At 58.1% G+C, this 134,495-nt stretch overlaps 8 protein-coding genes across 23 annotated transcripts in view; 2 read left to right on the top strand and 6 right to left on the bottom strand.

Moving 5' to 3' along the window:
• The window catches only part of OBSL1 (obscurin like cytoskeletal adaptor 1), a 21,094-nt gene extending 17,840 nt beyond the window's left edge, over window positions 1-3,254 (top strand). For both annotated transcript variants that reach the window (XM_066345607.1, XM_066345606.1), the window contains exons 16-21: window positions 387-499; window positions 1,044-1,200; window positions 1,376-1,537; window positions 1,853-1,957; window positions 2,164-2,433; window positions 3,119-3,254. In XM_066345607.1, coding sequence (XP_066201704.1) covers window positions 387-499; window positions 1,044-1,200; window positions 1,376-1,537; window positions 1,853-1,957; window positions 2,164-2,433; window positions 3,119-3,126 — 815 coding nt within the window. In that variant the 3' untranslated portion in view covers window positions 3,127-3,254. The remainder of the gene's footprint in view (window positions 1-386; window positions 500-1,043; window positions 1,201-1,375; window positions 1,538-1,852; window positions 1,958-2,163; window positions 2,434-3,118) is intronic.
• Window positions 3,255-3,385: 131 nt separating this feature from the next.
• Window positions 3,386-10,115, bottom strand: TMEM198 (transmembrane protein 198). Of its 3 annotated transcripts, none has more exons than XM_066345613.1 (5): window positions 9,708-10,115; window positions 9,191-9,360; window positions 6,085-6,660; window positions 4,619-4,821; window positions 3,386-4,240 (listed from the first exon to the last, which is right to left on the bottom strand). In XM_066345613.1, the coding sequence occupies exons 1-5, from the start codon at window positions 10,073-10,075 to the stop codon at window positions 4,103-4,105; spliced, it is 1,455 nt and encodes a 484-aa protein (XP_066201710.1). In that variant the 5' UTR covers window positions 10,076-10,115; the 3' UTR covers window positions 3,386-4,102. The 3 variants fall into 3 exon arrangements, with proteins under 3 accessions (XP_066201710.1, XP_066201711.1, XP_066201712.1); XM_066345614.1 differs by having other exon boundaries at window positions 9,191-9,395; window positions 9,708-9,833; XM_066345615.1 differs by having other exon boundaries at window positions 9,191-9,532; window positions 9,708-9,809.
• A 182-nt stretch (window positions 10,116-10,297) lies between these two features.
• On the top strand, window positions 10,298-15,094 carry CHPF (chondroitin polymerizing factor). The gene is made up of 4 exons (XM_066345609.1): window positions 10,298-10,857; window positions 11,900-12,473; window positions 12,941-13,120; window positions 13,441-15,094. Exons 1-4 carry the CDS (start codon window positions 10,544-10,546, stop codon window positions 14,698-14,700), a joined length of 2,328 nt encoding a protein of 775 aa, XP_066201706.1. The 5' UTR covers window positions 10,298-10,543; the 3' UTR covers window positions 14,701-15,094.
• Window positions 15,095-15,246: 152 nt separating this feature from the next.
• Window positions 15,247-39,684, bottom strand: ASIC4 (acid sensing ion channel subunit family member 4). Of its 3 annotated transcripts, XM_066345611.1 has the most exons (11): window positions 38,779-39,556; window positions 23,324-23,380; window positions 22,625-22,769; window positions 22,400-22,527; window positions 22,050-22,212; window positions 21,495-21,551; window positions 19,396-19,549; window positions 17,149-17,240; window positions 16,995-17,074; window positions 16,566-16,670; window positions 15,247-16,157 (listed from the first exon to the last, which is right to left on the bottom strand). In XM_066345611.1, the coding sequence occupies exons 1-11, from the start codon at window positions 39,358-39,360 to the stop codon at window positions 16,044-16,046; spliced, it is 1,677 nt and encodes a 558-aa protein (XP_066201708.1). In that variant the 5' UTR covers window positions 39,361-39,556; the 3' UTR covers window positions 15,247-16,043. The 3 variants fall into 3 exon arrangements, with proteins under 3 accessions (XP_066201708.1, XP_066201709.1, XP_066201707.1); XM_066345612.1 differs by lacking the exon at window positions 23,324-23,380; XM_066345610.1 differs by lacking the exons at window positions 21,495-21,551; window positions 23,324-23,380 and having other exon boundaries at window positions 38,779-39,684.
• Window positions 39,685-46,950: 7,266 nt separating this feature from the next.
• On the bottom strand, window positions 46,951-54,336 carry GMPPA (GDP-mannose pyrophosphorylase A). 4 transcript variants are annotated; one of them, XM_066345817.1, is made up of 13 exons: window positions 54,258-54,336; window positions 53,372-53,432; window positions 53,178-53,275; window positions 51,705-51,808; window positions 51,294-51,480; window positions 50,874-50,963; window positions 49,650-49,780; window positions 48,501-48,635; window positions 48,295-48,392; window positions 48,082-48,128; window positions 47,798-47,890; window positions 47,527-47,695; window positions 46,951-47,214 (listed from the first exon to the last, which is right to left on the bottom strand). In XM_066345817.1, exons 2-13 carry the CDS (start codon window positions 53,409-53,411, stop codon window positions 47,114-47,116), a joined length of 1,293 nt encoding a protein of 430 aa, XP_066201914.1. In that variant the 5' UTR covers window positions 53,412-53,432; window positions 54,258-54,336; the 3' UTR covers window positions 46,951-47,113. The 4 variants fall into 4 exon arrangements, with proteins under 4 accessions (XP_066201914.1, XP_066201913.1, XP_066201916.1 ...); XM_066345816.1 differs by having other exon boundaries at window positions 54,121-54,317; XM_066345819.1 differs by having other exon boundaries at window positions 50,874-50,933; window positions 54,121-54,317.
• Window positions 54,337-54,910: 574 nt separating this feature from the next.
• On the bottom strand, window positions 54,911-57,121 carry SPEGNB (SPEG neighbor). Its single transcript, XM_066345648.1, has 5 exons — window positions 56,989-57,121; window positions 56,729-56,859; window positions 56,097-56,404; window positions 55,326-55,467; window positions 54,911-55,136 (listed from the first exon to the last, which is right to left on the bottom strand). Exons 2-5 carry the CDS (start codon window positions 56,857-56,859, stop codon window positions 54,998-55,000), a joined length of 720 nt encoding a protein of 239 aa, XP_066201745.1. The 5' UTR covers window positions 56,989-57,121; the 3' UTR covers window positions 54,911-54,997.
• Window positions 57,122-59,277: 2,156 nt separating this feature from the next.
• On the bottom strand, window positions 59,278-118,231 carry SPEG (striated muscle enriched protein kinase). Of its 8 annotated transcripts, XM_066346383.1 has the most exons (43): window positions 110,064-110,096; window positions 108,955-108,997; window positions 108,034-108,063; window positions 107,349-107,438; window positions 106,930-107,266; window positions 102,906-104,215; window positions 100,508-100,651; window positions 100,026-100,208; window positions 90,578-90,753; window positions 90,277-90,365; window positions 89,194-89,369; window positions 85,016-85,276; window positions 83,785-83,943; window positions 83,495-83,684; window positions 83,162-83,385; window positions 80,708-80,827; window positions 80,362-80,466; window positions 79,575-79,781; window positions 79,093-79,216; window positions 78,802-78,977; window positions 76,481-76,593; window positions 75,889-76,057; window positions 75,547-75,643; window positions 75,214-75,414; window positions 74,047-74,104; window positions 73,391-73,468; window positions 73,110-73,288; window positions 72,570-72,596; window positions 71,727-71,879; window positions 71,516-71,558; window positions 70,396-70,464; window positions 68,139-70,125; window positions 67,737-67,868; window positions 64,912-65,028; window positions 64,614-64,781; window positions 64,366-64,488; window positions 64,036-64,203; window positions 63,311-63,905; window positions 62,643-62,882; window positions 62,336-62,559; window positions 61,027-61,102; window positions 60,652-60,801; window positions 59,278-60,314 (listed from the first exon to the last, which is right to left on the bottom strand). In XM_066346383.1, the coding sequence occupies exons 1-43, from the start codon at window positions 110,094-110,096 to the stop codon at window positions 60,122-60,124; spliced, it is 9,537 nt and encodes a 3,178-aa protein (XP_066202480.1). In that variant the 3' UTR covers window positions 59,278-60,121. The 8 variants fall into 8 exon arrangements, with proteins under 8 accessions (XP_066202480.1, XP_066202485.1, XP_066202481.1 ...); XM_066346388.1 differs by lacking the exons at window positions 108,955-108,997; window positions 110,064-110,096 and adding an exon at window positions 117,386-118,227; XM_066346384.1 differs by lacking the exons at window positions 108,955-108,997; window positions 110,064-110,096 and adding an exon at window positions 110,574-110,591 and having other exon boundaries at window positions 108,034-108,068.
• Window positions 118,232-125,586: 7,355 nt separating this feature from the next.
• Window positions 125,587-132,535, bottom strand: DES (desmin). The gene is made up of 9 exons (XM_066345200.1): window positions 131,884-132,535; window positions 130,854-130,914; window positions 130,639-130,734; window positions 130,329-130,490; window positions 130,043-130,168; window positions 129,405-129,625; window positions 128,161-128,204; window positions 126,550-126,632; window positions 125,587-126,343 (listed from the first exon to the last, which is right to left on the bottom strand). Exons 1-9 carry the CDS (start codon window positions 132,456-132,458, stop codon window positions 126,302-126,304), a joined length of 1,410 nt encoding a protein of 469 aa, XP_066201297.1. The 5' UTR covers window positions 132,459-132,535; the 3' UTR covers window positions 125,587-126,301.
• Between the last annotated feature and the right edge of the window lie 1,960 nt (window positions 132,536-134,495).

Genomic DNA, 134,495 nt, shown 5'->3' with positions numbered 1-134,495 from the left:
ATGTGGCCCTCACTGGCCATGCCTGTCTATGGGTGACTCCACTGCATCTCTGCTCTGGCCCCCCACCATGCCCCTCCAGCACTAGCATGTCCCCAAATGACCACCTTAAAGTACGACCGCCAGATGGCCGCTCCTGCCCCATTGACCCTGTAACCCTGCTGTGTTTTCCACTGATCAACACCCCCCCGGATAATTTGTCCCAGCGTATTCCCCTGTGGACCACTCGTCCCAGCACATCCCCACTCATTAGTGACCTCCACTGATCACCTTGCCTAACTGTGTCCACCACTGACTCCGTGTGCCTATGTGTGTTCTCCCTGTGAGCGGGTCCCCATCCTGCCCTCACCCCTGCTCCCTCTGCACTTTCCTCCTCTTCCCATTCCCAGAGGCTCCAGTGACCATTGTGCGGGTGTCACAGGACCTAGAGGTGACTGAGGGTGACACAGCTACATTGGAATGCGAGCTCTCCCAGGCCTTGGCTGATGTTACCTGGGAGAAGGTCAGAGCCCAGCCCCAGCCCAGCTCACCTCAGCATCACAATAGTAATAATGCCCCAAACATACTAATACTGAGCAGATGTGCCTGGCACTGTGATCAGATTTCCTTTACATTTAATCTTTTATTTACAACAGCCCTTCGAAGTAGGTCTTGTTATCTCCATGTTATCTACAAGGAGAATGGGGCTCTGTGAAGTGAAATATTGTCCAGGGGAAGACAAAAGGGGCAAAGCCCATATTAGAATCCAGGTTTGCCTAATTTCAGAATCCACGCTCATGGCCAGTGTGATTGGTACATAGCCCTGGGCTTCCTGAGCCTGTGGAGCAGGCTGAGGCGCCTCCTCAGCCCTAATGTCCCCAAAGAGTGACACCTGCTCCATGAGGCTCACAGGTGTAGGAAGGCCTCACCCAGTCTGGGGGACACAGAGAAGCGTAAACTCGCCTCGAAACCACTTGGCATCAACAGAAGGCGCCGCCGCCTCCAAGGGCTGCGGCTGCCAGTGCCTCGCCGACTTCACCCCGACCATCTGCTGCTCCCACCCCTAGGACGGGCGCCCGCTTGTTCCCAGCCCTCGGCACAGGCTGCAGGCCCTCGGCACTCGGCGTCTTCTCCAGCTGCGGCGCTGCGGCCCTTTGGATGCCGGGACCTACAGCTGCGTGGTGGGGACAGCTCGCTCTGGCCCCGTCCGACTGACCGTGAGCGGTGGGTACGGGTTACTGCTGGGGCCGGGCACTGCGCACTGATGTGGGCTGCAGACCGGCCTTTCCCTGAGACTGAAGCTCTTCCCGGGTGCTGCTCGGGAGAGGGGCGGGGCAGGGACAGGGACGGGTGCCACCCCCTCCGCCCGCCCCGTCTCACGCCCCCGGCTCCGCCCCAGAGCGCGTGGTATCCGTGCTCTCCGAGCTCCGGTCCGTGAGTGCCCGCGAAGGCGACGGCGCTACGTTCGAGTGCACCGTATCGGAGATCGAGACTACCGGATGCTGGAAGCTCGGAGGCCGCCCACTGAGACCTGGAGGCCGAGTCCGCATCCGACAGGAAGGTCTGCACGACCTTCTACCTGCTCTGACCCCTTGCTGCCCCGCCCCCGGTTTCCCCAGACCCCGCCCCACTAGGATAAACCCCACCTCCAGCTCGAGTGGGCCCCGCCCCACAGCCCGAAGAGCTGTTTCCCTGCCTCTCCGCGGACCCCAGCTCGGAGCCTTTGGGTCCGGCCCGCTCCTCTAGCCCCTCGCCATCCCAATTACGCCCACCTCCAAGCGCACATCGCGTCCGAATCGACCCGGGGACCTGCTGCGGCCCCACCTTCATCCCCAGAGGCGGTTCCGGCCTCGCTAGCGCCCCCCCTCATCCTCAGGGAGGAAACATATTCTGATGCTGAGTGAGCTGCGCGCGGAGGACGCCGGTGAGGTCCGCTTCCAGGCGGGACCCGCCCAGTCCGTGGCTGAGCTGAAGGTGGAGGGTAAGCAACTGCGGCGGGGGCGCCCGGAGTGGGCATCACCTTTACTGAGGCTGGCTTTCCTGGGGCCGGTCACAGAGGGCAGCGCGTTTCCTGGGGAGAACAGGACTTCGGGATGAGGGTACAGAGGAGTGGGCTGGTGGCATATATATTTCTCTTCCTGGAGGTCCTGCGTGTCGTTAACTTAAGCCCTCGTCCTCCACCTCCAGCACTGCCTCTCCAGATGTGCCGCCGCCCTCCTCGCGAGAAGACGGTTCTAATGGGTCGCCGGGCAGTGCTGGAGGTGACTGTCTCCCGCTCGGGGGGCCATGTGTGCTGGTTGCGGGATGGGGTCGAGCTGTGCCCGGGAGACAAGTACGACCTGCGCAGCCATGGCCCCACCCACAGCCTGGTCATCCATGACGTACGGCCTGAGGACCAGGGCACCTATTGCTGCCAGGCCGGCCAGGACAGCGCCCACACGCGGCTGCTGGTAGAGGGTGAGTGAAGCCGACTGGGGCAGGCGGGCTGGCCAGGCAGAAGTGGTCACCTAGAGGCTGGTGGGCCGAGACACACCTACTGCAGGTTTTTCAGGACTTAGGACAGCAAGTTGGTTCTGGAATGTGTGGAAGGCAGGAAGTGGGGAGGCCAGAGATCTCACCCAGGCTGAGGAGAGGCGGGAGCTGTGTTCTCAACAGGAACCACTTAGTTCAGAGTAGCCATTCCCACCTGTCAACGCCCCTTCCTATCCAGTATTCTCCCTCCCTTCTGCCCCTTGACCATGTTATTTGTCTCATCTAAACATCCCATTTGTACCCAGTTAATATCCTTCCCAACTATTGGCTCCTGGTTTGTGCCCCCGTTCACCCCCCCCCCACACACTCTCTGTTGGCTTTTTTTTGCCCATCTCAGTGAGTTCAACGTCAGCCTGGGGAAAGGGCTCCTGAGTTGGTCCCATTTCGTTCCTCTTCCACATAGATGTCCCACCCTCTACCCGAATTCCTGCATTCCCTTCAGATGCCCTGCCCCACTTTCCTGCCCCCACAGACAGCCCTGACAGAGGCCCAGAAGGGGTGGGGCCGAGGGTGAGGGCCCTGCTCTTCCTGTGTGGGTGCCCAGGCTCTGTCAGGGAGGAAGGTGGTACCCACTCTCTCCCCAACCCCACGTGGAGTCATTCCTCTGCAGGTAGCTAGAAGGACCGAACCAGGCCAGGCGGGTGCCCTCGGACAGCGTGGAAGGCGCATGCCCTTACCCCAGGCGGGGGTGGGGAAGCAGGGGAACCAGAGGTGTTGGGACACAATAAAAGTGGTGCCGCCCCTTTTCTTGGCTTGCTCTGTGACATAGGAGGGCAGAACTGGCCTGGAGGCCCTGTGTGGTGAGTGACACAGGGGATCAAGAACTACAGTGCTTCTAACTTGGAAGTGCCAGCCACTAAAGACCACCACTCCTGGCAGAAGCCACACAGTTTGGCACATTTATAAAAGATGTAAAACAGGGTGGGGTGGAGGGAGACAGAAGCATGAGGTGTCCAGGGTGGCATGACAGACACCAGACATGCATCGTGCATTTAAAACCCCTCCCCTCAGATCCCCTCCCCAACCGAGCCCAGAGGAGTAAACCCCACCCCCATCGCCTGCCACTGTCCTCAGGATGGTGGCTTTGCAGAGGACAGGACCAGGATGAGGGGTGCTGCAGTGGACAAGGACAAGAAGCCTTGGATGAATCCGGTTGAGAGGCAGAGCAGTGGGGGAAGAAGGCAGACTTCTTCCGCTTAGACATGCAGGAGAGTGGCCCATGGGACCCCAGCAGTGGGAGAGGAGGTGGGACCAACCTTGCAGAAGCCCTACCAATCAGAAATCTAAGGCAAGGGTCCCAGTGTCCCCTCCAAACCCACCCTCCATGCATACACACACACAGGTAACACACTCACAACCCTGAGCACACCCCAAAGGGGCTTACACCCCTTGTCCCTCGGGAGCCCCTTGGGAGCTTGGGAGGAGACTTTCCCTCAGGCCAGGCCTAGCCTGAAACAGGACCTCCCTTCTAGAGGCCAGGCTAGTCCTCTCCAGGGTGGGGAGAGGGACAGCCATAGGCCCCAGAGCCCTGCAGGCCTCCCCAAGGTAACAGCTGGTGACCACAACGTCCAGGTGGGCAGGAGCAGCCATACTGCTATACCCGCACAGGGGGGCCTGCACAGGCTGCCAGTGGTCCCCGGGACCCGTACTCGTAGTCCGTGTCTGTGGGGGAGGCCATGAAGGAGCTCAGTGAGCTCCCAGTCTGCCGGTCCCGGAAGCTCTGGATATAGCTCTGTGGGAGAGTAAACACAGATGTGAGTGCAGCCACAGACCCCTGCCCGAGAGCCACCTCAGGCAGACATCCTCCCTGCACCCCCATGAGCCTGTGATGCGCCCCAGACTTCTGTAGGCCCAGGACCACATCACACTCATAGACCGCGGCTCGGAGACCCTGCCCCATCCCAATACCTCATTAAAATTCTTACTCAGACACCTTTCCCCCTCCCAGAGCCGGGCCCATCAGGCTCCTGGCGCAGGGGTTATGATGGGTGGACAAATGCTAGGCCTTCCAAACTGTGACCAGCCTCTGGGAAAAGCCCAGTCCTTCTTGGACAGAGTTTACAACATTCCCTTGTCCCACATTTGGATTGGAGGGGCTCGGAGTGCTCACCGGGGACAGGACATCTCCATTGAAGCGTTTGATGGGCACCGGCCTGCGCCGATAAGCAGGGTCAGGAGGCCCAGGCCTCGGAGGGGCCCGGGGACCTCTGGGGGGCGCCCGAGGAGGTCTCTTCTTGCGCCGCTTCTCCTTGCGCTCTTCCTGCTGCCTGATCCGCATCAGCTGCACTCGGCGTCGCTGCCGGCTGATGACCACTGTGAAGGGATGGGCAGAGGAGCGCTTTAGAGGCCCCTGTGCATCATCTCCACCCTTCCTCCCTGCGGGCTCTGGGCTCGATTCCCCTTGCGTGTAAGCCCCCCTTTCCTTTCCTGCTCTCCCACTTCTCAGATGGAACTTCCATTGTTCTGTACCTCTGAAAGTCTTTATGGAAGATCCCTAGACTTCTCGGCTGCTATCCCTCTCCCAACCCGGGGCCCTAGGTGTCATCTCCCTCCCAGCTGCTATCCCTCTCCCAACCCTGGGCCGTACATCAGGGGTCAGCAAACTGTGGCTCGCGAGCCACATGTGGCTCTTTGGCCCCTTGAGTGCGGCTCTTCCACAAAATTACCACGTGCAGGTGGTACCTTGATAAGGAATGTACCTACCTATATAGTTTAAGTTTAAAAAATTTGGCCCTCAAAAGAAATTTCAATCGTTGTACTGTTGATATTTGGCACTTTGACTAATGAGTTTGCAGACCACTGCGGCCTAGGTGACTCCCTGAGACCAGCCATCATCATCTCACTACTGGGCTACCACAGCTGCCTCCTCACCAGTTTCCCTTCTACGCTCCCTTCCCCAGTGCTGTCTATACTCAGTAGCCAGAATGAGCTTCCCACATTCTAAATTAGATTACATCCTCCCTGCGTTAAAGCTCCAACAGAATCTTACTGCCCTCCTAATAAAGTCCTGAGTCCTCGTCATGGCCCAGATGGCATCCCTCACCCACACAGTCCAGCCCCGCTTCCTCGGCAAGCCATGCCCATTTCTTCCAAGGTGTCTGGGCACCTTTGCTATTCCCTCTTCTGTAGCTCTTTGCATGGCTGGCCCCTTATCTTTCAGGACTCAACTTAAATGTGACCTTTTCCAGGTGGCCTTCTTTGAGTACCCTGTCTGTAACAGCCTCTGAAGGTCACTTTCATCTACCCTGCATGCCTCTTTCATACCTCTCTGCACAACTGGAATCCTCTTGTTTTCCTGTCTATCATGTCTCCTCCACCCAACTCTAACCCCACAAGGGCAGGGACGTTTTCTGTTTTCTCTGCTGTAGCTGCAGTTCTGGAGTGGGCTTAGCACAGAGCTGCTGCTCCATATATTGTTGTGAGTGAGTGGTAACACAGGTCCTGTCTTCCCAGACCATGGGCGAGTCACCTCTCTAAGCCTGTTGAGGCCTTCCATTACTGGAGTGTATGCGCACGTGCACGCACCCACACCCACACCCACTTCTCTTATGCTCACCCTGGCCCCTGCCCTCTCACCTTCCGTGTGGGAGTTCCCCTCGGCCGTCACCCGCCACTGCACCAGCACGCCCAGCAGGCTGAGCAGGGGCCAGAGCGCCAGCAGGGCCCAGCTTCGCCAGCAGAGCGGAGGCACAGGCGCAGCTCGCAGCCGCTCCACGGCGTAGCGCCCCAGCAGCAGCAGCTCGGCAAAGTAGTCGGCCGCGGTGGCGATGAGCGCGGCACCGGTCACAGCGGTGGCTAGAGTGGTGAGTGGGCGCGGCCAGCGCAGCGTGAGCAGGGCGCAGAGCAGGCCGCCCCCCAGCAGCAGCCCCAGCGGGCCCCACACGGACCCTGGCTGGTAGTAGGGCGCGGAGCCCAGCAGGGCTGCAGCGGCGAGCAGCAAACCGAGCAGCAGCCCCACCAGGAAGAGGCCCACACTGCGCACCAGCATGGCCACTAGCCCGCACAGCAGCCCGATGCCCAGCGCAATGCCCGCACTCGCCCCGGCACTCAGCTGTGTCTCCAGCACCCGCTCTCGGTAGCACAGCAGGAAGATGACCACCGAGCCAAACAGCAACCCAGTGAGGAAGAGCACTGCCTTGAAGCAGCGGTAACCTAGAGGGGAATAGGAGCTAGTGAGGGGCCATGAGGTCACCCGGATGGAGGCAAGGGGTGGAGGGGTCAGGAGCATGGAGTCACAGGAACCAGAGGCCGGACACTAAGATAAAAGAATAAGGGATCATTGGGGTCCTTCAGGCACCAGAGATGGGGGCACTGGGGTGTAAGGAAGTCAGAGGGATAGGTCATTAGGAGTCACTTGGAAAACAGAGACGGTCATTGAGATGAACGTTGGGTCTTTGAGGGTTTGAGGAGTCAGAGATAGGTCATTGGAGTCAAGGAGGAATCAGTGATCCAGCCATTGGGGCCCTTGGAGTCCTAGAAATCTAAGAAATGGTCACTGGGGTCACATGGCATGAGCAGCAGAGTCACGAGAGTCTGTGGAAAAGGACTGTTCAGAGAGATGAGGTCTTTGGAAGTCAGAAATCATTGAAAAGATGAGGGTCACATGGGTTCAGAAAGATGAGGTCTTGGAGGGGTCACTAGGCTTCAGAGACATGACATCATTAAAAAGTTACAAAGAGAACAGGGACTGGTTCCAGGAGTCAGGTCTTTGCAGGTCAGGGGGACTGGCAGATGTGGAATCACTGAGAGTATTAAAGGGTTTCAGAGAGAGGGTATGTTGAGGTCAGAGAAACGGGATTATTGAGATCATGATGGGAGAGGAACAATCAGGCAATGAGATCCTAGGGATCAGAGAGTTAGGAGAAATGGAGTCAGAGGGATAAAAGGTGATGAGATAACTAGGAGGGTCATTAGGACCTACAGAGGGTCCTAGGGGATCAAAGAGGATTATTGGGTGAAATAGTGGTTGTGGAGTTTCAGGAAAATGGAGGTGTTAGGGCCCTTGGGCCCATTAATGGCACCTGGAAGAGTAAGGGACTTATAGATATTGAACAGTTGGGAAGATGGGTTAAGGGGTAAGGGAGAATAAAAGAGAACGGTCAAAGAGGAGATTCAGTTGTAGGAATGAAGGAAAGCATCAGAGTCCAGAAGGTTCTGGAGTCAGAAAGAGGTAAAGGGCATACACAAGGGCTCAGTCCAGGAGCCAGGGAGTAGGGCACCCAAGAGGTAAGGTGGCAGGGAAGCACAGGAGAGGGACTTTCAGGGTATACCGAGCAACTACAGAAGAAGCGGGTATGGATAAGGGAGGGACAGGTGATAAAGGACCCTTGGAGACCCAAAATGTGTCCTGAACCCTTAGAGGGGCCCTTCTTTCTGCCCACTCTGCAGTTGCTCAGCCAAGAGTTTGGGGATGGAAAGAAAAGGAGCATCTGGCTCTCATTCCTGCCTACTACGCAGCCATGCTAGGGGGAGATGTAGAGGCATCAGAGCAAAAGTCTCGCCCACCTCTGCCAAGTCTAAACCCCACACTTTCAAGCGTCCTCTGCACTCCTTCCACTCACTTATCCTGCCCCTCCTGGAGGCTTCCCTCAGGCTCCGAGCCAATAGAGCTTGCTCCCCTCTCTGAAGTTTTGTAACTCTTGCACTGTACAGTCACTGAGCACTTATCCCACTAGTCCATCTGGCACCTTTGTGCAAATTAGAAAGAGACTTGCCTTCCTCTAGGCAAAGAATCCTGCACCAAGGCCTAGAGTTTGGCAAGTGGAACATGGACTGGGTTTCAGGCCCTACTTGCCTATCTAACTGAATCCCTTTGTATAATAGCTATCCCGTACAACTGTTCACAGCAGACCTTATTATTGGAGCCTACCTTGTAGGCGATCTCCGTGTCTGACTACCATCCAGCCCACCCTACGGTTGACCGTTGAACAACACAAGTTTGGACTTCATGGATCCACTTATACACAGATATTTTCAGTGAGCGCACAGTCAACCCTCTAGGCCCCTGGTTTCACGTGCATGGATTCCACTGACTGCAGACTGAAAACAGTATTTTGGGTCCATGGCTGGGAATTTGCAGATGCTTAGTGCCAAATTAAGTTATTCAGCACGTGGATTTTCAACTACGACCCGAACCCTTGTGGTCTTCAAGGGTCAACTATAACATGTATCACAGGTGTGAGAGTTCCAGAAGCCTCTCCCCCATCTATGCTCTGGTAAGGGACCATGTTTAATCACCCTGCTAAATGTTTTCAGTGTTAAATGTTTTCACTGTCTAGCTAGCACAGTAACCCAAACACACCTTCACCACAACAGTTACCTATTGAGTCCCTAGTAATTTTCATAGCAACCCAGTGTGAGGTGAATATCATTGTTCCAACTGTTCAGATGAAAAAACTGAGGCTCAGGCAGGTTGATGTGCCCAAGATATCACAATGAGGAAGGTTTGATACCAGGTTCAAATTGAAGCATGCCTAATTCAAAACCCTGTGTCCTTTAGAATCTAGAGTCTAGATCGTCTAGAAGCATGTGGGATGAAAGAACGTAAGCAAAAAATAGCTAGTAATGCTAGTGGTGATGGTGGAGGAGATGGAGGTGGTGGTGGAGGAAATCTGGGGTGCTTCAGAAAATAACTTAGGAAAACAATGGGGAGCCCAGGTGAAGGATAAATTAAGGGTCTCACCGAAGAAGCAGTAGACGACTCCAAACAGACAGCACATGATGCAGACGAGGGCCGGCAGTGCCTGGTACCTGCGCTCCAGGGGCTGTTCACAAGGTGCACCCCAGAAGGCATCATCTGGCTCAGGGGGCAGTAGCTGGAACCGCAGTGTCGACACAGTGCCTGGCATAGTGCTAGGAACGAAATGGAGTCACCCTCCCAGGTCAGCCTGACAGAGAGGAAGTTGGAGTCAAGGAGGAGTCCTGGGTCTCCACCAGGATGGGGCAAGAACGGGAGCGGGAGAACGAGGCAAGGACACACTAGACAAAGGAGTGGTGCCCACATCAGGCAGCTCTGGAAGCATCCCTAAAGTGGGGGACAAAAGACAAAGGGAACAAAAGTGCCTGACTAGAGGGGGCCAGGATACAAAAGTTAAAAGGGGAACTGGGTCGGGGGCCGATGAGGGCAGTGTGCTCCCGGTGAGAAGGCAGCCAGGAGACTCGTTTGTGGGCGGCTAAATCTGGGATTGTCCAAAATCTACCTGGGCCGGAGGCGACCTGAGCTTTTGAGTGAAAAAGGCTGTGCAGACGCCGGAGGGTCCGGGGTTGCGGGGCGCCAGAGGCCCCAGCTGCCTGGGGTCCGGAAAAAGTCCGTCGTGCGGGGAACGGGGGTGCTGGGCCGAAGAGACCGGTCTCTGAGCGGCGGCGTCGCCGCTCCGCCTCCAACACCGGCTGAAACTCCAGTCCCGTGGCGTCCGGGGACTCGGGCTGGGCCTGGGGAAGGGAAAGGAGCAGGAGCAGGCGCTCGGGCTACCCCAGAGCCGCGGCCCCATGCCCTGAGCCCGCCCGCGGCCTTTGGTGCTGATGGACAGCTCCGGCCTCGGCTCCTGACGTCACTCGGGCGCACCATCCAGGCAGGGCGGGCTGCTTTGACGTCATCTGAGACGCACCAACCACGCCGGAGGAAGGTAAGGGACTCCGCCCCCGGCGTCTGCTTTTCCCTCACTGAGGAGGGGGCACTTCCGGGGGTCCTTCCCCTTTAACCTCCCCCTTCTCCTCCCTCTCCGGTAGCTGGAGCCCCAGACCCCACCCCGGGGGCGGGGTCCTCTCAGTGACACGTCGGACAGCGGCGGCCGCGGCGGAGGCTGCCGCTCCGAAAGCAGGGACCCTGCGCGATACAGCGCGGCGGCCGGAGGAAGATTGGAACGCGGCGCAGGGTATTCGGCTCGGGCCGCGGGCTCTGCTCCGCGGGGCGGGAGCGGGCCCGCCTGTTTGGCCCGGGCCCTCCGGGTCCGCCCCCTCGCTGGTCCCGCCCCCTCGGAGCCTTCTCTGGCTGCTCTGGGGCTGCTCCGGGTCCGGGGCCCGCGGTCCGGGCGCCATGCGGGCATCGCTGCTGCTGTCGGTGCTGCGGCCCGCAGGGCCCGTGGCCGTGGGCATCTCCCTGGGCTTCACTCTGAGCCTGCTGAGCGTCACCTGGGTGGAGGAGCCGTGCGGCCCAGGGCCCCCCCAACCCGGAGATTCTGAGCTGCCGCCGCGAGGCAACACCAACGCGGCGCGCCGGCCCAACTCAGTGCCGCACGGAGCGGAGCGCGAGAGACCCGGGGCCGGCGCAGGCGCCGGGGAGAACTGGGAGCCTCGTGTCTTGCCCTACCACCCTGCACAGCCTGGCCAGGCCGCCAAAAAGGCCGTCAGGTAGGGATCAGCCCCGCCAACCCCATCTCCTGGGCACCGGCCGGGACGGGCGCTCTGGGAAGGCCGCCGGGGGCCGGGTCAGGCTCCGGAAGGAAGGGACTAGTCGGCCAGGAAGTCTTTGGGCTCGGATAACTTCCGATGGCCCTGCTTCCCCCGGAGCTATGAAGCCCATCTGAGGCCTTCTCTGGACTCCATCCGGGCCTGAGCTGAATTTGCCTGCCTCTGTGCTAAACCGACTCGACCCCATAGTTCCCTAAAGATCCTTTTAGCTCCCTGGCTGGGCTGTTGGGTTTAGAGAAATGACTGGTATATATAATGAGTTTACTGTAGAGAGAGAGGGAAAGAAAAAAGAACTAGAATTTACCTATACCTCTTGTTCCTGGGTGGGACACCTCGTGATGAGAGTTGTGAGGGAAGAGTAATGTAACCATCCCACTAATACCGCTGTCCGTGAGTTGGAGTAATTTCTCCCAAGTTCAAATTGCAGTTCTGCAGCTTCCCTTCTGTGTTATGGAAGCTAAGTTACTGGAACTCCTGAGCTCCTGTTTGCCCCTCCCCCAAACACACTCAATACACTCCTGTCATACATTCCATTACATCATTTATGTGATGTATTTGTGGTATAATGGCATCTTTATATAGAAATAAGTACTGTATACATGGTTTATAAGTACCTATGAGCTAAGCATTTGCCTAAATGCTTTAAGTAGATATAATCAACCCCATTTTTTAGATATGACTACTGAGGCTCAGATAGGTTAAATAACTTGTTCAAGGACACAACTAATAAGTAAGGAAACGGAATCAGATCCACAATATACCTCTCATATCTGCAATGGATATTGTCATCTCCCAAAAGCACTATGTAGGTATGACTAATATTTCACTTAAATCAGCATGACCCCTGGGAAAGAGTTGTTATTCTTATCCTTTTCATAGGCAAGGAAACAGGCCCAGATGGGACTGTCCTGCGGGACCCTGTGCATGCTGCCTCCTGCCCACCGCTATGATCTCGATAATCTTGTGCTATCTTCTCCCCTAGGACCCGCTACATCAGCACTGAGCTGGGCATCAGGCAGAGGCTGCTAGTGGCAGTACTGACCTCACAGGCCACGTTGCCCACTCTGGGCGTGGCCGTGAACCGCACTCTGGGGCACCGGCTAGAGCGTGTGGTGTTCCTGACAGGCTCTCGGGGCCGTCGTGCACCACCGGGAATGGCAGTGGTGACTCTGGGTGAAGAGAGGCCCATTGGCCACCTGCACCTGGCACTGCGCCACCTGCTGGAGCAGCACGGCGATGACTTTGATTGGTTCTTCTTAGTGCCTGATACTACCTACACGGAGGCGCACGGACTGGCGCGCCTAGCTGGCCACCTCAGCCTGGCAGCTGCTGCCCACCTCTATCTGGGCCGGCCCCAGGACTTCATCGGTGGAGAGCCCGCCCCAGGACGCTATTGCCACGGCGGCTTTGGGGTACTGTTGTCGCGCACACTGCTGCAGCAGCTGCGCCCCCACCTGGAAGGCTGCCGTAATGACATCGTTAGTGCGCGTCCGGATGAGTGGCTGGGACGCTGTATCCTCGATGCCACGGGAGTGGGCTGCACTGGGGACCATGAGGTGAGAGATAATAAGCCTCCCCACTGGCGCCTCCTGTCTGAGTTTGTGCACTTCCCCTGAGAGGCAGAGGGATGGTTGGAGATGTAGACCTGGGTTTCCATGCCAGTCTGTCCTTTTCTATCCCTGTGACCTTGGGTAAATTATTGCATTTCCTGAGAGTCAGCCTCTTCATCCATACCAACGGAAATAATTATTGCTCGGGGTTGTTAAAGGGAGACTTGCACGTAGTAGGTTTTCAGTATTGGCTATTATGACTTTATTTGAGCCCCTGGACAGCTCTGATGCCTATTTCCTAGGTGAGCTAGCAGAGACTTGCTCAGGCTCACAACTTGTCAAGGCACTTAAACCCACAGAACTCTGACTGCAAGTCCACATAGGTCATAGGATAGGGAGATGAGACATGCTATGAGGTGGAGGAATGTCCCATCATTCTTCCCATTATGGACCCCTTCCCTTCCTTTCCCCAGGCGGTACATTATAGCTACCTGGAGCTGAGCCCTGGGGAAGCCGTGCAGGAGGGGGACCCTCGTTTCCGCAGCTCTCTGACTGCCCACCCTGTGCGTGACCCTGTGCACATGTACCAGCTGCACAAGGCTTTTGCCCGGGCTGAGCTGGAACGCACCTACCAGGAGATCCAGGAGTTGCAGGTATGGTCTGGGCTGGGGATGGGGGTCCGGTCCTGTGGGGTCTGAGAAATCCCAGGGAAATATAATATGAACTCTAGAATCAGAACACACTTGCCTCCTGTTCATTTGTCTCTATCTATTCTGAGAAGCCCCTCCAGAAACACCCTCTCTTCACTGTCAGACTGCTTCCCTCTGGGGAAAGGATAGATAGGGGCCTGGGAGGGCAGAGCTTGGTAGGGGACAGGACCCATCCTGAGTAGCACTGTCGCCTGCCCAGACCCCCGGCTGTGTGCTGGCCCCTGGGATCTGTGCCTTGCTCACGGTCTGTTTCTCCAACGCAGTGGGAGATCCAGAACACCAGCCGTCTGGCAGCTGATGGGGAGCGGGCAGCCGCCTGGCCCGTGGGCATTCCAGCACCCTCCCGCCCTGCCTCCCGCTTTGAGGTGCTACGCTGGGACTATTTCACTGAGCAGCATGCATTCTCCTGTGCCGATGGCTCGCCCCGCTGCCCTCTACGTGGGGCTGACCGGGCCGATGTGGCCGATGTTCTGGGCGCTGCCTTGGAGGAGCTCAACCGCCGCTACCACCCAGCCCTGCGGCTCCAGAAGCAGCAGCTGGTTAATGGCTACCGACGCTTTGATCCTGCTCGGGGTATGGAGTACACGCTGGACTTGCAGCTAGAGGCGCTGACCCCCCAGGGCGGCCGCCGGCCCCTCACTCACCGGGTGCAGCTGCTGCGGCCGCTGAGCCGCGTGGAGATCTTGCCTGTGCCCTATGTCACCGAGGCCTCACGTCTCACTGTGTTATTGCCTCTGGCCGCCGCTGAGCGTGACCTGGCCCCTGGCTTCCTGGAGGCCTTCGCCACCGCAGCTCTGGAGCCTGGCGACGCCGCGGCAGCCTTGACCCTGCTGCTGCTGTATGAGCCGCGACAGGCCCAGCGGGCCGCCCACGCGGACGTCTTTGCACCGGTCAAGGCCCACGTGGCAGAGCTAGAGCAGCGTTTCCCTGGCGCCCGGGTACCCTGGCTCAGCGTGCAGACAGCCGCCCCCTCGCCCCTGCGCCTCATGGATCTGCTCTCCAAGAAGCACCCGCTGGACACGCTGTTCCTGCTGGCCGGGCCGGACACGGTGCTTACGCCCGACTTCCTGAATCGCTGCCGCATGCACGCCATCTCTGGCTGGCAGGCCTTCTTTCCTATGCACTTCCAGGCATTCCACCCAGCCGTGGCCCCGCCGCAGGGCCCGGGACCCCCGGAGCTGGGCCGAGACACGGGCCGCTTTGACCGCCAGGCAGCCAGCGAGGCCTGCTTCTATAACTCCGACTATGTGGCAGCCCGGGGGCGGCTGGCCGCGGCCTCGGAGCAGGAGGAGGAGCTGCTGGAGAGCCTGGATGTGTATGAGCTGTTCCTGCGCTTCTCCAGCCTGCACGTGCTGCGGGCGGTGGAGCCTGCGCTGCTGCAGCGCTACCGGGCCCAGCCGTGCAGCGCGCGGCTCGGCGAGGACCTGTACCACCGCTGTCGCCAGAGCGCGCTGGAGGGCCTGGGCTCCCGCACACAGCTCGCCATGCTGCTCTTCGAGCAGGAGCAGGGCAACAGCACCTGATCCCCACCCTGTACCCCGAAACCCCAACCAGCTGGAGCTGCCTGCCCGCCTCCCTGGACAGGGCTGGCTGTAGCCTCGGACTCCAGGAAAGCCCACCGGCCCCTCTCTAGCTCTGTGGGTCCTCAGGCTCAGGACAAGCCCTGTGGGAGGTGTCCTCGGAGCCGCCCTTCCTGCCCCCATCCCTGCCCTCGACGCTGCTGATTCAAGCTGTGGCCTCAGTATTTATGTAGAGCAGTCTGCCTGACGCCAGGCCTGCCTCCAGGTCCTGGGGGCTGGGCTGTAGACGACTTGGGGGGGGGAGCTGAAAGAGGAATGTGGGGTGTCTCCCTGCTTTTCTCTTCTGGACCCCGATGAAGCTCTCTGCCTTTAATAAACTGGCTGAGTGTGGACTGGTGCTTGTGCGGTTTTGGGATACCAGGTTGATGCTTTATCCACTGAACCACCTGGCCAGGGCCTGATTGTGGGTTTTTAAAAGCAGGCAGAGGGCAGGGGGTGCTGGCAGAGAGGACGGATTCTCCCGGTCCTGGCTGGGCCTTGATTTCCTTTTCCCAGGGGCCAAGTCCTGCATATGCCCAGCCCCACCCAGCTCCCAGCTTGGTCGCACGTACACACAGAGAATTCTTTATGCCTCTTTATTTCTAATTTTGTCAGTGCTTTATAAAACCAGACTGGAGGCAGAGGCCTGAGAAGATTCTCTTCCCCACCCCCAAACTCAGCCAGGGTCTGAAGGGTCAGCCTGTTCTCTGCAGAGGGGGCTCTGAGCGTGGGGACGGGGCAGGGGAGTCGGGAGCTGAGCCAGCCCGGCCGGGCAACCGTTCCCCCTGCCAAGTGAGGAGCTGGGCCTGGAGCGGGGCAGGAAGGAGGAGAAGCCCAGTGGCCCCAACTCCTGGGAGCGCACCCTCTCCCGCTGACACTGGGGTTGGGACCCTGGCTGTCCCTGACTCACCCACCCCCATAGCCCCACCCGCCTTCTGTACCCACACCCCCACCCTGTCCCTAAATATATACAAATGTACAGAGGGTTCCACTCCTGCTGGGGTGGCCACTTCCTCCACTCCCCTTTCTTTTCTCCTCCCTGGGGGCCCATGGCCAGCTCCCCAGCCCTCCCTGGGAACTAGCCTCGGCATATGAGGGGCGGGGGCGTGGACAAGAAGGACCCTTGTGTGAAGCAGCTGGTGCCAGGTTGGTGAGAACAGGAACTGAGTTTCTGTCTTCCCAGTGAGCACTACCCTCCCTCTCGGCCTGGGGCTGCCCCCAGGCCTCTGTCCCAGGAGCAGGAGGGCACTATGTCGGTGATCTAGGGAGGGGTCCCAGACTCCTGGGTCCTTTCAGACAGCACCATCCTAGCAAGCAAAGTCTTCGAAGAGGCTTCCTGGGGGGCCGTGTGGGTGGTGGTGGTTTGGGAGCAGGTTTCCGGCACCCCCGCCGTCAGACTTGCTCCGGCCTGGACAGGGGCTCTGCAAGGGGAAGGAGCGGAGCTCATACCGTGCTCGTACAGCTCGCCTCTCCTGTCCCCAGGGGCCTGGACAGGGGCTCTGCAAGGGGAAGGAGAGGAGCTCACACCGTGCCCCACGCCTCACACAGCCCGCCTCTCCTGTCCCCAGGGGGCCTGGACAGGGACTCTACAAGGGGAAGGACAGGAGCTCACACCACGCCCCACGCCTCACACAGCCCGCCTCTCCTGTCCCCAGGGGCCTGGACAGGGGCTCTGCAAGGGGAAGGACAGGAGCTCACACCAGGCCCCCGCCTCACACAGCCCGCCTCTCCTGTCCCCAGGGGCCGCTGCTGGTGCAGAGGTCATGGGGCGTGGGGGCTCCTCGGACCGGGAGGAGGGCCCCTGCAGACTCGGCGGGGCTCGGCCTCACCTGCTCCCTCAGCTCCTGCAGCCCTAAGGTGGAGATGCCCCCCGTGGAGGTCCGCAGGGGTGTCTGGGGGCGCCGCCAAGCCCGCTTCAGTCGGTCCCAGGACACCTGGGGTTCAAGGTAGGGGGATAGCTGTGGGCTCAGGAAATGTGGCGGCAGAGGACAGACCATCCAGGCCCGTCTTACAGAACTGGCTGTCCAGCAAACCCCTACGAGGGCTCCCTGGTCCTCTTCCCCCATCCCTTTCTCCTGACTTCTCAGTAGCCTCAGGCCTTCCAGGCCGTCAGGGGGCCCTGGCAAAAAACCCCAGAGCTTGACTTCCCAGCCAGACCCCCTCCACCAGGAAGCCCACTCTGCCCCTCTGCTTTTCCCACAGCCCCTGCCCCCATCCTTCTCTCTCTGTGGGTGGCCCCTGACAGGCCCCTTCCTTGCCTCATAGAGGTAGTCCAGGATCTCCAGCAGCGTGAGGATGCTGGCCCCAATGAACAGGCCCATCTGTCCCCCGAGGTCTCCTGAGAAGCATGAGAGCAGGGTCAGGGAGCAGGCCCCGCTGACCCATGACCACGGAATCTGGTCCAGGTCTCACCCAGCAGGGCTGACAAGCCGTAGGCTGCTCGCTGCTCCATGGTCTCAGAGGTCAGGGCTTCAAAAAAGACGTCTAGGACCAGGAAGTTCTCCCTGCGGAGACAGGAAGAAGGGTGTCCATGTGGGACCACATTCCCAAGGAGGTGGCTGACAGGGACATACCAGGTCCAGCAGATGCTAATCTGAGACCCCCTGGGTAGGGAAGCAGATGACCCCTCAGACTACCAAAGGCTGTGAGGGGAGACAATGCCAGTTGCCTGTTAGCCTCACTTTGAGAATTAGCAAAATGTCTGAGAAAGCAAAAAAGTCTGGGCCTGCAGATTTCCGCCTATCTTCTCTAAAGCAGCAAATAGTGTTCATGTTACCTCATCCCTATATCCCTCTAGAACCTTCAGTGGCTCCCTATTACCCAACAGTCCACTCCAAAATTTTTCTTCTAGACTTCCAAGTCTCCCCATGATCTGTTGCACTGGGCCTTTTTAGCTACGCTGCTTTCTTATCTGTTACTCCTCCTCCTCCTCAAGACAATCTTCATATCATCCCATAGGTTCTGTAACTGGGATGCCACCCCTCTCCCCTTCTGTCTCACAGACCCGAAGTCCTCAGAGATCCAGCTCACACCTACCCTGCTTCCCTACCCATGCCCATTCATCTCTCCATGTGTGAGCCCATCACACATGGGCTCATCTACAAATTGTGGCATGGGTTTTGTGTTGTAATCATCACTGTCCCCACGGGACCCAGCCCTGGGCCTGGCACCCAGAGGATGCTCAGCATTTGTAGGCTGGCTGCAGGGTCCCAGCCCCGGTGCTCAGTGTGCCTACCCCTGCAGGCCACCTCACTCTTTCCCAGCCCTTCAGCTTCTCTCCCTCAGCACAGCACTGACTCAGCATGCGTCTAACCCCAGGGTGCCCAGGGAGAAAGACACATAAACAGGGGGCTTAAAACAATGGGTGCCTGCCTGACCAGGCGGTGGCGCAGTGGATAGAGCGTCCGACTGGGATGCGGAGGACCCAGGTTCGAGACCCCAAGGTCGCCAGCTTGAGCGCGGGCTCATCTGGTTTGAGCAAAAAAAAGAAAAAAAAGCTCACCAGCTTGGACCCAAGGTCCCTTGCTTGTGCAAGGGGTTGCTCGGTCTGCTGAAAGCCCACGGTCAGGGCGCATGTGAGAAAGCAATCAATGAACAACTAAGGTTTCACAATGAAAAACTGATGGTTGATGCTTCTCATCTCTCTCCGTTCCTATCTGTCTGTCCCTGTCTATCTCTCTGATTCTCTCTGTGTCTCTCTAAAAAAATAAATAAATAAATAAATAAATAAATAAAAAATAAATATATAAAAAAGATTTCTTTCTAAAAAAAAAAAACAAACAAACAAAAAACAATGGGTGCCTGACCTGTGGTAGCGCAGTGAGTAAAGCATCGACCTGGAAATGCTGAGGTCACTGGTTCGAAACCCTGGGCTTGCCTGGTCAAGGCACATATGGGAGTTGATGCTTCCAGCTCCTCCCCCCCTTCTCTCTCTCTGTCTCTCCTCTCTCTCTCTCTCTCTCTCTCTCTCCTCTCTAAAATGAATAAATAAATAAATAAATAATACAATGGGTACGTGCAATTACAGAGATAGGTACAGGGTGCTGTGGGGGCTCCAATGAAAGGCATTTGGCCTGACCAGGCAGTGGCACAGTGGATAGAGCATTGGACGGGGATGTAGAGGACCCAGGTTCGAAACTCCGAGGTCACCAGCTTGAGCACAGGCTAATTTGGCTTGAGCAGGGGCTCACCAACTTGAGCCCAAAGGTCACTGGCTTGAAGCCCAAGGTCGCTGGCTTGAGCAAAGGACCACTCGCTCTGCTGTAGACTCCCTCCCTCCCGTCAAGGCACATATGAGAAAGCAATCAATGAACAACTAAGGTGCTGCAACGAAGAATTGATGCTTCTCATCTCTCTCCCTGTCTGCCTGTTCCTATCTGTCCCAAAAAAAGGTATTTGGACCAACAACTGGACCAACAAGGGCTTTCCTGAAGGTGGGGACAAAGGATGCGACTGAGAGGATGGGTAGGGGCTAGTTAGAAGAAAAGGACTGTGAAAAGCATTCCTGGCAGAAGACTCGTTATTAACAAAGGTGCAGCCTACTTTCCATCTCCGCCATGCACCTGGCCTCTTGAGGGTGGTCTCCAGCACATGTGCGCACGTGCGCGCGCGCACACACACACACACACACACACACACACACGATACACGCACACATACCGTATGTAGGTCTCATTGCGGTTGTACTTCCTGGCCAGGTACCGGGCCGAGCCCCTGTTGGGGATCCGGACCATGGAGATTTCTTTCCCGTAGCGGGTCAGGTTGCAGGGAGTAGGACAGAAACACGGGCCCTCGGCGCCCCCACCCATGGAGTCTGCAACACAGAGGCACCAACTGCAGTGGGGGGCGGGGCCGGAAGACCCTGAGGCCCACCAGCTGCAGAGGCTGGCCTAAGGCAGCCACTCTGCAGTGAGGGCCTTAACTGGCCGGCCCTCGTATTGCCTAGAGGAGACTGGATTGGGGACAAGGTCCCTTCCTAGGCCAGCTTCAGACTACCCAAAGAAAACAGGTGAAGGCAAAACTCCCTGGCACCCTCCCACAGGCCTGTCCTTCTATCCCCCAGCTCCCTGGAACGGGCAGGTCCTCACAGCCCAGAGGTGGGGCACGGCCCACCCACCAGAGCCAATCAAACACAGGAGGCCTCAGCCACACCGGGGACTTGGAGAGGATGCCAGGATGAATGGGTAGATGGATGAGTGGATGGGTGGATGAACAGAAAGATGGACAGACAGAAGAACAAGTGGGTGATCAGGATTTATATGCTCAGCATGCCTGGTTTTCTCTGTCTACCCCTTCAAATCCACCCTCCACGCTCCCCCACCTTTCTCCGGGCCCAGGAGGCTGAGCTCTACCAAACGCATCACCTAGGCTCCCTGGTCCTCTGGCTTCGGGTTGGGTTTGCTCATTGGAGGCCCCAGCAGGGTCAGAAAGCAATGAGGGGAGACACAGGTGTTTCTCTCCCCGAGTTCCTTACTGCCGGGGCCGTGGTTGGCAGAGGTTTCATTCCTCCTCTTGTGCCCAGAGCTCCGGCTGGGGCACAAGGGGCCCTCTCAGACAGCCACAGCCCGCTCTCTGGGTTCCAGGAGGGCTCCTTCCCTGCACCCATCCAGGCCTGGGGGCGCAAGGCCTCCCCGTTGCTGCTAGTTCTATGGAACCTCACCACCCTGTGGTTCACGTATCCCGCCTCACACATCTGTTCCTTCGCTAGCCACTCTTCAGTCACCCCTCTGAGGGCTGTAGTCGGTGTGCCGGACAGAGGCCTCGATGTGATTCTGCTGCCTCAGCATCTCAGACCCATCGCACTGTCCTTCCCCGGCCCCATCATTCATTACTGCAGCGCTCTTCTGACCGGGCACCTGCTTCTACTCTCATACCCACCTATTCATTCCCCACGTCTCATCAGAGTCACCTTCCTACAATCAGATAGTATTGTTGCTGTGCCTTAAGCCATTGTTGGCTTCCCAGAGCCTCCTCCACCCCTCCCCTCCCCTCCCCCTCCCCCATTCTCTGCCCTCCAGCCACTCTGCTCTCAGTGCCCCAGACACAGGCTCTCTCTGGCCACAGGTCTTCAGCATGTACTATTCTTAGTGTATAGAACATGTCCCCCCTTTCACCTGGGTGACTCTCATGCACCCTTCAAGTCTCAGCTAACCTGTCACTTCTTCTAGGACGCCTCTCTGCCTTCCCAGGTGGGGGCTGCACACCACCCCTCCTGGAGGCCTTGTAGAACCCCCGGGTTTCCCTACCCACGCACTACCACACCGCGTCCCAGGGCCTAGCCACGGCCTTGTCTGGCAAGGAGCTCCCCCGGACCAGACCTCTGCTTTCCGCTCTCACCTCCGGCGCCGGCGCAGGCTGTAAGTGTCCGTGGAATGAATGAAGGAATGAGTGAAGGGCAGATCAGACAGGACCTACGGACAGATGGGGTCTGCCTTACCCACGCTGAGGGCCAGCAATGCAGTTTTCCTCACCCCAAGAAAGAAGTCCTTTCACTTCCCCAGAGAGGCAAGCTCATTTGTTAAACCAAGACAAGAAGCCTGGGTCCTCTGCAACCTCTTACCCTGCTGCCTCCACTTACCCAGATGTCCACACCTGCAAAGGTCCTCAGACCCCTGGAGCTGTGGGATGAGGCTCAACCCCCAGCCAAAACCCCTGGGAGAGACTGGGAGGAGGAGAGCCAAGACAGTTAGGAGGAGGGTGGACAGAGAGGCGCAGAGGAGGAGGGTGGAAAGGCAGAAAAGGGAACAGGCAGCACGGACCCAGTGTGTGGTCGGCACACTCAATGTAGATATTTGGTGGGCAGATGGTCTCGTTGCCTGAAAGGAGAGAAGATTATTCCTGGAGTCTACGGTTCCGTCTCCTCTCCCCCACCACATTCCCCAGTGTGGGCTCACTTGCGCATGCCACACACACATGCTCAAGGTGTGCATGCTGGTACACACACACGCAGGCATGAATGTATACATGCTCATGCATACAAGCATAAAATGTATACATGCCTATGGACATACAAAAATATGCACACACATTTATATGCATGTATTCAAGCAATGCACACAACCCCCACAAGTACAAGGTACAGATGTGCATGATCATGTGTGTGTGTGTGTGTAAACACATTATCATGCATGTGTGCATTCCATGTGCACATGTTAAAACATGCATAAAATCCCAAAGAGGTACACTCACATGGATAGAGACATGCACACATGTTGCACACATGCACCTGCTCAAGCACATGAGCAGTGCTCTGCCCCTGGAGGTTCCAGAGCCCGGCAGGATGGCATAGTGTTGGCGGGGAGGTGGGTGCCCACCTGGCATGTGCACCATCCGGCAGTGGCAGCGCTGAAGCACGGCCTCCTTCTCGCAGCGCAGCCGGCAGGCCGACACGCTGTAGGCCGAGTAGCCCTGAAGCTCAGGCTCCCCGAGCCCGCTCTCTGCCCGGCAGTTGCCCCAGGGCTGGGGCAGGTAGGTCAGCTGCAGAGGTGGGCACGACGGGGTCATGCCCAGGAGTCCTACCCAGCCCGCCCGTGCCCACAGCCCCAGCAAAGCCCATGGGTGGACTGGCGGGCTGGGAGCTTCGGGAGGCAGGTCTGATCAGCACGCCCTCTAAGGCCAGAGGCCCAGCCTCGCACCCAACCCCATGCCAGCTGGAGGTGTTCACCCGCTGTTCCTGGCAGGACACGAAGGTCTGGAAGCCCGGAGACACGCCAAAGCCCAGCTGGTGGATGTAGGGTGGCTCCTCCTGGCTGTGTATCTGCACTCGGATGCCAGCCTCGAAGGATGTCTCGTCTGCACAGCGGAGATGGGGACCTTTGGAGCGCCAGCCCAGGCAGGCAGCCCAGGCCAGAGCCCCCAGGTTGGCCCTGCCCCTTGCCCGCCTGCATACTTGTCTCTCTCCAGATGGGCAGGTACTCCTCCTGCTGGATGTCCAGCATGATCTCCAGGCCACTGCCCATGCCCCCCGCCCGGCTGGGAAGGGAGTTCTGTGGGTCCGCGTTGAAAGTATAACACTTCCCATAGCGAGTATAGACCTGGGGTGGGGGAGGGGGGAGAGAAGAGAGAAGGGAGATAGAAGAAGGGACTAAGACCCTCCTTCAAAAGCTGAGGGCTGGCCCTGGCCGGTTGGCTCAGCAGTAGAGCGTCGGCCTGGCGAGCGGGAGACCCGGGTTCGATTCCCGGCCAGGGCACACAGGAGAAGCGCCCATTTGCTTCTCCACCCCCCCCCCTCCTTCCTCTCTGTCTCTCTCTTCCCCTCCTGCAGCCGAGGCTCCATTGGAGCAAAGATGGCCCGGGCGCTGGGGACGGCTCCTTGGCCTCTGCCCCAGGCGCTAGAGTGGCTCTGGTCGCGGCAGAGCGACGCCCCGGAGGGGCAGAGCATCGCCCCCTGGTGGGCAGAGCATTGCCCCTGGTGGGCGTGCCGGGTGGATCCCGGTCGGGCGCATGCGGGAGTCTGTCTGACTGTCTCTCCCCGTTTCCAGCTTCAGAAAAATACAGAAAAAAAAAATTTTAAACCTGAGGGCTACCAGACCTACCTGGGCAGCCTCATCCCATATTCCAGCAATCAAGCTACAGCCCAGCCTCTCACCTGAGCTCCACCTTTTCTGCTGACATCATCGCTTTGACGATTAAAAGGCATCTCCACCTTAACAAATCAATAGCAGAACTCATATCTTCCCACATCCTGTGCCCCCACCATTTCCTCCTGAGTATAGGGCCCCACTGTCTACCAAACTTCTCAAGTCAGAGTCCCTGAACCCTCCCTCTCCCTGACCAGCAGCTGTCCTAGACAATTCTACTTCCAAAATCCATTCAGAACCCATCCACTTTCCATCCATAGTGTCTCCCCCCTTCCACCCTCATCTCCCACCGGGCCATGGCAGGGGGCTCCTAACTGGCTGCCCCTCATCCATCCTCGCCTCTGCCTCCAGGCCATTTACACAGTAGCCAGGGTGTTCCTTCCCACCCAGTCACCTGCTGGCTGAATGTCCAGCAATGGCTTTCCGCTTCCTGCAGAATAAAGCCAGACTCCTTCCCTTGCCTGAAAGTCTCCACGTGCTGTGACCCTTGCCTACCTCTCCTGGCACTCCAGCCCCAGATCCCTGACAAATTCAAACTCACGGTGCACCTTCCTTCCTCGAACCTTTGTTCGTGCAGGTCCCTGTCCTGGAACGCCTCCCCCTCCCATTTTGGCATGGCTACCTGTTCATTTGTTAAACCTCAGCTCAAGAGTCCCTTCCTCAGAGGCACATTCACAGACCACACACACATTCACAGATTCAGCCTCCACCCACCAATCAACGTGTTTGTAGGTTTGCTCAAAGTACTGTACTTAACAAAACCTGAGACGACCTTGTTTATCTGTTTGTCTCCTCGTTCGGTGTCCATCTCTCCCTCACCAATAGAGTTTATACTGCACAGGAGCAGTGATCTAGTCTGGTGTCCCCAGCACCGGGCCTATTTCACCTGGGAACGCAAAGGACACTAATACGTAGTTACTGCAGCGCTGAACGAAGCCCGTCTTCGAACTCCGCGGAGAGTTCTGCGGCACAGACACCAGATGGCGCCGGCGCCGCGGGGATGGAAGCCGAGGCTTCCGCCTGGGACGCAGCTGTGGTGGGGACTTGCGCAACAGCTGGGGTGGGGAGGAGGTTGAGGGAGAGGCGGATGCAAGTTGCCCCCTGCCAGGCTCACCCTACAGAGACGAGCCCCCGGGTCAAACCCATCACAGGCAGCACCTTCCCTGGGGGCCAGGGGTCGGCACATTCAATCACTCTCTCTTGCTCCCGCGCCCCACTCCTTCGGAACATTTTTACACTGGTAAAATCTGCGAAGAAAGGCCTGAGGCATGTTAGGAAATTGATGTCCTAAATGCCTAGCTTCAGTGGAAGGGTGTAGAAGAGAGGGGCTGGTTGAGGGCGGTGGGAGTGTGGAGTTCTAAGAACTGGGAGGGGCACCCTGTTGTGGGGCGAGGTTAGGTCTCCCGTCCTCACTAGGTTAATCAATCGCCCCGCTGATCCTCCCTCTCACGCAGTTCTTCTATCACCCTAATACCCTGCCTCCGATTCCTGAAATGTAACAGGCACCCTGCTGTTTACAAAACACGGCAACATCTGTGCCCCGTTTCATCCACTCAGCAATCCTGATATCAGGTAGGTTGAATTAGCCAGATTATTACAGACAGGAAACTGCAGCTCAAGTGGTGATATGACTTTCTCAAGGGTCACACAGCTAGTCCCTGCGAGAGCTGTAATTCATCTAGGTGCAAGACACTACCTGTTCCTGGCAGGTGCCCGACCCGCTCTGAGTCTACACTACCCCAAGCCTCAGTCAGCTCGTTTCGGGCTCCATTCTGCTGAAATGGGGCCCAACACCCATCCCCTTTTCTCCTATCCCATCTTCCCTCCCACTCCACTCCTCTCTGCTCCCTCTGCACTTTTTCTTCTCGCTATCTTGCTGCCTCTCATTTCTTCACTTCCTCCCCTGTCCCTCCCCTCCTCCTTCTGCACCCTCACCATCTTCTGGGTTCCAATTCCTGACTCTGTCTGTATCACCCTTGGCCAACTTCCCGCCATGTGTCCATCCACAAGGCAGTAGTGGGCACCACTGACAGTCCATTCTCTCTGGCCCAGGCTAAATGCTTAACATGCTCTTTCCCACTGCATCCTCACAACCACCCCACATCCTACAAATGATGACACTGAGGCTCAGAGAGGTGAGCTGATCCTCCAAAGTCCCCAAGATCAGTGCGTCTCAAACTTCCACATGGCCATGGCGACGTGCACACAGTGCAGCTGGACATCTTGTTAAATGTAGATTCTGGTTGTGTTACATGTATTGGAGGGTGGGGCAGGACTGAGATTCTGAATGTCTAACCATCTACTGGTTGCACTTTGAGTAGAAAGGCCTTAGGTGAAGGGGGAAGAGTCCAACTAGACCTCCACTCTCACCAGAGAGAGGGGAGCTCAGGTGAGAGGCTGGATGCAACATTTCGGGGTCCCCAGTGGTGTGGGAAAGGCAGAGGGAATATATAAGTATTTGCCCCAAATTTCAAAGCACCCCCCCCTTTCCTGTTCCGGGCCAAGATGATGGAGTCAGCTTTTGCTGATGCAGCCAGTTTTGAGCACACGCTCCAGTGGAGAGGCTAAACAAGGCCCGAGCGAGCGGCGCACTCGGGCCCCAGCATGCTGCACCACCTCCGCAGAGCCCTGCCTGCCGGCAACTCACGGGCCTTCCACAGCTCAGCCTGGTCCGGGGGACTCTGGACTGCCTGAGACCAGGAGCCCCCTTTGACCATCTCGGCATCCCCAGAGCTCAGTGCAGTTTGCAGAAGGGGGCATGAGGGGGAGGGAACAAGTGCAAAGTGAACACTAAGCATCCCCACTTTGTACCAGGTCCTGTGCTACGTGCCTTTGATCTGTTTTCTCCTTTGAGCCCCTAAGATAACCATGTAAGGTAAGACTCATTGCCTTCATTTAATGATGAGGAAACAGAGAGGGAAACCGACTTGGTTAAGGACTTACAGCAAGTAAATGAAAGCAGAGATTCAAACAAAACTGAACTTGATGCCAAAACAGAGTGCTTCTAAAACACCTAGTAGTGTTCAGTGAATGAATGATTCAGGCAGGTTCCTGACCCTGGGCGAGTTGCCGGCAGCCTCTTTACCTGCTACCTCCAACATGTATACACAGACACGCTGCACGACAGCAGGGCCAAGCCGATGGGGGGGTGTCTTTGGCTCTAATGGCTTTGGAGCCTCAAGGTTGCTGTGCAGAGTGGGCATGACAAAAGGAGGTAGACGGGAGGACTCTAGGTCTGATGGGTATCCTTTGTGGGAAGTGGACAGGCCAGATTGGCAGGGCCAGGCCACCTGCACACCCGGGTCAGGCCCAACTGCTGGGCGAGCGGAACGTTGCTCTGGAGACAGTCCCTGGGCCAGGCTGGCAATAGCAGGTGGAGCCGCCAGCTCCTAAGTGGCAGAACATTTGTGGCAGCACAGCCCACAGCCTCTTCCATGGAGACGGCACGGCTGCTCGGCCACAGGGGCCCCTGGCTGTCCACTGCTCTCTCCCCATGGACCGGCCGGACCGGAGGACATGTGCACAGGAGTTCAGAGCCCAGGGCTCAGCCGCGGAAAGGGGCAGGTCCCGGGGCTAGGATGCGCCCCGTTGGGTTGAGGGGCTATCACCACCAGCCCTCAACCTCGGGACCCTGCTCACGTCTCCCACCCCACCTCCTCCCGCAGTCTGGCCCTCCCCTCTTCTCTGCCCTTCCCTGCTCTCTGCCTTAGTTCCCAGGTCCACCCTCCTGACTCTAGGCTGAGCACATGGCCTCCTAGTGCCCCCTGGACCTAGGCTGGACAGCTGCTTCATGAGAATCTGTCTGCGCTGTATGCAGACCCTTGCACCCTTCTACCACCTTCCTTCTGGCCAGCCTCTGCCTGTCGCTATCGGGCCACCTCCCCTTTGGTGTCAGCCTGGTCCTGCCCTGGGTGGGTCTGTCTCCCGAGCCTCTGTCCCCTGATCTCATCTGTCTCTCAAGTCCCTCCGCCTGGCCTGTCTTTTCCTCAGCATCCAATCAATTATGCATCTGACCTCTGTTTCTCTGTCCCTTGCCTTCTGTTGCCCTGTCCATCCCCTGCCCTCTGCCTTTCCCTCCCGTTGGCCTCGCTACCCTGCCCCCTTCCTTTGCTGTCCACATCTCCATCTTGTTTGCTTTCCTCCTTTCCTCTCTGTCTGTCCCTTAGTCTGTCTGTCCCATCTCTGTCTCTGTTCTTCCTCTTAGACTTTTCCCTGGGCCTGAGCCTGTCCCCACCCCCCAAGCCAGGGACCTCTCCCCCACGTGCTCCTCCCCGCCTTCACGCTGCCCTTCCTCCAGGTCCACCCTAGATAATGATCAGGAGTGAGGACAAATCTGAGCGGTGGCTTTTCTCAGTCCTTTAGTTCCATCTGTCCACAGCTCCCATTTCCCCTGGCCGGCTGGCCTGCGTTCTCTCTCGGCCTCCCCCACCCCCTCATCCTTTCTGCAGTCCCAGAGCCCATGGGGTTAACAGGCAATTAGCAGGTCCAGGGCTCAAAGCTGCGAGGGAGAGGGCCTGGCCTCCAGGAGATAAGAAGCCGCTTGGAGCAGCGGAGGCTGGGCTAATCCCTCAGCTAATCTGCAGCCTGCGCTTTATCTCCACTGCCTTTTGGGCACCCTACCTCTGCCAAGGCCCTGCCACCACCCCACCCCCCACTTTTCCAAGGCAGCTTGATTTCCCACCCCCAAATTCCATCAGCCCTCCTCTGCTGCAGTCCAGCCCCACACCTGCCTCTCGGGCCCCTGGCTCATTGCCCCTTAGCCCCGCAGTGCCCCGGGGTCCAGTGGAACGGGGTGCATCTTCACACACCCTGGACTGTGACTAGCACCCCGGGGGCAGAGAGCTCCCGGCCCAGTTTTACTTAGGGATGTCACAAGTGTCTAGGTTCGAAGTCTCCTCCTTCTCTGTCCTCACCAGGGGCAGAGGAAGGAAGATGGCACCAACTCAAAAAGCCTGCGGTGTCTGCGCTGGAGGAACTTGGAAGTCAGTCCAAACCCTCACTGCGCAAAGGCCAAGCAAAGCCTGGAGATGGCAGGTGCGTCTCCAAGGGCACGCACAGAAAAGGCGAGTTCAGAATGAGAACCTAGTCCTCCCACCCAGCGGCCCCAGGACTGTCCACCAACCTCAGTCCCCCCCCAGGAGACCCTGGCCCCAGCTCCCGCCCCGCCACGGACAGCCTGGCGAAGCATGGTTAGTAAAGTGATTTATTGACTTCTCTGGACCTCAGTTTCCTCATCTGTCAAGTAAGAATAGAAATTCCTGTTTGATTTATTTCACAGGGTGGTTGTAAGTCTCAGAAGAGATAAAATATATGAAAGCCATTTGCAAAGTGAAATCATATACATAATGCCTCAATATTATGAATAAGAGTGCTATAGCGACCAATAAGAACCAAGCTGGGGCAGAGATCAACCATTGCATGTGGTGCCAGAAATAGATTCACATAAGCTCATAACATGGGGGAAGGAGCACTTATTTTAAAGCCTGACAAAACAGGGTTCAAATCTGGGCTCTGCCACCAACCTTGGATAAATAACCGTGGGTGTGTGATTTAACCTCTCTGAGCCTTGGATTGCTCATCTGCAAAAGGGGAATGGCAATTCCTTCTCCTAAGGTTAGTCATAAGGATTAGAGATCTGTTCAGAATGATGCATAGTAGTTGCTCAAGAAACGGGGAGCCCGTTTGGGGAACGAAGCTTCCTGCCAAGGTGGTGCAGCCATTTTGACCTTGGACTCCCACCGAGCTCATTCTCACAGGGCCTCGTGCACCTTGGGAAAGGCTCTTTCAGCAATTTGGGAAAGACAATGCTTTGTAGAGGACAGAGCTCTCTCTGCCAGCGCGAAACCCCCAGGCTTGGAGATGGGGGCTCTCCCACCAGAAGGGAAGCAGCCCAAGGTTCACAGCTGGGCCCTGCCCTTGTCTGTGGGATTTGGACTCAGTCATTTGACTTCCTGAGTCCTCCATTTCTCATCTGTAAAATGGGAATGATAATAAGCACCCTTCAGGGGTATTATAAAGAGAGACACAATGTTTATAAATAAGAACCACAGCTAATATTTAGTGCTTACTCTATGCCAAGCACAGTCCTAAGAGCTTTATTAACTCCTTAATCCTCACAAAAACCCTGAATGACAGACAAAAAAGGAGGCCCAGAGACAGTAAGGAGCCTGCCAGGGTCATGTAATGTGGCTGAGCGGGGACTAGGCAGTCTGGTGTTGAAGCCTGTGCTCAGAGCCATTGGTAATGAGATACCCCTGGCATTGCACCAACAAACAGTAGACACTCAAGAAATGGTGTGTTGCCTGACCTGTGGTGGCGCAGTGGATAAAGCGTCGACCTGGAAATGCTGAGGTTGCTGGTTCGAAACCCTGGGCTTGCCTGGTCAAGGCACATATGGGAGTTGATGCTTCCAGTTCCTCCCCCCCTTCTCTCTCTCCTCTCTCTCTGTCTCTCCCTCTCCTCTCTAAAAATGAATAAATTTAAAAAAAATTAAAAAAAAAAAAGAAATGGTGTGTTTATTTGTCCAACATGCTATTTCTTTTTTTTTTTCTTTCTTTCTTTTTTTTTTTTTTTTTTGTATTTTTCTGAAGCTAGAAACCGGGAGAGACAGTCAGACAGACTCCCGCATGCGCCCGACCAGGATCCACCCAGCATGCCCACCAGGGGGTGATGCTCTGCCCACCAGGGGGCGATGCTCTGCCCCTCCGGGGCGTCGCTCTGCCTCAACCAGAGCCACTCTAGCGCCTGGGGCAGAGGCCAAGGAGCCATCCCCAGCGCCCGGGCCATCTTTGCTCCAATGGAGCCTCGGCTGCAGGAGGGGAAGAGAGAGACAGAGAGGAAGGAGAGGGGGAGGGGTGGAGAAGCAGATGGGCGCTTCTCCTGTGTGCCCTGGCCAGGAATCGAACCCGGGACTTCTACACGCCAGGCTGATGCTCTACCACTGAGCCAACCGGCCAGGGCCCAATGTGCTATTTCTTGAGCCTGGACAGCGTGTGGGCTCGGACCTTGGTGCTGGGGATGATTCGGAGAACAAAATAGTCTTTGCCCTGAAGGAGTTTCCTGTGACAGTCATTCAGTAAAAACGTGTTTATTGAGCACTTACATTCTGAACCAGGTGCAAAGCAGTGGGCAACAAAATGCACTGGTATATACAGATCATTAGTAAGTGTGTTTGGTACTATGACAGGGGACTGCTGTCAGTCCTCTGACTATGGAAAGGGGTTCAATTGGGTTGGAGCGTAAAGCTCCCCAGAGCAAGCCCAATTACCCACCGGGGAAGACTATGCCACAGTCAGGCAGAGGGAGAATACCCACTCCCCACGCAGGCCTGGCCCCCTCCCTTAGCACATGGCCAGCCCAGTCCTGAACCCTCCTGCCCACGGCACCCAGGGGCTTTTCAGGGCCACTTCCTCCCCGAGGTGGAAGTGCTACAGGTCTAAGGAAATGGGAGCAGGGTTTGTTCAAATGTAAATGTGTGAGGAGTGGCGAAAGGGAACTAGGAGCCCGGTCTCGGCCCTGCGACTCCAGGCTGAGCCGGAGCCGGAGCGGGAGCCGGGGAGAGGTTGGGGCCGCCGTGATGCCCGGCCAGCGCCGCGTTTCCACGGGAGAGGAGAGCGCGGGACCTCAGGTAAACAGCCAAACCCATTCCCAGGCTTAAACCCTAGAAAGTCAATTTTCCAGGCGGGAATATTTTTAATTTGTAACGAAGTCCTTCCCTGACGTTCCCGCCCTTCGATGCAAAGTTATGCGTTAAGAGTTTTGCTTACACAGTGGAACACACACCCACGGCCGTGCAGACTTCAGGAGCCCAGAGAGAAGGTGGCGGTGGCAGCGGTGGTGGGTGGTGGCGGTGGCGGCGGTGGTGGGTGGGTGCCGCTCCGGGCTCCATCGCCCCCACCCCTGCACAGGCACCCTAGCGCCCAGGCCGGGCCCCCCGCACCCAGGCGGCCGCACCCAGCGCCTGGCGCTCCTCTCCACCGCCTCCTCCCTCCCGCAGGGCAGGCATCCATCACGGCGCCGAGCGCCCTCCCTCCCGTCTCCTCCGGGCTCCTTCGCTCTCCTCCCTGGGTTTGCCTCATTTGCATTCCCGCGGCTCCCGGCTCCTCGGCAAAGTGACCTCCGCACACAGCGGCGCCAAAGGCTCCCACCGCCGAGGGAGCCACCGCCGCCCGCCCGGCCCGGGAGGGGCGAGGAGGGGGGCGCGAGCCTGGACGGCGGGGCAGGGGCTCGGGGAGAGGGTGGCAGGGCAGGGTCCGGCGGGCGGGCTTGGGAGTGGCGGGAAAGGCCTGCTGCCGAGGGGCGCAGAGGGACTGGGGTGAGATTTGAACCCTCGACCTCGTGTCTCTGAGAGAGGCGGGAGCGGGACTTGGAGGGTAGCACCTGCCAGCGAAGCTGCACCCCAGAAGCGGAACCCCTGCTTGGAACCTGGGGTTCTCCGACACCCCGTTTCCTTCCTCCGCACCCCTACTGGGGAGGGGCCAGCAGCAGTACGGGGACAGGTGCCCGGGGGTCCCCAGCCGTCCTGGGGGCGGCCCAGCCCCTGTCCCCGCTCCCCTGGGCGCCTAGCCGCCTCCCCTCCCCCCGTTTGGTATTTACACCTTTCACACATTTGTAAGCTATTATCCTGTCCACGCTTAGTCACCGCTGAGCCAAGCGCCACGGATTTAGCTCCTTTAATCTTTCCTCCTAAATCAATCCTCCATTTCCCCTTAATCATCCCGTGGCTCCTCTCTGAACTCTCACTGCTGCTGCAGCCCATGCCTGTCTCTCTGGAACGGCTCCCCCTCCGACCCAAACCGGGTGTCCCAAGGGCACGGGGAACACTTCGGGGTGGGGTGGGGAGGATTTCCAGCGCTGGCAGCCTCTGACCTGGGAGCCAGGGTAAGAAGTGTAGACACCCTTTACCCCTTCTGGGAAACACCCAGCACTCTGAACCCTCCTGTCTCCACCCTCTGGGTCTCTGACCTCCTCCGCCTTCCCACCCCCATTCATCTTGGGATGGTACCAAGACCCTAAACCTACGCCATGATTTGCCAATAATAAAATAAACCAGAAAACCACCGGCTGGCCTCTTGTCCACAGTCCTGGCTGTCCCACCCCAGATGCTTTAAGGAGGTGGCATTGCCGGGAGAGCCTGGTAGGGTAGGGAAACACTGATAACTCACCAGCCTGAGGCTGCCCTCTCCCCACCCCCCAGGGTGGCTGTCCATCTCTCCTTAACCACCCTCAGTCTGCACCCAGCATTCACTCCCTGCACTGGCCCAGGGGTCGCACTCAGTATGAGCACCCCTGAGGTTCTGGTGCTCCCTGTACAGCTCCTACCTCCCGGCCTCCCACTACTGAGCCTTTCTGCCCCCAGCCTGGGCCGAGTAGAGGCAACCCCGCCACCAGCCACAAGAGGGAGCAGATTCCGCCGGGAAGCAGAGGGGCAGGGTTGGGAGTCCGGAAAATAGCACCCGTAGGGGAGGAAGGACGGGAGGGGACGTGGGGGCCATTTCTTCAAATGCTAATCAGCATCTTCCGGCAGTGCCAGGAGAAGCTGAGCTGATAATGAGCCCAGCTCGGGGCTGATTCCTGATTAATGAAGAGGCCACAGGACTGCTGAGTGGGGCCGGGAGGGGCATGTCCCTCGTGGCCCTCCCCACTGCCCTTGCAGACCAGCCCTCTGTAACAGTAACAGCCCCTGACCTTGGCTGCTCTTCCACCACTGAAGTCCCCCTCTGCCAACTACACTGGCCAAGGGAAGCAGCCAGACTGAGAGCGCCCCCTCTAGGAGGGCCCAGGGAGCAGCAGCCAGTGACTAGGCGGAAGATGAGGGCTGGTACACTGGATTTCTGACATCTGAGTTGTAGGTAGGCCTCGGGGGAGGATTATTTTTTAATCAGGAAAAATTTTATTAGAATAATCAAGGCTCAGGGCTTCTCTGGACAAATTGGAAGACCACCCCCGTCTCCACCCCTGCCAACACTGGGTGTCCCTGACCATACATTGGACAACAGTTAGCTGGGGCAGCTCCCTTTAAGGATAAGAGATTTTTCAGTTCTCCTCAGACCCCACCCTTCCCAGGGCAGGACCACCCCTAAACTAGATGTTGAATTAAGTGTTCTCAAGTGTCATGCCTCAGGAGAAAGCAGTACCAAAGGGGACAGAGGGCTGGACAAAGGGTGGGGATCAGAGATAAGCTCAGCTATCTGGTAGTAAGAGCCCCAGACCAACCTCAGTGGATACACCAGCCCTTGCAGAGCCAAAGAGGCAAGGGGCAGTCCTCAGGCCTCGGGGCCAGTGGAAAAGGTATGGAGTTGGGATGTGTGTGAAGTGGCCCCTCCCATGACCAAAGACAGAGGGCAGCGACTGTCAATATTGGCCTGACCACACCAGGGAAAGGAACAGACTGAGGAAGAAGCTTGGAGAGAAGGCAAGGGTCTGCTAAAGGGCCTTGAATTGGGGGTGGGGAGAGCCAGAGAGTGACAGAGCGCTTGCATGTTGCTCCCCTTGCCTCAGAGCTGTCCTGGTGGCAGGTGGGGTGGAGCTGGGAGAGGAGGGAGGAGGACAGGGAGGGGGACTGCCCAGCTGGAAGAGGCCTTGTCTAATTGTGCCTGATTAGTAGAGAGGAAGAGAACAGGGCGAGTGATTAATAGTCGTGGCAGTCACCAGCATGTGCAGAAGGAGGGTTGAAAGGGGGAGGGAATCAAAGCCCAGAGAGAATGGAGACAGTGAAGTGCCCACAGGTCCCTGGCCACCCGCCCCTCCAGGGGCTGCCTGGAACCCGGAGGCCTTCACAAGGAGGGGCAGGGTCCTGTCCGGGTCTCCTCCAGGATTCTCCATCTCCTCTGTGCCTCAATTTTTCAGACAATAGAATGGAAGAGAAAAGACCAAGGTCATGTCCCACACCTGGGGAAAAAGGTGTATTGCTTATGTGGCACTTCCAGACACCTTGATGTCCCCAGACACAGGACCTGTCCTCAGCTCAACCTGGGGCCTCAGCCCAGAGATTAGATGCAGGGCTTCCAATCACAGCCCACAGCTGTCACCTCATAGTCTTTGATACCAGTTGGAGTTCCTCGCCCCGCCCAACCTGACAGTCTGTGAACCTCGTTCCTAGACCAGAGCTACATACACTCCAATACAGCAGCCACTAGCCATTTGAACTGAACGTTCATTTTCTCTGTCACACTAATCGCATTTCAGATGCTCAATGGCCAGGGTGGCTAGTGACTTCCACGTGGGGCAGTGCAGATACAGAACATTTCCGTCATCCCCAAATGTCCTGTGGGTTTTATGATCTCACGTGTGTGCTCACAACTCCTCCGCCTATGCACGTGTGCATGGATGGATTTTTGGAAGGGCTGGATAGCATGGGAATGCTATAATAGGGGAGGGGGAAAGTGTGGCCTGAGGGTCTAGAAAGGGGGATGGTTAGGTGATGGGGAGTATCGAAGATGCCATTGTATGGGTCAGAAAACAGCACATGGTCCGGGAACAGTCAGGTTAAAGAGCCAGGAGTTGGGGTGGCGGCATTTTAACAGCTGACAGACACTTCCGGCGTGCACTGTATGTATGTGCCAGGCAGTGTGCTAAGCCACCTCTTCAACCTCACAATCACCCATGCTTTTTAGGTTCCGATATTCCATTTAGTGACTACAGGAACTGATGCTCATGAAAGCTTTTTAACTCCTCCAAGGGCACAGAGCTTAAAGCGTAGAGCCAAGGTTCGAATCCACATGGTCTGGCTCCGGAGCCCACACACTTGACTGCCGTACCGTACAGTCCCCAGCTGAGAGGGGATGCTGAATTTTAGAGTCATCCTTGCGTTTTACTGCTAAAGAAATGAAGCCTAGGAAGAAAGATTTCTGCCTTCTAGTCAGTGGGCAGGCTGAGAGCAAGGCGCAGTGGGGAGAGTCTAGACGGGGCTTGGAGCATTGGGATGGGGGAACAGGCGGTGGAAGGAATCGGGGAGGAAGGGGCAAATATATAGGTAGTGGCGAAATAAGGAGGAGGAGATGGGAGTGGGTTGGGGGGAGACTGAGTAAGGAGGGGGAAGGGAAACAGGAGGAGAGCTGGGTGGGCTAGGTGGAGGGGGCACGGTTAAAGAGGCAAGAGCCTCTCCCAGAAGCCAACGCCTCTCCCCTCCACTCTCTCCTCTCCACACCTCCCCCAGCCCAGCCTGGTTCATTCCTTAAACCTTCCCCGTTCTCTTCGGCCCAGAGTGGCCTCCCTCTCTGAACTAAGGCTCTTACTCGCCATGTACCTAGTTTGACAATTAATCCTGCCACCTCATGACATTGCTGGGCTTGCATGGCTGGTTAACTCTTGCATGGTTGGTTAAGCTTCTGAATGGCCCTGTCCCCATTCCACCACAAGACTCTAGGCAGCTTGAGGACAGGGACCAGAGACTAGGGCTTCCCTTCTTTGTTCTCCCCTGCAGCACCTGGCAGGGGGCCTGGCACATGGTAGGTGCTCAGAATGCCATGTTGATTGATTGATTAATTGATTGGGGGTCAGTGAAGGAATATCAGAGCGTAGTAGGGGAAGAGCAATTGCAGTGGTAACAGAAGCAAGAGTAGCAGCTTAGGGGACTGGGGGAGGGCCATTACCCGGAGTAGAAATAGGCTGGAAAATGTGACATTTATTAACTCGGATTCCGGAGGAAAGGTCACAGCAGAGTGGGGAGTAGAGAGGAGAAAACAGGAAAAGCAACAGAAAACACACAACAGCCCCTTACCCAAAGCCTGGCTCTGCCACTGACTGTCTCACCACTCACACCCTGGCAGGTTTTCCACCAACTGGTCCCTGTGCCCATCTGCCCACTGTAGATCCCAAACCCTTATCCTGGCTCCATGTTCTCGCCACAGTGATAATGGACCTCATGTCCTCATCAGAGAGCCCCGTCTTCGTCTCGATGCCCCTTCTCCCATCTTGCCGCAACAATGCACACCATCTCCCTGCTGCCGTAGATCACGGGCCCCCGTCCGGCCTAGAACCCCAGACCCTGTGAATTTGCAGCAGTCTCAGCCCTCGAATGCCAGGACCAACAAAGAGTTACACTCGGGGTTGGGGGGTTGAGGTGCAGGCAGAAGGGTACGGGGTCGAGACCGGGTGGGGGAGCAGGATCCAAAGGGGAATTCCTGGCCCTCGACGCTTGCTTTGCCTGCTCCTCTGCCTCTCCCCCTCCTGCCACAGCCTCAGAGCGGAAATCCGCAAACTTGTACTGTCTTCTCTCCAGCCTCACATATGTAAGGGCCTGTGGGAGACCCACCTTTCTCCCGCTGGGGCATCCCCAGGATTCCGAGAGACTCGTCAGCCTTGACCAGGGCCTCTCCCCATATCCTCTGGCCCCTGCTTTCTCCCTGCAGGCCAGGCAGGAAACCCCTGCCTCCCTCACCTTGCTTCCTCTTCTCTCCGTCTCTTCCTCCCCTTTCCACCCACCCAGCCAGGGCCCGGGACACACATTCCCACTCAGGGACACAAAGCCTCTATTGATTTCTGCCCCAACAGCACCTGCTAAGACTGGATTCTGTCCCCCCAACTCAGAGGGTGAGGATGTCACATAGAAGAGCTCTATGAATCCGAAAGTCCACATTCATAGCACAGCCACCTCTTTTGGGGGACTCTCGCGGCCCTGGCTTTGGGAGCAGTGATTTTTTTTCTAAAAGAGGGGGTTTGTAGTTGGATGACAGGTCAGTGCCCCTGACTCCTCCCAGCACAAACCTCTCCCTCTGTCTCTTCCTCCATTTCTACCCAATCCTCCCCACCCACCCAATGGCAGGGGGACTCAGAGGTGGCAGGCAGGGTGGGAGCCAGGCACCCAGAGAGAACACGTTTCCTGGTGATACTAAGGCAATGAGTGAGTAAGAACCTGGATAGGGCCGGCTGGGCATGAGAAGGCAAGGTCCGCCGTCTCTCGGGCTGGCCCAGGAGACTGGGCTGGAGTGGGCACCATGTTGACAACATGTGTGTGCCTATGTGTCTAGGCAGTGGTGACATGCATGAAAACACACATGTACACAATGCTGGGAGTAAACTGGACAGGGACAGGCATCTCCAGCACCAGGAATGACAGATACTCCGTGACTGGGTGAATGGAGCACTGACAGACAGACAGCACACGAGACACCCCCCCCACACACACACATTGTGAGAGATGGTGGCAGGGGTTGAGATAGATGGGGGGGTGTCACAAGAGGGCATGGCCCTGTCCCTGGCAGCTCAGAGCTGGGCTGTGGCACGGAGATGAGTAGCTATCTGGATGTGTGGGTGTGCAGGTGTGCACGTGAGTATAGGGGCAGGGACCCAGAGTATGTGTGACAGGGAGCGTGCAGGAAACTGTCCTGGGGCCATAGAGGTGCGTGTGTGCGTGTGTCCGTGTGTGTGTGTGGTACGTGTGCCGGGCAGCAGTGAGGGTGAGCCGTGTACATAGAATGAATGAGTGATTCTCAGTGTCAGAGCCAAAGCCGGGCAAGGGAGCAGCAGGAATCAGGAAACAGAGGGAGGGACCGGAGAGCGGGAGAAGCCAGAGGGCCGCATGAAAGAGGGATGTGTACGGGAGCCTGTGAAAGGGTGTGTGTGTGAGACGCAGAGACCGCAGAGACACTGGCACTCAGTGTCCGCGAAGACCATCTCTATCCAGCCTGCCGCTCCGGCCAGGCCCCCGGAGGCGGTCTGGGTCCCTCCCGTGCTGGAGCCCCCAAACGCCCTCTCCCCATCACCCCCATTCGATGAAGAGAAGAGCCCAGTAGCCAGGGAGGAAAAGCGGGGTCAGTTGGTCTAGCCTCGGCATGGTGCATGGCCTTGGCTTCCCTGCGAGCTGACCAGCTTTGGGGCCCCTGGCCTGCCCCAGGACCCCGGCCCCAGGCCTGGGCACTCCGGCTGCAGCAGAACAAGAGGAGGAGCAGCGGCGGTGCCAGGGTAAGCCCCTGGGGAGCCCGGGTAAGCCCCTGGGGAGCCAGGGTAAGCCCCTGGGGAGCCAGGGTAAGCCCCTGTGGTGCCAGGGTAAGCCCCTGGGGAGCCAGGGTAAGCCCCTGGGGAGCCCGGGTAAGCCCCTGCGGTGCCAGGGTAAGCCCCTGGGGAGCCAGGGTAAGCCCCTGTGGTGCCAGGGTAAGCCCCTGTGGTGCCAGGGTAAGCCCCTGGGAAGCCCCTGGGGAGCCCGGGTAAGCCCCTGGGGAGCCAGGGTAAGCCCCTGCGGTGCCAGGGTAAGCCCCTGCGGTGCCAGGGTAAGCCCCTGGGGTGCCAGGGTAAGCCCCTGGGGAGCCGGAGGGAAGCCCCTGCGGTGCCAGGGTAAGCCCCTGGGGAGCCAGGGTAAGCCCCTGGGGAGCCGGAGGGAAGCTCCAGGCTGACGGGAGACCCGAGGCCAGCCTCTGGTGGCAGAAGGAAGGGAAACCCTGCCGAGAACGCCCCCACGCACCTCCGCCCCCCTCCGCCGGCCTCCGGCCACCCCGGGCCGGGCGGGCCAGTTGGCAGGACTCACCACGGAGAAGTTGCTGGCGGAGCAGTGATGGCCACTGAAGTTGCAGCTCTTGAGCATGTCGGCCAGCTGGTGGCCAGTGCGGTTGAGGATGTCCACCATGTCGGGCTCCGGGTAGCGCAGGCCGGCCGCACGGTGCCCGTCCCGGTCCTTGGGGGGCAGCCCCGTCAGGTTGGCCAGGTGGAAGATGTCCGCGTCGCTGAGAGCCGAATGCCGGAAGCGGTTGATGTTGCAGAGGGTGACAGCCGGGAAGCCCGCCACCGGGGCTGGGGCGGCAGGGTCCACGGCCACCAGGTGAGGCCAGGTCAGGTAGCCCCGGGCCAGGCCTGCCGCCTGGTACAGGAAGGCGGCCAGTGAGGTGAGTAGAGCCAGTGTCCACAGGGTTCTACGGAGTCCGTGGGGGCCTGGGCCACAGGCCCGGCCCAGCCCGTGCAGCGTGCTCGTGCTGGCAAAGGCGGCCAGGTCCCGGGGCGCTGCCGCCCCCCGCGCGGCCCCCAGGAGGCTCTGCTCATCCCCTGCCTCCTTCTCCTTGGGTTTCGCATCCTCCTCTGCAAATTTGATTTTGCACACAATCTCGATCGGCATCTGTCCCCGGCTGCTGGGACTGGCCAGAGCTCCCTGCCCCTGTCCCTCCCTGGCCAGCAGCCCCCAGTGCCCTCCGGAGTGTCGGTGGTGGCAGCAGCTGCTCTTCTAAACTCGGGGCAAGCTGGAGGAGGACGGGGACAGGGTGGGGGCCCGAGGTGGAGGAGTCACTCCCACTCCCAGCAGCTCCGCAGCCCTGGTGCTGCCTCTGCCGCTGCTGCCTCTGCCGCCGCTTGTCTCTCTCCTCGATCGTCTCCTTGTGGCTTCCCTTATCAGCACCAGCACAGCTGTCAGCCCCTGCGTGTGTCCCTGCGAGCAAGCGAGTGAGCTGCTCCGCCACGCCGCGCAGCCCCAGCCGCTCCGCTCAGCATGTGCTCGGGAGCCCACCCCGTGCTTAATAATTCAGGACATGTCAACAGCGTTTCACCGGCGGCATGGGGCGGCAGGAGCCAGGCCAGAGGAGGGGGCAGCCCCCAGCCCAAGACAGGGGTCCCTGGTCTCTGCCTGAGACCTCATCTAGCTGCCCCCCAAAGTCTTGCTATCCCTTAGCCACTGCTGGGGTCCTCAGATGGCCCCACTCCCAGGCCACCCCGGGGAGAGCGCTATACCCAGAGTCTTCGGCTCAGTCAGCCACTTTTCTGGACCACATCCCAGGAGGGGTCAGCGGACTCCTTCTCCCAGCTCCTGTCCTCCCTGACTCCTGACTCCATCACCCAGCCACCGCCTGACCCCACTCCCCCTCGCAGAACGGCTTCCACAAACTCCATAGGAGAGCCACTTGTTTGAATGGGGGTGGGCAGAGGGTGGCAGGAGAGACAGACAAGGGGACGACAGTGAGGCCACCCAGATCCGTGGCCTCCCAGAGCTTTGCCTCTGACCTCCACACCTATCATCCCTGCCCGCTCTGGGGCACTGGCCGCCCCCACTCCACTTTGCCCCACCCCCCAGGTTCAGTCGCTCCTATGTCTGGGACAGAGGGGCCCCTGGCTGACTTGTATTGTGGCCACTTTGTTTCCCCAGATGTTCCCCAAATATCCAGCCACACCAGGCTGGGGTTGGGGGCATACTGTCAGGTAAACAGGTCAGGGAGCAGAGAGGCGAAATGGGGAGACTGGAGGGAGGAGAAATGTGCAGGGCTTAAATGGCAGGGACTGTAATCCTAAAGAAACAGGTACAGGGGTGTCCCCGGGCAGAGCGGGACAGGGGAGTCCGGGGCGCCTGCTGTCCTGTGGGGGGGAGGCGGCGTGTGGGCTGTTCTCGCAGGCAGGGACAGCAGTGTGGGCAGGCCAGGAGGAGAAGCCTCGGTGCCCCCCGGGGGGGTGGTCACAGCATGCAGCTTGAGATCTGGGGGGCCCTGTGAAAGCGTGAGCCCTCCTGGGGGAGGAGGCACTTGTCCCCTAGAGGAAACGGGGGGCCTGATTAATCGGGGCGCTAATGAGCAGCAGGGAGAGGAAGCTCAGAGGGGCGGGGGAGGCGGCTCCATCGATCCGAGCCGCGGAACCAGCAGCTGAAAAAAAAGTGAGAAGGGAATCGATCTGAGGGAAACTGCAGCTGCTGGGGATTAGAGCCCGAGGTCCACCCACTGCCCGGTGGTCACCCCTCCCCTGTGGGTCGCAGCCCCGCCTGGTCCCGGAGGAGGAGCCCAGGGACGCTCCCCGGGGGGGACGGGGGCAGGGACACTCTGCCTCCCCGTGGCTGCAAGGCCAGGTCAGCCTCTTCCTTCTCCGTCTTCATCTTCGTGGGTCACCCCAGCATGGATCCCCCTACCACGCACACAAATATCCTTGGTTATGTATGGCACCCTGCTGGGATTGTCCCCAACCTCTCATCACAGTAGCTTCCTCAGGGGCCCCAGGGCTGGGCTTCCCACCAGCCAGCTCCCCCACGCTGGGGGAGGCAAGACCCCTGGGCCAGGGGCAGCATCTGGGGCAGGGTCCCAAACAGGAAAGTGGGGTTGGCGCTGGAAGCAGCTGCTGGATTAGCACTCAAGAGTCTCCGAGTGACCACAGACTGTCCGTCTCTCTGGGCCCCCCTGTCCAAGCAGCCCCCTCCCACGCTTTCCCCTCCCGGCTAGACTTTCTGTCTAGACCCTCCCAACACCTCCTCCCCCACCTCCTGGTCCTCCACAGCCTCTCTCTTCCCCTTTCTCCTAGTATTGATTTTTCTTTACTGGATTTTTTTTTAAAGGTGATTTAATTGCTTATTTAAGGTTACTTCAGTCTGGGGCTCAGCCAAGAAAGCGGGGAGCCATCCCCCAAGCTTTCCCCAGCACTCACTGCCGCCCTGGACTCGGTGCGCATCCCTAACTTGCCCGGTCATCCGTTGGGATCACTGGGTCTTAGTCTCCTCAGCACACTGGCCTCCATCGTGAGCCAAAAGCACACCCTCTTTCTTCCTGGGGGGAATGAAGTTGGGTGGCAACCTGGTGTGTGTGTGTGTGTGTGTGTGTGTGTGTGTGTGTGTGTGTGTGTGTGTGTGTGTGTGTAGCGCCAAGCCACTGGGAAGTGGAAGGGCGCGCACCCCCCCACTGCCCCACAGAGTTGTCTCCCATTGCCCCCAAGTCCCCATCATCCAGACTCCCAGGAATCTCAGTGGGAGGCCCACCCCCAACATCCTTTCAGCCCAGCCTCTGGTCTCCGTCCCCCTCGGCGTCTCCTGTTTCCCCCCTGGCTCTCCACACCCTCTTTCCCTCCGGCCCCCGTCCTTCCTCCTCTCCCTCTCCCCGCTTCCCTGCCCGCCTCTCTCTCTGCCCGGCTGCAGTTGGGTGATAATCTCCCTCATTTAGCCTCCTGGCTGCTTCCCCGGCTCATTGCCCAGCTGGTCCCTGGGGCCCGGCCCAGCTTCTTCCCCACCCCCACCCTCAGCCCAGCGCCCAAGCTCTCCCATCCTCTCCCTGCTTCCCCCACCCACTCCCAGGGGACCGGCTGCCCCCTGCACTGAGCATCAGCCCACCCACTCCCAGGGGACCGGCTGCCCCCTGCACTGGGCATCAGGGCCCAGTGTTTGCCGGCCTGGACCCGAGCTGGGTGTCATCAGATGGGAAGGGCTGTCAGGGACTCGAGTTGGAAGTGTCCGTACCCAGTATAGGGGCCACGGGGCGGCAGGGATGGCTGCAGGGTCAGGCCGTGAAGTCCTCTGCCTCCACTTGTCCCCATTCCCCAGATTTGTCCCCAGCCCAGTTCTCTACCTGCCCACCCCCCAGGGGATGAACCGGCTTCCTGACTGAGAAAGAGAATGGTGGATGGACTGGGAGGAGAGAACACAGCGGCATCCGTGCAGCTTGACAAGGCGGCGCCTGGAGCGGGGAGAGAGGGGCGAGGGAGGTGACAGGGAGGACAGGAGGTTTTATTTGGACTAAATGCCCCAAAGGCAAACCAGGAGACCTCCCAAGATGCAGCTTGGGGGCTCCAGGGGTGCTTCCCGGCCCCCCTCCCAGCACAGGGACTGCAGAGCTGAGCTGTGCCTGCCCCTTCCCGCCACATTGGGACCAATGCCTTGCCTGGGCAGCCCCATTTGTAGGTGACATGACCCCCAAACTCCTAGAAAGCATTCTCCTAGAAAGAGTCCCCAGCCTCCCTCTGGTCCCAAAGGACACCCCCTTTCCATCCTTACCCGCCCAGACACCTGTACCAGGCCCGGCTCTGGTGCAGACCAAGGGATGAGCCAGTGTGGGACAGATGTGGGCGAGAAGGGACAAGGATGGGGGGTGGAGGCCGGGACTGGGCCAGGCTGGCTGGTGAGCAAGCAGCAGTGACAAACGGGCTGTGCGGGGGCCAAGGGGCGGGGGGCGGGCGGAGGCTGATTTATCTGGGTTATTTATGCTGCGGACGAGGCAGGAGAAGCGGTTAATGAGAGTCCCAGAGAAGGGGGTGGGGAGGCCCAGACGTGATCTGAGGCGACTTAGGAGGGTTAGTGTCCCACCAGCAGGCCCTGCCCCCCAGCCCCGGTCCCAGGGCCTGCCCGGCCCGGCCCAGCCCCCCCCCCTCTGGCACCCCCGGTTCCCTTTGGGGATGTCCACGCTGAAACAGTGGGTCACCGGGGACGGAAGGAGACTCGGTCCAAACTGGGAGGCAGCTGGAGGAACTGGGGATGGGGACCGGAGAGGGAGGTCAGGGGAAGAAGAGATGAAGCATCTCGGCTGGACAGAAACCGACCAAGTGTGTGGGGCCTGCGAGGGAGGGGTGGAGCACGGCCAGTGTAGCAGGGGGTGGGCAGCTGGCAACCTCGGAGCAGAGGCTGGAGAGAGGGCCCTGGGGGCAGCCCTGGTGTCAGCCGGGAGCCATCGCAGGGCCTGAGAGGCCAGAGGCAGGCTGGGGGGGGGGGGGCAGGGGGTGTGCTGCTGGTCAGAAAGAAGAGCGGGGGGGGGGGGGATCCAGGAGAGGAGGGGGAGAGGGCTCTGCAGCAGCGAAAGCTGCTGGGAATAGATAAGGCAGCACAGCAGCAGCAGGGATTAAAGCTCTGGGGGGCGGGGGCGAGGGCGCAAGGAGGGAGGGTGGCGAGGCAGAGAGGAGAGGGTTGAGGGCAAGGCATCGGGACCCAGGAGCTGAGTGGGAGAAAGTGCCAAACGGGCAGGATTTAGTCAGGAGCCAAGAGGTGATCACAGCCTAGGAGAGAGGGAGCTCATCTCTCCTGCGGAGGGCGGGGGGGGGGGGGGGGGGGTCTCCCTACTCCTGGCAAGCCCCCACACCCTGCACTGTCAAGGGTAGCAGAGCTAAGTGGGGTGGGTGCATTGCTGAGGGTAGGCTGCTGTAGATTGTTGGGTGGCAGAGGCCAGCCCGGGGAGCCGCCGACCTCCTGGCAAGAGAGTGAGGGCACCCAGCGCCTCCTTGAGGCGGTCGATGAAACCCAGGGTCCCAGAGAACAATGATAGGGTACCCAGCCCGCCCGCCCTGGTAACAGAGACCCCATCACGCTCAGTGTTTCAGTGGTGGGGGGGAGTTCTCTGTGTGGAGGATACGGGCACAGAGGGTGGGCAGGTGGTGGCTCCTCTGCCCTCACGCCTCAGATTGGAAGCCTCTTCCTATCCCAGCCCTCCTGTTCTCCAAGCCACCCAGAAAGGTGCGCTTGGGGTGGGTGAGGCCCCTCCTCCTTCCAGATGAGAGCCTAGGGCAGTTCGGAAGTGGCTCTGGTGACAGAGGGGAGCCTGGAGGGAAGGAAGGGGAGGAGTAGCAGGGGGGGGGGAGAGCGAGGGTGGTGGGTGGGGCACAGTAATTGCGTGTTTGTCAGTTCTGTCTCCACACGCCAGGGAGCCTGTGTAGAGGTGGGTGTAGCTTCGCCTCCAGGAGTGCCTGATGGCAGAGGTGTCACTGTGTCTGTCTCAGGGGTCTGGGCTCTCCTTGGCCCCGCTCCCTTTGTGTTTTGGGGATCCTGGCTCTGGGCACACCCAGCTGCGCTTGGTGCTGATGCGGCAGATGTGGCGGGGGCCCCAGCTGTGCCTGCTTCCCGGAGAGGGGGAGGGGGCTGCAATCTGCTCCCCCAATAATGGCTGCTAAGTACTGGGGGGAAGGGATGAAGATGGCGGTGGGGCTGGGGCCCAGGGCCACCCCACCAAAGGAGCAGGAAGGAGATGAGGGCCCTGTCCCCGCCCCACTCTGTCCTGGCCAGCCTCCTGGCAATCTGTGTTCTTGGCTTGGCCTCTCCCCCTCGTTGGCTCCTGAAACCCATCCAAATCTCTCTTCACACTCAGTCCCCGTCCCTAGCTCTCCTCCCCAGTTGCCCCATCCAGCTTGATGCCAGGGACCCGCCCCCCTCCCGGGCCCCCCCGCTTGCTCCCCCTCTCTGATTTTACAGAATCATCTTTTTATGGAAACCAAAAGAAGCACTAATGGCAGGAACGCAACCCTCCCCCGCATCCCTCCACTTCCCACCCCAGTTCCCTCAGTTCTCCCTTCTCAACCCCTCGGGGGGCCAGCACTCTCCTACCCCTATGAGGGACCACAGGGTCCTGGAAGTGACAGGAGGGGGAGGCTTCCTGCTCCCACATCCTGGGCCCTGAGTGGTGTCCCCAGAGACAGCTGGGCACGAAGACCTCTCTCCTGAGTCCCCCCTCTGCCCAAGCACAGACACCCAAGAGTGACTCTGTCAGCCTGGGGGGCCTGTGACATGGACCTCAGCTTCACTAGCCCCCTTCCACTTCAAACACTGACCCTTTCCCCTTCCGGTGCCTTTCCCCACCACATCCCCACCCCCACTGGGCCTAGGAGGGGGTCCCGGGGGGGGGGCAGGGCCTGACACAGACTTATTGGATTTCACGGTGTTTTGCTGAGAAAATAATTAAATTATCATATTTATGATGGAGCTGCCATGGCCTCTGCCAACCACTCGGAACAGAAGGGTCAGGGCTGGGGGGAGGGAAGGGACCCAGCCCCTGGCCCACCCCTCCCAGCCCCTTCCTCGGGGACGTGACCCCAGGCTCAGAGTAGGCATCTGCAGCCTCCTCCCAACCCAGCAGACTTGATGGAAGGTCTAGGCCAGAGGCAGGAATCTGAGGAAACAGGACCTTCCTCAGGTTAGAGGTCAAGACTGCTGAAGCCCTGGGCCACTTCACAGGCCGGAAGGCCTGGGAGGTCACATCCAACCCACTCCTCACGTCACCCTCAGCCTGGCTCCCAAACAAGCTCATCCTCCTAACAGCCTGGCCACGGAGCTATGAAATCCTGGGCTCTGTCCCAGAGCCTGGTGCTGATACCAGGGCCCAGCACCCTGCTGCCTGCCACCCCTGCCTGCTGCCAGGACCCCCTCCTCCCTCCCACCCACGCCCTGCCCCCCCATTCTCCTCGGGTAATTAGATTCCTCTCAATTAGCAGATTACGATCATTACCAGCTCATCTGGCAACTAAGCTCCGCACCCACAGCTGGGGAAAGGGGGGCACCAAGAGGGGCATGTGGGGGTCACGGGCAAGCGCGAGCAAGGCTGGCTCTCTCCGGGGCTTCCGGAATGTGAAGTGGGGACTGGGACCTCCCGAAGGGCAGAGCCAGGGGGTGGGAGGCGGCCAGGCATCCTCCCCTCCCCAAACAGCACTGCCTGTTGTGATTACCGAAGGCCCCCCACAGCCTCCGGGGGAGAAGGTAGACACCACGCCTCCGGTAGGCGAGGGAGACACCCCCACCCCCACCCCCCAAGAGCTGGGCTAGAGCAGATGCACCTGGCAAAGCAGAAAACCGGCCACGGCTCCGGCTCGGCCCCAACTGAGGACGGGGGTGCCTGGTGACCCGACCTCGGGCCTGTGGCTCCCAGTCCCTGCCGCCCGATCCCGCTGCCCGTCTGAAACCCTCTCCCCGTCCCTTCGATAGCCCTCCACTCCGAGGCCTGAGCCAGGCCCGGCGAAGAGGAGCAGGGAGGCGGGCAGGCAGGAAGCAGCAGGGTAGGGGTGGAGGTGGGCCCGGCAGGCAGGCTGGGAGCCTAGAGGGCCTTTCTCCAAAGCGGCGCTGAGGCTGAGGCAGTGGGAGGGGGAGACCAGACCCAGGCTCCAGATTCATTATTCATGAGCCCGCAGCAACGACTCCAATTTAAATGCTAATGTGGGGGGGCCTGACTCAGCTGCCCCCTCCCGCCCCCACCCCAGTCCAGGCACAAGCTGAGTCTGTGCTGGCTCCAAGGTTCATGGGGTTTATTAGGGAGTGCAGAGGGGGGCCGGGAGTCCTCCGCCCACCCACGTTGCCCAGGGTGTGTGCAGATTCTGCCTGGCTTCCCTAGGTCCATTCTGGACAGAGGCTGGCGGGGTAGGAGTTGTGGGTGAGGCTCTGGCAGCCCCCTTCAGAGGATGATCTGGTTGGTAAAGCTTCTGCTCAGCTCCTTGTGTGGCAGAACAATCGAGTTCAGGATGAGCACCTCAGCAGGGATCCGGACCCGGCAGCCTGCAGCATGGACGAGGGCACCAGGAGGAGGCCATGGGGAGGGGAGGCCAGGGACAAGGAGCTGGGACCCCTGCCATCGGAGGGATCCCTCCCTGCCCATCTGTGCCCTGGCCCCATGCCCCCAGTGACTCACACAGTGCCTGGCACACGGCAGGTTCTTGGTAAATGTTTGCTGAAGGAAAACAAACACACACACACACATACACACACACACACACACACACACACACACACACAGGCACAAACCCTCCCCACAGAGCCCACCTCTCACCCGTGGGTGTTTCTCACAGCCCAGCCCCTGGGCAGCCATACCCAGGATGGTGATGGCAGGCAGCAGTTTCCCGTCCTTGAAGAGGCTCTCACTGTCCATGTGGGCCCGGGGGTCGTTGGGGTTGGGGTCATTGGGGGTACCCTCCACACGAGCCCAGCGCCCCACGGTGCTTCCCCAGCCCACAATGCTGTGCAGAACACACGTGTGCTCCTGCCAAACAGGACATTGTGAGCCGAGGGGGCCCGTGAGAGCTACCCCTGCCCCCCAGCCTCTTAGGGCGCCAGGCCCTGCTGCACGGGCTGCGGTACCCACCTGCAGCGTGGCTCCATGGAGGACAATGCTCTCTCGGAGCCGCACACCCTCGCCCACGGTCACCCCCTCTCCAATGGAGACGTTGGGGCCCAGCTGCAGGGAAGAATGTATACCATAAGCCCTGGACGGGCTTGGCGGACCCCAAATCCAGCCTCCTCAGAGGGGAAGGAACCGACTTGAGGTCATATGACAGGCTGTGACAAAGCCAAGACTGTCCTCTGAGCTCAGGGGACATCCGCCCCGCCCCACCCACCTTCCTTTCCCTGGGCGGGGCCGCAGCTTACCACAGCTGACGCAGCCACCTTAGCTGTCGGGTGGATGTAAACGTTTCCTAGAAGCAGAAGAGAGGACCTGGGGACAAATACCCCAAACCATCTCTGGTTCAGGGAGGGAAGGGATTGAGATTTCACCTGTGCATCTGAGGTCAAGAGTTACAGCTCTGGGGGCAGAGGGTTTGGGATGGAGTCAGAGGTTAGGAACTGGGGCAGAGTGGGTACCTCGAATCCATGGCCCCCCTGGACTGTGCCTGGCCAGGCGTTCTGGGTGAGTGAGCTGGTACTGGCCCAGATAGAGGCGGGAGGCATAGAGGGCTGAGCTGGAAGCCACAAAGGAGAACAGGGGCTCAGGGGCCAGCAGGGCTGTGCCCGCCATCCTGAGGTCTCAAGGAGACCCCCACCCACCCCATTAGAGGCCTCTCCCATACCCTGCAGACTTGATCTGGCTCCAGATGCCATCAGTGAGGTGCACGTAGATCTGGCCCTGCCCAGCCAGGGCTGAGAACACATCCTGCTCCAGGCGGATGGTGCCTGCCCCCCGCCACAGGCCTGAAGAATCCTCCCTGGCAGAGGGCATGAGATGCTCGCATCAGTTCCCCAACCGAGCCCAGCTAGATGGCCAGCAGTGTCTCAGGGAGGGGAACCGGAGGGAACCCCACCACCTCGCAAGGTCTGGTCCGACCTGCAAAAAAAGGCTCACGTCCCAGGAAGTTCTCCCACCGTTCATGTACTCTTCCAGGTGGGCGGTTACCTCCGGGGGACCCCAGGCATACACCTGCTGCCCGTCCTGCCCCGTGTCCAGAAGGAGTTCGACCAGACTGACTTCCCCGAATTATCCCGTTCTCCTCCCATCCACACCTCGGAACCCCAGCTCCGGTCCCTCTTTCTCACTGGGATGGAATGAAACACAGACAGACTCACCCCACAGGAAGGCAGCTGGTGAGGGCAGAGACAGTCACAGAAAGAGGGAGAGAGAGATGGTGGAGATGCCAGTTCAGCACAAACAGAGAGACCAGGAGAGATGGAGAGAGAAGCAGAAATATGGGTGGGGTGAGCAGCGGCTGAGTGAAGAGGCGTGAGGGGGGAATGAAGGCAGGGAGCTCTAAAAGGGACCCGTGCCCCAGCTGAGGAGGACCACCCGGAGATCGTGGCTTGTGGGGAGCAGGGCTCCCTTTGGGGTGCTATGTTCCAAAGGGAGCCTCCTCAGCCTGAGAGTGTGTGTGTGCGCGCACCCGCGCGTAAGCTCGCAGATGCGCACATGCGCCTGAACCCGAGCGTGTGTGCGCCCAAGTGTGTGTGTCACCGTCTGTTCTGAAAGACATCTCTGGGACACTCAGGGCTTGAGAGAAATGGACCAGAAGGGGAGTGGGCAGGTGGTGACAGAAGAGGAACTGGAATGAATAAGGAAGAGGGACAGAATGAGGTTAGAAGGGGAGGGAGTGGAGAGCCTCTGCTGGAGATGACGAGTGGAAGGGAAAGGGAGGAGGAAGGTGAGCAGGTTGAGATGAAGCCAGCAAAGCCTGGGGGCGCTGTGACTTGGGGTATCTGCGGTCACAGGGCCATGGGGTCTGCCTCACAGTTGTCCATCCTGCTGATTACGCTGGAAGACGTCCCGAAGGGGCTTTAGGGCTTCCGGGGTAAAGAGGTAGATGCCGCAGTTGATGATGTCACTAACAAACGTGCTGGGCTTCTCCACATAGTGTAGGACCTGGGGACAGAGCAGGCTGGGGTTAACAGAGGAGGGGCCATGGCCACCATCTCCTAAGACCCTCTAAACCTCCAGGTCTTCCCTGTTGCCACGGGCCTTCCTAAAATGCAGCACGCATCTTGTCACTGCCCTTCAACTTCACCTTCAAGATAAGTCCAAACTGCTGCCTTCTCCCTCCGGGTCCTCCCCACCACCCCGCGCTCCCTGAACACAGCCCCTTGAGTTGCATGCCGGGGCTTTTCGAAATGCCCTTAACCAACTCTTCATCCGGAAAACAGGGCTTTCAAAAACGCAGCTGACATCGTCACTCCCTCTCTAAATACACCCGTCTGCCCCAGAGTGAGCTTCTCAGCGCAGAGCACTCCTATCGTCTGGCCACACCTCGCCCATAGTGGCACTTGTGTCATTTGCAATGGTTGGTTTTTGACTGTCTCTTCCACCAGACTGAGAGCTCCTGAGAGGCAGGAATTCTGTCTTTCTGGCTCTGTTTCTCTCACACCTAGCTAGTGCCTAACACAAAACTTTACGTGAATGTTGTGTATACACACGCGCGTGCATCTATGTTCATATGTATTTTTAATACTAAAGCTTGAACAAATATAAGGGGCGTGGGAAAGTGAGCTAGGCTCCTGACAGGGAGTGTCACAGACGGGGACAGAGATCCCCATCCCCCTCCCTAATTCTGGGGTCACTATGCTGTCTCCTGCCTCTGCACCTCTGCACATACCATCGCCTCTACCTGCAATGCCTTGCTGTCTCCGTCATGTTGACAAATTTAACGCAGCTCAGACCTCACCTCCTCCGGGGAACCTTCCCCACCCTCACCCAGGGAGACCAGGGTAGGCTACCTTTCGTATTGCCATAGTACCCTGTGCATATATATGTCTACTGGAGCACCACACCCATGGCATTTCTCTGTTACCCTGTCACCAGTCTTCCCCAAAGGGATAGAAGAGGAACAACCAAGGGTGTGCCCCACATGTTTGACAAGACTGCGGCCTGCCCCATTGCATCCCAGCATTCTCAGGGGGCTGAGGGCTGGGAGAGTGATAACACAGAATCGGCACCCCGCCAGACTCCTCCCTGCTCTTACCTCATGCGTCTGTGGGTTCTCGACGATGCAGCCGTAGCTGAGGGATTGTGTCCTGTTTGCCTGAGACAGACACACGAGGCAGTGACCTGCCTGCACCAGGGCAGCGAGGTCTGTTTTCTCTTTCCTGCTCCCCCTCCCCTGCAGCACCTGGCACGCAACTCCAACTCCGCTACTGACAAGTCTTCAGCTGGGGTGAACACTGTCAGCTGCCCTCCCCCTCCCCTACTTCCGAGCAGCCCAAAAGCTCAGGGGCTCTCTGCACCACCAGCTCCATTACTGCGGGGGTTTCTAGCACCTCTCCCTCCTCATGCCCATTCCCATTCCAACTCCCTGAGCTGGCCCTGCCTGCCCAACACCCTGCACTCCAGGAACCTCCCTGGATCACCCCTTGACACCTTCCAGCCCTCCGGGGCCCCTCACCGTGGTACCCAGCAGCAAGAAAGGGTGAGGCTGGTGTCGGTGGGCAGCCAACATGGTGCTCAAAGGAAAGTCAGAGCAAACGTCAGCGTTGAGCACGAAGAAGGCCTCAGGGCCCCCAGCCAGGATCTGATCCCGGAAATGGTAGAGGCCACCTCCTGTGCCCAGAGGGGCAAATTCCTGCAGGTACCTGTCCCCAGGGACCCCAAAGCCAGCTCAGTGAGATCAGAGGAGACAGATACCCAAGGTCAACCCAGAAACTATATACACCGGGATTGAAGAATGCCCAGATAAGAAAGACCTTAGTGTGTGAGGGTGATGTTACAGCTGCTGGCTCAACCCACTCCTGAGAACTCAGACGCCTCGGGCACTGCTCCCCAACCCCCAGGCAGCACATGTACACAAACATCTGACCTGACCGGAAGATTAAACTCTTGCTGGGCAGTTTCTAGGAACCGGGTAAGTGGCTCATCAGGTTGGTAGAAGCCAATGAGCAGAATCTCCTGCATCCCAGGGACCTGAGGACAAGGGAAGAGGTTGAGAGAAAAATAATATCTGATAGGGTGGACGATGGGAGGGAGAGAAATCCCTGGTGCTGACCCCAAATCCAGAAAGCAGTTTCAGTCTCAGCTGTGGCCCTGAGCAATCATTTTACCATGCTGGCCTGATTCCTCTGGACAATGAAGAAGGTAGAAAGTCTCAGTCACTGATCTTTTAATCTTCTATTATACTATTTATCTCTCCTACTCCCACATCTGAAGTGGGGCTCACCCTAGGAAAGATCTGGCCTACCAAGCTGCATTAAAGGATAATCCATTCATTTCTCCCGTATTTATAATCTATCAATCTGAGCTTGAGATCAGCTTGAGGTAAGGATACCATTTAACAAGTGCCTACATTGTACTAGTTACTTTAAAAACATCACCTCTAAGCTTCGCCACCCCACAAAGCGGGATTGAGAAATGCCCAAATAAGTGACCCCATAGTGACCCCAGAATTAGGGAGGGGGAGCATAGTCAGCAAGGCAGGTGGGGGGGGATGGGGATCTCTGTCCTCGTCTGTGACACTCCCTGTCAGGAGCTCACTTTCCCATGCCCCTTATATTTGTTCAAGCTTTAGTATTAAAAATACATATGAGGCCTGACCTGTGGTGGCACAGTGGATAAAGCGTCGACCTGGAAATGCTGAAGTCACCGGTTCGAAACCCTGGGCTGCCTGGTCAAGGCACATATGGGAGTTGATGCTTCCAGCTCCCCCCCCCCCTTCTCCCTCTCTGTCTCTCCTTTCTCTCTCTCTCTCTCTGTCTCTCCCTCTCCTCTCTAAAAAAAAAAAAAAAAATACATATTAACATAGACGTGTGTGTGTGTGTGTGTATACATACACACAACATTCATGTAAAGTTTTGTTTTAGCACAAAGTGGGTCGACTCACTCCCACTTTACAAATAAAGAAACTAAGGCTGAGAAAGTGTGAGAAATTTGCTCAATTTCTTTTAGCAAGCAGAGACTGGACTCAAATCAAAACCCCGTCAGTGCCAACAACAAAAGCAATAAAGAAATTAGCTCCATAGTGAACGAGGGTAGTATGATTCCGTGTTTTGTGATCACCAAGGTTTCCCATGCTACAGCTTTAAATATAGGAGTGAAATCTGAGCAAGAAGAGGCCAGATGAGAAACTAGATTAGGAGAAGACAGCAGGGCAGCTGCACTGCACACTCTGGGGAGGCAAAGGCGGGGGGGGGGGGAGTATTCACATTGTCATTTGTAAATGGCGGTACCCAGAGTTACGTCTGGTGGGAAGAGGGCATGCTTGGAAAAGGGGGAAATACGGCATAAAGGAGATGCTGGGAAAGTGAGTGAGGTGGGACAGGGAAGACTGGGGGGTTACCTGGGCACAGGCCTCAATGTGGTGCTGGATCATAGGAACCCCTGCCACTGGAAACAGGGGTTTGGGCACCTCAAAAGACAAAGGTCTGAAGCGAGTCCCTGAAAGAGAAGAGAAGCACATTTCAGTTTTCTGCCTCCACCTGCCCTCACCCCACCAATCATCCAGCCCAAGCTCCTCCCCTATCCCCTGCTCACCCTTTTGAGGGCCTCCAATCAGGATCACAGCTTTAAGCATGATGGCTGTTGCTACGTAAACCTCAAATCCCAACAAAGAAGTTAGACTTAGATCTCACACCCCAAACTAGGAATCCCACTCACACCCCAAACAAACCCTAAAGCCAAAATAGCAACACTGGGCCCTCTCTCTCCCAAGATGTAAATCCAAAATTCAATATAGTCCCTCCCTGGGCACAACAACTCACAAATGTCACACATCTCAAATCTGAACCCAATTTCCTTAGGCCTTTAAACCCCAGGGTGATTCCTCCCAAATTCTGAAATTCACACCCTGTAATTTAATCTCTAGCAGACTTCCCTCTGGCCACACCCCAAACCTTAAAAAACCCAAACCCCAAACCACTGATTCCCAAATTGGGTCCATCTTTACTCTATTAAGCCCTGCATCTCAATAATGAACCCTGATATTGAACCTCAAATCCTGAGTGGGCCCCAAATATTTAACTATAGTCTTAACAGTGAACTTCAAGTATTAAACTAACACTGATCGACAAATCGAAACCCTAGCATAAAACCTTTATATGCTGAGTATAAATTAAGCTCTAGGTGAGGAACCCTGAATGAAACAACAGGTTCCCCTGGCATCCCAAACACAGTATACCAATCCCCTGAGTCCCAACACTGACGACAAGTGCTGAGACTTGGGATTCGGAGAACTGATTGCTGACCCTCTGAACCTCAAAACTGACTGTATAATAAACCCTAACCTTGCGTATCCAGGGATCTGGGGACTAGCACAGCACCCAACGTATGCAGAGCCAGCAGGACCTCCGAGCTGCCCTCCGTCTAGGGGCCGTCTCCTGCCCTCTACCCCTTTCTCCACCCCTCCATCAGATCCTTTTACCACGACTAGTCCTCTTTATTTCAGCTCTGCCGCCCGCTATTGCTTGCTCCTTCCGCACACGTGGCTTCTCGCAACTCGCGAGAGCTTCGCAGAGTCTGCCGGGAATTGTAGTTCCTGAATCCTTGCTCCTTTTCTAACTGAGACGAGAGGTGGAACTTGTGGGAGAACATGGGGGCGCGGCCAAAAGGTTGAGGGGGCGGGTCCTAGTGAAATAAAGGGTGGGGCTTAAGAAGCAGAGGCCGGAACCCGGATTAGGACCATGAACTGTCTGGGAACGGTCCTTGGGGTAGCAGCTAAAGTAGAGAACTAGGTCACAGGGAGAAGCGAGGCTGGAGACGAGAGAGGGTATGGCCTCCGCGCAAACCCCCCACGGGAGGGTGAGGCTTGATGTATATACAAAGGGAGAGAAGACGAAGTCATTGACGCCTCTAACCCTCCCGCTGGGAGTGAAGGAGCTTCCTACCAGGATAGAAACCGTCTCAGATTTACTGTCAGTAAAATAAGGCACTGGACTCGGCATTCTCCAGTCTTCCCGCTAACCTCAACATTCTATTACTTAGGTGTGCGGGCCCGGAATAAATGTGCGTGCGGGTGCCGGGGAGCGGAAATGGCGACTCAAAAGAAGAGAATAGGCGCGGAGAGGTCAAGAGAAAGCAGTTTTATTAAGCAAGATGGAGGGGGCTAGTTGGTGCCACCTAACCCCGGGCTTGTGAACAGAGCGAAAGGTTCGGGGGTCCCTTTCAGGCCACGTCCACGCGAGCGAAGCTCTGGTCCATGCCCAGGCTGTTCTCCACATACACCTCGTATTTGCCACTGTCCCCGGGCGCAGCCCTGCGGATGGTCAGCGTTGTGGTGGTGCTGCCTATCTCGAAGTACACCCTGCAGGGGAAGGGGGAGAGGGCGGGGCCGCAGGTCATTTTATGCGCTCCCGGGGCCGGGCTACACGGCCAGCTCAGTTCCACACCTCCTAGTTCCCCGCCCTTGTCCCACTCCCGCGGGCTTTCTGGGCCCCATCCGGCCCAGGCTTCAGCGCCAGGCCCTGCCCTTGCAGCAGGTCCCCGCCCTCGCCTGTCATCCTCCTCGATGTCCTTCCCGTCCTTGGTCCAGCCCACATCGGGAGCAGGCTCGCCCATGATCTCCGCAGTCAGCGTCACCGTGGCGCCTTTGCGAGCTTTAGTGTTATCCGGTCCCTTTTGAATTTTCGCAGGGACTAGAGGGAGGAAGGGAACGCGACACAGTGAGAGGCCTAAAGGTGAAGGGGAACATCACCTTCCCAGCTAATACCCGGCCGTAATTACGAGATAGACTCAAACTCTCCATGTGACCTTGGGCAAGTCTTGAGCCTCTCTGGGGCTTCAGCAACTCAGCTGTTAAACAAGACTAATCCCTGCCGTTCCTATTTTTAGGGTTGAATGAAGAAGTAGAAAAGATAGTATGGGTGAACGCCCAGGAATGTTCACTCATCTCGGGGTACCTTGGAGACAGCTCTGGGTAACGGAAATTGCCCCGGGTTGGGAGCCAGAAGTCCAGGGCTCTCTCTCTTAACCCCGACTCTGCCTCTGGATCGCTGTGACCTTGGGGCCCTGAAGTCGAGTGACTGAAACCCCTAGTGGGCTTCTTAGTGTGGAAGGGACGGGATCCCGGGGTAGGCAAGGAGTCGTCAGTCCGCCCGGCGCCCTGCTCTGTGCCTCAGGCTGTGATGGGGGGCTAGGCTGGTCACATCCCCGTCCGGACTCAGCTAGGCCCAGCGATAAAACGCGCTGCTGAGCCCGGCTGCGGACGCCCGCGGGGTGGCGCTGCTCTGTCTGAGCAGTGGCATTGCACCCGGGGCGCTGGTACCTTCCACGAAGATGCGCGCCGAGTCGGAGCACTGGCCGAAGGGGTTGGTCACGTTGATGCTGTACTGTCCCAAGTCCGCCAGTTCGCCGTCGCGCACCACTAACGCGACCACGTCGGGGTCCTCGAAGATGTAGCGGTACTTGGGCCCGTCGCGCAGCTCCTTGCCGTCCTTGCTCCAGCGGATGAACGGGTCCGGGAAAGCCGAGATGCGGCAGGTCAGCTTGGCCGCGCTGCCCTCGATCAGCACCACGTCCTTCAGCGGCTCCAGCACCCGCGGCGGCCCGTTCTCCCGCAGCTCCTTCCGGGACCTACCCGCGGGCAAGGGCAGGGTCCAGAGCTCCAGGACACTGTTCCCACCGCCCGCAGTCCTGTCCGCCAGCAAACCGTGCGGCCCCACTAAACCCTTAAACACAGGGGCTTGGGGTGGGATGGGGCGCTCCTGAATCGTTACCCTAATAAAGTGATCTACTCTGGTTGGCCCCTCTTCCACATCTCAGGAACTGCTCTCCCCTGAGTCCGGTAACCCTAGCGGTCCCGAGCACTGTGCTCGAGTCCCGCCCTTCCCCCTAGGCGGGGGGATTTCTGCAGCTCCGGTTCCCTTCCATGAGGAGGGCTCCAGGGCTCGCCCTCACCTGTGACCCCGGTAAGAGGCCTGGATGCGAATGGCCGCTTTCTGGACCTGGGGGTCATTGATATCCAGGGTACATCCCGGAGGAGGAGGGGCCGCAGCCGCCGGTTTTTTGGCGGGAGCTGCCTTGGACATCTGGGGAGTGGAAAACAGACAGAGGGGTCGAAGCTGACACAGAGACTGCGACCTTCCATCCCTGCCCTTCGGATTCAGAGTATCCCCGGGACAGGAGTGTGTCCGACTGGGCTGAGGGTCGGAACTCACCGTGTGGGTGGGGGGCGTCAACTTGGGACTCGAGCCGATTAGCGGGGCAGCAGGCGGACAGAACCCCTCCGGATGGTACCGCAGGAGCACGGGCAGGTGCTCAGCCCTGGGCCCCGGTTTTATACATCGTTCCCCTCCTTGCCTTGTTTGGCGTGGTTGCCCCAAGCCCCCCGGGACCCCAGCCCCCGCCCCCTGACCCAAGAAGGCTCCTTATTTAGCCCGAGGATGCCTGGGATGCTGGCTCAGCCGCTGCGACAGGCCCAGGGTGGGGCTGGGGGGGAAACTCGAGCGGCTCTGGGGTGCACCGCGCGTCAGCGCCTGGACAGCTGGGCCGCTGGACGTGGCCCGGTCTCCTCCCCAAGGCAGGGGCTGTCGATCCCACACCCGCGAGGACCAGACGAGGCCCCAAGTGGACCGGAGAGTCAGCTCTCTGCCGGGACAACTTGACACTCAGGTCAGTCTCTGCACAATGGGACCTTCCTGGGACACCATAAGTTAAGGGGTGCGAGTGTTTGGGGCTGGGGGTGTCCCTGAATGAAGACCGAGTAGCGGCGGACTCTCAACTATCCATCCAGCCAATTATAAGAGGGCCACGTGGCTGTCAGGACCAATCCGGAAGCGCCTTACAGCCCCGCCCAGAGTCTACGGCTGTCGTTTCCACACTGTGCCCCCTGGCGGTAAACCTAGAGAGGACCATCAAGATTTTTGAGAACAGCATCCCTTTGGGGATAGCACCCCTATCTCCCCTATGTCTCTCCTGCGTGTGACATAGTTGGGTCCCGATGGGCTGCATTGTCCCTAGAGATAGGCATTAATACTGACTCAGCAACTTTAGGTTGGTCCAAGTCCGTTGGGGGCAAAGCTGATGTATAGGGGCATCAGCCATCGGGGATAAAGGGGTTAGGTTAGCTACTCTATGGCAGGCCTGGAGTCGTCTGTCCAGGCCAGGTAGACCATTGCTTCCATTCACTGTAACTGCCCACACAGGTATGGAGATCTATCCCCTTTTGATGAGAGTAATTTTGACACAGCTCTGCTGTCATAAATTACCTTTGCTCCTCTGGGTTTGGAATAAGTAGTTCACATGCCATTTCCAATGGAGATGGTAAGAAAGCTCAAGATCAGAATGGGAACAGGAGAGGAATTTTACCATTTATCAAGATATGAGTTCAGGCACCTCAGTTTTATATGAAAACACTTGTGAGCAGGGGATTACAGATTCTCACAGGCAAACTGTATATCTTCATCACTAAAATGACAGGTGAGCAAGGCATCCCTCTGGTCCCTTCCAGCTGCTCTAACACCCTATTATTTTATGATGGTAGGTAGTGCCTCTTCCCTAAGGTCCTGAGAAACCGGAGAAGCTGGGTAGGCTGGCCTGAGCAGAGCACTGTTTGGGCTCCAGTCAAGAGGCCCTCGACCTCGATCAGCAACGCAGCAGCACCAGCTCTCTGCTCATGGTGGAGGCTTTATTCTTGTCACTTTGTCAAGAACAGAGTTTTCAGGGGGTAAGGGAGAAAGGACAACAGTCCCTTTGTAGCTGAGGAGAACCAGCTCCCCCCTTTCCCCACCTCAGGGCAAGGCAGTTCAATTCTAGAACCCAGTGGCCACTCTGGCACTGCAGCTAGTCAAGGTGCCTTCACATGCACCACACCCCCTAGCTTGCCATGGGGATCAGAAGGTCCAGGCTGGGTGTCCCTGGGGCCTAGGAAAAGGCTCCTCTGTGGCATCATCACAGCAGACACCCTAACCGGAGAACTTGCAGCTGCTTTGTGCAGCTGGTGCCCTGACTGTGCTCTAAACACTGAGAGCATGGGGCCTGGGCCCGTCTGGGTCCTCTCTGCAGCTCTTCATACCACCTGCTCTCACGGAGTCGTCATGAGATAACCAACAGCGTCATTGGTAATGACCAGAGCTGGGAAGGATTAGGGAAAGGAGGTTGAGCCAGGACTGAGGTGTGGGCTGGCCCATTTCAGAACCTAGCACCCTCCAAGGCATGATGCTGGAACACGTGAGGAAAGGTGGGGCCATGAGAGTCTGGTTAGGGGGAAGGGTTCAGTGGTCCTGCCAGGATTCCAGAAACTTCAGAGGAAGAAACAGACTGAAGTCTCTCCTCCAGGAGTAAGGGAGAGGTAAAGGGCCTGGGGGGTCAGGGAGGGAGGAGGAAGGTCCGAAGGGCTTAGCTGGTGTATCTGGGCTCTCACTGGCCCAGAGAAGGCTGGAATACTCCCATCCCAACATCATGCATGCCCAGCCATCTCTCCCCATAGATCGCACGTAGGTCCTGCTGCTTGCTGTTTTTATTTCCCTTGTGACAGACAGACAGCTGCACAGACAGCTAGATGGCTGGGGGTGGGGAGATGGTCAGGACAACATGAGCAATAAGGATTGGATGGAAAGGAAACTGCACAAAAGTCAATAAATAAATAAATATGAATGGGAGGAAGGGTGAAGGCCATGGAGGGACAGTGGGGACATCCTTGGGTCAGCAGAGCCCAGAGCTGCATCCACTGGGGCAACAGGAGAGCACCGGCTTGAGTGACCACTGCCTACTGCCTTCTGCCTCTAGCCGTCCACACTCCCTCCAGGATGCCGGCAGCTGGCCCCCCCCACCCCTACCTGAGTCCTGTCTCCTCCCCAGCCTCGCTGCCCTCTCGCACGCTGCCTCTGGCACCCTGACACCGTCTCCACGTCCTGTCCCTACTTTGCTGACGTTCACTCTCAGCCCACAGCCTTGACACTCTGGGCTCCTCCCTTTCCCACCTCTCTAGCCTCTCACACCCCTTGGTTGGTTCTCCCTCAGATGCACTGTCCCCCACTTCCAGAACCTTCTTAGAGTCTCCCATCCCTTTCTCTCACTTCCCTATTCTATTCTTGCCTCTCTTCCTGCTCCCAACTCCACCCAGCCCGGCCAATAAGTCTCCAGCTCTGGCTCTGGCCCGGTGGCATTGGCCAAAGCCCAGGGCCTCTGTCCCCGCAGGTCCATGAGGTAATAGCCCGGCTGGATGTTGCTGCTGGTGGTGGTGGTGTCCGAAGCCCTGAGCTCACCCGGCTCAGCGTGGGCCCTGGAATGTCCCGCGGCATCAGTGGGAGCCCCGAGTGGAAGCCCGGAGCCAGGCTGTGGTCCGAGCCGCTAGAGGCTGCCGGGATAGGAGCGGAGCAGCACCTTGTGACGGGTGGCAGCTTCGGCCCTGCGACGCCGCTGCTCACTGAGGAACTCCTTGAGCCGGTTGGTGGTGAAGGTGAGCGTCTGGCGCCGCAGCTTCATCAGATAGGCGTCCTGCAGCCACGGGTGGGCCAGGCAGTCCTGCAGGGAGGGCCGGCTCCTGCCGGGCCCGGCCGGGGACAGTGAGCCTGGAGGGAGGCTCAGTCCTCCCCTAGGATCTGAGTCCCAACCCAGGATGCACTCCTAGTGAGTGCTCTGGGCGACTCTGGGGCTCAGTTTCCCAATCTCTGGAACAGGGACAGTGATTCTGCTTATGTCACAGGGCGGTTATAGATTTAAAATGGTGAGTAGTACAACCATGTAGTAGAAGTAGTAACAACAATGTATTGTGGGGGGCAGGGGAGGAGTTGGGAAATCGTAGGCATGGGCGGGGCCAGGGCAGCCCAAGGCCAGGGACAGGTCATGCTGGGTGGCTGGCAGGTGTGGGGTCTACTTACCAGGGATGTACTGAGAGGACCTTTCTCAAGAAGAGGGTGGCGCTTTGGGAGGTGTTGGGGTACAACTGGAAGGCATCAAAGCGGCCCCCCACAATACGAGCCTCGGTTTCCTGGGGGTCTGGCTCATAAAATGGGGAACGTCCACTGAGCCTGTGGTAGAGACAGTTCAGTTGTCACGTGAACAGAGGGTTAACTCACAGGTCCTGGCAGACATTGGAGTGGGGGTTCTAAAAGGCACAGCACTCAGGGACAGGGCTACCGGCACCTGGGCTGACACGCGTGGGTGTGTGCATGCATGTGTGCACATTCATGTGCGCTGGGGAGGTGGAGAAGGGGGAGAGGGTGTAAGCAGAGGGTGGGTCTTGGGGCACTCACATGATGTAAGTGAGCACACCCATTCCCCAGATGTCAGTGGCAGCGCCGATGGGGTCTCCCTTCACCATCTCAGGAGCTGACAGGAGACAGAGGTCAAGTTGGACCAGTTTCCTGGCAGCAAGGAATCAGGAAAAGGCTGGGGAGGCTCCTGGGAGCTTCAGAGCAGGACAACGTCCAGGTCACCAGACCATGGGTCTGACCAGAGCAGCGGGCCCTGATGACAGGAGGCAGGATGGGAGTGGGGGTGGATGGGCTCTGGGGGCCTTGTGGGACACCTGAGGAATCCACCCAGGCACTGAATGGTGGGGATCACCTGAACTGCGAGCTGAGGGTCGCCAGCTCCCTCAGATCAGCTGCGAGGCAGGGTGCCCGTTCACAGCGAATGTGGCCAGCACAAGGATTATGAACCTCTGAAATCGGCCTGGCTGACTCCAAGCCCAGGCCTGCCCCTTCTAGCTATAGGATCCTGAGCAATGTGCTAAGCCTGTCTGGCTCTCCATTTCCTCATCTGTAAAGAGTGGCTTTCAGGGCCCTGGCCGGTTGGCTCAGTGGTGGAGCATCGGCCTGGTGTGCAGAAGTCCCGGGTTCGATTCCTGGCCGGGGCACACAGGAGAAGCACCCATCTGCTTCTCCACCCCTCCCCTTCTCCTTCCTCTCTGTCTCTCTCTTCCCCTCCCGCAGCCAAGGCTCCATTGGAGCAAAGATGGCCTGGGCGCTGAGGATGGCTCTGTGGCCTGTGCCTCAGGTGCTAGAATGGCTCTGGATGCAGCGGAGCAACACCCCAGATGGGCAGAGCATCGCTCCCTGGTGGGCATGCCGGGTGGATCCCGGTCGGGTGCATGCGGGAGTCTGTCTGACTGCCTCCCCGTTTCCAGCTTTGAAAAAATGCAAAAAAAAAAAAAAAAAAGAGTGGCTTTCAGAACAACTCTAAGGAACAGAGATAATGAACATAAAGTCTTTAGCAGATAGCTAAATAGCTGATTTTCCTTATTTACATAAGTAAATAATTGATTCTCCAATCTTTCCAGCTTTATCAAACCCTGGCTTGACCATTTAAAACTTCCTTATATGGGACAAATAACCTCACTATGCCTGTTTCCTATCCGAAAAACGGGGGCAATGTTATGCCCATCTCTAAGGCTATTGTGAAGATAAACTGGAAAAAGAAAACATGGAAAGGTCTCTGTTTATTGCTTGCATAGAGTAAGCACTGATAAACGGCCTGTATATGGGTGACGTGGGGGGAGCGCTGGCTGCTGCCCCTTGGGCAGTACCCCAACCCCCAACCTTGGTTGCCATGGCGACTCACCCATGAACTCCAGTGTGCCTGTGCGGTGGCCAAGGGGCCGCAGGGCCTGGGGGTTGTAGGGCTGGGCACTGCCGAAGTCCACGATCTTGAGGGCGTTGTCGGGGGCCAGCAGCAGGTTGTCCGGCTTGATGTCCAGGTGCAGCACGTGGCAGCCGTGGAGGTAGTCCAGGCCTTGGAGCAGCTGTACCACATAGGTGGCCACATCATCCTCTGAATATCGGAACCTAGAGGGCCCGAGGGAGGCAGGTGAGGTCCCAGCCCTACCCTCTCCACGGCTGGTTCCTGCCCCCTCGGAACGCCCACCCACCTGTCGCTGAGCCCACAGAGGAGCTCCCGGTTGCCGCAGCTCTCGGCGATGAGCACGAGGTAACGTGGGGTGATGTAGGCTTCGTGCAGGGACATGAGCCGCTCGTGGTGCAGCGTCCGCAGCACTTCGTACTCCTGCAGGACTCGCTGCTTGCCCTCGGCTGCGTAGGGCACGATCTTGGCCACAAACGTTCGCCCGGTGGCATTCTCCCGGCAGGCACGCACTACACCAAAGCGGCCCCTGTTGTGTTGAGGGGACACCACAGGCTCAGAGGCGAGAGGAAGACATCACCACTGTGAAGGCCAAGGGGCTGAGGTGGGGGGAACAGAGACCCAAGTGTGGGCTCTGGAGTTTAATCCTAGAAATCTGGGTTCGAGTCCCAGCTCTGCGCCTGAGTGGCTCTGTACTTCAGTTTTCCCATCTGTGCAATGGGTTTTGATAATACTGTACCGGCTCCCTCTCCAAGTTATGAAGGTTAAATGAGATCCTACGGACACAGAGCTTAGCCCAGAGAAGATGTGGACTCAGTAGTGCTGAGGACCCGGCTCTCAGCACCCTCCCCACTCGGGATGGGCAGTTTGGTCTTTTCTCTGAACCCCGTAGCCCTACACCCCACCCCACCCCCACGCCCGCGCTCTGTCTTCCGCCCCTTCCCCGGCCCCGCTTGCCTGGCCTTCTCCTCCAGGAAGGTGTAGGGTTTCTGAGGGGGGCCCTGTCGAAGAGCCGTGTCCTCCAGCCCCGGAGAGCTGGAGCGACCACCCACAGGGGAGCTGACCGTCTCCTTGGCTGGACTGAGGGTCCGAACAGGTACCTTAGTGGACTGAGGAGGGGGCTCAGGGGCTGGGGGCTCAGGGGCTGGTGGTGCAGACACAAAGGAGGTCACCATATACAAGGGAGTAGAGGAAGACGCTGGTTTAACCTCTTGTGGAGTGGAGGTGGGGGTTGAGGTCCCAGTGTCAGGGACGGAAGACTTGGGCTCACTTGAGGTGACCTGGACACTGGACGGGGCGGGCACTGCTTGCCGGGCAACCTGCAGGCCTCTGTGCTTTCGCGGGGGGGTTTGGGGAGGTGGACCCACAGCCTTGAGTGAGGACAAGGCCTGGCTGGGGAGTGTCGGGGGAGACGAGGGGCTGGGGGGCCCAGGAGCTGCCAGGGGCGGCGGGGATGGGGCGAGTGAGGTAGGAGAGTCCGGAGGCGGGGCCCTGGCTGGCCCTGAGGTAACAGGGGCATCTTGGTGAGCAGCAGGTAGCACAGCTGAGGGCTCTTAAGAGGAAACAAGGAAAATCATCACTGTCGGGCCCCTGGCAGCAAAACCACGGCGCTCTAAGAAGGGGGTGGGTCCCGGGCTTAGGGTCCTCGTCCTTCTCTGCCTCCCCCACCCCGTCGCACTGACCTTGCACGCCCCTGACGAAGACTCTCTCAGAAGGGCTACTGAAAGGCCCCTGTCCAGCACGGTTGGCACAGGCCACACGGAACCTCACGCTCACGCCAGTCGGTAGGTGGGTCACATTGTAGTAACAGTCGGGGATGCCTGAGCTCACCGGGTGCCAGGAAGACTCCCCTGCGGGCACCACGGGGGCGGGGCTGAGGCCACAGAAGTGGTGGCCCAAACTCCCAGTGCTAGGGAGGGGAACTGTGCCTGGGAGGCATCTGTCTCCCCGGCTTCTCCGCCTTCCACCTGCCACCCCTTCCCGCCGTGAGACGAGCCCGTGCGGTCCCTCACCATCCACTCGCCGCTCCAGCGTGTACGTGCAGGGTGCCCGGCTGTCTCCTGGCTTCCACAGAACCAGCGCCGTGTCCCGGTATGTCTGCGGTACCTCGGGAGGAGCTAGCTTCCCTGGGACGCCTGGCAAGAGGAGAGGAGCCCAGTGAGCCTCTCGGTTCCAGCTTAGAGCCCATCTAGCCCTGCCACAACATCTCCCCATCAACATCTCCCCATCAACGGCCTCCCTGGTCCCGCCCCAGGCTCACGGGCCACAGCCACGGTACAGGAACTGGTGACGCTGCCGAGGACATTAGAAGCTGAGCACTCGTAGAGCCCAGCGTGCCGCTTGCCCACACGAGGGATGCTCAGCAGCTGCCGCCCATCTTTGCAGGACACGATGGTCACTGAGGACTCGGAGCGCAGGGACTGCTTGTCTGGGGACAGAGAGGAGCAGGAGGGGCCGCTGAGTGGGGCGGCACATGTGATCCTCCAGGACTCCTTGGTTGCCACCACCCCCCCAAACACCGCCAAACCTTGGGGCCACTTGCAGAGGAGTGGCCTTACCTTTTACCCAGGAGATGCGGGGTGCAGGGCAGGCTGCCGGCAGGCAGAGCAGAGTGGCGGCCTCTCCCTCCAGCAGCACCTGGTCCTTGAGTTTGATATGGAAGACTGGGGGGAAGTCTGGAGCGAGAGCAGACAGCAGAGAGCCATGGCTTACTTACTGCTAAGGGAGGGCAGGACGCGTGTGACAGGTGCGGAGCGGAGTGGAAGCCCTGCGCCACACCGGAGTGGAAGCTGGCCTCCTCCCAGTCAGATGGGAAGAGTAGAGCCCTGCGCCACACCTCTGAGAATTTCCTTTGCAGCGAGCTTCCCTCTCCCCAGGCCCTCGCTGTGTGTAGAATCATCTTTTCCTTTCACTGACTACTGAAGATGCATGGCAGGGACCTCATATGTTTGCAAATCGCACAGAGTGGGTCTGGCACTAGGTTTGAGTGCTCTATAGGCATTTGTTAAATAAAATAACATCAAGTAAATATTGAAACACTGTACTGGTTAAGAACTGGTAATACTCACTCCCACTGGGGCACCACAGGGCAAGTGAGAGAAGCTGACCTGAGCTGAGAATCCTGGGGTTGAATGCAATGTGCAATCAAAATATGCAGTCTCAAAAGGATCTGCAGGCAGTGCAAACTGTGCGCAGAGCCGGAGACCGTGCCAGCTTCCTCCCTAGGGGCCGGGGCTACAGTCCTAGACCTTCTAATACTCCTTCAGGCCAGCCGAGCGCTGAGAGCTTCTGAAGGGGCAACACACAGTACCTGCATGACCTCGGACCACGTCCTGTCTAAACTGAGGAAAAGAAATAACACTGAGATCACCAGCTTGTTGCGAGAATTACAAGGAGCATATAAAGTACTTAGCATGTGTCTCAGCTAAAATAAAGTGCTCATAAATGTTGGCTCTTACTATTAGCTCATGAATAGCCCAGTAGAGAGCCAGGCACAGACCTCCAGCAAAAAAGGCTGTTTAGGGAAAGTTGGCTTCCTAGGTGACCGGTGAATGGGCCACGGCCAGGATGCAGATGGGCCAAGGGTTCCACTCCAGTGCGCTGGCCTGTGGCTCCTCAGGGCCATGAGGACTTGCATTCCTGCTCCTTGGCATGTGTCTTTAGAAATATCCCAATCTGGTCCTGGCCACCGGGGGTGGTGGGGTGGTGGTGGTAGTGGTGGATTTTTTTCACGTGGGCAGAGAAAGCCGAGGGATAGATGCCCCTGGGAGCCCCAGCTGCTGCTTGTCTAAAGGACCAGGAGGGCATGGGGGTGGGGTGGTGAGCTGGGCAGGAGAGGAACGCTCAGCAGGAGTGGAGGGTCAGGATGGTGGTGTGCCCGTGCCCGCCCTTCCCACTGTGCCCATGTTCCCCAAGGAGGGGGTCCCACGCTGAAGCCCCAATAGCATAAAGTGAACATAGTTGAATCAGTGGCTGCCTCCAGACCAAGTGGGGGTGCTGGGTAGGGGGCAGGGAGAGGAAGGCCAGGAGGAGAGGTGAAAGGTGACCCTGGCCTAGCTCTGCCAGTTCTACCTCCATCCCCCCAGGGCCTAGCCCTGATTGGTCAGTGGACGTGGGGCAGCCTTCTCCTGCAGGGCGGGGGGAGAGGATGAGGTAAGGGGACACTGCCTCAGCAGGAAACCAGCTGCACAAGCAAAACGGACCTGGGAGGGAGGCCCCGGTGGGAGGGGATCAGCTGTCCCCAGGCCTCCCTGCTGCTGTGTGTGTGTGTGTGTGTGTGTGTGTGTGTGTGAGAGAGAGAGAGAGAGAGAGAGAGAGAGAGAGAGAGAGAGAGATTCCCTCTCCTCCACCCCTGGCCCCACCAGCTGGCCTCCCTCCCCTCTCTTCCCTCACTACAGCCCCCACCGCCCACTGCCGTTGAGACCGGTGCCCCAGCTCCCCTGGCCAAGACCAGACTCATCACCTCAAGCCCAGCTGAGGCACAGCTGGAGCAGTTCTGAGATGTCTCATCAGGAAACCGGGCGAACAGAACAGGTGAGGGCTAAAGGCCCGGCACACAGCCTGGCTCCGTGGGCCTGCCCCTTCCTGCATGCTGTCCTGGGGAACGGCCTCCCGAGCCTGAGCCTTCGTGTATAGTCCTTGAGTAATGCCCGCTTCTCAGGTGAGGGACGGGGTGACCCCAGGTGGGCATGACCTGCCTCCCTGCTGCCCAGGACATGTGGGCAGAGAAACTGGCCAGGGCCTAGCCTATCCGATGTTCCCCTCCCCCCTGCAGTCGGGTATTCCAGACTGTGCAGAAATGGGGGCAAGGCCAGACTGCGAGCCTCTAGGCTGGGAGAGGAAAGAGGGTCTTGGCGTGCATTCAGACATACACACATTGCACCGGGGCCTTGGGGGCAAAGGGGCCCTACCCTGGCCTCCTTCAGAACTAGGTGTAGTGCAGTTACAGGGCCCTTTCCAGGCTCTCCCACGAGGTACAACGCTAGCCAGAGAACTGCACTAATCGTGTCCTGAAGCCGCTTCCGGGGCCTGGCTGCACAGGGTCACGCAGTCCAGTTCTCTAGCTGCTGCACTTACTACCAGCTCTGTGCCTTCCACAAGCTACTTAGCTTGGCGGAGCCTACTTCCTCGCCTGTAAATCAGGGGCACGATACAAATACTAGTTCCTCCACAGTGGGGGAGGGTTGAGTGGGGCAGCCCTTGCAAAATGCTTAACAGGACACGCGGCATTGCTAATGAATGGCAGCTGCGGCTGGTATTGTTGTTTTCTCTATTCCAGGTCCCCTCCATCGCTGCCCGGGCTCCTCATAGTGGTCCATGTCCCACCCAACCAGGACCATCCCCCGCAGCGGGACAGCCTCCTCACCCAGCAGGCCTCTCTCACCTGATTCGCTGCGCACGTACTGGTGGCCCAGATCCTCCTGGACGCTGGCCGAGAGGTCTGGCTGTGATGACCCCTTGTCCTTCCGCAGCCTGGAGAAGCCCCAGCGCAGCCGGCTCCGGCTCTCTCCAGAAGCTGTAAAGCACCCAGGGGCCACCTGAGCACCTGCCCAGCCACATCCAGGGCGTTCCCATCTCCCCGCCGCCTTCCGCCTTCCGCCCAGAGAAATCAAGAACACCCAGCCCCACCAATCCCATCCTCAGGGCCTCCTGCGCCTCCTCAGCCTCTCTCTGGAAGGTGTCCCCGCCCTCCCTTCCTCCCAGAGCCTCTCTGGGGCGAACGCCACCCTGGCCCGCACTCGTTCGTTCGCACACGCACCCTCCACTGTGCCCCGACCCTCCACACCTGAACCACCCGAGGTGGCGCTGGCCTCCGAGCCCAGGGACTCCGCGGAAGGCGTGGTGGCGCCAGCCTGCGCGGCCAGCTGGTTGTGCGGGAGGCCGAGGCGCCGCAGGCTCTCGCCCTCCGACGTGGCCCTGCGCAGCCGTCCGAACAGCGGCGTGCTCCTGCCCGACGTGCCCCCCGAGTCCTCGCTGCTGCCGCTGCGCTGCAGCCGACTGGACAGGCGCTCCAGCGTGGAGCTCAGCCGCCTGCGCACCGCGACCACCGGGGAGCCCCGCGCCGAGCTGCCGCCCTCCGAGCTCTCGCCGTCCCCGCCGCGCGCCTCCCCGGCCGCGTGGCGCTGCGCGGGCGGGGTGCGCCTCAGCCGCTGGGACAGCGACAGCGAGAGGCGGCGGACGAGGCCCGGCTCCCCGACCGTCCTGAGGTCCTGCACCGAGCGGGAGCGCTCGGGCCGCCGCACCATCTCCAGGGGCGTGCCCGCGGGGCTGGGCCGGTACATGCCGTCCTCCTCCGCCCCGCGGAACGGGCCGCGCTCCTCCGACCGCGAGCGACTCAGCATCCGCAGCCCCCGCGACAGGGGCGACTCACGGCTGCGCTTGAACTTGGCTTCGAACACGGCCTCAGACTCCAGGTTCTCAATGCTGCTGCTGAGACTGCTGCCCGGCCTGCGGGGCACCGTGGGGACCCGGGGCTTCTCGGCTGGCGCTGGGGGAGCCGCGGCGGAAGGCACGCGCTTGTTGGAGGTTACTAGAGGCGGGGAAGCCACTCTGGCGAACACAGCAGGGTGGGACTTGGGCTCCGTGGGAGGCGTGGCAGCGCCCTGCGGAGGGCCTTGCTTCTGACCTGCCAGCTGCAGGGACTGCATGATCTGAGCATAGGGTGTGAGCGGGGGCGCCGGGGTTTGCAGAGCCGCGGGGGGCTGTGTAGGCTTGGGAGCCGGGCCTGGCTCTGCCTTGAACTCTGGGGCCTTCTCTCCCGCAGGCTGCGGCGCTAAGGGCTGGGAAGCATCGCTGGGCGTGGCGGCAGGAGGTTCGGGAGACTTGGGGGCACTGGGCTTAGGGGCACTGGGTTTGGGGGCACTGGGACGCGCGGGGCTGGGCTGCTGGGTCTCGCTGAGAGCAGACAAGGAGGGAGACTCCTGTAGTCTGCGGGCCCCGAGCCGGGCCACAGGGATCTCAAGGGGCGCCCCAGCACGGCGGTGGCGGCCGCGGGGCTCTGCCTCACCCTGCGAGAAGCTACTGCTCTTCTGCAGTCCCCGAGTCTCTGGTGGGGGTTGGTGGTGGGGTGCTGCCTCGCTGGAGGCAGCCCGTGCCATTCGGGGGTCCCGGGCACGGCCTCCTAGACTCTCTAGCAGGGGACCCCTGAGGCCGCTGACCTTGCCATCCTCAGGGCCTCCCCGCAGCAGCCTCTGGCGCAGAGCCTGCAGCCTCTGGGCATACTCGCCCTCGCCCAGGCCTCCCCGGGTCAGGCGGGTGGCGCCCGGGCTGGGGCTTCGGCGCTGGGGCAGCTCCACAGACGCTGCCTTCTGCAGGCCCCGGCCCGGCTCCCTCGGCCCGGCCCGGGGCAGGGCGCTCTCTGCCGAGCTGCCCCTGCGGAGCTCTCCCCGCCGGGGGCTGGGCCCAGCCGGGGACTCCTGGCCTGGAGAGGGGAGGGCCTGAGGGCGGGGGGCCTCCTGGTCCTGAGAGGTGGCCCTTCCCTGCTCCTGCCACTCCATGGGGGTAGCAGCCCCAGCCTCTGGGGTCCCTAGAGCCTCATCCTCGGTAGGAATGTCGGTGAGGGACACCCGGGAGCCTGAGAACTCGGGCTGCAGCGGCCGGGGCACTGAGGGCAGCTCCTCCAGCTCCTCCTCTTCGGAGTCAGAGGAGGACGAGAGTCCCCCACTGGGGGGTGGTCTTCTGGGCACGGCCACCCACACCCGCTCCGGGGGTGCCCGCAGCAGCTCTGGGATGGGGCGCAGCACGAGGTGGCACTTGTAGCTGATCTGGGAGCGCTAGAGACAGAATGCTAGGGTCAGACCTGAGGGACCCCTGGGGCTGGATTGACCCACTCAGGCCCGTCTCTGCCCTGGGGAAAAGCTCTCCGGCAGATAGAGGGTCAGGAGGCAGAAGGGAAGCTGGGCGTTGAGGGAATAAAAGCAGGTGAAGATAGATTAGCAGAAGGCGTGGGCTCATGATAGGAGAGAAAAAAAGCAGGGTGAGCAAGAGGAGGCTGCAGAATGAGAAGAAGGTGGAGGCACCGAAGCAGGGCCCGCTCAACTCACCTGCCACCTGCGCCGGGACAGGAACAGCTTCAGGTGGTCCGTGCTCAGCTCGGCGCCCTTCGCCTGCATCTGCAAACCCGGGAAGAGGGACTTAGGGAAGTCCTCTGTCCACCTCGACCCTCGAGGTTTGGCACGGAGAGACAAAGTCTACAAGAGGGGACAGGGAACTAAGCAGCATTGAGTTCAGCCTCCTGCAGGCCCCTTTCCCCTTGGACCTGTCACCACACCTCCAAAGCCAAGGTGCCCACGTGTAGACAAATTCCCTGAACCTAAGTGGGGAGGACAAAAGTCAGCGGCTGCGGGGGGTGTGCTTCAGAACTTACACCAGGGCTTAAGGCCCTGTCCTGGCGCACTGGCTGCCCTGGGAGACCTGTGCTTCGGCCCCTGGCCTTGGCCCTGCTGCCCAGCTCGCCACCCGTTTCCATGTGGGGCTGGCACCCCCGATATCTGGAGCCTTGGGGAGCTGGACCGAGACAGATGCCTCCCTTGGCCACCCACGCAGGCTTTCCTCTTTGGAGCTTGTTTCTGATCTGGGAGGCAAGGCTCCTTCTCCAAGGACAGACCCCGGAAGCACCTCAGCCTTCAGCTGACCCAGTACGATGCTCAGTGGATGGCTTACTCAGTTGCTCCTTCTAGGTCATTTGCTGAACCTTGCCACCCCCCACCCCACCCTGCCGACTTGGAGCTGTGCCCTGTGGTGCTGGGGCTTGAAGATGAATGAAAACTCTGCCCACACAGAGTTCAAAACCCAAGAGACCAGGCCCGCACACCAAGCACAGTGTGTGGGACCAGTGCAGGACAGAGGTGGGCACACAGGACTGAGGAGGGCCGGGGTTGGTGTCAAGAACTAGGAAGAACCCTGATGAGGACACCCGGGATGGGGAAGTCCAGACCTGTGCCTTAGAATCCATGATACCCCAACTTGAGCCTGTTTCCTTACCAGCAAAATGGGAGTTATACATTCCTTTGCAGAGCTACTATATTTGAGGCTGATAGGTCGTAAGTATATAAAACACCTATCATGGCAACTGCGCATAGTAGGTACTCTATAATAAATAGAGCTGTTAACATTGCCTCTCCCTCCACCTTTTCTACCGTGACTTTGCAGAACTAGACTCACCTTGAACCAAGGATGCTCTCGGGTCTCCTCTGCAGTAGGCCTCCTGGAAAGGAAGGAGGATTAAGAGGGGATTCATCATTCATTAACTCAGTCAGTTCATAAATGTTTGGGGAAATGGGACCTCTAAGGACCGGAGGGACCGGATGTCGAAGGGCATGGCGCGAGGGGACTGGCTCTGCAGGCGGAGCACCCCTCGGGGCCTGGTACTCACAGCCGGTCCTGCACCAGCACTCTGATGAGGAAGCCCCGGGCCTCCCTGCTCAGGCTCAGGAACGTGTTCTCCTCAAAGGCCACGTTGTAGTTCCGGATGTTCATCAACGTCGTCCGATCGTTCTCCCCCACAAATGGGGAGATTCCTGTCAGGCTGCAGGGTGGAGAGGGCTGGGTGAGCAGTGGGCAGGGCCCTGGGGCCCAGGAAGGGGTGGCGTGAGGCCAGCGAGGACACACGGCTGGGAACAGGTGGCGGCCCCCAGGCTGTGGGTCAGACAGAGGCAGGGGGAACCCGGACAGAGTCTTTTGGACTCTTGTCGGCGCTGCTCCCACCCCACCCCCGACGGGTGGGGAGGCAGTGCTGCTTTGAGACCTAGGCCCATGCGTTAGAGGACCTATCCTATCCCTCCTCCAGCTGTGACCTGTCCTTGAGGTGAGAAGTCTGGGCTCAGAGGCTTTGCCTCCCTGAGCCTGAGCCTACATCTTCCAGTCCCTGCTGGACAGTCAGGACCTTGTAGTCCCTGCCCGAATGGCACTGAGCCTGCACTGGCCGCTCTTCATCCAGCCCGTGTGCCCGCCCCTCATGGAGGGGCGCGACGGTAGAAGGCTTAGACACACAGGCTGGGGCGTCCCATTCATGCATATGGGGGCCCTTGCTATGCAGAAAGGAGCAGAGGGAGAGAGGAGAGAGGGAGGGAAGAGGAGAGAGGGAGTGGAAGAGGAGAGAGGGAGGGAAGAGGAGGGGTGGGCTGCATGTCCCCAACCGCTCTCCAGCCCCAGGCCCTGCCAGAGAGGGAGGGGAGGCCTGCTGAGAGACCACTGGAGAGGGCAGCGAGGTCCTTACCAGAGGAAGGCAACGACGCCCACGGGCCTGTGAGGGGAAGAAGGGGGTCAGTGAGAGGACGGCCCGCTTCCCACCGGAAGTGAGCCGTTCTAGGCAGAGAACTCCATGAGAAGCATCCTCCCTATGAACCCTGTGGTGGACAAATGGCCACAGGGACGTCTCCTTCAGAGAAGACTCTGAACCCAGAGGTCCAGACATCTCTGGAGGAGTCAAGGGTCGCGGTAGGGCCAGCGCAGGAAGCCACGAGGAATCTGAACCAAGGGACGATGCCTGTCCCACTGCGGGGAGGCAAGGTGGCTGCAGAGGGGGCGGCTGACCACCCAGGGGAGAGGGGGAAGCAGGGGCTGATAGGCCTGAGGCCATGCGTGCCTGGGTCATGCCTGACTGACCAGGGGAAGAGCAAGGGGCCTGTGAGCAATGCCCCCAGTCGATGGTCAGAGAAGGAACCCGGGCTTGGTAAAGCTCCTTCCTGCGTGAGCGGCTCCCTGGCCCTGAGGGCAGCTGCCCTGGCCCACCGGCTGCACAGTATGCCAGCATTACCAGATGTCAGTGACTCCGGACACAGGGCTCTGGTTGACGATCTCAGGCGCCACGAACTCCGGCGTGCCATACTGGCAGTACTGGGGCTCTCCCGGAGTCAGCTCCTGGGCGTTCCCAAAGTCGCAGATCCTCACCTGCTCTTCCCCCTCGGCGCCGTCCCATACCAGCAGGTTCTCAGGCTGCAGGGCACAAGGCGGGGCGTGGGAGCAGAGGGAAGGGGGGACACCCCGCCGCAGGGCTTCCACAGGAGCTGCCTGTCCCCGCCCCCACGGGCACCTCACCTTGATATCCAGGTGCAGCACACGGTTCTGGTGCAGGTAGCAGATTCCCTCCAGCACCTGCAGCATGCAGGCCCGGATCTGCGGAAACAGGTGGCCCAGAGTCCATGTGAGGAGGGCAGGGATTACGTTGGATCACCACCGGCGCTGTGGCAAGAGGGCTGGCCATGCCTGTTAAATGGCCTTCGACGGCTGGTAGAAGGGTTTGGGTTGCTGAGACCCAGGGCCTCATGGACAGCTACACGGGTGGGCTCCCCACAGTTCTAGAAGGGAGTCAGTTACATGATAATAAACAGAACTGCGCGGTGCACAACTGGCACAGCCCTCCGTGGCAGGACAGCAGGGAGACTGGAGAGGCCAGGTGGAGCTCCTCCTGGGAGCAATGTCTGAGGGATGCTGACGTGAGGAAGACCGGGAAAGAACAGAGTTAGGGACAGGTGGGTCTGCTGAGATTTATGGAGGACAGTGCAAGTCCCGGGCCGGGAGGGCCTGGTCTGATGGAGGAGGGGGCTCTGCTGCCTGCTCTCAGTGTTCTCCACCACTACCCTGGGCTTATTTGTGGGCACAGATGGCATGCCCAGGACCCACTCCTCAGTTCTCAGAGTTCAGGTGGGTGAACGCTAGGACCCAGCCTGACCCCTGCCACCCACTGCCCTCACCTCAGACTCACACACGGTGGGTTTCCTTGCCAGTCGCTCCAGAAGCTCCTCTGTGCAGCTGTGTCCCAGGTCAAGGAGAACAGTGACCAGTGCCAACTGCCCAGTCCTCCCTGGGCTGTGCCACCCCCCCCCCAGACCTCAGGTCAGATCCCAGCTCAGCACATGGCCCTCCTTTTCCTTAAAGCACATTTGATACCAGTTATCAGCTGTGTCTTCACTCTACTCTTCCGCCTGTCACCTGAGTTCACAGATGGGACAACCCTGCTTCTAAGCTCATCAGCTGTGGGATCTCGGGCAAGTCACCTAACCTCTCAGAGCTGAGATTCCCTCAGGAGTAAAATGGGGATAACATCTTCTCTTGCCCGCCCTGTGAAGTATTTATAGGGATCAAGTTAGAGCAGAATTTTGTTGACTGTAGATGGAACTTCTTGACTCTATTCGAGTACAATCTAGAAGGCCCATGACACATAATAATTGGTCGTTTTGCTGAGGTTTGGGCTCTAACAGTGCAGGCTGGGAGGCTGGTGTGAAGAACATGGTCACCCTGCTAGTGGGAGTGACAAGCCAACCACCCAGCATCCTTACCGTAGTGTGACTTTAACAATAGCTCTTACGCAAGGCTCAAATCCATTCTTTATAGAAACAGCCTCCTAATAAAGCCAAGTACTGATGCTCATCGGAAATGGGGCCACTTCACGTGTTCAGGCACACTATACTGCGTTTCATGGTAAAAATCGCATGGCTTCTGCTAGCTGTGTGATGTCTGCTGGGGTGCTTAACGTCTCTGTACCTCAGTTCCATTGTCTGTAACATGGGGAATATAAAATACCATGAGACAGGCAGGTATACATGAGGATTAAATAGATCAAACTCTTAGAACATTGCCAGGAACACATTAAGTATATGTAAGTTTAAGCTAAAAAAAAGGGGGGGGGGGCTTGTAGAAAATGTTGGTTTTCACAGAAGTCACCAGACTCTGCTCTGTGAAGTCTGTATAAGAGGCCTTTAGAACTCCCAGTTGTCAAAGGGCACATTTTGTCAAGGTAGCATCTCCTGACTGTCAATGGGACCACGTTATTAAGTGTAAAACGTGTCACTAATTGGCTCTTACAAGGACCGGTCATTCAGGGCAGGTATGCCCCAAACACCCGGCCTGCCCCAGGATACAGCTCGGTGACGATGACCAGTCCCCGACGCCTCTCGAAGGCCTCGTGGAAGTAGAGGACACAGTCATGCTGGAGCCGGGCCAGCAGCCGGGCCTCCCGCCACGCTGAGGCCTTTGGCTTGGCCTGGCTGGGGATGAACTTGGCTGCAAACTCCAGGCCGGAGATTCGCTCCACCACACGCCGCAGGTAGGAGAAGGCGCCCCTGGGTGATGACACAGGGCAGGACAGGGTTCAGGCCCTGCTGCAAACCCCAGCTCTCCACCCCCTCCTGGCCTCAGCCCCCGCCCCACTGGGCCCCCAAACACCACGTCCCCTCCTCGCACCCACCCTGTACCTGCCGATCTCCTGGTGGATGTCATAAAAGTCGCCGAGCCTCCTCCCTCGCTGCTCCTCGTCTTCCCCGGCCCCTTCCACCTCCATAGCTGTCTGAGCTGGGAGAGAGACGCCTAGTGTTAGATGGAGAGGGCGAGAGAGGGACGAGGGCAGAGGGTGTGACAGGCAGGGCACGTGGAGAAGAGAGAAGGTGAGCAAGAACCCCAAGGGCCCGCAGGGAGGTACCCGGGCTGGGAGACGGGGGGCCGAGGAGTGAACGGCCGGGTAGTGCCTCTTGGCCAGGGGCTCACAGTCGGGGACCTGGGGGTGACCTCTGCCCTTCTCCCCTTGAGCTCGAGCCTACCTGAACGCACAGCCAACTCCGCCTTGCAGGAGACTTCTCCGGCCAGGTTCCGGGCGGTGCAGGTGTAGACGCCCCCGTCCTGGGCCCCCGCGCTGAGCACCACCAGGGAGCACTCGTTCTCCTCGTACACAAAGCTCACGTGGCTGCTCTCAGTCAACAGCATCTCATCCTACAGAGTGCGCCGTCACTCCAGCCTGGGCCTGGCTTCACCTCCACCTGGGACGCAGCTTTCCCTCTGTGCCAGGGACCCGCTGTCGCCCCATCTCAGGGCCAGGACCTTTCCTACCCAGGGGCCTTGCTTCCGCCCAGGACCCCGAATCAGCTCTACCTCCTGTCTCCCACTAATAGCCCTGTATCCCCCAGCGAGTCCCCTGGTTCCTCGAGCCCCCAGCTGCGTCACTCAGCACCCCTGGGTCCCCCTTCCTTCTCACTGCACCTCTGGCAGCAGCTGTGCTCCTGGCTGTCCCAGCTCCCCTCCTCCCAAGGCGGCCTGGACCTCTCCCACACTCCCAGCAAGTCCCTCCTCCTCCTTCCTCTGGGCTCCCGGCCAGCCCTGGCTAGGGCTCCCCTGAGGTCCTCATCGCCCTCTGACCTTGTACCACATGATGTCCGGCAGTGGCTTCCCCTCAACCACCACAGCGAAGCGTGCGGTTTCCCCAGCCCCCACTTCCACGTCCTCCATGATGGACTCAAACCGGGGAGCCTCTGAAACACAGCGAGTGGGGGCGGGGCAAGGAGGGAACAGAACGATGGGGTCACATGGGCCTGCCTCCTCAGCAACTGGCTCAGCAGACCCACCTCCCCACCTCCCAGAGTCCCCGCCCCTCCGGACTGGGACTCTCACACTCGGCTTGGCTCCTGGGAGCACAGAGCTCCTTGCCTGGGCCAAGCACTCTACCTGTAAATCCCTACGCGACGTCTCCAGTCTCAGAAAACCTAAGCCAGAGGTGTATAGGCTTGCTTGGGTTGACCCTCAGTGTTCATCTGCCAGCTTTGAAATGAGCTTCTCACACACAAAAGAAATCTGGATTTCCTGCCTCTCTTGACAAATCAGGACTGGCCATCCTGAGCCTCTTCCCTCACTGCATTGATTAATGAACTGGTGCGGTGGCTCGACAGCGCCCCCTGTGGGTGATCACCCCTCTGCACAGTCCCACCGAGAGCTGCTTGGATGTGACTGTCCTGGGCGCTGCAGGCAGCTCAGCCTGTGACCCTGGATCAAGCCTGGATCATGGCTTTGCCTCGGTCTTGAAGTTTTCTCCCTGAATCTTATTTAAATCTTTAAGGGGCCTTCTACCATCTTGGAGATGGCAAGATGAACAAACCGGTACTGATTCTCAGCTAAGTTCTCCCGCACGTGACTGTGACTTTATTCTCTACCCATATCATGAAATCGTGTTATCTCCTGATGAAGTGGTTTCTAATGCTTATGATGGAATTAAATACACATTCCAATGGGCTTTGCAGAGGATCCTGTGACTTCCTGGTGCCCCCCCCCTTCCTGAGCATGGCTGAGGATCTCAGGATCGGGGCTTTAAGGAGGGTGGGAAGAGCAGGGCACTGGGCAGGCCCACCGCCATCACAACACACAGATGAAAGAGGAGGGTGCCCTGAGGGTTGGGGAGACGCTACAATGGGGCAGATGTGGAGGGAAGGGGCCATGGCACCCGTCCCACCTGGGTGGGGGGGGCGGAGTGGGAGAGGCTGTAGACCCCAGCCCCAGGCCTGTTCTAGCCCTGGTCAGCTGGAACAGTCAGGCTGCAGGGCTCGGGATGGCTGGGGCCTCTGCCTCTATTCGGAAAGAAAGATGAGTCCTGCAGATGGTCCTCTCACCCAGGAGCGAAGCGGTGGCTGCGCAGGGAGTGACACGTGACGCGGAGAAGGGAAGCTGGGCAAGGGGATCGTAACAGGAGCCCAGGGGCCCCGAGGAATGTGACCCCACCCCATTCGTCACCCACACCCTTCCCTTCCACTTTAAAGATGCTTTTCCTCCCCTCTAGGAATCTGGCTTACGGTCTGTGTGGGGCTTGTGGGGGTGGGGTGAGAAGGTGGGCTCTATGAAAGTCAAAGGACTGGAATGTTTCCACTGAACTTGGGACAGTTTTTAAAAAGCACCAGAAAATGCACATTTAACCATGATACGCTTGCCTGTGGTAACTAAAATGTCACTTTCTTTGCATTTGGTTGGAATTATATGTACTCAGCAGGTAACAGGGCTTAGCTGGCGCCGGTCCGAAGTTCTGAGTGGCAGTTACATATGTCTAGAGTTAATTAACAAACTAGAAAACAAGGCATTTACCACTCAGTGCATGCTAGGGGTTGAGAGACTACGTCTTTGATGGAAAGATGGCAAAAAGGGTCCTCACTGAACAGGTCAGGAGTCTTTGCCAACAGGTGGAGCTATGGGCGGCCAGGATGGGCGGAGCTGAGAGGTTCGCGGCAGGGCGCCCCCTGTGGCCGCTTTCTATTCTAAATCCACTCGGTCTCCCTGAGCTCACTACCTGTGAGGTCCTATTTCCTGTTGTGTTTGACACAGGAGCTAGGTGCACCCTCTGGCTTTGGAGTTGGGTATCAGAGCTTGAATCCCAGCTCCTTGCCCCTGTTACTTAGCATACTCTCTGAGCTTCAGTTTTCTCATCTGTAAAATGGGGATAATAACTGACCCCCAACTCACAGGGTCGATATAAATATTAAGTAACGTGATACATATAAAATACTTAGCACTGAGCCTGGCACATACTAGGCACTCAATAAACATCTGACTACATTTAGTATGGGTATTATTAAGGCCATTAGATGGACAGACCTGAGAGGGAAGACCCAGGACTGGCAGGTGGGTGTGTGCACCTGGTGGGGGTGGGGAGGGGTGCTGGCCTCCAAGGGAGGAGAAAGAAAGGGTCTGCTGTCACCTACCGGCCAGTTCCAGGGTGACCGAGCAGGCCCGTGTGCCGTGGCGGTTGCGGGCAGTGCAGGTCAGGGGCCCCACATCCCGGCGGTTAACATGGCAGATCCGAAGACAGTACTGGTCATCATCTGGCTGGCTCAACTCATACACACCTGCCCGTGCCTCCAGGAGGGCCCCTCGGCAGCTAAGAGACACATGACAGGGAGGTCACCCAGGATCTAGCCACAGGGAGGTCAGGCCAGGGTGGCCGGGACTGGACTGCCACCTGCGGGAACGGGGCACGCGAGGCGGGGCCCCACCTTCTCCAGACGACTTGGGCCTCCACATGGTTGAAGGTGACGGTGACACTGGCAGGCTGTCCTTCCACCACATACACAATGTCCGGCTTGTCCAGCACAGCGGGCGCCTCCTCCAGGGCTGGGCCTGGGAGAAGACAGCAGGTCCTCAGTACCCACGGCTCCTTTAACCCTCCCGAGCACCCTGTTTTCCAGGTGAGGAAGCTGAGGCTCAGAGAGGTCAGCCACTTGTCCAGGGAACTCAGTCACAGAGCAGCAGAACTAAGACTGCGTTCCCAGCTTGTCTGACGCCGGAGCCGCAGCCTCGTGCACAGTGAGTGCTGCTTTCGGGATGAAAAGGAAGCACTTGGCGGGTCAAGGTCATACTCAGCCATGCTGTTCCTCTCACAGCTCTAATGTCCAGACCAGCCCTTGAGCCTCCACCACAGGGACCCAATTCCCCCCCCAGCAGCATCGCCCCCACTCCACAGGACACCCAGGCTCACCTCGCTCCAGCAGCTGCACAGGCTCAGAGGGGGGTGACGGTTTGCTGCTGCTCTTGATGGTGGCACTGAGGACCCGGAAGATGTGCTTGACCCCCTTACGCAGCCCTGTGGCTGACCACCCAGGCTCCCGCAAGCCTGTGGCCAATGCTGTCCACTGGTCCGAGCCCAGCACCTGGTGCTGCACGGTGTAGGTCAGGGCGTCTGGGTCTGATGGGGAGACAGCTGCTAGAGGTGGGCATTGTGGGGGTGTGCCCTGCCCCACCCTCACTCAGTTCCTCGGGACCCAGGAACTCATTGTCAGTCTGCTCTGGGAGCCTGCCTCTGTCTCTACTTGCTCCCAATCTGCTTTTGCCCAAACACTGGTCTAGCCAGGCTCAGAACCCACACAGCAGGCCTGGGGTCCAGTCGTAGGCATGGAGGGAGCTCGACTTGTATCCCAACTCCCTGCTACTGCCTGAGGTGGGAAGACTGAGGCACAGAGCAGGCAGAGAAGAGCTATTTCCTGAAGCATGACCCAAGCACCCAACCGCTCTGAGAAGGAGAAAGGAATGTGGTGGCCCCATCGGACCCCTCCCCTGACCCGAGGCCAGGGCTTCCTCACGTCACCGTGGAGAGGAGGCAGTCTGGGCCGCTCTCAGCTCCACTCTCAGCTCCACTCTCAGCACTCCGTCCACTCCCTGCCCCTAGGCCTCCCTGGGCCTGGCTCTCCCCTTCTGGCTCCCTTGCCTGAGCCGGCCCTGTCCACGACCCCATCCCCACCACACAGCCCCATGTGGCCCTGACCCACCGATGGCCATGTCCAGACTCCTGGGGGGGTTCCATGTGAGTGTGATCATCCTCCCGGTCACAGCTACCACCTGCGGGGCACCATCCGGGGGGCCTGGAACCACATCTGAAAGCCACAGGTCAAGCATCTGTTGGGTCCTTTAGATCCCACTGGTTCCACAGGGTCACCAAGCCTCAGGAGAGTGGGCTGGGGCTGGGGGCACAGCCACAGGGGCAGCGGCAAGGCCACAGGGCTCCCCAGGGAACCAAAGGAAGGGAGCTGGTGCAGAAGCCCCTTGTTCACCCAGCCCCCAGGGTAGGCCAGAGGCCAGGCTGCGCGCAGCTGGCCAGGAAGGCGCCTGCCTCACCTGTGACATAGAGGTGGGCGTAGCAGGCGGCCTTGCCCAGCTTGTTGGCGATGACGCTCTTGTAAACACCGGCATGCTGAGGTCCCACAGCGGGGAACACCAATCGATGGACATCCCTGTCTGGGGGTGGGGGGGGGGAGAGAGGGACAGTGACACTGGGCCTGAGCTGGGAGGATACTTTGAGGAGTGTGCCCATGCCACCCCAGACTTGGCTCTTCACCCCCACTCACTCAGGGAGGAGGCGAGGGGGAAAGGACAGGCAGACAAGCAAGAAGTGTGTCCGCTGTGTGACAAACCCTGGGTCCAGACGGCCAAGTCTACACCTGCAGCCCTGGCCTGTCCCTTGGCACTTCGCGCCCTGTAACTCGTAACTCGTCACCTTTCTTCCATGCCGTTCACCGCAGTTGACGGCCCCTCTTCTTTGCACCTCTGGTGGGGAGTCACACCCCTGTGTCAAAGTTCTAACAAGCCTTTGTTCCCAAGGCCCCTCTACAGCCACTGGTGGTCCCGTGCCAGCACAGACCCCGTGCACGCCCTCCACTAGTGCGGCCCACACTCAGCCAGCGGCACTGCATGTTGCCTGTCACCCTGGAAACCTTAAAGGCACCCGCTGCAGAGAGACAGCAGCCAGAGCCCTCAGACTAAACTCCCCTCCAGCCCCGTCTCCTGCTAGTCCCCCAGGGTCTGACCCTAACAAGCCAGCAGGTCCCAGAACAAGCACAGCAGTTCTATCTCAGGTCTTCTCTCACAAAATCCCTCCTTCTGGAACATTCTCCCCTTATTACGGCCTCCTTCTCTTTCAAGACACAGTTCAAGTGAGCACCGGCCTGGGAAGGCTCCTGTGCCGAGCGTGGGGGGCCCCCTCTGTGCCGCACCCCTGGTTCCCCCCAGCACCCCCCGCAGAGCCCGCTGCTTGCATGCAGTAAGTGCCAAACACACGTATCATAAGTTCCAATAAGGGTTGTCTGCTACGCCAGCTACTGGACATGCATTGTCCCTGTCCCCCCATGATCCTTTCAACAACCCTGCTGAATTATTCTCGTTTTGCCAGTGAAGTCAAGAGACACTAATGGACTTGTCCAAGGTCACACAGCTAATAAATGATGGAGCAATGGCTTGACCATGGTTCCCTCTGAGTTTGAAGCTCTTTCCCTACATGTGCTCTCTGGACGGTGATATGGGAGGCCCCTCCAGCGGGGACAGGAAAGGGAAGAGGTCTACACTGTCCTCCTTCATGTGAGGACCATTCCCAGACACCCCTCCCGTCTTAGAGCTTATCTCCGCATAGAACCGTCACCCACTCATTTCTCTCCCCCGACACTATTTATAGAGGAGGAGAGACCAACGGCTGCCACTGACCCCGGCCACAGACAGAAGAGACACCAGCTCAGATCTGAGGCGGACTCCCACCAGGGCCTCAAGCAGATGGAGAGATAAGGAGCCGTGGGCAGAGCAGACGACAGGCAGGGACAGAGGGGGAAGGCTCAGAGCCGCAGGGTGGCCCCCGAGATGGGGCACGGACGGTGGGGGGGGGTCATGGATAGGAGGTGGGAGCCAGAGACAGATGGTCCCTGCCTGCCTTCGAGCAAGTCCTTGATCCTCCGTTAGCCTCAGTTTCCCCATCTACAAACGGGAATAGCAGTCCCTGTCTCACAGGCCCATGGTAAGGAAGGTGAGATCATCCGTGTCAGCTAGCACTCAGAGCCTGGCGCACGGGAGACACAAGAAAGGTGAGCTCTGTCGCACTGCAGTTGTAAGAGGCGGCCACCGTGGGGCACAGGGTGGCACTGTCCGGCGGGCAGAGTAGTTCTTCCCGCAGGGGACTCAGATTCCTTCAAGGATGGAACTGAAATACACCCGTGAGACGTATCCTGGGCTGGAAGGACATGGTCCCCAATACACTCCTCAGTTCTCCTCCAGTTCCTGCTTTACTTGCTCCATTAATAGCCTTGGCCAATAACCCTTTCGGCGCCACACACTGCCCACACTGGCCATTTCACTGAAATGTCTCTGCTCTACCGATGAGAATGATGATGGTGGCAAGAACAGCAAGAGCAACGATCCTAAGAGTTAACCTGTACTGCCCACTTGCTATTTGCCAGGCCCTGCTCCAAGTGCTTCATATGTATTCACTGATTTCATTCGCATAACAAGCCAATTACGGATGAGGAAACTGAGGCCTAGAGGAGTTCAGTAACCTGACCACAGTCTGTAACAGGCTGTATTGCCTGTCTAGTAAGTTCTAATGGAGACACCGAGGCCCAGAGTAGCAACTCAGCAGATGGGTGCTGTGTGGGCTCCAGGCAGGAGGCAATGGCTGCATAGCTCCTCTGGGCTCCCCTCCCCCAGGCGCACCAGCCCTGACCAGACTAGAAGAGGAAAGCTTGAGGGGGAGGGGAGGGGAGGGGAGGGCACCGCAGGCGAACACCCCAGGGTCCCTTCCCAGACACGTACACTGCGTCATGCGCCGGTCGTCACTGCTCTGGATACGGTGACCATTGTGAAACCAGCTGATGGTGGGGTAGGGCAGGCCGGTCACCTGGCACTCCAGCATGGCCTCCTTGGCCAGGCCCACCTCCAGGTCCTGCAGGGGCCGCAGGAAGTCGGGCATGGAGAGCCGTTCCAGTTCGCCATGCTCTGGCTCCTCGGGGATGGACGGCATCTTCTCCAGCTTAGTGCTGTAAAAACCGCACAGCTGCCCAGAGGCCCAGAGCTTTGCCCCCTACCTCAGGCTGGGCTGGGGCTCCACAGAGGCAGCCCCAGCAGAACCGGGGGCCCCGGCAGTACCTGGGGCCCGTGGCGGCCGTTCGAGGCTCCTCCACGTAGAGCTGGGCCGAGCAGTGGGCCTGGCCGTGGGCATTGGTGGCGCTGACCGCATAGAGCCCCTCATCCTCACTGCCCACGTGGACGATGTGCAGCGAGTGTAGACCCCCGTCCTTCCACAGACGCAAGTTCTCACTCTCCTCCACGGGGCGGCCTGGGGGAAGGGAGGCAGGAAGCACAGCGGCCTCAGAGAGGGGGTTTCTGCTCTCCGGCTCCCGGAGGTCCCCTGACATCCGCAGGGCGGAGGGTCGTACCGAAGTGTGTCCAGGTCACGGAGGGGGGCGGCGTGCCGCTGATCTTGCAGTCGAAGCGGGCCGTGCGACCTTCCAGGATCTCCACGTCCTCCAGCAGCCGCGTGAACAGCGGAGCCAGCGAGGGCCGCACAGTCAGCCGGGCGCTGCAGGTCAGCTCATCTAGGGGGAGGGTCAGCACGGGGGCGAGAATGGCTACGGAATCCCGGGCACCCCAACCCCGAGGCCCTGCCCTCATGCTGGGCAGGAAAGGGTTGCTGGGCCAGGAGCTGGAGCCCGGGCAGAGCCCAGCAAGGCCCCGCCAGCACCAGAGTTAGGCAGTAGGCAAGATCCAAAGACTGTGTCTTCTTGGGGGGGGGGGGGTCGGCAAGGGTGGTAGCAGGCTGCTATGGTGGCCATGGTCCACGATAGGGACCCAGGGCTCCGGCCCGGCTCTGCCCTCCTCAGCTCACCTCGCCCATCTCGGATGGTGCTCAGCTCAGCACGAAAGAGGGGCCTAGAAGCCAAGCCCCTTCCCTCCCCTGCACCCCCTTTTCCCCTCCCCTAAACTTCCCCTCTGCACCCGGGTTGTGCCCACACTCCCTCCCCCCAACTCCCGAACCAGAGCATGCACCCTTTTGCTCCACTCTGTGGCCATAACAGCACGGAATGCTGACCTGGTCCATCCCTGCCTACAAAGTCCCTCCAGTGTCACCTTAAGTGCTCATTACGGCAACCTGGGGAAGCATTGTCTCCACTCTTCAAACAAGGCCCAGGACCAGGTCAGAGATGTCATTCATAATAAGAATGGCTGACATTTATTAGGTGGCACCCTTCACCAGGCGCTGTGCTTTGTTCTTTACATTCATTATCTCATTAATCCTGCCGATCCCCGAGCTAGGCATTATCAGGGTCCTTTTTAACAGATGAATGGCCCAAGCTCAGAGAGATGAAGTGACCTGTCCAAAGTCACGTGGCTGGTATGTGCCAGGGAGAGAATTGGAACCTGGGTCCAGGTCTGCCTGCCTGCCCTCAGCGGACAGGCTCCTAACAGGAACAGCAGCCAGCACTGCAGGTGCTGCCCCAAGCGCTGATTTTACTGAGGCGGGCGTACCGCTCCATCTCCCACCCCCTCTCTTCCCCCGGAGATGGAGCCCATCTTATTCTGCACGCAGCTCCCTCACCTCCGGTCCCCTCCCTCCAGCTCCTGGGCACCCAAGGCAGCTGCAGCCCTGGGACCCAAGCGGGCAATTACCTTTGGCCGTGCTGAGCTTGCAGGTGTAGACACCACTGTCGTCCTCATGCACCGAGGTGAGCAGAAGCTTGCACTTCCGGCCGTCAAAATGCATCTTGCATTTGAGCAGCGCGGGCTGCAGCAGGCGGCCGCGGCACAGCCAGTCCACCTCCACGTCGGCAGGACCCGCCACCAGGCACTCAAACAGCGCCATTTCCCCGGCCCCCACGTCCACGTCCTGCAGGGGGGCCAGCACGGCCAGGGACCGGCTCTCAGGGTGTGCTGGGGGCAGCGGCCACCGAGGGCACACGTGGAGCAGAGACACAAGGGGTGAGGGACACACACACGCACACAAAGAAAGACAGACAGACACAGAGAGAGAAATGCATTTTGTTCCTTTGGAGACAGAGGGAAAGCCCGCCCGCCTGGCTGGCCAGGACAGCAAGGAGGTCCCAGGCCTGGCTTCAGGATGGCACCACCAGCTGGGCCAGAGAGGGGAAGCTCAGGGGACGTGGAAGGAGTCGAGGACGGGGAAACTGAGGGCCACGTAGGGGCAGAGACGGCGGCAGAAAAAAACCAACACAGCACACCAGCTGGGTACAAACTGGACTTTATTTGAACTGAGAAACAAGTATTTCTGAATATCTCCACACCCTCTACAGTAGGTCCCTACTCCTGTGCCAGGTCCCTAATCCTTCCCTTGTTCCCAGACAGAGCCTCCTGAGATCTGACAGTAAAAGAGGGAGCCGCAGGTGGGCCCTACACCCGCCATGGCCAGGACTCGGCCAGGCCCCTCCTCAGTGCCGGGCCCGCGGCCTCTGGCTTTTGGTCTCTTGTGAAACAGAGTGCTGTGCCCCTCGAGACTCGTCTCCGGAATGGTCAGTGCTCTGCGTCCCTGTTCAGGAGCCCCCTGTCAACAGCCTCCTGCCCTCTGGCCCCTCCACCTGACGGATGCCATGCCCTGCCTCTCCCCCTCGACTTTGCCCACGCCAGCTCGGAGGCAGCCTTCCCTGACTGTCACAGACACACAGACAGACAAACGGATAGACAGACAGGGCCTGCAGCAGCGGTAGCACATGCGCTCGCTGGGTGCTCCCCTGCGGGGAGAGACTGGGAGGGGGTCTTGATACCCCTCATGGCCACCCGTTCCTGGCACTCAGTCCACATGTGGGCTCCCGCCTGCCCAGCCATACGTCCACTTGGGAGGGAGGGTCCACAGGGGCCCATGGCTATCCCAGGATGCTGCACGGGGAGGGGAGGGGGAGAGGGGGGAGGGGAGGCTGGAACAGGGTCCAGGCCGGCAGGAGGCAGAGAAACACAGCGAGGTCCGAGAGGTGCCTGAGACAGGGGCGCGGCTCGGAGGGCAGCCGGGGGGAGCGCAGGCGGCCCCCTGAGCTCACTCGCCTGTGTACAGACAAAAACCTCAGTCAGCAAGCGGCAGGTTAGTGCAGCACACGCACACACAGGCACGCACGCAGCCTGGCTAGGTCCCCCTGCACGGACAGCTGCCTCTCAAACCGCCACGGTGGCACTGCCACATTCATTGCCCCAAGAGCAGCCCTGGGATGGGGGTGGGCAGCCAGCCAGAGGCCGGGTCTCTGGGTTTCCTGGGCAGTTAGAGGCCCTCGGAGAAGCATTCACAAGTGTCGGGAGCACCCCAAAACCTGAGGGGTGTCGGGAAGAATCCCGAAGAGAGAGAAGCACCGAGACACGAGTTAACACAGAGAAGCATGACAGCCAGACCCTGACGGAGAAGGAGCAGGCCGGGGAACGGGGGCCGAGCTGCGGGGCTGGGGGCTGGGGGGTGAGCAGGGAAGAGTTCAGAGACTGAGGGCAAGGCAACCCCAGGAGCAGGGGTTACAGAGGCAGGGAACGGAGAGGGGTGGGGCCGGTGGAGGTGACAGAGGCAGGGAACGGAGAGGGGTGGGGCCCGGCGGAGGTGACAGAGGCAGGGAACTGAGAGGGGTGGGGCCCGGCAGAGGTGACAGAGGCAGGGAACGGAGAGGGGTGGGGCCCGGCGGAGGTGACAGAGGCAGGGAACGGAGAGGGGTGGGGCCCGGCAGAGGTGACAGAGGCAGGGAACTGAGAGGGGTGGGGCCTGGCGGAGGTGACAGAGGCAGGGAACTGAGAGGGGTGGGGCCCGGCGGAGGTGACAGAGGCAGGGAACGGAGAGGGGTGGGGCCCGGCGGAGGTGACAGAGGCAGGGAACTGAGAGGGGTGGGGCCCGGCGGAGGTGACAGAGGCAGGGAACTGAGAGGGGTGGGGCCCGGCGGAGGTGACAGAGGCAGGGAACGGAGAGGGGTGGGGCCTGGCGGAGGTGACAGAGGCAGGGAACTGAGAGGGGTGGGGCCCGGCGGAGGTGACAGAGGCAGGGAACGGAGAGGGGTGGGGCCCGGCGGAGGTGACAGAGGCAGGGAACTGAGAGGGGTGGGGCCCGGCAGAGGTGACAGAGGCAGGGAACTGAGAGGGGTGGGGCCCGGCGGAGGTGACAGAGGCAGGGAACGGAGAGGGGTGGGGCCCGGCGGAGGTGACAGAGGCAGGGAACTGAGAGGAGTGGGGCCCGGCGGAGGTGACAGAGGCAGGGAACTGAGAGGGGTGGGGCCTGGCGGAGGTGACAGAGGCAGGGAACTGAGAGGGGTGGGGCCCGGCGGAGGTGACAGAGGCAGGGAACTGAGAGGGGTGGGGCCTGGCGGAGGTGACAGAGGCAGGGAACTGAGAGGGGTGGGGCCTGGCGGAGGTGACAGAGGCAGGGAACTGAGAGGGGTGGGGCCTGGCGGAGGTGACAGAGGCAGGGAACTGAGAGGGGTGGGGCCGGGCGGAGGTGACAGAGGCAGGGAACTGAGAGGGGTGGGGCCTGGCGGAGGTGACAGAGGCAGGGAACTGAGAGGGGTGGGGCCTGGCGGAGGTGACAGAGGCAGGGAACTGAGAGGGGTGGGGCCTGGCGGAGGTGACAGAGGCAGGGAACGGAGAGGGGTGGGGCCTGGCGGAGGTGACAGAGGCAGGGAACTGAGAGGGGTGGGGCCCGGCAGAGGTGACAGAGGCAGGGAACGGAGAGGGGTGGGGCCTGGCGGAGGTGACAGAGGCAGGGAACTGAGAGGGGTGGGGCCTGGCGGAGGTGACAGAGGCAGGGAACTGAGAGGGGTGGGGCCTGCAGAGGTGACAGAGGCAGGGAACGGAGAGGGGTGGGGCCTGGCGGAGGTGACAGAGGCAGGGAACTGAGAGGGGTGGGGCCTGGCGGAGGTGACAGAGGCAGGGAACTGAGAGGGGTGGGGCCTGCAGAGGTGACAGAGGCAGGGAACTGAGAGGGGTGGGGCCTGCAGAGGTGACAGAGGCAGGGAACGGAGAGGGGTGGGGCCCAGCGGAGGTGACATGACCTCAGGGTCCAGGCTCCAGCAGGGGTCTGGGGGGATCCTGGGAGCGCTCAGCGCTGGCCTCCACCAGGAAGGGAGGGACAGTGGCTGAATGCGGAGCTGAGGAGGGGTCCCCAGCCCTGAACTGCCCACGGGGAAAGAGGTGAGAGGTGGGGCAAGTGGCCAGTCCTTGGAAGGAGAAGCCCCTGAGGGCAGCCTGGCTGGGGCCCGCCGTCCTGATGCCTGAGAGGCGCCCGACCCGCACGCTCGGCTCTGGGACCCCGACTCTTCACGTTTCACAGCTCTGCTCACCCTGGCACCCTGGGGTCCCTGTGATGCTCCAGACCCGAGCCACCCCAAGGGCCCCTCCGAACGGGTCCAACGATCTGACACTCCCACTGCCACCCCCAATCACAACAGATTCTGCACAGGAATGAGATGGACAGGGGGCCACAAGGCAGTAGGAGAGGGGGGCGTGGGTGTGAGGGGAGGGCCTGGGAAAGGCAAGGCGACAGAGGTCGAGAAAAGTGTCGGGAGAGAAAGGCCGGTGGCAGCAAGCAAGGCCTCTGGCGGGTGTCGGGGGCGGGCAGGACTGAGCCTGGGATGGCAGTACTGTACATGGTAAGCTGAGCACTGAGCAATCTGCTGTGTGGCCTGGGCAAGTCACTGCCCCTCTCTGGACCCCGTACTCAACTGCAATAGAAGCAGCTAAACGTGGGGACTTGTAAGGCCTTGGCAGTTCTGGCATCCCAGCACTGAGGTTGTGTGAGAGCTGGCAGCTGGGCAAGAACAAGGCCGGGGCCAGGTCGGGGCCAGGTCGGGCGTTCACGCAGAGAGTGAGGGACTCACCTCGGACCTCCAGGCGGGCCTCACACTGCCGGGCGCCGTACTCGTTCACCGCTTTGCAGGTGTAGAAGCCGGCGTCCCCCCGCTCGGCAGCCAGGATCCGCAGCCGGCACAGCCCGCCCTCGGCCTCCTCCGCGAAGCGCCGCTGGTCGGGGCGCACGGGCTGGCGGTTTCTCAGCCTGTTAGAGGGGCGAGAGCTCAGTGCCGGGGCCCGGGGGCCTCACCTGCACATGCAGGGCAGTGGGCGTCCAGAGCCAAGCTGGCCTCTCCTCCCCCGCTCGTCGTTTGTCCCCTCTCCGTGTCCGTCCCAGTGACCGTGGGCGCCCCCTGGTTACAGGCTAGGTTTTCACCCGGACTCTGCCACCCCCCTCTCCCCCAGGAACTTCCAGACCGTGTCTGCCCACCTGCCTCTCTCCTTTCTGGGAACCTAACTGCCCTGAAGAGGAGTGCCAAGCTGTGGGGCTCTTACTAGCTCATGCATTTCCTCCTGTCTTATTTTTATGTTCTTACAATGAACTGATAGCTTCCCTCCTCCCCAAAAGACACATGGGACAACTTACATTGTGAAGAAATCACACCGGGGACCAGACAATCAGTTAAAAATGAAAAATAGAACCAAAACCAATGGAAAAAAAAAATCCCAAGCGAACTAATCAAAGCTCCAGGCACCCGGGATGGAGCCCGGCAGACGAGGCCTGCATGGACCTCTGGGCTCCAGCAGCTCAGAACAAATGATTCCATCTGGGCTCCAAAGAGCACCCGGCTGCCTATTGTCAGTGGGCTGGGGTGGGGGTGGGCAGCCTCCCCAGGGGTGAGGGGGCTCCAGGCTGTTCATCCCAAGCCAACAGACAGGAGACCATTTGTTACCAAACTCCTCCCTCCTCCTCCAAGGAAGCCCAGATTGAGCCCTGGACCCCAGGCGGGGGCATGGGCAGGCTGGGGGTGTGTGTGGCACCACTGTACCTAGCGTGTGGCCCCTTGCAGACCACGGGGATTCCGCTGAGGGTCCATTCCCCTCTGCCCAGAGCCAGGGCCAAGCCTGGTGTGGGAGGAGTTGGCAGGTAATGGTTAGTGGCTGCTACTCACCAGGAGACCACCGGCTTGGGCTCCCCCTGCACGCGGATGCTCATGGTGACATCTTGGCCTTCTCTTACTGACTGGTCCATAAGGGAGACCTGAAGGGGACTCCAAAGTGTCAGGGCCCAGCTTCAGCTCCTGGAAGACGGGGGATCTAGAACAGAGCCTCTTCCCCCGGGGCTGACTGAGGCTGGCTCCGAGTAAAAGGGGTGCCTGGGGCCGAGCTCCAGGTGGGGCTGGAGCCCAGTGTGGCCCAAGAACAAGGGGCCGCACGAAGGAAGGGAGCCGAGACCGATCTCAGGAGTCTGACCTTGAAGGTGGGGGGCGCCTTGGAGCCCGCGTCTGAGGAGCGGCGGCTCCGGCTGGGACTGAGCTTCATGGCGGGGCTGTGGGGCCAGGCCTCCCCGGGCTCCGGGAACTCCTCTGGGGGGCTCAGGTACTCCTCGTCAGAGGTGATGGGGCTGCTGAGAGGGGATGTGGACCCACCTGGAGGACAGACAACGGCACACAGAGAGATGCCAGGAGGGAAAGGGGGGCAGAGAGACTGAGAACCGGACAGATCGGCCTGGGGGTCAAGGACCTGATAAGGTCTGGAATGTGCAGAGCCTGGGAGGTGACACGGTTCCCGCAGGCTGGCCCAGTCCTGACTTCACTTCCTGGGGCTCCCGCTTGCTTGCTGCGCGACCTTAGCAGGTACTGCCCATCCCTGAGTCCCCGAATGCTGCTCTGCCACACTCTCCCAGCACTGACCCGGCAGAGCCTCCTGAGTGGAGGAACCGTGGGGTACAGCCTGGGGCCAGGGATTATTCTGGCAGCCCAGGGGCTGCTCCCGGGCCCTGTGGGAGGCTTGGAACTCCCCTGGAGCCCAGAACCCACATTCCCGGCACAGAGCTGCAGGCTCCTAACGCAGGTGGTTCATGTCTCGGGACTCCAGAGTGGCACAATCAGGACACCCGTTTCTTGGGTGAGCTGGGCCTGTGCAGAGGAACACACACCTCAGACAAGCCCCGTCGTGACCTCAGTGCCAGGGCCAATGAGGTGGCACTGTCCAGCCTGCCCTTCCCCCTCTCCCTTCTCAGCTTCCTGCCCCAGATACCCCAGGGGCACCTGTTGGCCCCAGCCCTCAAACATGGACCCCAAAATGCGCAGGGGATGAGAAAGAGTTCGAATCAGCCACACAGAAAGGTGGCTCAGCCTGGGGAAGAGGAGGGGGCACCAGCGTGTCTTTGGGGGAGGGGTGTCCCCAGGGCCTTGACGCCCTCCCCTGCAACTGGCCAGGGGCCCAGCCTCACTGAGCTGGCTTCTAGCCGACTGCCAAATACAGACATGAATCTGCCACAGCCCCCTAGCCCCTCCTCCTGGCTCCCCCACCTCAAGCCCCTTCGGCCCAGCCCCCCGGGGCTGCACCCCAACTCACCTCGAGACTCTGCACGTGAACCCCAGCCCGCGCCTGTCCCGAAGGCTCTGCCCTGGCACCAGGCCCTTCCGCTGCCTGCCCACCGCCCACCCCGCCAGGCTCCCCAGAGAGCAAGAGCCCAGCCTGCCCAGCCCCACTGCTCGCTGACCCTGCTGAGGCTCCGCAGGCACGAGGCCCGGGGGGAGGGGAAGGCGGAGGTGGGGGCTGGCTGGTGGGGAGAGGCTGGGTGGCAGGCCGGCAGCTGGCTGGGGAGGTGGTGCCTGCTGAGACCACAGGCAGCCCGGCCCGGGAGTGGAGGGGGAGGAGAGGGGAGGGGCGGAGTGCAGCCGGCTGTATTTAGCCGCCCTGCTCACTCCCAGGCAGCGGGGTCTGCCTTTTCTCTCCTTACAGCTTCTGGACCCTGACAAGCACGAGGTCCCTTCAGTGGCACCTCGATGCAAAGTGCCAGAGCCTTGGTCCCAGAAGAAGAAGGGGGTAGCATGGCACTGCAGCATCCGAGATGCCTGCCCTGACCCACTTGTTTCGATGGGTCCACTAAAGGAGGCACGGAAGGCAAAGAGCCCCTATAATGCCCTCTGCTCTGACCAAACCACCCAAATGCCACCAAGCCTCAGAAACCACCAAGCCAGGCCACTGTCTCTTCTGGTGCTGAGAATCAGAGCTGTCAGGACCTTCGGCCTCCTGCCCGGAGAAGACCCCCCCGCCCCCGCCATCCCCCTGCCACCTGAGTGGGCCCACACCTTGGCTTCTCTCTCCTGCCACAGCAGGTGTGCCCCGCAGCTGCGGCAGGGCACTGGGCCTGCGCCCAACATCCTTGGACAGGCGCTACCGCTTGGCAATGGCCCCTCACCCCATCAGCCCCACCAGGGCCCACAGTCAGGAGCCAGGGGCTGCTCCCCCCAGTCACCACATCTGTATTGGGGCTCTGGAAGGAGCCTGAAGACAGCGGGAGAGTAGGGGAGCTGTTGAGAGGTCACATGGCCTTCTCCCTCCTCCTATCACCCTTGCTCAGGGCCACATTCCCAAGCTATGACCTGTGTTTCCCATCATTGCCAGTGAAGGGGGGGGACTGGCAGAGGAGGGGGGCTCCCCATTCAGGCTGGCTGTCTTGACATGGGGGTGGGGAAGGAAGTCAAAATGGCCACTTGGTGAGCATCCGCTCAGGGCTTGCCATTAGCTGATGCGGAGATCACAGGCCTAGCTCCCGGGGGCAGGCGCCCCTTCCCTCTGTGAATCCTGGTGACCTCCTGAGTCACCTCCAGGTTGGACAGTGCTGAGGCCACTCATGGCCCAGGGAGGGAGAGCAGAGATTAGAGCAGATGGACAAAGTTTTCAGGGATCCTCAGAGACCCCTGGTGGTGGCGACGAGCAGAGCACCCTGGGACATCCAGTGCCCAAACTAGCTAGAGTCCTTCAGGCCCCTCAAAGGGGGTTGTCAGCGCAGCCTAGGCAGCAGGCTCAGGCTGCCGAGGGGGCCGAACTAGGCTTCTCTGAAACAAAGCCAAGACCCTCGCCCCTCTGTACCCCCAAAACTGTGTGATCAAGGAGGCTGATCTCTGTCTCTGGGTCCTGGAGCCTCTGGGTTTCCACACCAGGTTCTGGTGGCACCCCACTTTTGCACTGGCCCCACTGCCGAAACCCTGCTTGGAGCCAGTCCCTACATCCCAGCCTGCTCCGCCCACAAGGCCAGCTCTCACTGTGGGGAACATAGTTACACCAGCCAGGGAGGAGGCAGCACCCGCCCCCCCAGTATGTCCAACATGTAGGTGCTGCCCTTACTCACCCCCCCACTGCACAACGCTGATTCTGCGCACCTGTCTGGCCTTTCAACACTGCTCCCAGGTCAGACTCACTTCATGAAAGAAAGTACCGGCAGTGGGGAGCTCACAAGTCGGGGAGCCCTCCCTCCCTGGACTAGTGCATCCAGCTCAGTAGCAGTCCCAGCACCCTGTGAGGTATTCTCACAATAGCTACAGTCACAGCCACCTATATGAAAGCGTCATATGAGGCCCTCTCCATCAGGGCTTCTCAGAATGGTCCTTGACCCACCCACATCAGGACCAGCTGGGAGCCTGCCATGAAAAACTAAGACTTCCTGAGACCGAGGTCAGGAAACTGCATTTTCAAAAGCCCCCAGTAGATTTTCATGCACGTGAAAGTGAGGGACCGATATGAACCTCACATGAGGAGGACAAAACTGACATGATCTTCACATGAGGAGGGAGACAACCGTAAAGGTGGTCTCACTGAGACCCCTCTCACTCAGCCCCCAAACTTCAGAGCAGGGCTCTGAGCCTCAGAGGTCTGACTCCACCGCCCATGTGCTTCCTGCTGTACCACCTGGCCTCCATGCACAAGGGCCCCCACTCTACGGCAGCGGTTCTCAAATTCACCATTCACCAGAATCACCAGGAAGCCTCCTCTCCTAAAGACACAGATTCCTGAGACCCACCCCGAGTCTCTGCATCTCGAACACATTCCCAGGGAGATGCTCATGCTCATGCTCCTGCTCTGGGGACCACACTTTGAGGACCACTGCTCTGTGGTCTGTGGCCTCCTCTGTCTCCCAACATCCACCCTTAGGAAGATCCTCGTGACGCTTTGTAGATGCGTGTCTCGCCCAGCTTCTGCGTGCTACCCAGGTTGTTCCAGGGGCTTGCAAAGTCACGGGACTCTCTAGCCCGCACTGCCAGCTCACACACCGCTCCTGACTGTCCAAGAGGGCCTCAAGGTATGGCTGCAAGAGCTAAGAGTAGCCAAAGCCTGGCCATCACCTCAGGAGCCTTCTGGCTGTCAGGAATGACAAGCCAGATACACAGACGACTGTAATAGCAACCAAGAAGGAGGTGACAAGAGAACGGAAGATAAGGCCACAGGAGACAGCAGGACTTGACTTTTGGCTCAAGGAAGAAGCGGGAACTGAGGATAGGAATAGTATTAGAATTAAAAGTTTAGTTTAAGCAGAAAAAAAGCAATCCTGGAAGAGGAAACCACATAAGCAAATAAATGTTCAGGGGCAGAAAGCGTGTGCAAAGAACTGTAGCTCAATCCCTCTGGCTATAGAACTAGGTAAAGAAACGGGACGTGACCATGTGAAAGCAGGTTCCTCCCACCGCCTCAGCTGCTTCCAGCCCACCGCTGCAGATCATCTGCGGGTCCAGATGGGGGAGGCCAGCTTCTAGAGCGTGGCCCTCACTCGGACAGCTAAGGGAGCTCCTAGGGGTGTCTGAGGCAGGGAGTCATGTGCTGAAGGTGAATAGCTTTGCATGTGTGGCCAGGCCGTTCACAGCCGGCTGTCCACCCATACTGCTTCCGTGGGTTCACCCAGAGGTGATTTCCTTCAGTGCCTGCTGGGATAATCCCACCAGGGAAGTGAGGGACATGGCGGAGAGCGGTGCTGAGAATGCTCCAGTTTTGGTTTAAGAACGGACAAGGAAGAAGAGAGCATTTCACATGGTCAGCCCGGCCTCGGCATGGAAATGGTTCATTTCCTACATATGCTTATTTGGGATTGCTCCATGTTGGATGAAGCGCTGGCACCCACAGTAAATTAGGGTCCCCATGCTTCTGACAGGCTGTGCGTGATGACCCCCATTCTGAGGTAGCAGCCCTGGGGGACACCCAGTGGAGGTAGACCCCTTCTGGGAGACAGACGTGGGGAGGGAGGGCTGAGTCTAGTCAAGGCCCCACACTGCTCTTCTAGACGCTGTCCAAATCCCACCACGTACGGACAACGGGGCCATGTGGCAGTCCCAGATCCCCTCACAGGCACCCACTGGCTTCACAAGCGAGAGCCGGCCAGGGCCAGGAGGAGGAGGGGGCAGACAACAGTACTCGAACTTCCTTCCTTTCTATTCATGACCTCCACGATCCACCTTTTTTCTGTTGTGATAGTGTCATCATACAGATGGGATCAACATGAGCTTTGATAAGCCATCCTCTGGCCCAAATGTCCTTAGCTAAATCTCCAGCTCTACCGAGTCTCACAAATCATACTGAGGAAGCAGCCCAGGGGCTATAATGATCCTTGCTAAACACACAAGGACTCCGGAGCCAGCTAAAGTAAAGTAAAGAGGCAAGGTCTCCACTGGAAAATTCCAGAACCTTGGGCTCAAATATATGAGACCTGTGCTTGAGGGGAAGACTGAAGGCAGCAGGCTGGAAGTCCCCAGCACATGGAGCCACCCACATCCACCTTCCTCCTGACCAGAGCTCCTGGTGGAGAGTGAGCCAATTGTGCAGCACACCAGCAGGCAGGGAAAGGAAGCGAGGCCACACCCACAAGGGGCGGGGTTGTTGAGAGAAAGGAGAGAAAACCCTGAGTTTGACCCACCCACAGAGGATATCCGCAGTCTGTCCCTGTCCCCACCCCCACCCCCTGAGCTCATGAACACAATTCTATCTGAACCTGAACCTCTTCAAAGTAAAAGGGACAGTATGGTGCAGTGGTTAAGAGTGCAGACTTGGGAGATGCAGGAACAAGGCTTCAAATCACCACCCAGCTTCCCACGGGCCCTATGCTCCTACAGCTGAGCAAATAGGGTAACCACGAGCCACTAAGACTATTTAAATGTACATTAATTAAAATAAAATGAAAAATTCAGCTCTTTGGTCACACTAGCCACATTTCAAATGCTCAATAGCCACATGTGGGTGGTGGCTACCATACTGGACCGTCCACATATATGTACATACTATTTCTATCATCACAGGAAGTTCTATTGATCGGTGCTCCTCTGGAGCAATACGCTAAAGCTTTCCAAGTCTCAGTTTTCTGATCTATAACATGAGCACAATAATAGAACCTTACAGGGTGGTTAAAATGTGATCACCCAATCAACACAGGGCCTGGTACATACGAGGCGCTCAGGAAATGCTAACTAGTCATGCCATTTTCATCTGCCTTCGCCCTAAGTTTATTTGTGTTAGAAATGAGTACTTCAATCACCTGTTGCTTACAGCACTCGTAGGCAGATTACAGATGGTAAGTAAAGGTACTGGCCTTGAGCTAGTTCCGCATCACTTTATTCACATTTCATCTTCCCGTCAGCAAACTGGGAATGTCACAACCTGTCATGTCCTTCCAAAGGATGTACAGTTGATCCTGAATGACAAGGGTTTGAACTGCAATGGTCCCTGACACATGGATTCTTTCCAATGGATCCAAGCAGTTCAAACCTATGTTGTTCAAGGGTCAACTGGCGGTTGGGAGTCTGGCTACGTGGAGGGCCAACTAAGTTATCTGTGGATTTTCAACTGCAACGGCGGCAGGTGCCCCCAACGCCCGCAGTGCTCAAGGGTCGACTGTATATGGTGTGATGTAGCTCACGTAAGGAAAGAGATGTGACAGGGTTTGGAAAAAAGTATACAGCACTCTCCAAACACACGAAACTGTTTAGAGGGATATAGCACTTGGCACCCAGTTGGTACTCAATAAATGCCTGCGTGATGGATGTGAGCAGCTGCAAAACTGCTTAGCCTCCGATGAGCACACCTCTCACTCCATCCAATTCCTGCCCCAATAGACACGCTCCCTCCGGGAGCTCAGCTCTGGGTCTCAGCAGTGATTGGGCGGGGTGGGGCAGGGTGGGAGGGATCCGGGGCCGGGAGGGGGCTGCCAAGCTGGTGAGGACAGGCCGTGCCCCCTCAAACTTCAGCACCGGGAAGTTACATTCTCTGGTTACCAATTCCCTGTTCTTGTGGTTCCCAATCAGGAATTCAGATCTGTGGGCCCCCCAAAGCACATCCTGTTGGGGTGGGCACCCTAAGAGGGCATTGGGTGGCCAGCCTTGGTTACCAAATGGGGTGGTGAGGAGCAAGAAAAGGAGGTGGTTCCACCAGGCCTCTCCCCACAAGACACTCCATACTCCCTCCCTCATCCTACCCCACCCACAGCTGTACAGCCACATCCCAAACGCCCTTCCCTAGCCCCACCCCCTTGCTCCTTACAAACCTCAAGCCTGGGACCCCAGCCTTTGCCAAATGTCTGTGCCACCCACTGGTTCCACCCATTCCTGTTGCTCTCCCAGTCCACTGGCCTCCATCCAACCGCTTTGGACCAAACAGAGCCTTGTAGGGTAAGAAAGTCCGCTTCCTTCACGAGAGCTGAGTCTGGGCCCACGTGTCGGCTCCTCAAGTCCTGGAGCCCCAGAGATGGGGAGCTGGCCTGACCATTAGGAGCTGTCCTCTGGGTGCGAGCCCTGACTGCCCAGGGTAGAGGAGGCACTCAGATGCTGTGCCAGGCGGGGAAATGTGGGGGGGCGGAGGACTCGGGGTTGTGGGCCTGGCAAGAGGGCGGAGGAGACCCTAAGGCGCAAACAGAATGAAGAAAAGGAAGAAAAGGAAAAGCCAGCCTCCCGAAGCCTTGAAGCATGGTGGAAACCTGAGCTTCTTTGTACAACAGTGCCACTTAATAATGCTAACTACTAACATTTGTCTATAGCTTTACAGTTCATAAAGCTTGTTCACACATTTGCTTTCTTTCCTGTGAATAGTGTAATTATCTCCGGTTTACAAATGAGGGAACCATAACGCAGGGAGGTTCAGCAGGCAAAGACAGAACTCCCAGTCAAGTGTGGACAGCTGCCTTGCCCCAAGCCTGCTCCCGAACCTTAAAAGGCTCCCAAATGGCACCGAGCCAGAATTGGGGCACACCGCCCCCCCCCCAACTCAGTCCTTGCCAAACCTCAGAGGAGGCCAGGTATTGACCGAAGTCCTGGAAGCAGGCCTGGCCCGCTAAGGGGAGCTGGGAGCTGAGTCAGAAGGCAGATCCCAGAGGGGATGGAAGGAGGGAAGCTCGCAGTGCAGGAACGGGTACGATTCATCGAGGTGGTAGGGGCCAGGGAAGGAGACAGCCTAAAACCTCAGCTCCTGGGAAGCGTCAGTCAGCTACGACCTCCGGTTCTGCAAAGCCAGCCGGGCGCAACCAGAAGGACCTAACGCAGGATGTGGACTCAGGTCAGATACCACCAAGAAGTCCCTACCTGGGAAGGGGCTGAGGCTCTACCATCCCATCACCTGCAGGGCTGAGGGACAGAACAGCATGTGCTGCTCCCCCTCCTGGCATGCCCAGCCCCTCCCGCTGCCGGGCTAAACCCCAGCCTCCTTCAGGGCCACGGCGTCTCTCAATACAGTATCCCACACGCTGACTGACAGCCCGACTATTCTAGGTGCAGGATTCATCTGCCCTGCAGGTTCCTCCGACCTAAGGCCTCCGATGGAGGCTCAAAACCCAGCGGTAATCTCCTGGAGGGCTGAGTCTGCATCTTTTCCTTCTGGAAGGCCCCTTTCTCAGCCTCATCGCCCCCGCCCACTGCCCAGGGTCAGCACATACTCAGTCCCAGCAGCCTGAATGAGTTGAAGTGACCACACACATGGACACCAGTCCAACCCTACCTTGAACCCGAAAGAAACTGGACTAAAACCCAAGGGAAGTAGTCCGACACCAAGTGAAGACTTCCATAAAAACAGAAAACAAGGCCGGCTCAGCCACCGCCACCTCCCAAGAGGCAGTCTCAGCTGCACAATCTTTAGAGCTCTGGGTCCAGCGGAAGAAGCAAGGGAGCGAGGGAAGCACTTAAAAGCATCTCTCTTCACAGCGGCAGAGGGACTGTTCTGGAGAGGAAATGACCTCAGAAAGTTCCTGATGGCTTTTAAACCCTTTGAGCCAGAGGTTTTCTTTTCTCAGAAACTCAGAGATAATTTGCTTTCCCCACGGGGCCCTGTTCAGGGAACTGCCTTGAAAGGATGGCATTTAAGAGGATGTCTAAAGACAAATTCAGTGACTTCAGGAATTGGCCAGCCTGGTGTGTGCCTTGGGAACCCGGCCTCTGTCCTGAGGCAAAGGCCATTTAAAACGCTTCCATCAGCCTGACCAGGCGGTGGCACAGTGGATAGAGCGTCGGACTGGGATGCGGAGGATCCAGGTTCGTGACCCCGAGGTCGCCAGCTTGAGCGCAGGCTCATCTGGTTTGAGCAAAAGCTCACCAGCTTGAACCTAGGTCGCTGGCTTGAGCAAGGGGTTACTCGGTCTGCTGAAGGCCCACAGTCAAGGCACATATGAGAAAACAATCAATGAAAAACTAAGGTGTCACAAAGAAAAACTAATGATTGATACTTCTCATCTCTCTCTGTTCCGGTCTGTCTGTCCCTATCTATCCCTCTCTCTGAATCTCTTTGTAAAAAAAAAAAAAAAAAAATGCTTCCACTAGAGCAGCAAACAAAGAGAAGGGACTGTGCACGCCGGTTGAGAGCCGAGCTCTATGGGCTGCAAGTGAGAAGGGGCCCACAGGGAAGGGGCGCTGTTCACCCCACCCAGCCCAAGGGCCCACAGGCTCCCTACCAGGTCTCACGGCCAGTATGGCGGCGCAGCTGGCCTGGCCCAGCTCATTGGTGGCGACAGCCACATAGTTCCCAGCATCAGCCGTCCGGGCCTCCTGGAGCAGCAGTGTGTGCCGCTCACCCTCAGCCCGGATGAGAAGATGACCATCACTACGCAGCATGGACCCATCCTTCTGCCACGACACTGTAGGGAAGCAGATGGGAGATCGAATCGCCATGGCCCACAGGGGTCCACTGGGACACATCTCCCGCCACCCCACACACCCTACACAGGACCCAAACCACTCCTCTCTCCACCCCAGGGAATTCAGAGGACTCCTCTCACTCACAGAAACCCAGGCTGCCCTCCCCTCTCTCAGGGGATTCTGGGAAAGTCCTAACACACAAACAGGAGTCAGGCCAGCCCCACGAGGTGGCTGATCTCCCCTCCTCCCCCACCCCTCCCTGTCTCAGCCTTAGCTGGGCCGCAGCTCGAAGGCTCACCTTGGGGAGGGGGGTTGGCGGTGATGATACACTTGAGCAGCACATCTGACCCTGGGGCCACCACTGCATCCTGCAGGGGGATCTCAAACACCGGGGCTTCCAGGGGCTCTTCTCCGGCAGACACATACGAGTCATCTGAAGACTCTGCCAACACAGGCGACAGGGTAAAGGGACATGATTCCTATGCGGGTGACTCAGGGGGAGAGGCGTGATGGCAGCCCCATATCTTGGAAGTCCAAACCCAAGAGAAGGGTTTCTAGAAGGTGTGGGCTGGGGAACAAAAGGTGTCTCTCCTAAATGGCCTGAGAGAGGGAAGAAAGGAAGACAGAAGGGGAGTTCTCAAGCTGAACAAGGCAGCAAGGACTCTACATTAGTTCAGCTGTTCTTCAACCTCAGCCACAGTGTTGTTTCTGGGGGAAGGCAGGATTGACGCTGTGTCCTTACACAGATCAGGGGTCAGGGATGGTAGATCAGACCCTATGCAAGGCACTCTGAGGGGCACAAGATATTACAAGCTTCCATACAGACAGAAGACAAGCTACTAGCAACCTGAGACCTAAGCAGTTATAGCGGTGTCACAGGGCAACAAGTGGTATACTGTCATATTAGAAATGCTGCCTGGTTCAAAAGGGGGGGTGGCAGGTGGGTCCTATAGCCATCTGAGAGGCCCCGTGAAAACCAGCTTTGATTTTTGTCCATTCATCAAACAATAACACTGCACTAATTGCATACTAAGCTCTGTTTGGTACCAGGGATGCAACAGGAAATAAGATGTGGTCCCTGCTTACAAGATGCTTATATACACAGAGATCTCACTGGGTACTTTTGAATTCTGACGTTCTATGAGCTAGCTAAATCACAGGTCCAATACAGCAGTGAGAATCCCAATTATGTTGTCTTCTAGCTACATACACTTGGGCAAATTATTGATAGATAACCTCTCTGCACCTCAGTTTTGTTATCTGTATGATGGAGCTAATAAATAACACCCAACATATTGCAAAGCTAGCATACAGATTAAGTTCAAGTAACACCCCCTAAGTGTCCAATTAACACAATGCCTGGGCCATGGTTGTGTGTATGCAATAATGATGGCTACTAGAACCATGGACAGAGGCCTAATTAATTATCTCTAAAGGTTTCAAGGTGGTAATTTTTTTTTTTTTTTGTATTTTTTCTTAAGCTGGAAACGGGGATAGTCAGACAGACTCCTGCATGTGCCCGATGGGGATCCACCCGGCATGCCCACCAGGGGCTACACTTTTCCCACCAGGGGGCGATGCTCTGCCCCTCCCGGGCTTTGCTCTGCTGCAACCAGAGCCACTCTAGCGCCTGGGGCAGAGGCCAAGGAGCCATCCCCAGCACCCGGGCCATCTTTGCTCCAATGGAGCCTTGGCTGCGGGAGGGGAAGAGAGAGACAGAGAGGAGGGGGGGGTGGAGAAGCAGATGGGCGCTTCTCCTGTGTGCCCTGGCCGGGAATCGAACCCAGGACTTCTGCACGCCAGGCCAACGCTCTACCACTGAGCCAACCAGCCAGGGCCTGAAGGTGGTAATATTTAAATGAAAAATAAAGTAATTCTGCTGGGAAAAATAATACAGGGTGGTAAGTGCAATGAAAAAGACATGCACAGGGTCTCCTGGGAGAGTGAGTAGGGGCTTCTGGCCTGGGGAAGAAGCAGGGGGCAGGATTAGGAGGCTCCTTCTGCCTCAGTCCAGGAGTGGGCCCCACGCTGATGTACAGGATGAGCAGTTAGAGGCAGGGGCAGGCTGGCTATCAGCCATCCCTCACAGGAAGATTGGGAGACCACACACAGGCGGGCATGTGACCAGTCAGCTCCATGCAGGGACTCAAGGATGGGAGGGAAGAGGCTAGAAGGGGAGGCTGGGTCAGATCTTAGTGGCCACAGATGGGTCAGGGGATGGTGCCAGGAAGGGGAGTTGGATGGGGAGATGAGAGTTGGCTGATCCAAAGCTTGCCTGCAACAGGGGCTTAACCAATTATTAAGACAGGCTTCCATCTCTTCCCCTCATGAGGGTGGCGTGTGAAAGAGCTCATTAGATTTCTACCAGTGCATTCTATCACAATTAGGACCTTGACTCACAGACCAGCAGGCCACTAGACCCGGGGGGTGGGAGTGGGGTGGGGTGAGGGTGTCTATGGCAGGCATCTAGGCACCAGGTTTTTGCTCACACCTCGGCTCCATAAACACACACACACACTGCCTCACCAGCAGAAAGGTTTTAGCACATCAACCCTCACAACCCTTCGCTCAGACATGACTTTGGGTCCATGTCTTTCCAGGAAACCATACCCTGGCAACTTCCTAGAAGCCCTGCTCTCCCCAAACGCCCCCTCCCCCAGGTCTCAGCACCTTCTTGGTGTTTCCAGAGGCCTTACCGAGCTCAGGCGAGGTCGGCCGGACCCTACGACCTCTGCCCTGGCTACGAGTCCCTCGGCGGTCCCAGGCCCCCCAGGGACCATCTTCCTCCGGTCCTCTGCGCAGCCTCTTCTCTGCCTCAGGCCCCGCCCTGTTCTTCTCCAAGGTCTGGGGCACGGCAGCGCCCTCCGGGCCTGGCGTGGCCCAAGGCAGGAAACGCACAGCTGGTGCCTGTGCCGGGGGCTCCCGCTTCCGACCCGGTGGGGCTTTCGTCCTGGCCTCGGGGGAATCGGCTGGGGCAGGGGGCGGCACGGGGCTCCGGCTCTCCTGGATGGTTCTGCCCCGGGTCAGCGGGAACTGGTCCCGGCGCCTAACCTCCTGCTGCGGGCCTTCCCCCAGCTCTGTCCTGCCTGCCGGCCCACGGCTCCGGGGCCTCGTCGGCTCGTCCCCGGGCCTCCCCACGACGCTCGGAGGTGGCGGCTGGGCGGCGGCGGGGCTCATGGCGCGCGGGGTTTTGGGGGTGGAGGGCTGGGAGAAGAGCGGGGGCTCGCCGGGCTCTCGAGGGGACGGGGCGCGCTGCAGCGTGGCGCGCAGGGACTCGTGCGAGCGCACCAGCTCCTCGCGCGACGTGGAGCGGCGGATGCGGCCCAGCTCCTGGGCAAAGCGCAGCTCGAGGTCGGAGGCCGGGCTGCGCTGGCGCGTGCGCTCGTCCAGCGAGGCCGCCTTCTGCTGGAACAGGCGGCGCCGCTCGGCCACACTTCCCGCCGGCGCTCGCAGCTCCTCCTGGGAGGCCTCGGGCGAGCCCCATGGAGCGCCCCCCTGGGACTTGGGTTGTTCCAGAGAGCGGGCCTTGCGCAGGGGCACCCAGGGCCGTAGGGGCGCCGGCGGCGAGTCGCTGCGCTCCAGGCTGCGTCGTCGCTCCTCAAAGAACTGCAGCTTGTCCAGGATGCGGGAGCTGGCGCGCACCAGGCGCGGCGAGCGGCCCAGCGCGGACTGGCGGCCGGAGGCCTCGCTCAGTGGCGTCTGCGGCCGGGACTCCGCCGTGCCTGCTAGCGAGGGCCCCGACGGCTTGGCCTTCTTCCCTCGCTTCTCTTCTGCGGTGGTGTCTTCGGGCAGCACTGGCTCCTGAGTGCGCCGGTGGGGCGGCGTGGGGTTGGCCGGGGGCTGTGCGCTGGGCCCTGGCGGGGGCCGCTTACCCACCCGAGGGGACGGTGGGGGCAGCAGTGCGGATTTGGAGGGAGGCGGTAGGGCCGGGCGACGTGGGGCTTCGCTGGCCGGTTGAGGCTGAAGGTCCGGCTCCTCCCTGTGCAGTCCGCTCTGAGGGACACTGCTGCGGAACCGAGACGAAGAGGGGTAGAAGATTCAGGGAGCCTCCCCTCCTCGACCCTCAGATCGTGACAGGAGTTGGCGGTGGGGCATGCTGGGAAGGCTTGGGGGTGACATGGGCCAGACCTCCACCCCCTCCCCCCAAAGAGGAAGGCACAGCCAGAGCAGGTGCTGGGGAGAGGTGGCGGCTCTGGCACCAGAAGATTGGGCTAGTGACTGGGTCCAGGTACAGACTCAGCGCCAGAGGCTCTGGCCAGCCCCCTCCCCCCAGCCCCAGAAGCTGGGAAACAGCAGAAACAAAACTGAGCGGTGAGAGAAAAGAATGAGGCTTAGGACCCAAAGGATGAAGTGGTGAGGGAAGGCAGAGGGGTTGGATGGAGAGGGGCCCTCTCAGGAATGCAGCCTCACACTCATCCCTGCCCCCAGCTGGCCGCCACAGCCCTGCCCATCCTCAGCAGGATGTACCCCCTTCACAGCAGCTCCGAAAGAACAGGCACAAGCCTGAGTCTCCCTTCCAGGGGCAATGCCCCATCCCTGAGGTTACTTAATACCAACTCAGACCTGAGTCCAGTACTTATAGGATACAGCAGGTGATAGCTGGGGTCCCTGGAGACTAGGATACCCAGGTTCCCATTCTGTTTAATAAATTTGCCCCCAGTATGGGCCTTTGACTTTGTCCTGCTCCTGGGAAAGCTACCTGAGTCCTCGGAACTCCCCAGAGAAGCACCGAAGCTCCCCCAAGGGGTATGCTCAGAAATAACTCAGCTCAGAAATAACAACTGCGTGGGCCTGAACTGGGAGCGCAGAAGAGGAGACGGGAAGGAGCTCATCAGCCCAGAGTACTTTTCTCACCTACAGAGCCTTGAGGTCCAAGAGCTGGGCCTCAGTTTCCCCCATCTGGACCCTTGGGGAGCACACCAAACATACAGAGTAGCAAGAAAAGGAATCTGAGATGTTCGCATCACATCTGACACATCAGAGCTTAATAAAAAGTTATGAAATGGCTCGCTGAGTGCTTATTGTGTGCCAGGAAAATACTAAATGCTTTAAATGCACTGAGTCATTTAATCCTCACAACAATCCTTTGAGATAGAAACTGTTATTAGGCCCATTTGCAGATGGAGAAACTGAGACTTAAAGAGGTAAAAGCACCTTTACCTAGGAAATGGTGCTAGGGTTGAAACCCAGGGAGTCTGACTCCTGAGCCCTTGTTCCTTCCAAAATGTCTGGGATTCTGGGTGCACAGAAGGGAGGATAAATAGAGCACCAGCCACAAAGAGAAGTTCTGGGAATGCCTGAGTGTAAGGATGTTTTAGACTGCCTGGGTCAGCCAACTCCACTGCAGACCTCCCCCTCTCGTGGGGTTGGGGTGGGGTGGTGGTGATAGTAACCCATAGCCACTGGCAGAGAGGCACTCTACTCTGGGCGAGGGACAGCAGAGGCCCTGAGGAATGGCCTCTTGAAACTGGGTGAGGCATGGAGAGAAATCGGGACAGCAGAGGAGGCCTCTTGCTGGCAGTTTCGTGCTCCAAGCCAGCCTCTGTACCACAGACATCACTAAGGAAATGGGTTCCCCTGAAGTTGCCATAGCAACCCTAGGCTCTGGCTAGGGCCTGGCAAAGACAAGCAGGGAAGGAAAAGGCAAGTCTAGGGCACAGGAGCACCTGGTTAATACCAACCAGATAAAGCAAGGGAGCCTCCCTTGCCCCTGCCCCTGCCCAGACCTCTCCCTGGCCCACCACTAGCCACTCCAACCCCCTTCCTCAAACCAGGCCCTTCCTTTCCTTCCATGATGATCCCTCCCCCATACACCCACACCCACCCATCACACATCAGGCTCCCCTGTCAGCTACCCAAGTGCCCCCCAATACCTTTATCATCAGTCATTTCCCTCTTCTCCCATAGCATTTCCTCCTGAATCTGCCAATCCTCAAATCTCCGAAAATGGCTTCAACACCTCACTCCAGTACCTCCGCTCCTCAACACCCCTACCAGGACAACCTTCAACCCCACCTTCGGATACTTCCCCCAAGACCATCACAGACATCCCCCTCAAGCATCGCAAGCCCTCTGCCTTCACCCCGGCCCCCTGTCTCTATCCCTCCCTGCCCTGGTCCCTCCCTGCCCCACACCCACATCCTCCTGTTTTCCCAGATCCACGGCCCCGTCTGCCCCCTAACCACCTCGCTCTCTTCTCTCTGCTGGTTGCGCTCTTGCTCCCTTGCTCTCTCCTGCTCTCCCGGGAGCTGCCGTGGTTCCGTTCCTCCCAGAAAAAAAGCCCACATGGGAAAAGGAATGTGCAGAGAGATGAAAAGGCAGCAGCTGCTGAGACAGCAGGCACGGAGGGGGCCCCAAGGGGGGGGGGATCCTGGGGACAACTGGAGCCTGAATGGGCGAGGCAGGAGAGGGCCCCTGGGAGAGTGGAGATCTCAGAGGAGACGAGGAAGGGAGAGAGGAGTCCAGAGACCATGGAGATGGCACGGTGAGCCAGAACAGTAGGCGTGGGCGGATGTGGGCGGTGACGGCACAGGAGACATGGAGCAGTGTGGGAAGATGGAGTGAATAGCTGGGGCCAGGAGTGGAAGCAACGGGGGGTGGAGAAGTGCAGAGGGGTAGATGGTGCGGAGGAGATGGGGGTGGAGGCCGATGGCGTGGTGAGGGGCAGGGCAAGACAGCACGGTGAGGTGACAGTGCAGGCCCCTGTGAAGCGTTACTTACACGTGGATCGAGAGCGCCCGTCCTCTGTACAGACTGAATGCGCTGCCATACAGGTCACTGGCCACCGAAAGGCTATCCTCTGACCCCCAGCTTGCGCCCACCAGATTAGCTCGAGAGGCCCGTACCAGCGGCTCCACCCCCAGGTGCCGTGGCCCGGCCCCGGCTGCCTGTGCTTGCCTTGGGCTGCCCGGGAGGCGGCGGCTGCCACCCCTGCTGCCCACGTCCTGCTCCAGGACCGTCTGCCCGCTGCCCCACCAGCTCACTTGCTCTTCTGAAGTGCCTGTCATGGAGGTCGGGGGTGTGTCCAGGGAGGTGCCCACCAGGGTGTCGGAGCCCCCTAGAGAAAGGAGTGTGGTGAAGGCCCAATGCCTCTTGGGGGAGGCCCTCCACCTGCTCTTTGAGCACCCCAGAAAGCTCACCTGTGGGGGTGCTAAAGGTCCTGTCATCCCGGAGCTCCAGACGCCGGGTCCCCTGCACATCGCTGATGTCATCTTCGCCTGTCTCCGTGTCTGGAGAAACAGGGGTCTGTGTGGGCAGGGCCCTCCTGCCTCTCGCTCCCACTCCCACTCATCCCCGTGTCGTCTCCTGCCTTCCCCACAGCAGGCTCCCTCTTACCACGGTAGGGCTCCTGGCGCCTACCACCTGTCTCTTTTGCTCCCCACATCCTCTTGCCCATCCTGGGCTGCCCAGGGTAACTCTCCCCAGGCCAGCACCCTGCTCCATCTCTGGGCCCCTGGCTGCTCACTCTAGCCTCCTTGGTCGGACCCTCAACTGCTTACCATTCCCGTCCCAACCACGTCATGAATTACCAGGACCTCAGCCCCTGTCTCTCCTCCCATCAGTGGTAGCTTAAGTTTCCATGCAGCCCCCAAAATAACAAGTTCCTAGGTTCCAAGGCTCTAAATTCTGGGTTCTAGTACCCCAGGAACAAAAGGGAGTCACCTCAGAGTCGGATTGTCAGGGCACTCGACCAACTGCAGGACCAGCCTGTCCTCCACCCCAAGCCAGCCGGAACACATCAGGGTGCAGCTGAGGCAGGGTGAGGAGAGGCCAGCGGGGCAGGGGGGAGGGGGGTGGAGGGCTAGGGCAGGAGCCGTTTCCTACCGTAACTTTGCTTTCTGCAGGAGCGGAAAACTTCGCTTCCATAGGAGCAGCAGAAGAGAGACATGGACAGACTGTTATCAGAGCGTTTGTTGGGGTAGGGCATGGTGGGCAGGCTGCACAGAGGGCATGAAAGTACCCAGTGCCCAGAGATGCCCTGCGGGGATGGGGCAGGGAAGGGAGACACCTGGGATGGGTAAAGCATCTCTAGTTCCCGACTGCCTGCAAGCTCCCAGTGTGCCCAGGGCTGGGAAGCCCACGTGCTTTGGCCGGTTATTCCAATTACCTCAGTTTCTCTGTACCCTCGACACTTTTACTGGAGTGCTCACTGGTCACACACACATGTACACGCATGCACAGGCGCACATGCTTGCTTGTGCTCAGCCCAGCCACCCCCATTAGGGGTCAGGCTCACCTGCTACTACAATATTTGCATTGTGCTTGACCCCTTCTTGCAAAGCACCCCCTCATCTGTACTGCATCATATGATCGGCACCCTCTTCCCCACCACTCTCTTCTACTGCTGAGTGGTCTTCAAAAACGCCCAGTGGTTAGGCTAGGAGCAAAGTTTCCTGGGCGTATTTTTAACTTTCCCAGACTCTATCCGGTTCTGAGCCTCAGTTTCTCTATGAGTGCCACGTACTGGTGGCCAAAGCAGGGCAATGAGCTCATCTCTGCTTGGCCCCATGGTGGAGAGGAATGGACCCATGTGGGGTGCGGCTGCCCACCCCCCTTTGCCCAGTCCTCTCTCAGCTGCAGGGCACAGGGAGCCTTTTTGGTGGGTGGGTATGTATGGGTGCATGTGTGTGGGGAGGGAGTCCAACATCTCATGGGCTGTCTTCAGGGCCGGGTGCCTCATAAAGGAACAGGGGCCAAGAGACGGAGTGGGCATGGGTTAGAGCGGGAAGCCCACAGTCCACGCACCATGGGTGAAGCGGCTAAAGGCCCGGCGGGAGTGGCCGGTTTTCTGAAAGAGAAAAGCCAGAATGAGTTGTTGAGGAGAAGGCTGGCTCCTGACATCCCTGTATCTCCTGTCCAAACATCTATATCAAACAGAAACTCATTCCGGGGGCCAGTTGGGGGTGGGGTACTGGACAGAGACTCAAGGGGGCCAGCTTCCTGCATAGCAAATGTCTCCACTCTTTCTTGCCTCTCAGTTCTCCCAGCTGGAGCTCAGCTTGGCTCCGGGAGGAGCAAGGGAGGCAGGAGAGATGACAGCAAGGCTGTAGGTCAAATGCTGGGACTCAGAATGGATAGAGACTCACAGGACTGGGGATCTGAGTGACACTCCAGAGACAGAGGCTGAGAGACAGGATAAGGGGCTGACTGACATGAAGGAAGAGATGCGGGGGTGGGGGGGGAGTGGGGGGGTGGGGGGGGAGGTTGGATGACTGGGAGATGGAGGGATGAGGACACAGATTCGGACAGATTCCTGCCGGGAGGAAGACAGATCCCTGGGATGGGTGTCAAAAGGGCAGGGCGGGTGATGGGGGCGGGAGGCAAGAAGGCAAGGTGCCCCAAACGGCCGGGGCCTCACGAATGCAGGGAGGAGGCCGGGGTACACGAGGACAGGGAAGGGCTTGGGGAATCTATGAAGCTCAGCGCGGATCCCTGTGCCTGGCTTTCAGGAGCTCAGAAAGATGGAAGGCTCCAGAGTGGGGGGCTGGGGAAAGCTGGGCAGGGACCGGGGCCCAGGTTGGCTAGAAGCTAGAAGAGACGAGGTGGCCAAGAAGCCAGTGGGCGCTCCACGCCAAAGGCGGCGCGGAGACCTCCCCGGGTGGTCGCGGGGAATGCAGGCGATGGGGGGAGGGGTAACTGCCCTTCCGCGCAGGGAGGGGGTGGGCGCTGCGCGCTCGGATCGCAGACCCGGGAGCCCCCCGAGCGCGCCCGGCCCGCGGCCTCTGCGGCCAGGGTGGGGCAGCCGCGACTCCAGCGCCCCCTCCCCCGGGCCCGGCCGCGGTGACCCGCCCTCCCTCCGGGGCTCCCAGCCCTCCCTGCCCCCTCCCGGCGCCGCCCGCCCCCGGAGCCCTCACCTGGAAACGCTTCTTCACCCACAGCTTCTTCATGGCGGGGGAGGGGGCCGGGCGGGCGGCCGGGCGAGGAGGGGCCGGGCGGGGGCGGGGCGGAGGCGGAGGCGGGGCCGGGGGCGGGGCCGGGGGCGAGCGGGGAGCGGGCCGGAGCCGGCGCTGGTGGCGGAGGAGCCTCCGGGCCGCGGGAGCCCGGGCGGGGGCTAAGCGGCGACGGCCGCGCCCCGGAGTTCGCCCCTCCCCCGCCAGCCGGCACCCCACCTGGCACCCCTTCCCTGGCCTGCTCCCCTGCGTCGCCTGGGTCGGCTAGCACCTGCGTCCCCGCACCCCGACCCCGAATCTGCCTCCCGGGCCCTGGACACATGGGGAAACTGAGGCACAGAAAGGGGTGTAATGACCCCCAGAAGAGATCGGTCTGGCCACTCTCTCATCGGCAGCCCTAAACGACCTCCACGCCACCCCCTTCCTCCTCCCGCGGGACCGCTCGGGAAGGTCAGCGCATCTCGACTTGCTCACTCGACAAACATGCGCACACGGAACCTGTGCCAGGCGGTACCCAGCTCTCCCTGCCCGAAGCATGCTGCAGGCCACAGCGCCGGATGGAGGCGCCTAGGCCGCACGCGGGGCAAGACTCCTCGTGGGGGGGGGGGGACTACCTGCTGACAAGGCCTCAGAATATAAAAAACCCCAGTCTCCTCGGGAAAGCTAGAAACAGCTCTTGAGTTTCCTGATGGCAGATACTCTATCCCTGCCCCTAGTGTAAGAGCTCCCCCCCCCCACACACACACACACAAGGTAAGATGCCAAGAGGTTCTCCTATTTTTCACAAATAGGATCTAACTTCTCACTCACAGGTGAGCATAGTCACCAAACTTTCTTTACTCTCCCATTCAGCATCATACACACTTTGCCTACACAAAACTCTACTTCCCACCCAATTACTCTCTAAGTTTCTTAATCATGTATGTACTAAGTGCCAGGCACTTTATAAATGTTACCTCATTCTCCACAACCCTGTGAGCCTGAAACCTTTATGAGGATTAACTGGCTCCATTTAACCTATAAGACTAAGGCTCAGAAAAGTCCTATCACTTAGCCAAGGCCACATAGGTTGTGTGTCTCCACCTGTCTCCCAGATCCAAATTTCCATCCTGGCATACAGGAATGCAAGGAGGAATGAATGCAAGTAGTACCAGTCCTGGTTTCTGAGATGGGACTACAGAGTCATTATCATTAACACTTACTGCAGGCTTAGTATGCACTCTGCACCATGTTAAGCACTTCCTATGGATACTCTTTTCATCCTTACAACAAGGGGGAGACTGAGGCACAGAGAAGTTACTTGCCCAAGGTCACACAGCCAGTAATTGGTAGAGCCAGGATTCTAACCCAGGCACTGTAACTGAGCTAGTGACCACGATGCCATAAAGCCTCACACACTGATTGGTCCATAGGTTCCCTAACTTATTTCTTGAAAGCATGGGTGCAAAAGAAATACAGAGCTAACTGATGAGTTTTGTTCAGCCTGCACAGTACAAGGGTAGCAATAGTAGGTTTACAGTTGTGAATATGTGAGTTTAGTCTTGTATTATTATGTATTCATTATTGTACTATTTATTTGCATTACCACTCTAAATCTGCTTTTGCCCAAGCCTGTATTTTAGGTGAGGCAAGCATGCTCAAGTTTAGCCACTGACAACAGAACCTTGCTCAATATTAGTTTCTACTTCGCTCCTGAAATTATTTGGGTTTGTGGCCCCTCTATTTTAAAGTTTACTGTCATGTCTTGTACATTCTGGGTACATGCAGGTGATCTCATTTCCCAGACCCCCAGAGGCAAACGTTGCACAGACAGGCACATGCATGGGGACGTGCACTGAGAGGGTACACATGTTTGTTCACATCGGGTCCAGCCAGAGGACCCTGAAAGCCCACAGGCGCTTTCCCTGCCCACCCCCAAACACACCCACTCACAGATGGGGGAGCTGAGTGAGGAGAGGGGGTAACTTGAGCCCCTGTCCTCCAGGAGAATCCGAGGGGCTGGCACATTCCATAGCAAAAATAACCAATGGGCAGCAGGCGTGAGTGACGGGACAGCTGGGCCAAGGAGAGGCCTGTGGGATTCTGCTCCTGCGCTGGGCCTGCTCTACTCACTCCCGCAGGGCTGGCTGGGGGCATGCGTGCAGGGTAGGCCCAATATTGCCCCTCTTTTCCCTCCATGGCTGTACTGCTGTGCCCCCCTGCCATTTCCCCAAACCCAGACTTCTAATTTCTGCACTGCCAACATTTCCCCTTCCAGAGAAAACCCAGGTTGGCATGCCCTGCCTGACCTCTTACTCAGACCCTCCCTGAGCCAGGCCTACCCACTCCCCTCTTCTACGCCTCCACTCTGTCATGCCTACGCTCAATCTCTCCCTGCCCTTCTTTTATTTACCCTGAGCTTGAAACTTTCATGAGCTCCGTATTTTTAACATACTATATAATTTTTGCTTATTTATTTTGTTTATGAATGTTGTCTGTCTTCCCTCACTGGTATGTACTCTCAAGGACGGGAATGTTGGTCTTTACAGCCTCCCCACACTCATTTGTCTCATGCATCAAGAACAGTGACTGACACACAGTAGCCATCTGATAACCATGGGAGGGGGATGGCAGAGCTGGGGGTGGAGAGGGTGACGGGCGGTGGGGAAGGGGATAGTAAACCTTCCTGGAGCAGCTCATTCATCCAGCCTTCCTTCCTTCTCTGTCCTGACCCAGACCTTTTCCAAGAAACAGCCGGAGAAGTTAATTAACATCTTGCATTCTACTCAGCATCTGCCTGGGAGGACCTGCCGTGCTTCCGTGCTTCCGGAAAGCTTCAGGCTGATTCGGGAGCCCCTCTGCTCTTTCTTTCCTCCCAGAGCTCCTCACTGCTCCCGCTCTGGCCCCTCCTCCTCTCTTGGTTAGGACCTGGCACGAATGGATGGAGGCATTCTCCATACCCATTCTCAGCTCCATACTAGTTCCCTCCTGGCTTTTCAGCCAGACATTCCAAATTCCAGACGAAAAAGGTGACAACTGCAGAAGATACCTCAGTGCGGGTTCTGCTGTATTCCCAGCTTTCCCTGGCCTGAACTGGCCCTTTCTCCCACCTCTAACCCTCTCCCTCCACGCTTTCAAGTCTCCCTGCCTGGTTCACTACCATCTGTTAACGTTTGGCCCTTCCAATTGACCCCCGATTCTTCCAGACCCTGGCTAAGAAACTTCCCTGAACAGCGACATCAGCAGCTCCTCCTCGCCCCCTGCCCTCTGGTGCAGGCCTTCCTTTCCTGACACATGTCCCAAGCTTGGAGGGCGGCACTTACTCTGCTCCTCAGCCTATGCTGAGGGAAGCCTGAGGTTTTGAAGGAGATGAAAGCCGGCCTGGGCCAGAAGATGACTTTGGGAGTATTGACAGAAGGATGGTTATGATGACAGATCCTTGCCTTAGTCTTCCTTGCTTGTCTTTCTGAACACAGGCAATATGATCCTGGACCCAGAGACCTGACTTCCAGATCTGGCCCCGCCACCTCACTTGCCATGTGCCCTTGGGTAAATTCCCTCTTCGAACCCCGTTTTCTTATATGTATAATATTATAACATAACCTGGGGCTTAAGCAATTTAATAATGACATGAGATAAGGTGCTTTATACATGTTAAGAATTGTGTGTTTTTGGCCCTGGCCAGTTGGCTCAGCGGTAGAGCGTCGGCCTGGCGTGCGGGGGACCCAGGTTCGATTCCCGGCCAGGGCACATAGGAGAAGCGCCCATTTGCTTCTCCACCCCCACCCCCTCCTTCCTCTCTGTCTCTCTCTTCCCCTCCCGCAGCCAAGGCTCCATTGGAGCAAAGATGGCCCGGGCGCTGGGGATGGCTCCTTGGCCTCTGCCCCAGGCACTAGAGTGGCTCTGGTCGCCCCGGAGGGGCAGAGCATCGCCCCCTGGTGGGCAGAGCGTCGCCCCTGGTGGGCGTGCCGGGTGGATCCCGGTCGGGCGCATGCGGGCGTCTGTCTGACTGTCTCTCCCCGTTTCCAGCTTCAGAAAAATACGGGGAAAAAAAAAAAAAGAATTGTGTGTTTTTGCCTGACCAGGCGGTGGCGCAGTGGATAGAGCATCGGACTGGGATGCCGAGGACCCACGTTCGAGACCTCGAGGTCACCAGCTTGAGCACGGGCTCATCTGGTTTGAGCAAAAGCTCACCAGCTTGGACCCAAGGTCACTGGCTTGAGCAAGGGGTTACTCGATCTGCTGAAGACCCGCGGTCAAGGCACATATGAGAAAGCAATCAATGAACAACAAAGGTGTTGCAATGCACAACGAAAAACTGATGATTGATGCTTCTCATCTCTCCATTCCTGTCTGTCTGTCCCTGTCTATCCCTCTCTCTGACTCTCTCTCTCTGTCTCTGTAAAAAAAGAAAAAAAAAAGAGAAAGAATTGTGTGTTTCTGCCATCTTCACTGTTCCTATTCTTCCCTCATTTCTATGCCTTAAATCCCACACTTCTGATTCCCACCTTTCAAACGTTCCAGCCTGCAGCGCACTTGTCTTCTCAAGGGCCCAGCCTCCCCAGGCCATACCAATATTCCTCCATTCTTGAGCTAACATCTCAGGCTTCAGGAGTGCCAGGAATCTTAGTAAGCATCGACCTCATCTTGCTGAGCCAGAGAGCAGTCCCAGCCAGGAAACTGCCTCTTTCCCTCTGCGGCCAGGGCCTAGCCGGGCTTCCTCGAGAACCCTGAAGTCTTCCCACTGTTGATCCCAACCAAGAAAGTTTTCCATGGATAAGTCTGAGCAATGCCGAGCTGCTTGCCCAGCTGCCCCTGACCAGAAGCTGTCATTGGGCAGGGACTGCTGGGGGCGGGGTGGGCATTAACTGGAGGAAGAAGCCAGACTCACCCAGTCAGCCCCCAATATCACTAAAGCAAAGCCCCTCCCTTCCTCAGATCATGTGGGAGGGGTTAAGCACATGGTCCCTTGCAGTGGAACAAACCAAGGCTTCCATCCCTGCTCTGCCACCTTCGACCTGTACAATAGGACATGTCACTTAATCCTTCTGTGCCTAGTTTCCCCAGGGCTGCTGTGAGACTTAAATGATATATGAAAAGATATGACAGCATATTGCCTGCCACACAGTAACATAGTAGCTACTCATACTATTATAAATTACTACTAAAAATTATTACCAATTGATAATAATTATAAGGCTGCTCTTAGAATAAAGATTTCACAGGTAGGAAAAAGTTCTTACATGTGACTTGCTGCAGCCCGACCCTCTGCCTATTCAACATGACTGTTAAGAGGCCCCCAACTCCAATGCCACAACCCCCAGGGTCCTTTTCTTTCCCATATTCAAGTCCAATAGAACAACCCGGAGACTGTCCCCCTCGCCTCCATCTAGGTATGCCAGCCAGGGCCATGTCACCCAAGTTTGGAGGCCATGTCACGCAGATGACAGGGGTGCTGGCCATGTCACCCAGATGATGGGTGGGGGGGGGGCTGAGAAGACAGCCCTGCCGGGGGAAGGGAGATCTAGTACCCTATCGCTGCCCCCTTTGGGGGATCAGGGCAGGCTAGGAGGCTCTTGTCTTCAGAAAGGCCAGGCCTGAGCTACCCTTCATACGATAGATAGCTCCTCTCATTTTTCTCTCTCCTTCCTCCAGAACTCCTTGAGTAGTAAAAAGCTTCCCAAGTCGAAAGTAGGCTGACTGATTTCTTGATTCTGTGTGGCCATAACCAGCTGTGCGTCTTTGGGCAGCTCTCCCTCCGCTTTGGACCACGGTGTCCTCACCTGTACACGAAAGTATCTGGAGCTTCCACTCCCTGTGGTCCTTTCCAACTGTGCCCTTTGATTTATGTTGTTTTCCGTTCCCTTTGAGGACTAGAGCTAAGATCCCCAAGGAATCCGATCCTTCCCCAGCTGAGAGCTCTGCCAGGATAGGCCCCATCCTCCGACTCCAGGCTGGGAAAGCCCGTACCTGGCCAAGAGCAAGGCCAACCAAGAGAAGCCAGCGCTGGCCCTCCCTGCCCCAGGCTTGGCCGCTGGGACTCCAGGAACCAGTCCCTGAAGACTGTGGGGGTGTGGGCAGGATGGGGCTCGGGAGAGAGAGGAGACGCTGTGCGGGAGGCTGAGCCCCTACCCCGGCTCCTGTCTCCCACCATGGCTGCACCTGAGCGCCCCCTTTCCCCTCCGGCTACTCAGCTGCTTCTTCCCTGGGCCTCCTCCTCAGCCCCCAAGGAGGTACCCCTACATGACATCACCCAACTGGAGCGAGCATTTCCTCTTGAAAATGCCCAGAACATACTCAGTGACCCTTAAGCTCTTTGCCATCTCCCCTAATTGGAGCCTATTTCCTCAGAGTTCTGTTTCTCAAGGTGAAGTCAGGCTCTGTCTCCAGCTTAGAGGAGGTCAAAAAGGAAGCCCACACTTGGACCCAGGAAGAATGGGCCCTGGCCAGGCACACACACCTGCCCCAGCAGGACCCAGAGCACCAAGGCCAGCCTCAGACCCCTCTCCTTCCGCCCTGGACCACGAGAGACCAGCACTCTAGGCCCAGGCAGGCGGGGCCCCCGGCACCTGCCTGAGCATCCCTTTTCCCTGCTCTCCGGACCTCAGCTAGATGTGGCCAGCCAGTGGGCCTTCCACACCAGCTGTGCACACCCCTTTCCCTCATCTGCTTGTACCACCAGACCCCTCCACGGCCCACACACGTGCACACGGGCACGAGCGCCACACTAGCATGTGAATTCTCAGGCACCCACAGCCATACCCGTCTGGGAGCAGCAAGCCCTAGCTCTACCTCCAGATGTCCTAAACCCCATTAATCTCACGGGTCCACCCACTGGCCTCCTCCACCCAGCCTCCTATACCAACCTGCCCAGGCAACAGACTGCCAGGAGCTCTGACCCATCCCCTCAACACTGCAGTGGGACCAGGGGGCTGGCTCTGGCCTTCAGAGGTGTACACACCTGTGGGGGGCTGATCAGGAGTCTAAGTTACTGGAGCTGATGAAGATGATTTTCCACAGGTGGCCTCTGGCTACAGGGAAACTAGGAGGGTGTCCACTGTGGAATTCCCAGAGAGGCCTGAGTGGGGCTCAGGCTTTGCTGACCCTTGACCTCTGACCTTCCTGTGGGGAGCTCCTCTACCTTGACACCCCTTTCCCTGCACTTGCCTCTGGGCGGGCACTTCTGGGTTAGTGCAGCTGAGAAGCCCAAGCACCTGGGAAGCAGGCTGGATGAATCCATGCGGCCCAGGCAGCCCTGCTCTCCCTCTGAGCACCCCACACCCCACGCGGAGCCTCCTCCCCATTACCTCCAACCTCCAGCACCGTGAGGACCGCCTCGCAGCAGGCCTGGCCCCGCTCGTTCTGGGCCCTGCAGCTGTACTTGCCGGCGTCCTGGGCGCCGCAGCTCCGCAGCCACAGGCAGCTGGGCTCGGGGGCCGGCGGGGGCAGGAGCTGCCCATCGCGGAACCAGCTGAGGCTGGGCTGGGGCGTCCCGCTCACCACCACCCGCAGCCTCACGTCGCAGCCCACAAACACCGCCGCGTCCTTCAGGGGCCGAAGGAAGACCGGCGCCCCCGCCGCCGCCCCGCCGCCGGCCCCCACCTTGGCCCTCTTCGGGGGCACCCCCGGGCTGGGGGGTGCCCTCGTGCCCGCCTCCTCGCCTCGCAGGCCCCGGGACTTCTGCATGGCCGCAGCGAGCTGGGCCGGGGACGCTGGGACCGACGACGGCCACGGGGCACCCGAGGGATGGTGCCCTGGGAGATGAGTCCGGGGGGCCGGCGCCCTGCCTTTCTGCTGCCTGCCCGCCTTCGGCCTGTGCTACCCAGAAGGTCACCAGGGCGGCCCGCTGGCAATTGCTCCTCGGGGGCTATTTTTAGGCCCCCCGGCTCCAGTTTCGAGGGAGCTGTGGAGGGAGGGGGCAGCAGAGGAGGGGACTTGAACTCCACTCTGCCCCTTCCCTCCTTCCAGGAGTCCCCACGGCCCCCACGAGCTGAACTATTCTCAGCCCCCTCCCCCATGGTGTGTCTGCACCCAAGCCCCCTCCCGGAGGAGTCGGGTTACCCTCGGGCTCAATCTCATTTCCCTTCCTCCCTCCTCTCAGGCCCCTGATTCCCAGGCCCACTCAACTGGGGATGGGGATGGGAGGTCTTGGGGGAGATGTCTGGGAGGCAGATGGGAAGGAAGGCCCAAAGGAGGGGAGAAGACAGCCAAAGAAGTGGGACCAGTGGCCTCCGGCAGCCTCCATGACAGTGTGGTGAACGGTAAGACCAGGAGCAGGGAGTCAGGTGGATTCCGGCTCCCAGCTGGTCCTGCCTGCACTTGCTGGGTGACAACAAGCCTTTCTCAACCTCCAAGTCCTCATCCGTAGAAATGGGTAGTTGAATAGGGTTGCAATGGGCAGAGAAGAGTGGGAAGGACATTCTAGGCAGAAGGAACAGCATGACCGAAATGAGAATGTGGTGAAAGTAGATGATGTGCTCTAGGACTAGAGGAGTTCAGGGGAACCGGACTGCAGAGAGGAGGGGTGAGTAAGGTGGGAAAAGGACCTGACCCAGGCTTTGCTTGCTGAGGTCTGTGTCCTGATGACATGTGGGTGCTGCTGCAGGCTGCTAATTGGCAGAATAACATGGTCAGAGCTGTGTTTTATAAGGATCCCTCTGGTAGCCACAGTGTGGAGGGTGGTTTGGAGATGGGAGAGTTGGAGGCCAGTCAGAGCCGTGGTTCTCAAAATCCGTGCCTGCAAAAAGTACAGCTGGTCAAGCCCCATTGCCAGAGGTGCAGGTTCAGTAGGAGGAGCTGGGAAGGCCCAGGAGTCTGCACATTTAAACAATTTTTTTATTTATTAATTTTAGAGAGAGAGGAAGGGGGGAAGAGAGAGAGAGAGAGAGAGGAAGAAACATCTATTTGCTGCCCTATCCATCCATGCATTCATTGGTTTAGCAGGACTCTGCACATTTAACAAGTACCCCAGGTGACTGATGTATCCAAGGGTTGCACTTTAAGAAACATCAAGATACTATATAACTGCTTTTAAAAGTCCAAGTGAAACTTTTGCAATGGAACAATTCTGTATCTTCTTTTTTTATTTATTTATTCATTCATTTTAGAGAGGAGAGGGAGAGACAGAAGAAGAGAAAGAGAGGAAAGACAGAGAGAGAGAAGGGGGCAGGAGCTGGAAGCATCAACTCCCATATGTGCCTTGACCAGGCAAGCCCAAGGTTTCGAACTGGCGACCTCAGCATTTCCAGGTCGACGCTTTATCCACTGCGCCACCATAGGTCAGACAATTCTGTATCTTGACTGTGGTGGTAGTCACATGGATCTACACACGTAATAAAATTGCATAGAATTAAATACATGGATGCTGTGCATGCATGGACATGCACACAAACACACACACACACACACAAATGAATGCATTTAAATCTGGTAAATTCTGAAGAAGGTGGGTGAACTATATCATTGACTATTTCCTAGTTATATTATACTAGAGTTATGCAAGATGTTACCATTGGCAGAAACCAAGTGAAGGGTACATAGGCAATCTCTGTATTGTTCTCTGTATTGTAACCACATGGAAATTGACAATCACCTTAAAATAAAAAGGGTTTTTAAAGTGCAGGTGAGAGGCCCAGGTCTGATGCTGAGCCCTGAAGAATGAAGCTGGGGAGGCAGAGAGAAACCACAGGAGGAGCCCTGAGTCATCTGGAGATGGAGAAAGTGTCCTGGTGTCGTCCCCTGTCCCCTCATCCCCCACCTTCATTCTGGAAAAGTCCAAATATGCTTCTGTGTGTGTGCATGGAGAGGGTAGAAAGAAACAACTTAAATACTGAATTATGTTCATAGGGATTCAGAGCCTTAAGGAATGAAATTTTTCGTTGTGGTTTGCATACATTAAAGCTTACTCTTTGTACTGTGAAGTTCTTGGGTTTTGTAAAATGCAGAGAATCATGTATTCGCTACTCCAGGACTACACAAAACAGTCTGATCACCCTAAATATTTGCCTGAGCATCTCCTTTGTAGCCCACCACGCCCCCTGCTCCAGCCCCTAGCAACCACTGATGATGAGCTGGATTCTTAACTGTAAATTGCTTTTTTTTTTTTTCAGAGACAGAGAGTGAGTCAGAGAGAGGGATAGACAGGAACAGAGAGAGATGAGAAGCATCAATCATTAGTTTTTCATTGTACATTGCAACACCTTAGTTGTTCATTGATTGCTTTCTCATATGTGCCTTGACCGCGGGCCTTCAGCAGCCTGAGTAACCCCTTGCTGGAGCCAGCGACCTTGGGTTCAAGCTGGTGAGCTTTTGCTCAAACCAGAGGAGCCCGCGCTCAAGCTGGTGAGCTCGGGGTCTCGAACCTGGGTCGTCTGCATCCCAGTCCGACGCTCTATCCACTGCGCCACCGCCTGGTCAGGCTGTAAATTGAATTCTTAAAGTAAAAGGTTAAAATGTAGGGACAAAGCACTGAAAGCAGATCGAACATTAAAAATAAAGGACTAGAGACTTTTTTTGTTTGTTTTTTGTTTGCTTGTTTGTTTGTTTGTTTTACAGAGACAGAGAGTCAGAGAGAGGGATAGATAGGGACAGACAAACAGGAATGGAGAGAGATGAGAAGCATCAATCATTAGTTTTTCGTTGTGACACCTTAGTTGTTCATTGATTGCTTTCTCATATGTGCCTTGACCGTGGGCCTTCAGCAGACCGAGTAATCCCTTGCTCGGGCCAGCGACCTTGGGTCCAAGCCGGTGAGCTTTGCTCAAACCAGATGAGCCCTCACTCAAGCTGGCAAGCTCAGGGGTCTCGAACCTGGGTCCTCCACATCCCAGTCTGACGCTCTATCCACTGCACCACCGCCTGGTCAAGTGAGAGACTGTTTTCAAAAACCAATAACCCAAAGCCACCTAGCACCGTGCCTAAAGGATTTGCATGGATTATAGTAGATGGTCTGTAAATGTTGGCCGGTTGGTTGGTTGGATCAATGCATTGTGTGATACTGACATCATCTGTAGTCTCAGTTTCCTCATCTATAAAATGGCAGTGATCTAACTCAGGGTTTATTATTCATTCAACAAATATTTTTGAGTTTCTACTATTTACTGGGCACTATTCTGAGCACTAGGGGTATAAGAATGAATAAAACCAACAAGAATTCCTGCACTTGTGTTGTTTATATTTGAGGAAGGAGACAAAAAAAAGATATATACATACAGAAATAATAAAGATATTTAGAAGGCAATAAGCACTGTGAAAGAAAAAATGGAAGAGGGTAGTGGAGATAGGAATGTGGTGGGGGCTTGGATTTTCACACAGGGTGGTTCGAGCCTCGCTGGTGCGGAAGCAAACAGTGCAGATGTCTGGGTAGGACTGGCCCGGGCAGACCGGGGCTCCGAGAGGAGCCAGGCGGCCAGTGGGCTCGGACAGAGTGATGGGAGAGTGGCTGGACATGAGGCCGGACAGTCTGGGTAGGACTGGCCCGGGCAGACCGGGGCTCCGAGAGGAGCCAGGCGGCCAGTGGGCTCCGACAGAGGGATGGGAGAGTGGCTGGACATGAGGCCGGACAGTCTAGCAGCTTGTAGGCCATGGCACTTTTATTCCTAGTGAACCCAAAAGTCATCTCAGAGGATTTTGAGCAGAGGAATTACATGATCTGACTTAGGTTGTTGTGATGGCTTTAAATTATTATATTAAATATTAAAACGAATATTAACTATTTAAAAAGGGCTTGGCACAGAGCCTGGAACATGGCTGTGTTTCTCTTATACGAATATTTGCAAAGAGGGCATTCACCAACAGGTACCCAGGGGTGCGTAGGCCTGGGCAGCAAGGGCACTGACCCGATTGAGTCACTGGCGCCCTCTCCTGGAGGAGCCCGTACTTGCTGTGACAGCAGGAAGTCGTCAGTCTGGCCAGGCCTGTCACCTATGGCAGCTGTCTGCAAGGCCCTCATCTGTCCCTCAGAATGGGCCCCACAGTGCCCCGCGGCCTGGCGCCCGGCTGGGTGTGTGCTGCCAGTCTGCCCTGCCTAGCGATCACAAGCCTATGGTGTCATGGAAAGAGATCTGGGCTCCAGAGGCCAAGGAACCTGGGGCCCCATCCTCCTCGGCCACAGATATGCTGTGTGACCTTGGCAGTTCATTCCACCTCTCTGGGCAGTAGGAAGCTTCCTCCTACTCACAATGATATACCATGTGCCTGCAAAAAAGGTAAAACCCAGTGAATGTTGGGTGAATTAGTGAATGAAGTGGGGGCCATTGGCCTTTCTGATAAATATTTAATTTAGAGAAAAGCAAATAAAAGTGCCCAGTGGGTATTCATTCAACAAGTATTTAAATATTTAATGAGCACCTTCTATGGACCAAGCACTCCTCTGGGCACTAGGGATACAGTAATGAGTAAGTCCAATATAAACTTTGCCCTTGGGTAGCTGACGTTTTAGGTTTTGAACCAAAAGTCACTGATGTATTTGCGTAAGTGTCCTGGGCGAGTTTGTGGCAAGAGAAAGATGAGGAAGTGGTGAATGGGTGTGATGCACTGTCTCAAGGAGCAGAAGGTGAGAGAGTAGCCAGGGTGGGCAGACAGGGTCAGAAAGTGCCTGCCGGACCTCACTTTCTGCCTCACTATTTGCCTCCACAATCCTTCCTCCTCCTCTGCCCCGGCAGATGAGGTCTGAGTTGGTCTGGAACAGATACCATGGCTCTAGTGCAGGGGTCCCCAAACTACGGGCCCGAGGGCCACATGCGGCCCCCTGAGGCCATTTATCCGGCCCCCGCTGCACTTCCGGAAGGGGCACCTCTTTCATTGGTGGTCAGTGAAAGGAGCACATTGACCATCTCATTAGCCAAAAGCAGGCCCATAGTTCCCATTGAAATACTGGTCAGTTTCTTGATTTAAATTTACTTGTTTTTTATTTTAAATATTGTATTTGTTCCCGTTTTGTTTTTTTACTTTAAAATAAGATATGTGCAGTGTGCATAGGGATTTGTTCATAGTTCTTTTTATAGTCCGGCCCTCCAACGGTCTGAGGGACAGTGAACTGGCCCCCTGTGTAAAAAGTTTGGGGACCCCTGCTCTAGTGGGAAGCCTGTCAGCCTCCTGTGAGCTCTCTTGTTTCTCAATGTTCAGAGCCTTGAAGAAGATGCCCAGTGCCCCCAGCAGCAGGGGGAGGCTTTGCTTTGGAGATGATGGAGCGTATGCGTGTGGCCACGTGAGACCCAGATCTTCCCTGGAGATGATGGAGCGTATGCGTGTGGCCACGTGAGACCCAGATCTTCCCTGGAGATGTGGAGTGTATGCGTGTGGCCACGTGAGACCCAGATCTTCCCTGGAGATGATGGAGCGTATGCGTGTGGCCACATGAGACCCAGATATTCCCTGGAGATGATGGAGCGTATGCATGTGGCCACATGAGACCCAGATCTTCCCTGGAGATGTGGAGTGTATGTATGCATGTGGCCACGTGAGACCCAGATCTTCCCTGGAGATGTGGAGTGTATGTATGCATGTGGCCACGTGAGACCCAGATCTTCCCTGGAGATGTGGAGTGTATGTGTGTGGCCATGTGAGACCCAGATCTTCTTTGGTTTATTTTTGTCTTTCTCTAGGAGCACCACACCTGCCTCCCCACACCCTAGCTTCCTTGGGTCACTGGCCAGCTCCCAAGGACAGAGACAAAACTGAGGCTCACAACCAGAATTTCTAGTCCCAGGAGGGTTCTGCTCAGAGAATGGGACACAGGGTAAGTCTGGACCTCCTCTCTTTTCTGTGGACAAGGGTGTAGTCACCACAGGATACAGATGTGTGCTGAGAAGAAAGGGCTTTCTAACTTTCAGAGCTGTCCGCAGCTGGAAGGGGCCACCATGGAGGGAGTAAGCTGTCTGACACCAGAGACATTCAAGCAGAGCTCAATGACTGCTCACCACGGTGTTGGGCAAAGCTGCAGAGGAGATCTAGGCATGGTGGGGGTCAGGGCCTTGAAGGTCTGACTTTTAGTCTAGTCTGCATCTAAGCTTTTCTTTGGATTGTGGGGCTGCCGCTCAGGCCTACCCTGGCTTGTATGTCCCTTGTCCTTTGTGGGGTAGATAAGTACACATAACTCATTCAGGGGAGAGAAGAAAATGGGGGGCTCCAGAAATTCCCCACAGATCCACACACCAGCTCTTATCCACCTGGGCCCAGCCTCCTCCAGGTGTTCCTCTCACAGAGAGACTAGCTCAGAGGTGGCATCCCCAGCAGCCTCAAGGATAAGGAGCCCCTCACCCATCCCTTCTCCTCTACCCCAGTGTAAAGACCCTGGAAATGCCATTTTCCTTTTCTCTTGGAGATCTCCAGATTAATCAGAGTAGATCTGGAGCCCACAGGGGGGAAAGCAATGACCAAGAGTGAAGGCCAGGGGTGCCCCCAGACCCAGATGTGAAGAACTGCCAAGGAGAAGGGGGCCTTTTTAAAGGGAGGGGCTACACAGCCCAGAGGGAAAGGGGCAACTTGTGAGCAAGAAGTGTATCCAAGGAGGGGAGAAAGACACCAGAACGTCTTGGAAGTTTCTGGAAAAAATCACTTAGAAACTTCAGACTAGGAACTTGAAGACTAAGACCCCATTAGGTTTGTTTTACCTACAAACAATCTAAATTTTTGTTTGTGATCTCTACCCTCTTCCCATCTATCTCTAGAGGGGAATCCCTAAATCTGGAGGAATGACAGGAAGGTTGAAGCCTACACGGATCCAGCAAGCTTCCTGAACCGTTGATCCACCTGGAATTTCGTTTTTGGAAGGAGTGAAAAGAGAGACAGCCTTCATCTGTCCCCCGTGGCTACCCAACTGCCTCAGCCCCTATATTGCATAATTAACGTTTCCCCACAAAAAGCTTTAACATATCTGTATGAACCTTTTATCCCATAATTTCCTAATGTTCTCTTCATATGTTCTACGTTTTCCTCCCATCTCCCCAAATTCTCCCCAAATTTCCCTTTGGTATTTTAATTGATAGCATTGCATTAAAATTATAAATTAAAGGAGGATGAATGCGCATCTTTCGAGTATTGGGTCTTCTGCAAAAACAAGAACAAGTTTCTCATTTTTCTAACAGTGTCATTTTTCTTGACTTGGCCCTTGCACATAAAGGCAGGTATGGTAAGAAGGCTATCCGCTTCTCCAGAAAGAGCAGCAGATGGCGTCCCTGGGCCCTGATGAGCTGAAGCGGGTAGGAGGGACCAGCTGGCCAGTCCCAGAACTGGGGGCCTAACAGGAGGTATTTGGGAATCCCCAACAAAAGCCCCCCCTTCCGCCCGGCTGCCTCCCCCATAGACTACACACTGAAAACAAGGCTGGGAGGCTCTGGGAACAAAGGATGTGACTGGCTCCGGGGGACAGTCTGGCTGGGCTGGAGGGACATCGAAGATATAAATGGTTGAATCGAGGAAAGGTGAGCCTGCCATCACAAGGTGCAGTTTGACAGGGCCCTGGGAGCCCCTAGTGGAGACCTGGCAGTCAAAACAACAGGGGACATGCTAGACTTGTGCTCATCTTTTTATTGTCCAGAGCCCCTGCAGTGGGGGAGGGGCAGGCATGAGAGGTGGGCGCCCCTGCCACCTGCCTGAGACCGCTCTCTGCCTTTCTCCTCTCCTCTCCTCTCCTTGCAGCTCCGGCCCCGCCAACCCTCTCTCCTTCTGCATCTCCTGTTCCCACATCTGGCACCTTCGGGTGTTCCCTCTTGTAGCCCCTGCTTTCTAAGCCTACCCTGGGAATGTAAGGGACTATGGGGTTAGTTTAGTGCCCCTCAGTCTCCAGAGGGGACTAGGCCCTCAGTTACCTGCCCGGCTTACTGAGGAGTCCCTTTCTCTGACCCGGGCTGGGAGTGTGAGTCCCGACACCCAACTAGGGTGGGGGCCTCCTCCCAAGCCAGAGGCGAGAGCCTGGGGTCACAGAGGCGGGAGGGGCAGAGCCACTGCTCCCAGTGGGCCCCTGCCCTGCACTTCCCAAGGGTGGCTGCGAGCCAGGCGCACTTACTTCCAACATCTGGGACTCACACTGCTGGGGGCTCCCTGTGTCGGGCAGGGACAGGCCATGTCCCCTGCGGGGACCATGAGGGGTGTTGGTGAGTAGGGGACAGAGGCTGTGAGGGGAGCACTTATAGCTGGGTGCCCTGGGATGGAAAGAGGCTGGCTTCAGGAGGCAGTGAGGACAGGGGCAGGGACGGTCCCTGGTGGCAGAGGGGTCTCTGGCTTTAGAGCACCTCGTGCTGCTGCTGTGTGGCCTCACTGACGACCTGGGGAGGAAGAGAAGCCCAGTCTGATCCAGGTCCCCTGCTCCCTGCGAGCTGCAGGCCAGCCCCCTCCCCTCAGGACAGCAGGACGCCCTCTCCCCTCAGAGAGGGACCCAGACAAGCCCAGCCGGGGGCAAGCACCTGGCTGACAGACCCCACACTCACCCCACAGCCCCCACAAGGGTAAGGAGACCCAGCAGACTGCTCACCTCCCCGTCCCGGGTCTCAATGGTCTTGATCATCACTGTCTTCTTGGTATGGACCTCGGAACCCCTCTGCTCAGGGCTCGTTTCTGTAACAGATCCCCCAACATGCTCAGCCTGACCAAGTCCAGGCCAAGACTGCTCCAGGGGCTGGGAGTCCATCCTTGTCCCATGGGCCAGGGCCCAGAAGACTCCCATCCCCTCCAGATGGACCCAGTACTTTCTCAGCAAGACTTTTATCACCTGTCCTTGAGCCCCGTGAGCGGCTCTGCAAACCCCAGGGTTAGTCCCACGACCAACCGAGATGAGATCAGGAAACAACAGATGTGCTCCAGGTGTGGGCTGCTCCAGGAGGCCAGGACCCCCGAGGCCTAGGCCACGCTGCACTTCCATCCCCCCCCCCCACAACTCCTTGCTCCCTCTCCACCCCTGGGCGGCAGGAGAACCCCGCCTGAATGTGTATGTACCCTGACAGGTAGAATCCCAAAGTCCAGTCCCAAGATACTCTTTGGGAGGACCTCATGGTCCCCAGCCCTCTTTAAGACTCTGAATGAGAAACTTGATGTCTTCATGAAACATGAAGGAGTTAGTCACTGAGTCATTGTGTTGGTCGCCAATGGCCTGACCCTCTGTGCCTCAGTTTTCTCATAGTAAAATGATAACAATGATACTTGCTCTATCTTATGGCCATAGGACTATTAATTTCAAAAAACGTGAAGCAGTTTTAAATGCAAGGCTCACACTTGGTGTCTATATAAACTCCTAACTAAAAAGAGAGGATCTGAGTTTTATAGGAAGGGTCAAACGTAGGTCCTTGGTATTAAAGTTTGGGGTTCCTGAATCCCTTAGCGAGCACCCAGCCTATGGTGAACGTAATAACTCCACGGAGCCAGCATGTACTTTTTCCCAATGAAAATGAACATCGAAGATATAAATGGTTTGATCGAGGAAAGGCGAGCCTGCCAAGGAAGGACTCCGACTCCCTTTCCTAATGTATCATTATAGAATGTTTTTCTGTTCTCCAGGGTTGGGAGCCATACGATCTGCATATTACTAATGGCAGAATGGCAGAATGCCCCAGGAGCTCCTTCTAATTGTTTGGCTTTGCTAAGGTTTGGCTTCATTGTTGTGAATATGCATCCAACATCCTGCTCCAGCAAACTTGGAGGTGTTCAACCAGCAGCCCAGTGGGGCAGGGGGGGGGCAGGGGGTGCTTGCCAACTTGCTAGACAGACAATGGGTGGTGGATGCCTTATACCCCAGGGGGTATAGTTCTAGATTCTTCTGCTGCCAAGCCCCCAAGGACACCCCTGGTTCCTTGAGTATTTGAGTATATCAATAAACAGAAACAAAAGCTGTTGGCTGCTGCTCAATACTCCCAGAAGGCGCAGGGGACATGGTCAATGCAATATCGTGAGATAATAAAATGACCTCTTTGTCAGAAGATGCCTCAACCGAAACTCCCCCTCCCCACCTGGCAGCAGCCCGTTTTCCCTTCCCCAGACCTCAGTCCTGTCCCCACAGTACCATCCTCCCCTCCCAGCCGGCCGTGGGCAGTGCCCATGCTGGACTCCTGCACCCCACCACCCCAGTCTCCACCTGCCAGCACATACTCACCTCGAAAGTTGAGGGAAGAAAAGGTCTGGATAGGGAGGTTGATCCTGAAAGGGGAGAGATCAAATCCCCAAAGGGTGAGGACCTGCCATCTTCTCCTGTGACCACCTATCAAAGCTTGACCTGAGCACCATCCTCAGCTGTCCCAGTCCCAGGGACCCCAGCACTCCCACTGCCACACTGCTCTGGGAATGGGGTCAAAGGCCAACTGCATCTGTCCCAAGAATGCCCCTTCTGGAAAGATCACCTATTCTATCTCTGACCAGCTGACATGACCCTAATACCCCCAACCCCACAATCTCCAATTCACCAGGATGTGAACTGAGGGACATCCACTGTGTGTGCCCACCCGCCAGCCAGGCTGGGAACCTCTGGCCCACCCACGTGAGGCCAAGTCCCAGGAGCTGCCATTTAGCTACCTTAAAAGGTCATCATATGTAGGTGTTACTACCCTACAAAATCTGAAATCTATGCGGAAGTCTACATCTAAACACAGCTGCTGACTCTTTAAAACTTCCGATGTCATTTTTATGAGTATCAATCAACGGGCATCACTTTTTTAGTTAATGACCTGTTTTAAATTAAGGTTAAGTTTGCACATAGTGAAATGCACAGATCTTTAGTATGCAATTTAATGGGTTTTGATCAGTATCTACATCCACGTAACGACCAGTCTAAATCAAGATATAGAACATTTCCTTCCCCCCAGTAGGTGACCATGCGTCCCCTTCCAATTGTATGCTGTTTTCTGTGTCTAGAAGGGAGTTTCCATGTTGAGCTCATCATTCTGTGACCCTTCCTGTGAGCAGGCGTGTAGGAGTGTGTGTGCACTGGCATCCTCAGTGCACAGTCTGCACCCTCTCAGCCTCCGCACAAGGCTGTCTCCCCCTCTGCCTCTACATGCTGCCCCCTCCCCTTCCCACCTCATTATTCCCCATTTTGCTATCCTCTCTCCCTTGACTGGCAGTAATATTTTATTACCATTTGCTGAACATGGTTTTATACTGCTGGATCTTAATTTTGAAGATAGATGAGGGAATAGTTATATTTCTCTTTCTATAAAAGCTATTAATTAAACCACTTTTTATCCAGGTGGCCTTGGTTAATTCTCAGCAACGAGTGGAGTGGTGGCCTCTTGTATAAAACTGTTTCCAGACCTTGTTGAGGTGATGCTAAGCGCCCCGGGGTGGGAGTGGGCTCCCCAGCACGCCCCAGCGTCCTGCCGCCAGCCCTGCCCTGCCCCTCACCGGCTCTCCTCGCCCTCCAGCAGCTTCCGGTAGGTGGCAATCTCCACGTCCAGGGCCATCTTGACATTGAGCAGGTCTTGGTACTCGCGCAGGTGGCGGGCCATCTCGTCCTTGAGGTGACGGATCTCCTCCTCTAGGCGAGCGATGCTGTCCTGGTAGCCGCTGGCCTCGCTAGCAAAGCGGTCCTCCAGCTCCCGCATCTGCCTCATCAGGGAATCATTCTGCGGAAAAGGGACGCCCAGGTCAAGGTCAGGTTGTGGGAAGTAGGGGGATATTAGGGGTCCAAGGATGGGGGAAAGACAGCCTCAGGGCTAGGAAGCAACCCCAGATGGTCAGGTCCAGGAATTGTCAAACTCTTCTGAACCAGGAACCCTGAACTCAAATGAAGCGTTACATGAAAACTCAGAGAATAGAACTGATAAAACGCAGCATTGCTGTTCAGCCCCCCCCACACCCCACAGAGAAGCCCCTATGATTTCCTGAGGGCCCGAATGGCAATCCACCTGTCTGTTTTTACCCCCGTGGTTGAACAGAGGAGACAGAGGCCCAGAAAGGGCATGTGAAGAGCTCAAGGTCACAGAATGAGGGTGTGACTGCAGGCAGCAAGGGCTGGGCTGGCAAGGTGGGCAGGGACTCACAGTGCCTTTGAGGGCGTCGATCTCGCAGGTGTAGGACTGGATCTGGTGCCGGTACTCCATCATCTCTTGCTTTGCCTGGCGTAGGGCATCATTGTTCTTGTTGGCTGCCTGCGTCAGGTCGGACACCTAAGGGCAGAGAGGGGCCCTGAGATGAGGAGGATGCAGAACGCAGGTTAGGGTAGGCAAGGGAGCAGGGAGACCCGGCTTACTATCCTCCTCATGGGTGGAGCCACAGGAAGCACTTCCAAACTGGGATTAAGGGGGACATAGGGGCCAAGCTGCCCACCTTTGACTTGTACCACTCCTCGGCTTCAGAGATGTTCTTAGCCGCAATGGTCTCATACTGGGCCCGGATGTCCCTGAGGGCAGCAGTGAGGTCTGGCTTGGACATGTCCATCTCCACCTGGACCTGCTGTTCTTGAAGCTGGGCCTGTAGCTCTCGGATCTCCTGCAGGGTGCATCTGGGCTTCAGTCTCCTACCAGGCCCCTACAGCCCTCTCTCACCCCCACTCCCGGAGCCCAGCACCCCCATTTCCCATCTCCGCCTGCTTTCACCAGTGTCTATGGACCCTGAAGAGGGGGCGCCCAGAGCATACCTCTTCGTGTACTTTCTTGAGGAATGCAATTTCCTCGTTGAGAGATTCGATCCTGCGCTCCAGGTCAATTCGAGCTAGAGTAGCTGCATCCACATCCTGGCAAAGGTCAAACATGAGGGACAGGGTCACTGATCACCCAAGCAGGGCCAAGGAAGACCAGGGGCCACAGGGGGGGACAGAGGGGTAAGGTTGCTGGGGGGATCAAAGAGGCTCACCGATCGGAAGGCAGCCAAGTTGTTCTCTGCTTCTTCTTTCAGTTGAATCTCCTCCTGCAGCCTGTGGGACACAGAGGACAAAGAGTTGGTAAGGATAAAACCAGCCCTGGAGATGACCGGCCCAGGGACTGGTCGGACAGTGCGCGGAGAACAGAGAAAGGTCTGGCTGCTGGGTAGACAGGAGGCCCCGCCCAACTGGGGAGGGGACCGGAAGTGGCCCAATTTCTGCACTAGAGCCACACCCTGGAAGTCTATGTCCCCATCAGATTGTGACCTCCCTGGGATTAGGAACCATGTCTATTTTATCTACTTCTATGATCCTGGTTCCTAGCGCCAGCTTAGCCCATGTAGGTGCTCAATTAATGTTTGTGACTTGGGTAGCAAGGCAGTGCCTTTGCTCACTTGGGCTGCCAGAAGCAGGACCCATGAGTGCTCGCTCTGTACCTGCTGCCCTTTCATAGTGGGAGCCCACTGGAGCTCGCCATCCGGTCGTCCCAGCCTTCTGAGGGCTGAACCCCCCCACGCACACACACTCTCCCCTTCCCTCTGGGTTATCTGCTCCTCTGTGAAACGGCACAGCCTAAATAAACCAGGCCCAGGAGCCAAGATTCCCGCTCTACCCTCCCAGCTGAGCTGAGAGCTACTTCGAGTCCCCACCCCCTGCCCTTCCCAACTGGCCTCAGATTTGCTCGTCTCCTATCAACCTCCCCTTTCCCTCTGACTGCATCTGGGCCTCCTTCCTCCACCCCTCTGCTCGCTGGACCGCCATCAACATCACTCCATTATCTTAAGATGCTTTTTATGGGGGCTGTCCGCAGGCCACCTGGTCTTCCAAGGCCTCCCATTTCCCACCTCATGATTTCCCCAGGAAAACTGCTCCTTTGCAGAGCGGGAGCACAGGAGAGAGACCCGGAGTCCCTCTCCGCTCTCTCGGGGGACACAGATAGACGGCCTGCCGCTGCACGGGGCGGGAGATGGTCCTTGGCGCCCAGCCTGTGGAAAGGGGTTTCTGGGCGCACCGGGTTCTCACCTGGCCTTGAGCCGCTGCAGGTCGTCCAGCAGGTTGTCGCGCTCGACCTCGACGCGGGAGCGCTGGTTAGTGAGCACCTCCACCTGGCGCCGCAGCTCCCGCAGCTCCTCCTCGTAGATCTCAGCGACCCGAGTGGGCTCGCGGCCCTTGAGCCGGTTCACCTCCGCCGCAAGCACGGCGTTCTGCTGCTCCAGGAAGCGCACCTTCTCGATGTAGTTGGCGAAGCGGTCGTTGAGCTCCTGCAGCTCCACCTTCTCGTTGGTGCGCGTGGTCAGGAACTCCTGGTTCACGGCGTCGGCCAGCGAGAAGTCCAGCAGCTCGCCCGCGCCGTAGGAGGGCGCGCGGGCCGCCCCCAGCCGGCCGGCCCGCAGCGAGCCCAGGCCCGCGGCCCCGCCCGACGTGCGCGACACCTGGTACACGCGGGACGTCACCGAGCTCGAGGAGCCCTTGCTCCCGAAGCCGGCGCGCGAGAACACGGGCGAGCTCAGCGGGGAGCCGAGCGGGAAGGCCGGGGACCCGCCGAAGGTGCGGCGGTAGGAGGACATGCGCTGGCTGGAGGAGTAGGCCTGGCTCATGGTGGCGGCGCGGAGGAGGCGGCAGGCAGGCGGCAGGCAGGCGGCCGGCTGGAGTGTGGACGCGGTAGGGGACACGGGGCCCCCAGCCGACGGCACTATTTGTATCCCTCCTGACATCAGCCCCCGCCGCCCCTCCCCTGACAGCTGCAGGATCCGGCTGTCCTGCCAGGAAAGGGCGGCCACTGGCGTGGGGGCGGGGAGGCCAGCTCCCCCGCAAGAGGCCTTCGCCCCTCAGCCGGCTGATGGGGGCCCCACCGTGAGGGGAGTGGGAGAAGCTGGTCAACCTAGGAGGGCCTAAGATAGGCCTGCCTGCCCACAGCTTCGACAGGGCAGCGAGCGCGGCTGGAACCCCAGGCGGGCCCCTTGCAGCCTCTGGGTGCCTGCCGCATCTTAGGAGTAGTCAGGAGAGAGAGCACAGGAGAGGCTCCCATTCAGTTTGAGGGTCTCCTTTTTGTTCCAAGTTGAGACTTTGGGTCATTTCCTGAAAGGGCAGGCCTATTACCAAGAAAGGCTCCAAGTGCCTTTTTTTCTAGAGTCCCTGGAAGTGGCAGAGGCTTGAGAGGGCTCAAGCAAAGACTAGGAGTCCCCCGGCCAGACCTAGAGGTAGAGGGTCTCCAGGCAGGCCCCAGGGTATGAGCATGCCCTAGGGTCAGAGGGCTGGCCTGCTCAGGTATGTCCACTGGCACCTGGATTTTAGCTCTGAGCCTCGGTTTCCCCCTGGACTAGTATAGGGCCTTTCCCTCCCCCTACTGATGATGCAGGGCCTCGTTTACAAACAACAGGGTGATTTCCAGGAAAGGTCTAGTGTGCTCTTTCTTTCTTCCTTTTTCTCTCTTTCTCTCTTTCTTTGATAATTGACAGACTCTTATTAACAATCAAAAAACTTCACACTTACAATAGGAAAATAAATGTTTCTCTAGTGAATAATTACACTTAACTATCCAGGACCTTAACGGACTTTTAATATATTGGTGTGCTTTCATTTTCCAATTGCTAAGTACACTCTCACCCCCACACCACTAACTTTGCCTGGCTTATGCCCCCTTGTGCCCACCCCACCCCTCTCTGATTCATCTCCCTACTCACACCACCCACGCCCACACACACCAAGGGTTTGTGTTTTGTCAAGAACGCATGTCAACCCAGCCATCTCCCTGGCAGCAACAGCTGCCAACCCAAAATACCAGAGCTGGTATTTATAGAGGAGAATGCATGGGTCCGGTAAACAGACACACAGAAGAGAAGCTCTGGGTGTGGGGGCCGGGTACCTGAGGAGGAGGCATGAGTGTCAGATGGCGGAGAAAGGTTTGGGGTAATAAGCCCCACTTACTTCCCACTCCCATAATGCTCTACGTCCCCAGCAGGAATGGAGTCCCGCAGGGGGCTTGCCCACCCTTTCACAGGCCCACTCCTAGTGCAATACACTGGTTGGCCCAAAAGGACATCCCTGCTTCCCCATGAACGCTGGCTGTCTCTCCACACCTCCACCTGGCACTCTACAGGCCTGTCTTAGGCCTGATCCTCCGGGAACGCAAACCTTGGAAAGAGTGCTGTCCTCCTCCAGCTCTGCCATCACCAGCAGGTCTAATTACTAGCAGACAAGTCCTTTATTTCTCTCTGCCCTCATTATAAAATAGGAATGTTAGCTTTGCCATGTTCACTCTGTAGACATTTGAAGAGGCTCAGGTAACAATATGCAACAATAATAATAATAATAATAATAGTTTACAAGTATGTCACTCTGCTGAGCACTCCACACCCATGTTATCCAATTCTCCAACAACCCTATAAAGAAGGAACTATATAGTATCAGTCCCATTTTGTAGTTCAGGAAGTTGAGGCAGTCTGACTACACAGAACCATGCTTCGTCCCCAGGGTGGGTGTAAATGTGCCAGGTGACCTGTAAAGGCCTTTGTGACTGCTGTCTTTTCAAAGCCCTTTCACATTAAGTGTCTAATTTTTACCCAAGAGACAAGCTTATGAGGTAGGCAGGGAGTTCCAGCTATTCTTATCCAGCCTTGGAGTCATGGCAAGCT

This window comes from Saccopteryx leptura, chromosome 7 (genome assembly GCF_036850995.1).
Source record: "Saccopteryx leptura isolate mSacLep1 chromosome 7, mSacLep1_pri_phased_curated, whole genome shotgun sequence".
Classification (NCBI taxonomy): Eukaryota; Metazoa; Chordata; class Mammalia; order Chiroptera; family Emballonuridae; genus Saccopteryx; species Saccopteryx leptura.
Note: the sequence above shows the minus strand (reverse complement) of the source record. Positions and strands in the feature narration are given on the sequence as shown.

What these genes read in the sequence shown, in the direction of transcription:
- ASIC4 (XM_066345611.1), bottom strand. Translation starts at nt 39,360, where the DNA reads ATGCCGATCGAGATTGTGTGCAAAATCAAATTTGCAGAGGAGGATGCG. An exon ending in TGTCCTGCCAGGAACAGCGG is followed by an intron (nt 22,213 to 22,399) that starts GTGAACACCTCC and finishes CCACCTCTGCAG; the next exon opens with CTGACCTACCTGCCCCAGCC. An exon ending in TGCAGGAGCTGAGGGAGCAG is followed by an intron (nt 16,158 to 16,565) that starts GTGAGGCCGAGC and finishes TTCCCCTTGCAG; the next exon opens with AGCCCCTGTCCAGGCCGGAG.
- TMEM198 (XM_066345613.1), bottom strand. Translation starts at nt 10,075, where the DNA reads ATGGTGCGCCCGAGTGACGTCAGGAGCCGAGGCCGGAGCTGTCCATCA. An exon ending in TCAGGTCGCCTCCGGCCCAG is followed by an intron (nt 9,361 to 9,707) that starts GTAGATTTTGGA and finishes TTTCGTTCCTAG; the next exon opens with CACTATGCCAGGCACTGTGT. An exon ending in GGGGAACTCCCACACGGAAG is followed by an intron (nt 4,822 to 6,084) that starts GTGAGAGGGCAG and finishes ATCCCTTCACAG; the next exon opens with TGGTCATCAGCCGGCAGCGA.
- SPEGNB (XM_066345648.1), bottom strand. Translation starts at nt 56,859, where the DNA reads ATGTCCAAGGCAGCTCCCGCCAAAAAACCGGCGGCTGCGGCCCCTCCT. An exon ending in GCCTCTTACCGGGGTCACAG is followed by an intron (nt 56,405 to 56,728) that starts GTGAGGGCGAGC and finishes GCCCGCGGGTAG; the next exon opens with GTCCCGGAAGGAGCTGCGGG. An exon ending in GGCGCGCATCTTCGTGGAAG is followed by an intron (nt 55,468 to 56,096) that starts GTACCAGCGCCC and finishes TCCTCCCTCTAG; the next exon opens with TCCCTGCGAAAATTCAAAAG.
- SPEG (XM_066346388.1), bottom strand. Translation starts at nt 117,764, where the DNA reads ATGCAGAAGTCCCGGGGCCTGCGAGGCGAGGAGGCGGGCACGAGGGCA. An exon ending in AGGCGCCCCCCACCTTCAAG is followed by an intron (nt 90,366 to 90,577) that starts GTCAGACTCCTG and finishes AGTCCCCTTCAG; the next exon opens with GTCTCCCTTATGGACCAGTC. An exon ending in TGTCCCGGCGCAGGTGGCAG is followed by an intron (nt 70,126 to 70,395) that starts GTGAGTTGAGCG and finishes TTCTGTCTCTAG; the next exon opens with CGCTCCCAGATCAGCTACAA.
- GMPPA (XM_066345817.1), bottom strand. Translation starts at nt 53,411, where the DNA reads ATGCTTAAAGCTGTGATCCTGATTGGAGGCCCTCAAAAGG. An exon ending in AGAACCCACAGACGCATGAG is followed by an intron (nt 49,781 to 50,873) that starts GTAAGAGCAGGG and finishes CTCTGTCCCCAG; the next exon opens with GTCCTACACTATGTGGAGAA. An exon ending in TCCATGGAGCCACGCTGCAG is followed by an intron (nt 47,696 to 47,797) that starts GTGGGTACCGCA and finishes CCTGTTTGGCAG; the next exon opens with GAGCACACGTGTGTTCTGCA.
- DES (XM_066345200.1), bottom strand. Translation starts at nt 132,458, where the DNA reads ATGAGCCAGGCCTACTCCTCCAGCCAGCGCATGTCCTCCTACCGCCGC. An exon ending in TCGACGCCCTCAAAGGCACT is followed by an intron (nt 129,626 to 130,042) that starts GTGAGTCCCTGC and finishes CCTTTTCCGCAG; the next exon opens with AATGATTCCCTGATGAGGCA. An exon ending in TTGAGACCCGGGACGGGGAG is followed by an intron (nt 126,344 to 126,549) that starts GTGAGCAGTCTG and finishes CTTCCTCCCCAG; the next exon opens with GTCGTCAGTGAGGCCACACA.
- CHPF (XM_066345609.1), top strand. Translation starts at nt 10,544, where the DNA reads ATGCGGGCATCGCTGCTGCTGTCGGTGCTGCGGCCCGCAGGGCCCGTG. An exon ending in GCCGCCAAAAAGGCCGTCAG is followed by an intron (nt 10,858 to 11,899) that starts GTAGGGATCAGC and finishes CTTCTCCCCTAG; the next exon opens with GACCCGCTACATCAGCACTG. An exon ending in AGGAGATCCAGGAGTTGCAG is followed by an intron (nt 13,121 to 13,440) that starts GTATGGTCTGGG and finishes TCTCCAACGCAG; the next exon opens with TGGGAGATCCAGAACACCAG.